This window comes from Perca flavescens, chromosome 16 (assembly GCF_004354835.1).
Source record: "Perca flavescens isolate YP-PL-M2 chromosome 16, PFLA_1.0, whole genome shotgun sequence".
NCBI classification, from domain to species: Eukaryota; Metazoa; Chordata; class Actinopteri; order Perciformes; family Percidae; genus Perca; species Perca flavescens.
Genome location: NC_041346.1, coordinates 26534057 through 26651675, shown reverse-complemented (window position 1 = coordinate 26651675; position 117619 = coordinate 26534057). Strand labels below are relative to the sequence as shown.

The 117619-nt window shown below is 40.1% G+C and overlaps 3 protein-coding genes across 5 annotated transcripts; 1 reads left to right on the top strand and 2 right to left on the bottom strand.

Moving 5' to 3' along the window:
* Positions 1-9232: 9232 nt before the first annotated feature.
* crhbp (corticotropin releasing hormone binding protein) lies at positions 9233-14016 on the bottom strand. Its single transcript, XM_028602424.1, has 7 exons — positions 13927-14016; positions 13704-13797; positions 13153-13310; positions 12422-12632; positions 11742-11887; positions 9909-10026; positions 9233-9387 (listed from the first exon to the last, which is right to left on the bottom strand). Exons 1-7 carry the CDS (start codon positions 14014-14016, stop codon positions 9233-9235), a joined length of 972 nt encoding a protein of 323 aa, XP_028458225.1.
* A 14101-nt stretch (positions 14017-28117) lies between these two features.
* pde8b (phosphodiesterase 8B) lies at positions 28118-101155 on the top strand. Of its 3 annotated transcripts, none has more exons than XM_028601156.1 (24): positions 28118-28315; positions 47046-47102; positions 59023-59213; positions 63003-63062; positions 63981-64038; positions 64336-64424; positions 64582-64660; positions 66193-66333; positions 66423-66511; positions 66600-66654; positions 69619-69670; positions 70638-70715; positions 71777-71853; positions 75061-75225; positions 76114-76159; positions 77428-77557; positions 78482-78680; positions 79675-79892; positions 80057-80195; positions 80667-80834; positions 81169-81298; positions 94669-94746; positions 100341-100439; positions 100907-101155. In XM_028601156.1, exons 1-23 carry the CDS (start codon positions 28277-28279, stop codon positions 100409-100411), a joined length of 2409 nt encoding a protein of 802 aa, XP_028456957.1. In that variant the 5' UTR covers positions 28118-28276; the 3' UTR covers positions 100412-100439; positions 100907-101155. The 3 variants fall into 3 exon arrangements, with proteins under 3 accessions (XP_028456957.1, XP_028456954.1, XP_028456956.1); XM_028601153.1 differs by lacking the exon at positions 28118-28315 and adding an exon at positions 32098-32802; XM_028601155.1 differs by lacking the exons at positions 28118-28315; positions 100341-100439; positions 100907-101155 and adding an exon at positions 32098-32802 and having other exon boundaries at positions 94669-97928.
* Positions 98892-110688, bottom strand: wdr41 (WD repeat domain 41). The gene is made up of 14 exons (XM_028601157.1): positions 110448-110688; positions 110267-110337; positions 107836-107951; positions 106931-106979; positions 106708-106836; positions 106526-106588; positions 104080-104191; positions 103903-103965; positions 103693-103797; positions 103423-103607; positions 103186-103307; positions 100934-101019; positions 99633-99766; positions 98892-99550 (listed from the first exon to the last, which is right to left on the bottom strand). The coding sequence occupies exons 2-14, from the start codon at positions 110312-110314 to the stop codon at positions 99410-99412; spliced, it is 1353 nt and encodes a 450-aa protein (XP_028456958.1). The 5' UTR covers positions 110315-110337; positions 110448-110688; the 3' UTR covers positions 98892-99409.
* Positions 110689-117619: the final 6931 nt, after the last annotated feature.

Genomic DNA, 117619 nt, shown 5'->3' with positions numbered 1-117619 from the left:
GTAATTTAATAGGGCAATTGTCTAGCTTGTATTTAACTTCACAAAGGTGCTCGTTTTGCCACTGACAGGCTCAGATTAATATTCTGTCTTGACCACATTATGGAAAGGATTTCTAAGGAGGTCGACCTGTCTGTTAAAAAGTAAGATCCTTTTTTTAAACAAAACAACATCCGCTAAATTGCGTTTGCTAAACCCACCAGACTCCATGTAAATATAATTTTAGCATCGTAAAGACCACTTCATTCAAAGTCGACAGAAACAAAATAAAACTATGAAAAGCCGTTTTCGGTCGTCTTTCCACTTTTCTAACCATCACTAACCATTTTGGTTATAACAAACACATAGTTTACCGATTTACAAAAAGTGGTCTTGAGACAAACACCGGTCTTGAGTACTACAACACTGGTACACAGTGCCATGGTTAGCATTGCTATCCCTCTATCATGATTGACAGGTCGGCGTGTAGCCACTTCCTAAAGCATCCCCTACTTTATCATCTATTTTACTCCTAATGGGACCATAAATTACTAAATGAACATCATGCTGTATTGAAGAAGACATGGAAGCATTGAATCCATAAACTTATTAGGACAATATTGACTGAGGTAATAAATCAAGGGAGAAATAGGGTCCTTTTCCCATAGACTTGTGTAGAAACTGACTTCTCTTTGCAACAAGTGGAGTAGTTGCCCCAAGCCGGTCGCCAGAAAGAATGCAGGTTTGCTTTTCAGGCCCGGAGGTTGAGCAGTGTTTTATCCCAAACCTGGGTGCATTGGTGGAATGTAACTAAGTACATTTACTCCACTACTGTACTTAAGTACACATTTGAGGTACTTGTACTTTACTTGAGTCTTTTCTTTTCTTGCAACTTTCTACTTCACTACATTTCAGAGAGAAATAGTTTATGAAATAAAATGTTTTATTCTAAATTAAACTTCCCAACAATATAACGGCCTACAAATCCAGCTGAAATGATTAGACCATTAAAAACTTAGTTAATTGAAAACTGTTTGGATCGTTTCCAAATCGTTTCTAAAATGTGAGGATTTTTCTGCATCGAGTACTTTCACTTTCAATACTTTTAAGTACATTTTCCTGAGGATACTTCTTTACTTTTACTTAAGTACAATGCAGGACCTTTACTTGTAACAGAGTATTTTTACAGTGTGGTATTAGTACTTCTACTTAAGTAAAGGATCTGAATACTTCTTCCACCACTGCCTGGGTGCATTACAGTTAAAAACTCTTCCCTCCTAGTTTTGTCTATGCAGTAAAAGAAGGCACAGCACGTTAAGGTTGTTGCTGATGATTCATTGAGTGGCCATAACCTTTAAAAAGACACCTTTTGTCATCTTAAAATGTCCTTCGTCGTCATTTATTTTTGTTGTCCCTACTGTAATACAAATGTCAAAAGTTAAATACCTTATTGTTGTCTTTGGAGGCGTTGTCACAGCCTGATGGTGCATTTAGTGGGAAACATTTTGTCCCTTGTCTGTCTTGCTGTCAGTCTACAGCATGTTCCCCAAGGAGGAACACTTTTCCCCTCACGTTGGCACAAAGCTAGAGTCCTGGAGAAATGCTGGCTCACAGTGAATAAGCCAACTATTCATGTTATGTTTCAGTGATAAGAGATTTGTCTCAAAGATGTAATGCTTTGAAATCGATTGTGTGAAAAAGAAAGTTTGATGTTTCTTCTTTCCTGAGATATAGAATGTTTTTCAAAACTTTTTATTTTTTTAAATTCTGACCTATTTTGTTTTTTAACAATATTTGACTTTGAATCTTTTAATATGACAACTTACAGTATATGGTAAAACAAATGTGTAAATGTGAATAAGCAGCAGCATTATCACCAACACTTTAATATGTTTGGGCATGTGTGCATGTGCAGTGGTGGAACAAGAATTCAGATCATTTACTTAAGTACTAATACAACATTGTAAAAAAAAGTCCTGCTTTCTAAATCCTACTTACTACAAAAGTATTATCAACAAAATGTATCTAAAGTATCGTTCTGCAGAAAAATGGCCTCTTTGACTGATATATGAATATATATCACATAATTAGACACATTAAACACTGATGCATTAATATAGCTGCTAGGTGAAGCTAGTTTTAACTACTTAATATACAGTTCGTTTAGTCCATTGGTTCCCAACCTAGGGGTCGGGCCCCTCAAAAGGTCACCAGATAATTTCTGAGGGGTCATGAGATGATTATTTGGGAGAGCGAGAGAGGAGAGAAGAAGCAAAAGTTGTTATGAAATATTGAATCATTTTACTTCAAACACTAATTTAAATAAAACTATCTTAGAACTTCCGAGGGGAAATGTCTCTTTGATGGAACTGCGAACAACTCCCAGACATCTGAAATTTGACAAGTGGCCTCAACTAGACACTTTTTTTTTTTTTTTTTTTTTTTGGCAAGTGGTCAACTAAAAACAAGAAATGATAGTGTATTTCTTATCAATATCGAATTTGTTTATGTGAAACCTCAATCTAAAAATGACTAGTAACTATCAAATAACTGTAGGAGAGTCAAAACTACAGCATTTCCTTGGAAGTATAAAGCAGCATAGAAATGGAAATACTCAAAGTGCATAAATGTGTGAGAGTGAGTGAGCTCACACTCCCAATCCCAGTAAGCACAGACCACCTGCGTCCAGCAGCGTCAGCCAATCACTAGGGATGGCTGAAGTGAACCTGACGTTCCGAAGCTTTGTCGAGATCCCGAAGCGCAGATGTTTCGAAACATTGATTCAAAGCGTGATTCAAAACACCCATGTCACGTGACTACGGCTAAATGAAACATCAGAGTGTTTCACAAGTGTTTCAACAGGTGGCATGAATCAGCGTTTGATTGACAGGGTCGGGAACACACAATCGCACATCAGTATAAAAGTGAAGTCAACGCATCTTGACCTCGTGGGTTTTTGTGAGAGGAGTTTGATTTTGAGATAGCGGATTTTTGGTGATATAGTGTCATTCATAGTGCGAGTTGTTTGGTTATATTTAGGCTTACATTTAAATTTACACGTTGACTGATAGGCTTGAGACAGACAGAGTATACATAGTGACACATTAACATATTGATAGGTAGATACATATATAGATACACAGATAGATAGATAGATAGATAGATAGATAGATAGATAGATAGATAGATAGATAGATAGATAGATAGATAGATAGATAGATAGAAATGGAGGCTTCACAGATCTACATCTGTGGTGAGCATTTCCATTTGGAAACCCCAAATAAAGTGACATGTATGTATTGTGATCGGCAGCTAGCCTTTTGCAACAATACATCATCCATGATGCGCCATTTGAGGAGCACTCATGCTGCCATTTTGCAGGGTGCAGAGGATGGTAACATTCCCCCTGTACCTAGGCCTGACACTGCTGGGCCATCTAAGCAAGGTATGCATTGTTTGAAATATAATTATGATTTAAATATAATAAACTGTTGGGACATTGATATTTTTGAATAAAAATCTATAGAAAATTGAGACATTGTGGCTTGATTTCTTTTATTAATATTCTTTTGTCATGACCAAAATAACATTATGCACAGTGAGGAGCCTACAGGTTACAAGCTTCACATATTAGAAAAATACAATAATAAAAAAATGGCTCATTGTCAAGGTTGTTTCAGATCAACACCTGCAAGTGACCACTAGGTGTCATTGTTGAGACGGGTGTCGGATTGTTTCGAAGCCTCGACACAATATGGCACATTTGCTTCAACTGTTTCATTGTTTCACAAAGCCTCGATCTGCCCACCACTACCAATCACACGGCCACGTCTTCCCCTCAAGCAGAAATGCTGATATGGTCACCTTGGGGAGGACGAAAGTGTAGACTCAAGCTGCTTTTTTTCCAAGGGTTTTACTCCGAACGTCCCTGTTCCCAAAATACCCAAGCAGACAGTTAATTTGCGATGACATTCTCAGCTGTGACGTGAAGGAAAAATGACTGAAACTAAATACAGTGCGGTGCTTTTATGCGCACAGATGGTGCTCGCACAAACCTTCACCGTTACAATGCAATTTGTCTGTGATTGGCTGTAATGGAGCAGGATAATCACCCTATCTCCCGTGAGAAGATGCCGTGCAGTAATTATGTCTTTTGTTTCATTTTCAAAAGGTTGCAATCATTCTTAAGTGTCACTTGATTATTTTAAAATGTGGACATTTCTATTCTCACGCTCCACTTCCACACACGCGCTCGTCAAAGTAAGTGTCTCTTCATCTCCTCTGACTAAACGTCATGTTCAGGAACTGGCTTTCAGCAGAAGAGACTCGCCCCGCCTCCTAATCGTAAAGTTTGAGTCATGTGTCGTGAGCATCTCTGATAGTTATCTGTATAATCATGACATCCTGTTAGTGTGGGGGACAATTACTGGCAATTAAGAAATGCCTAAGTCAAAATTGCTTTCCCCTGAAGTGCACATGCTACTCTTCAGTTTAGTGTGTGTGTGTGTGCGTGTGTGGTTACACAGCTGCAAGTATTAACAAGTTGGCTCTGTGTTTACAGTGTGTGTATGCATCTAAAATGGCTCTACAACAAAAATTGTATTGTGAAATTGTAAAGAGAGCAAAGACTGTAGCGTATACAATAAATACCATTCAAGAAAATCCAAACAAAAAATACAACCAGAAGCATGCGGATGAAAAAAAAACAGTGTAAAGGGCTGAAATTAATGTTTATTTTTGTTTTTATATTCCTAACTTAATCTGTCCTATCAATAATAGCAAAAAAGGAATAGAAATGATCTTTAAAAGTGATTAAAATTCATCCTGAGGACGACATACGTACGTTTGCACCAAATGTCATGGCAAGCCATTCAATTGTTGGGGAGATATTTTTATCGGAACTAAAAGTGTCAACCTTTTGATGGAGCTGAAAAAAGGATAGCATTATCATTTCCTTGAGTTTCATCCTCAGGGGACCATGAATGTCTAAACCAAATCCTTAGCAGTCTTATGTAATAAAATAGTTGACGAGAGATTTCACTAAAAGGCCAGACAAAACAAAAGGATCTTTCACTTAATCTGCAATAAGAACCACCAATCACCAAGCAAATATTCAAGTCATTTCATGAATATATTTGAAAAAGAAAATAGTTCAATTCAAAATATTTCGGAATAGAATAGACTTTATTGTCATTGCACAACCTTATGTACAACAAAATGTGCTTTGCTCTGCCTGAATATAACAGTAATAAATACTCATTTTCATACAAAACCTAAACAGACTTATTAAAAATAACTTTCCTAAAATATGAACACAGAGTATATTATTAAAGTAACAAATAGAATTGTGTCATTAGTATGAAAGTTTGCTGATTTTAGAGGCACAGCACTCAAACATTAAGTATGCCCTTTAAGCCCCTGCTGAGTGATTGACAAATAATTGATCATTTTGTCTCTCAGAAAGGCCAGATTCAAATGTCACACTTGATTCTCTCAATCTGCAGAGTAACAGAGGAGTTCAGTCAAATTGTCATCATCACAATCAACCTGTCAGTCCAAAACACACTTCCTTATATTCCATTATAACTGTTTTGTATCACAAAGGAATGTGAAGTGATTGACTCTACTGACAATGTATTAAGACATATATGTATTCAATAAGTTACTATATATAATAATCCATAGAACATAACCTATAGACCATGTTTTCTTAGCTTGTTCATTGGTGTAGTGAATGCATCATCGGCAGGCTTGCTCATTATCTTCATCACTGAGCACAGAGGGGATACACAGGACTCTGCCAGAGACAGTGATCAGATCTTCAAGCATATGAGCATATAATATAGTATCATAATGTACATTCATGAAATAAAACATGCAAGGATTGGATATGGCATATAATATAAATATACTGTATACATTTTCTTTATAAACATATGATATTTATACTTTTAACAAAGTTTTTGTTTCAAAGCCTGATATATCTTCTTCCTCTGTGCCATATAGCTCCATTGTTGTTTAAACTGGGTGACATGTTCCTTCTTTACCATAAAATACACACACTGTAGTTTATTTTGACTCAATCCCACATTCACCGTCCTGCCGCCACAAATACTCACCTAATGTGGATTAAACCGCCGCTGAACATAGTCCCCAACAAATGCACAATTTCCTGCTGTTTGTTTGATGAAAACTACAGCTGTTGTAGGACATAACTGAACCTCTTTTTTAAAATAAAAAGAATATATCTGTGACCACTGTTTTAAGAGATTTTCCTCCTTAGAAGAAGAACCTCAAACAACATCTGTTCATATTCAAGTGAAAAAAACCTCTATATTCCATAAAAATTATAAAGGGAGTAAAGGAGGAAGTCATGACGATGTTAGTGTCACTACGCGCACATACTGGAAACCTGATCTGTTTTTAACCTATGCCCTGACCAATTTAAATTAGTGCAAGACCACTAGAGGCACTTATACACTTATACACCCCCCCCCACACACACACACACACACACACACACACACACACACAGATTTCTGATTACGTGGGTCGTCATCACACACTCGTTCATCACCAGCTGTGGCTGCCTGCAGGTGTCTGTCAACGATAATACACCTGCAGGCCTTTAATCACTGCTCGCCCCATTGGTTTGTTCCATTCAAGCCATCAATTTCAGAGATAACGCCCCCTGTTCTCCCTGTAGTGACAGTGAGGGGCGCTTATATACCAGAAACCGTGACATCATCCCGCATCTGAAGGGGTGATGAAGTGGCACATGCTCTCCTGACAAGTGAAAGATCTCGTGGTTGTTTACCAAGACATGGGCCTGCAATGGGAATTACTTCTTATAAACAACACGCAACAGCTGAAATGTAACAATTAATGGGTGTTTATTTTTTAAATATTATTGCAAATAATTGAATATGTGTAGCCTAAAGAATGATGTCAGCTGTTCAATGACTGTCTACATCTTTAAACAATTAGACGCAATTACAGCCACAGGAGCAGCTCTGCGAGGCCGTACTTTGGTGCATTAGTCCTTTGCTCTAAATGCTAATGTCAGCATGCTAACATGCTCACAATGACAATTGTGACTTGACAATTAGGACTTAACACAAATTACAGCTAAGGCTGATGGGAATGGCATTAGTTTTGCAGGTATTTGGTCATAAACTAAAGTACTGGACAAATTTAACCTGCTAGCCATCGCTAGGACCAATACTGCTAAACGGCTAAAACAGTGATCCAGCACGTAGAACAGGCACAGGAATGTTTTGATTGTCAGTATCAGAAATGGTTGAACTAGTCAGGATCAATGGAAGAACATTTCCAGGATAATTGCCTGACATTAAGCCAAAGGCGAGGACATCCCCTTGCTTTCGAAAACTTTGTTCGTTTCGGGAATCAACAACAAACTTCGAGCTAGCAAGCTTCACGCTGATAATGGCAAGTTTTGAAGTAAATTTGGATCGGGCAACAAGGCAGGCCTGCCTGGTTCTTTTGGGGAATGATTGTAAAGATTTACAAATAATGTGTTTACGGCATTTACTCTCTAACTGGGAAGTTTTGGGATCGATTGGCGGGGATTGCTATGGACTAAGTACACACAGCGATTCACTGTTAAGAGCAAATGGCGTTTAACCATGTATCCAGCTAATTTAAATAGCTCACGTTGCTGTATTGTGTGAACAGTTAATGTCATTTAATATTGTATGTGGCGTTTTATTTTGATGGGTGCAAATGTTCCACCAAAACAAATTCCTTCCCGGGACTATTTTGCAGAGCCACCGTCGTTGTGTCCGGAGCTTAGTTTCGCCCAAGACGATTGTGATTGTTTTAGAGAGATGCAGACAACCCAGAGCAGGTTTTTCTCCTATCCCAGTATGTATCTGTGGTGTAGCCTGACCTTACTCCACAGCGCTGTGGAGATACATGTCTGGCAATGCGAGACTATACATATGATGTACGCTACATTTAACTCCCGTATACCACAATGCAGCGCGGTCGGGTTTTCCCACTGAAAAGGAAAAATGGATTGGACTTTCGTTTCTAAACAGTGGAAATGTAACATTCAATATATATACATCTTTTTACTATTCTTCTGAGTTCTCGGTTTGCTTCAGGGAAGTATTAGAAGTATTTTTGTTTCGGGTTTGTTTACATGTGGCTGGGCGCGGCCGCCTCCATCACACAAATAACCGACGCATCTTCTGACGCAAATCACGCAACGATGTGTTTTCAGTGAGTGTCCGAAATCTCGTTTGGTCATTCCCTTTGTAGTTCACTATTTAATAAACACTATATAGGGAATAGTAACTGAGTGAATGAGGGTTTTCAACGCAGCTCTCATTTACACATTTCAAAATGGCGGCAGAATGTTCCTTTAAAGATTGTGTAAGTGTCCCTCTACCTTGGTATGCTCTCGTGAACTAACAGAAGCAGTCCTGTCTGGATAAGTGGAGCAGTGAATACCTCCCATATGTGTTCCTCCACTGAAACTAATTCATTAAAAGTAATTTAATGGAGCTGTGCACAGAACAGACAGAAATAGTTGCAGGAACTTCTGTTGAATACAGAGAGCCAAAAGACGGGTGCATATCTAAATTTATAGGAAATGTATTTATTTGATAAATGGATCAGATCACAGAAATAAATGTGAATGTAGTTCACAATAACTGTTCATGATTGTAAGTGGTGCAGTGCACTGCTTTGTTTCTCACTGTGGCATAAATGAAAACGGGAAACACAGTCGAGTGCTTTGTCATGCAGTATAATTTTATTACAAAAAGGTTTTATACAAATTTAACTGCATAATGGCAATGAACACTTGTATTTATTATATTGATAACACTTTACCTATTGCTCTCTATGTCATCTGTGGCAGGATGTGACTCAGCACATTGTGTATCATTCAGCAAAATAATCACCAGTAACATTCGTTTCAGCACCATTCCCTTTCAAGAATGTTGGCCATGAACTCATATGTAACATAATATCATAAGTCTTAATAAATGCACATACTGTACACAAAGCAGAAACAAAAACAATAGCAGTTCCACCAAACACAAAAGGACACTTCATATTTAGCAATGACCAGAATGAGTGGAAAATAAAAGAATAAAAATAAAAACGAGTCTGGGAATGACCAGGTGGATCTTTTTTTTTTTTTTTTTTTTTTTTTTAATAAAATAATTGGAAAAAAAACAATGTTTGCAGTCAAATGATCATTTGTCACTTCATGATCTTGCTGGGATCAGTTGTTGAAACAGAAATCCTCCACGTTGTTGAGTTTGATCGTCTGCAGTTCCTGGCTGTCCAGTAGCCTGTAGCTGAAAGACACTCGGCTGACAAACTTCCCGCTGGACACCATCCTCACCACTGTGTTATCACAGCCGATCTTCATGTGGGCTGCGGAGGAAAGGAGGAGAAATATTAAGTCTTAGTTCAACCAGTTTGGTAGTCTCGCATTGAGAAACCTCAACATTGCTATGTGTACCCAGTGCTATAATTATTATGAGTCATATTTCTGTATTAATTGTAGTTGGGTATTATTCTCTCTCTCTCTCTCTCTCTCTCTCTCTCTCTCTCTCTCTGAGATAACGTCTGTAATGATTTAATACTATAAATAAAATGTAATTGAATGGAATTGCGTCTGCACTGAAGTATGGTCTGGCTACACCGCTTATCTATTCTGGGATAGGGGGAAAAAAACGCTCTGGCTTGTTTGTATTTCTTTAAACCAATCACAACCATCCTGGGCGGCCCTAAGCCCCGCATGGTGCTCTTGTAAAACAGATAGCAGAATGGGGAGGGACATCTGGCGCGTGAGAGATGTGCTGGATGTCAGGCTTTATCCCAGCACTGTACATCCGGTAAGCCAGATTTCCTGTTTGATGAAGATGGAAGGGAGGAGATGAGTGTGTACTCACTGGGTCCAGTGAAGGAGATGCAGAGGTCTGTGATGGGCAGCAGCTTGGATGTGTCGATGCCGTTTCCTCCCAGCAGTTGCACAAAATCTCCTGATTCTGCACAACCAGGCATGGACCTCTGTGGAAATCAACACATGACGGGATTATGACATGTGGCAAATACTACTGACATTCAATTCATCACAGTGCACTGACGCTGATTTTTTTAAAGATCATGTTTTCATTTAGTTTTAACTCTTAGAGCACTTGACCCATCAACAAGGGACCCTGACTGTCCTCTCCAGAGAAATATGATTGGTCACTTGTTTGTCATTCTAGTTCTTTTTTTTAATTATAAACCAATGCTATTGGTCACGCTTACACGTGTTTGTGTGTTTGACAAATATTTAAACAGTGATGAGTAGAAATCGATATTCTTAAAAAATATTCAATACTGGTACCGATACCAATACGGTGACTTCTGTACCGGTTCCTGAACGATGAGATTTACTCCTTAGCTATTGAAATTTGGTATTGAATGATGAGGCATTTTTCAATACTCGATACTGAGGAGGCAATTTGGTTGGTGCCTCAAAAGTATTGAATTCGGTACCCAGCCCTTGTGAGGCGATTTCGTCTGACTTCGTCTGAGATAAATTACTCAATAAAATGTTTTGAAATTAGCCTTTTTTCATATCCTGAAAAACCGGTTTAGGAGATACAAGGTTTTCAATGACAGCGACAATATGATTATGTTCACGAGCAAAAAAAAGTAGCTTGATATCCTTGGAACATAAGAAGTGGTAGGGAGCAGCTGGATGGTTGAGTGTACAAATCACGTGCAGGTCATGTCATCTGATCTTCCTCTCACCTTGCTATATAATTTATCTCTAACATTAAACCTGCATTAACTGAATTCTTGGCCACATGGGGGCAGCATGAATGATCTGTAAACACTGACATATTATTGGGTTTTCCCAGAGGAGAAGAAGCAGAAGCAAAATGTTTAGCCGAAAATGGGTGACTTTGAGATGGGTACAAAGCACTGGGAGCCGCCGCTCGTGTCAACAAAGATTGCAGTTAAATTTAGTCCACAAAATATGAGCATTTTGCCGTGACAAAAGTCAAGATTAGGCACCAAAATGACTAAGACTATGAAAAAGATTGTGGTTTGGATTAAAACACTCCCAAGGAACGTTTGGTAGCTTTTTGAATGAATGGTTCATGAGAACGGGCTGACCATTAACAGTAAAGTTGTGGGCTGTAAAACCAAAACAATGAGCTGAAAGATGCTAAAATGCTTCATAGGGCTGGGGGGAACTCCAGATTTGGGTGATCATTATCTCTGGGTTCTTTACTATGAGCGATCACTTTCATGTTATACGTAGTTATGTGATCCATTCTTAATATAAAATATTAATTTTAGACCTGTTTTTTTCATACAGGTATGAGGACTTCTAAAGCCTCAATAGAATTTAAAGAATGTGCATGATTTAAAAGTCTTAATATCAGCAAGCAGGCAAAGCATATGCAATAAATGTAGCATAATAACTATAAAGTCAAGGTTTTAAAGGGTCAGTTCACTCAAATTACACCAGTTTTCTACCCACTTTTTACAGAAAGTGGGTAGTAGTATGTAACAGCTGCTATGTTTTGCGATTGCTATTGTTTTCCTGATGTGATTTTGGGCTGTTTTGAGCACCCTGAACAAATTTCAATTGATCTCCCTCGTACTGGAGTAGTGGCAAAACCTTGAGTAAAATGAGATGAGGAGAATAATCAAAACATAGACAAGGACGAGGAAATGCTAACGGTCATATTGTACCGACATTTGTGTTTTATGTATTTGTTCACCTTGGGAAAGTTGTTGTAGTGTCCCAGGCTGAACTCAGAGACATTGATCTCCACTGGATAAATGATGGAGAAGCTGCAGTTCCTGTGCTGCTGCGGGATCACCATTGTGTAACTGCCCTCTGGTGACTGGGAGATGACATTACAGGCTGCGAGGAGACAGGGAATGGCAAAAACAGGGATGTTACAAGGATTTCCTGGATGGATTCTGAAGGTAAAGCAGGTGAAATACACCCAGAAAAAGTACAAGCACAAACACTTTAATGCAAATGACAAAGAACATAACCAAATGTAAAGGTGCTTTTATAATGCTTTTATATAAGCACCTGTTCTGACAGAGCAGATGGAATAAAACTCTTATTTATAAAAATGCTAGGTGTATTTCTGATTAGTGGAGTCAGGTCTGGTATCATGAAAGTACATTTTTAATTTTTATTTATTTTAGGTTTAATTTGGCCCTTAGATTTCGTTTTTTTGGTCTTGTCCCCTTATTTCATGGTCCTGATCCAGAACAGTGATGGCAAACTGTCCCATGTTGGTGCAATGGATGACTGAAGCACCCTGCCAGGCTTGTATCATCACCACAAACTCCCACATCAATCACTCCACAAATGGGTGAAAGATGAAGCAGCTGCATTCGTGTGCCTGTTTGCTTTTTTTTTGTATGAATGTGATGTACTTACGGAAAGGATTGATGTGTTTCCTGACTGTCAGGGTGAAGCTGCTGCCAGCATTGTGAATGCGGAAGAAGACCATGGCCACGTTCTGAGAGGAGCGCACGCTTCTCCTCACTGATCCTGAGTCACAGTAATCCACATAGCGCTCGTACAGAGGCAGCGGGTGATCCTGGGAGCTCGGGAACTTCTCTCCTTTCATCACCCAGCCGTCAAACACCTTCATGGGACACATTAACAGGGAAAGTACAATTTTTCAGATTCAGTCACAGATGCATTTGCACTCTGGCTGATCTTACTCTGTGGTAAACACATTGAACCTACTACCTAAGTAGCCTACTGATGGTTTAGACCATCTTAAGTGTACTTAAGTGCTTGGTAAGTAAGCAGGTTATGTACAATTGCCTTATGTTAAAAGGAGCTTTTTGTCTAATCAGGAAGTGTTTCTAAGCTTAGTCAAGCAAGTTGACTGACCCCAGTATGATGGCATGAAAACAAGCACAGGCTGTCACATTTAATTTCTTCACCAGTGATTACTGACTTTATACATAGTAATAAATTAAATAATAGACCTAAGAAGCTGTTTCTTTGTAACAAGAGTAAATTATGTTACAACTAAGGCTGAACATCTTAAAATAAATCATTTTAATTTGATATTTTAGTGCCACTTCCAAGAACTACTTTTTTTAACGTATAAGAGGAGGAAAATGATTATTTGTGGGACAAGTTTTATAGTTTACCGTGATTAAGTCCCCTCTCCTGCAGTCAATGTCAACATTGTCATAATCCACAGTGAGCACTTCGTTGGGCTCTGCCATGAAGAAAGCAGCACAGCTGAGCTGAGGGCGCTCTGCTGTGAAGGTGAACTGACCCTCCACTGCAACCATGTCCAGACAACCTGAGAGACAGTCGCACATCCGTTAGAGTACATGTGCCAATCATAAACAAAACCAAATACCAGGTTAGAAGATGTATTACCAATAGATTAGTCTTTTGTATTTCTTTGTGCCTTTAACCTGTATCCCCTATTTTGCTCCTCTGCTATTCAAATACATTTGACATGTTATGCTAATAAAACCAATTGAAACTGGAAAACTGAATTAGAGAGAAAATGAAGTGTTTTATAGCGTGTTTATATGTCCTGTTTAAAATTGACACTCAATCATTTTGTAGTGAAGACAGTGTATGTGAGAGATAAATGCATGTAAATGTGTCTATTTATCTCACTCTCACATAGAAGTTGTGTCCTTTTGCAAGACATGGGCTAAAATATAGATTGCATATGACTTACGTAAAGGTCGTCGGTACATTAACTCTTCAGGTGTTTCTCTCTTGAGTTCCGAGTTGAAAAATGAAAATAATTCATCTTTAGAGATCTCATTGTTCTGTAGAGTGACAGAGACAGAAAGAGACAGAGAGACAGAGAGAGACAGGGAGACAAAAGTGTGAATTCAAAGTTTAACAAGAATGTGAATATTTACAGAGGTGAATGACAACAAAGTTGAAGTACTTACCTCTATATATCTGGAGTCTCCCTTGAGTACAGACAGACACAACACCAGAAAGAAGAGCTGCTCTCGGAAAGTGCGCTCCATAACACGCATCTCTGTCTGCAAGGCGCACCTGAGTGGAGAAAGTGCGGGCAGCTCCGCGACCAGCACTGCTTTTTATAGGCCCAAGTGCGGGTCTGGTGTGTGACATGTTCGCTGTCACACACCGTGGATCCCCCCCCACCTCCCCCTCTCCCCTCCCCCCTCACTCCCTTCCCCGACCAATTACGTGGTCGTGACGAAGGCAAGGATGGAGAAGCAAGTTGAGAGAGAGGGAGAGAGAGAGGGAGAGGGAGAGACCATCTCACACACACACACACACACACACTATAGAGATTGCATAATAACGACATATAAGATATTCTGTATATATATAATATAATCAATCCTAATTTTGTGTTAATTTTCATAGTTTGTGTGTGTGTGTGTGTGTGTGTATGTATATATATATATAATAAAGATGTAATGATGTAGAGTTTTTTTTATTTTCATATTGCTTAATAACTTTTGTTTTCATATTTGTGTTTCATATTCACCATACAAACAGATTTATATTATTAATGTAAATCCTTCCTAATATTGTGTTAATGTTCACTGTTTGTTTGTTTGTCAGCCAGCTGATGCCAAACGAGGCTCAAACAGCATAAATCAGATGTCCGTATCCTTCCTCAGTGCTGAGCATTAAACAGCTGACCCAACTTAATTTAATGCCACTACACTGTTTTGATTCTGACCGGCCACTTTTCTGTCTTCTGCAGGTCAAATGGAACAGACAATCGAGTGAATCCAGTGGAGCAATTCAACTTCAGTAAGCATTAGTATCTAACCCTACACAGGGCTTTCATCAAACCACCTGCTGGGACAAAATAATCAGGACAAAGATTATATTTTATGTAGCCTAAATTTAAGGGGAGACACTACAGGTGAATCTGGTTAAAAAAAATGTATATCACTATGAAACTTCCCAAGTTGATTACTTACATTAGGACAAATATTTTTTGTATTACAATTTAATGCAATATAATGTTATGTTTAAATATGCAATCCAATGCTAACTTTTGGTGAATTTAGGAGAAATTTACAGACATAAATGGAAATAAAGTGTAGTAAAATAAACACCTAAATGTGTATTTTCTACTAGTCTGGAAGAACACATCTTATGGAAGCAAAAATAGCCCCAAATCTCCGAATTGATATGAAAAAAACAATATATTTGCCTGTAGTGTCTCACTTTCTTTACAGATCATGTGATATGATCGAAAGCTCCAATGATTAAAAAAAAACATCTAAGTAATAATAAAGTTTCCATCAGCCTCCATCAGAGTTATGATGACAACAGCAAGTCTACTAAGAAATATAGTTCTACTACTACTGGCACTGCTTTAAATTAATACAATCAAACACAGTAAGCGGTCAAAGGTCAAGTTATTATTCCCTCCATATATATACTCCATACTCAGTATTCAGTTTAATGAAATTGCATTCCCTCAGGCCTACAGTGTACACAATAAAGACAGAGAGTACAGAACAGACAGTGGGCCTCATAAGGTAAAATACCTAACACACTGCAAGATTTAATTTGTCTAAGAGATTATGTAAAATATGGTAAATAAGAAGGAAATGCATGCCACTTGTTTGTAAGAGCTCAGGGATACACTCAGTGTGTTTTTGCTGTTTCCAAGAGCACTTCACAGGGCTCCTTTAAGAGATGTGGTGTGAGGATGTGTGGAGGAATGTATCGTACACCCATAAAACTCGTTGTGTTTATTAAATCATCTAATGCATTATTCTAGAAAACTGAATTTCCTCTTTTTTTCCAACCTTGGCTACACAAATTCTACTCTATGCCTACTGTTTGTGAAATTTCAATGATTCACGTAGCTACAAAAAGAAAAGAAAGTAAAGAAAATGTATTGTAATGTGTATATATTTGTGAATGAAGAATAATCTTTTGCCAAAAGTGCTCTTTAACTTTTCAAATCAATAAGTGAGTATTGCATGTCACAACTGCATATAGTCTGTATTTATCAGTGGTTTTTGCCATTCGTGAACACAAAAACATGATCAGAAGGAGAGCTGGGGCTAACACGTTCACACCTAAAGGTAATATAGAGTTTCCAAATAATCTGGAGCATCAGGAGTACATCCATGTTAAAAATACAGTACATGAAGATAAGGAAAAGGAGAGATGGAGGACTGTGTATGTTTGACTCAGTTGAGACCCCCCTGTATCTGTTTGACTGTCTGATAGTAAAACTGGATGATGGAGTGTACATTCACACAACAGCGACACCATGTAACAACTTGCTGTGATTTCTACAGCATTCACTTCACACCCACTAAGCTGCTTTCACGCCTGCTGTGTGTGTGTGCGCGTGCGTGTGTGTGTGTGTGTGTGTGTGTGTGTGTGTTGTGTGTGTGTGTGTGTGTGTGTGTGTGTCGCAGCCCTAAAAAAAAAATCCTCCAGTGCTGTAGTATTGGAGAGTGATAAAAAACACCCATTTTCTTGACAATGGTCCCATGCTTTTGTTTTTATAATACTAAACAAACTAGATCTCACATTATACACATAATCGTTGTCGTTGATTATGAACTGATCAAAAAGACACGCAGGGTAATTTCTCTCATCATGCAAAACGAAAATTGTGATTGCGATTCTGCTGTACACATCTGGCTCCAAAACTCTACTGCAGCATCTGTAAAAGAATTGTTTTGCACTATCAATGAAATAGTTGGTTGTTGAAAAGTTTTAAGTTACATTCATAGACTTTATTGAGAGTCAAGGGCACTCGTCTTCCACGTGTCCCTGAGGTTTGCAGGTGCCTCAGGCTGTTGAAAAGGTCATTGCATTCAAATGTTGAAATTGGCCCTCAGTGTAATTCACAGTCTTGGTGACGAGTTGGTAGCAAGCACGTTTGCTACAAAGATAAGCTGGAGGATATACAGTATACACTTCACAATTCAGAGCTTGGCAAATCCATAAAAATATGTTTCGTACACCTAGAAGGCATATTCAGATACAAGCTTGAGACAATATAAGTTTTAGTCATTTCCTATGACAATATCCTTATAATGATGCTTATGGAAGCCCTTCTCTGCCAATGTGATGGAAAATATATCCTGTAAGTCATCATTATAATGACTTAGTTTCTGAAAATAATGGCTTTTTATTTCAAAATAATGACTTAGTATCACAAAATAATGACTAAATATCTCAAAATAATCTAAAAAAGAATAACTTTGTATCTCAAAATAATGACTTAGTATCTCAAAATAATAACTAAATATCTCAGAATAATGACTAAGTATCTCAAAATAATAACTTAATATCTCAGAATAATGACTTAGTATCTCAAAATAATAACTTAGTATCTCAAAATAATGATTAAATATCTCAGAATAATAACATAGTATCTCAAAATAGTAACTTAGTATCTCAAAATAGTGACTCAGTATCTCAAAATAATGACTTAGTATCTCAAAATAATGATTAAATATCTCAGAAAAAGACTCGGTATCTCAAAATAATAACTTTGTATCTCAAAATAATGACTTAGTATCTCAACATAATGACTTAGTATCTCAACATAATGACTTAGTATCTCAAAATAATAACTTAGTATCTCAAAATAGTGACTCAGTATCTCAACATAATGACTTAGTATCTCAAAATAATGACTTAGTATCTCAAAATAGTGACTTATTATCTCAAAATAATGCAAAGTCATTATGTAGCATGAACTAATATGATAATATGATGATTTTGATTGTGTGAAATGTAGTTGCTGAGTCTGGCTCTTAACCCTTGCGTTGACTTCTGGTCAAATTGACCCGTTTTCTGTTTTATATCAGAAAATATGGGACGTAGAAATAAGCGCTGAACATGTGTAGAAGAAAAATTTAACAATTTAAAACGTTGGAAAAAGTAAAAACAAACTGTGAAAAAAAGGCGTCAAAAATGTCGAAAAAAAACGGGAAGACAACACAAGGGTTAAACCAAGATTTTACAGGACGCAGTCAGTAATTAAAGTAATGACTAACATAGTGTCATTTACTGCAGCCCTCTCAGAGAGAGACCGTTTAAGTTTAATTCCAACAGTTTGAAGTATAAGCTGGGTTGCACTCCATATTTAAAGTACGAATGTATACTTCATGGGACTCTCATCTTCAGTTTCATTCAGTCATTTGTGCACTGCATTTAATTCAAGTGTGTATGTAAACTATGTGTAAACAGTATAGAATGTAGAAAAACCACTCAGCAGATAAGAGGTGTAATAAACCTTAGATAGAAAAAGTAAACCCAACAATTGCACTGTGCAGGCTTTAATAGGTTTTATACATTGTTTATTTTTATTAATGGCATGTCACACGTCATCCTCTATATGTGCCTCTACAACCTGATGTGTTTTGCAGGAACCTATTTGCTCACAAGGCCAAAGTGTTTTCCATCACTGCAAATATAGCAGTTTTATATGATTTATATTAATTTACAAGGAACTTTTATTTTTTTTGAACTCACAGACACACTTTTCATTATGTCCACTAATCTGAGCTATTTTGAAATATGCATACAGGCCTTCTCTGTTTGAACACTCATTATAACTATTTTCTGCCTCTTTGAAGCGATGTGCGTAGGACATTATTTGGCTTGTGGGTGAATTTTCAGAGATTTCTGGCTGAATAGCAGAAGCCATTACTGGTGACGAAGCTTCATTAGGCTCCATCAAATCAGATGCTCCCCATTGTGTCCTTTCTGGAAGTTATTTACATTATCTTTTAGTGGAGCAGGCTCTGACATAATTAATGTCCACTTTAAGCAAATTAGCTTTCTGATGTGCTTTGCGGGAGGAAGTATTAACATCTGCATGAGTTGCAGCTCTTTGGACAAAAATGTCTTGGTATAGCATGAGTGCCACTTATTCTTGGTTGTGCTTTCAATGAGATTCATATTATAGGACAAATCTGTTCCTTTTTTTCACAAGTGTATTTATTTCAGCATACTTTCTCTGACAACAGTGGCCTCAATACACAAAAAAATTAGAGCCAAATAATTTTTAAATAAGAGGGAAATTCTAGACATTGGTTTATAGATAGATAGATAGATAGATAGATAGATAGATAGATAGATAGATAGATAGATGTAAATTGTTTTAGAACAAAGAAGGCTACTTGCTAGTGGCTACAAATAAAGACAGGTAATTTTATTTCTTCTTAAATATATTGAGGCTGAATGGACTGAACTTGCAGCTTGGGGGCCCCCCAGTGGCTGCGGGGGCCCGATGCATCTGCATAGTCCGTCTATAGGAAGAAAGGGCTCTGAGATAGATAGATAGATAGATAGATAGATAGATAGATAGATAGATAGATAGATAGATAGATAGATAGATAGATAGATTTTTATAAACTATATTTGAATTCAATTGCCAAACAAATACAACCCATCCCCCCACCCCTATTATTGCGATTTCAAACATATTGCAATATTCTGTGATATATTCCAATGTATTACCTTTTTTCCAACTTCAAATTTTCCCAATTTCAAATGATGTCCCCAAATGGAAACTTTGTCAACATCCGTTTTATCTAAAAAAGATCCATTTCTCTGTTTGATCATCTCACTTCAGTGTTATTGCTGCAAAATGGGATTGTCAAGCAGACAAACTGACCAACACATATATAATAACAGACTGATACTTGCCGTCTGTGTATCGATGCAGTACTGCCACGGAAAATATCGAGATACTATGCTATATCGATTCCCCCCCCCACCCCTAGTAAGAATAAACAACCTATATCGTGGTATGGATTAGAGCAGTGGTTCCCAACCTGGGGTCCGGGCACCCCCAGGGGGGGCGGCAAAGATCACAGGGGGGGCGCGAGTCTTTATCTGGTTTGAGGTAAAAAAAAATGTTTTGCACATGTTAAACAAATTATAATACACTAGAATATATAATGTATACAAAAGTCTGTATGAAAACTATATATTTTCTTGTATCCTCAATTTTCCTGCCGCCACGGCATCACTATTTTATGAATGAAACATGCCGGAGAAACAGTGCTGATAACTCCTCTGTATCAAAAAAGAAAGAGAGGCTCTATCTCGATAGTTACCTCAACTTCGGTTTTGGGTGGGGGGGGGCTCAGCTTTTCTTAGACATGAGTAGGGGGGGCGCCAAGGAAAAAAGGTTGGGAACCACTGGATTAGAGGACTTGTTGATTTTCTTAGCGGTGTCCTCCATCTGACATTTTTAAGACTAAAACCTAATAAATGTATCTAAAAAACAACCAAAACCAAAATGTATTCATCTGTTACTTTTCAGATGACAATGCTTTATTTTTTTTATTAAAAACTGAAACAGATAAACAGACACCAGATAACCGCACCACACATGCCGATGTAGACACTGATAAACAGCCCTCACATTCTGCAGAAATACATTGCATTTCTTATCACATGATAAACTGTCACGTCTTATGGATCGCCCCCTGGCAATACATTTTGATGCTCGGACAAATAATATAAAATATAAAATGTGGCAGAGGTAAGAAGACAGCAACCAGATCCAGGTTTGATCATATCATTTTAAGTTTACAGGTGCCGTCACCTTACACCAGTGCTGGTGTGCAATATGTGCAGAGCAAGAGGCCTGAAGGAATCTTTGTCCTAGTCTTGCATTGCCAGACCTTCTTTCACAGCGCCGCGGAGGAGGGTCTGGCTAGTCCACACAGCATTCCGGGATGGGAGAAAAATATGCTCTGCTAAGCGCAGAGACGGCGCCACGGTGCTGCTGCAAAATAGCCTCAGGAAGGAACTTGTTTTGGTGGAACATGTGCTCGATCAAAAGTTGTTTTAGTCGTGTGACAGAAAACTCAGATTGGACAGATAGTCTAGCTAGCTGTCTGGATTTAGCCTGCAGAGATCTGAGGAGCAGTTAACCATCAGAAATCCACCGGAGTTTAGAACGCCAACACAAAGAAAGCGGAATGTAAAGGGACATCCTTCCCAAAAAGAGTGAAATAAGAAAAGTAAAAATCACAAACTTAGGGAGTCACTTTAAACTTCATATATGTCACATATAACAACAAAACAAGATGAATATGAATGTATGCAGGCAAGACAACAAAAAAAAACATTTGTGGAAGACAAAGCAATGCAAATTAAACTAATCACTGATGAATGTGATCGGGTTTCATGCAGTATTTACTTGGCCATCTATTGAATTATGTGTACCGTATATATTCAATTTTGAAAACACTTTCAGGCTCTAAAATAACTGCATCCTCCATTCTCAATGTCCTTGTTGTTATGGATTCGTTGTTGGAATCAGTTGAAACGTTATTGACCTTGATGGTTGATGGTTGATCATTGATTGTGCTGGTTTAGATTTGTAGGGATTGGTTGTAGTTTTATTTGTGACGGTACTTGTTGCTCAGAGTTTATTAGTGATTGATAATGGTTTTTACAGATGTCTGTATTTATATATCTGGATTTTATTGCACTTGAACTTTATGATGGAATAACAGGCACCTTAATGATAGATTGTAGGACCTTAACTACTTTAAATTATGTGATCTATGTATTCCATGTGCTTATTTTCTGTGCTCCACTTAATGTGGATTTCCTTTTGTTGTCTTTTGCTATGCTGTGTGTCGGATTGTGTGATATCAATAAAGTTGAAGTTGTAGGCAGTAAAACAGCAGAGTTCTGCACTAAAAACAACAAGTAAGCTAAACATGTTAGCATGATAAATTGAGATAGTTTGGCCTTTTTATAGGATTTGCAACATTTGGGTAGGATGTATGGATGAAACCGACTGAAAGTGATAATGTGCAAATGTGTTTACTCAGACAGGTCTTCTGGTTTTAATACACATAACGTGTCATGGTGTTACAGTAATTGTATAGTAGGTGTGATTAGAGAGTCACTAGATGGAACAAATGTTGTAATGAACTGTGACTCTTCAAACAAAGTGAAAGACTGATCAAAAGTTCTGTTACGATGAAGATGTGTTTGAATCTCCGCCAAAACATATTGTAATGACTAGTCAATTGTATTCACAATTCATATTCACTTTTATGTAATGTAATCATTTAAAAAGGACCGTTTACAACATTCATTAAAATGTTGCCATTTGATGTATTATACCAGAGTTAAAGCTAAATTTAACAAACCTAAAGTTACTTATATAAAGCTATATTCATCAGCAGTCTCTTGGCAGGTCACAGTTAGAACATAAACTCAAACAGGACGTTTACTAGAAAATTACACATAGCAGTAAATCACACACACAAATACACACACTCACACACACACCACAGTAAACCCTGTGAGAGAAATAAATCAGATACAAATTACACTACTATTGTAGGCAGAGTATTTTTATTCAGACATCAAATTTCCTCATCAATTATATCAATTTTGCACTTCACGTCTGCACACTGCCCTCATCTGTAACATCGCACTTCTCTGAATATTCAAAAACATTTAGACATTTTCTCACAACTAACAGGGGAAATGTGAATTTCTCTGACTTTTTCTTCACTTCACAAATCCTTCACCAACACAAGAAAGCTGATGACTGATTTGAATGTACAGGAGAAAGGTCTGTGACAGCCTCATGACCTCAGACGTCATGTATGTGTGCACACATGACTATACGGACAAACACATCAAGTGTGAAAGCCTCCTTCGTGCACAATGTGCATGCGGGTCTGTGTGTGTGTGTGTGTGTGTGTGTGTGTGTGTGTGTGTGTGTGTGTGTGTGTGTGTGTGTGTGTGTGTGTGTGTGTGTGTGTGCGTCTGTGTGGATCTGTGTGTGTAAGACGGATTCTGTTCAGCCATGTATAATTCAGATTTAGGAGAACAAAGGCCTGCTTATGTCATAACAGGGTAAGCTACGCATTCTTGCAAGGTGAGCAGAAGAGACTGAAATCCAGCTTCCTGGTAAACAGGATGAGAGCGCATTCAGCATCTTTAGCTTTTATGTGTCTCCTACCTATTTTACATGTTTATGTATCTAATAAACACACAAACATGAATATTTAGCATTCAATGTAATTACTTCTTAGGAAATTATATTGGCTATAACTCAACAAAAATATTGCATTGTTTCCTCTTTTTCTGTTTGTTTCACTTACCACCCAGCTGTTTTTTCTTCTTTTGTTTTCCATTTTACATTATTGTCTCCTATCAAAATGTGTCGTCCCATTAACTCTGCTGCTGTATGATTATTGACCAACACAAATCACTTTCTTTTGCATCTCATGTTTCTCTTCAGTTGTTTTCTTTGTTGTCATCTGCCTCTTTTGCATTTTCTCACTTCCTTCTACACACTCAGGGAAAAAAAAGAGAGAAGAAACACAGCTGAATGGAGCTGATCAAATCTTATCTACTGTACTTCTTGTGCCCTCTGCTGGCCAGCTGAGAAGCCTGGAAAGGAATTACATCCTTTCCAATAGATTTTTTTACACTTTAACATGTTATGCTGATCATTAAAACTATCACACATCTATAGTGTTAAACCTTCTGATTAAAGAAATAAAACAAATGCAACACAAACACAAAAAGTATCTGCCACATCATTTGATAAGAAGATATAAAATGTCTTTGTAAAAAAAAAAAAAAAAAAAAAAAAAAAATAATAATAATAACAATTATAAGGGGTGCACAGAGTTGTGTAGAAGGGCCTTGCATAGCAAATGTGCACATTTCAGGGAAGTGATGATATTATCCTATAAAATAAAAAAAAAATAATAATATAATAATGAAACAATTCTTCATGTAAAAACAAACTCTCGCAACTCTCGCTCTGACATGCCTCTCAACTGTGATTATCATCTACAGTTTAATTTACAGTACACATGAAGGGAGAAAAGTGCATGTCAGTGGACCATACGTTCAGACTCTCGTCTCAACTTTTCAGGGTCAACGATGAACTGTCGACCTCGATGGACGCCCTAACCGTGCTCAGAAGCATTGCTGTGGATATCTATGGGTTGTATTTTATATGCTCATACATATTTTGTATGTAAAAATGATACAGTATGTATCATATGTATTAATCGAGCAAGGCAAGGCAAGGCAGCTTTATTTCTGTAGCACATTTCAACAATAAGGCAATTCAAAGAGTTGGAAACAGTTAAAAAACATCCATTAAAGTCATTATAAAATAATTTGAAATAGAATAAGACAGGTATGAAATACATGAATAAATGTTACAGTGCAGTAACAAATACTGTCATGTAACACTTCCTGTCATCATCATCTGTTCTGTCTGTTACCCTCTGGGAGGCGCTACAGAGCACTCAAAGCTCGCACCTCCAGACTGAAGGACAGATTTTACCCAAGAGCCATCATTTAGCTGAACAAAATCAAACATTTCCCCACCTGGGTGTCATGATTTATATCTGCAATAATACAACCTGTGCAATACTGTTTCCATGCTTTTACAATTGCTTGTTTATAAATGTATTGACTGGGATTGACATGGGATGTGCACGAGTGTATGTTGAAGTGTATGTTAGGGTGTATGTTTTTGAAGTGTATGTTAGGGTGTATGTTTTTGTTTTTGTTTCAATAAAGTCTATTCTATTAAAAAAAATGGCAGCATCAAAAGGAAAAGTCTTCAGCCTTGTTTTAAAGAACTGAGAGTTGCAGCAGACCTGCATTTAAAGTGTAATGCAACACAAAATTGAAAAGCACAAGTCAAATTGTACTTAAAAACAGTTCTTTAGTAAATGAACTCACTCACTCAGTGCTGCCAAGTTGGAGTTATATAGTTAATAATAATAATATCGTATCGTGACGTAAGTATCGTGATGCTATCGTATCGTGAGGCCTCTGCTGATTCCCACCTCTAACCAGTAGCGTTAACTTCTTGCAGGTCTTGCAATTTCAATTCGCAATCTGATTATGCACCACAATAGTCATGATTAAGATTCAGTTTTACTGTCTAGTCAATTAAGAATGCAAATTTCTCTTTGTCTTCAAACTGCTTCAACATATAGAGGAGTATATAAAAAGGTAAATATCATAGAGTCAGTAAAACAAAACATTAGTTTATGTCTGGGAATGTTAGAAACAAGACTTTTAGAGCTTTGAGCCATAGGTGTAATTTACAGGGGGGATAATATTAATAATCAAATAATAATCAAAACTGACTAGGGCAGCCCCCACTTAAAAAAAAAGCCTATTGTTATTTTCTTTACATGAATAAAGACATTTGCACCATAAATTGAAGCAGAAAAGGCATGAAATGTTTGACGTTCAAAATTTAAATCATTCAAGTTATTCCAATTAATCCTGAGGAAAACATGATTGTCTGTGCAAGATTAAATGCCATGGCAATCCATCTAATAGTTGTTGAGACTCAAGTATGTTTCTGTTTAAGAAGCACAGTAAATATCGATCATATATCAGGAGCATATTGAAGGATTAGGGTTAGCATAAAACACGTCAATCTCTAGTTATACACAATGCCCCTCCTCATCTCTTGTTTACGAGTGAGTCAGCCAACATCTACGTTTCTTTGAATCCTCCCTCCAGAAACACGTATAAACTGGGTCATGATCTGGACACACTGCAGGACATGAAACATCTCCGTCATGCTCTAGAATCAGATGTAACGCTTCTTACCTGCATTATGAAAAGCTCTTTGTTGACGACGTGTCTTCATGTGTCTGGTAAAAAGCTTAGAAAACAGCTTTTTTGACAAGAGATACGTTTATAACACCTCTTCATAATCATTCCCAGTTCTATGAATATATGCACATACCTCAAAAACACTTCACTAATGGTTGTTAACCTCAAAAAGCCAACTAATTGATGCACTCAGTGCTGCATCGGGTCATGGTGTTCTCTGCTGCTATACAGACAGAGCCAAAACCTTGTTCATGAATTTCAAAACCAGCCATTTTCCATTAAAGAAGGCTATTATTTCATTTGCTCACATGTCTGCACTCTGGACAGGTTTCTCAAGGTAAAAAATACTCCACTACAAGTACCAGTCCTGTATTGACAATTTCACGTAGGTAAAATAAGTCTTATTAGCAAAGTGTACTCCGCTGTCAGAATGGCAATGGTGAAATAATATGTAAGCCTAAATTAATCATTTCAACAGCTTTTTTGTTTGTTTTGTGTGTGTGTGTGTGTGTGGTAGTTTAATTATAAAATGATTTGTATACTAAAAGTGGATGCGTTTTGTATGGAAAATCCTAAATGTAGACTGCAATCTGCAAAGTACAGCTTTTAAATAAATATAGTTGCTTATATAAGTAGAATATTTACCTCTTAAATGTAGTGGAACTGAAGTATAGAGTAGTGTAAATTGGAAATACTCAATTAAAGTATCATTACCTCAAATTCTTACTTTACTTGAGTAAATGTAGAATACTGAATACATGTTGCAGAATACTTTCCAGATTAGGAGTTTGCACCCAAAAAACATGCAGGTCTTATCAAATATGATACTAATACATAACTTGACCTGCTTCAAACATTAATCAAATCAAATCAGGGGTGGAAGTAACACATTACATTTACTCTTGTTACTGTAACAAAATCAAAACAAATTTGTGTAGCCTACTTTTTGAGTCATTTTAAAAATCAGTGGACCAGTACTTTTACTTTAACTTATTATTATTTTTTATCTCAATAGGATGTTGAGCATTGCTGTAAAAAAACACAAACAGAAAGATTGCATCTACCTTAATTAATCACTGACTTAACTCTTTTTTTGTTATTATTATTTGAAGAACAAAGGTACATTGCCAGCATAAATATTTTATGTTTAGAACAGGTGTGTGTGTGTGTGTGTGTGTGTGTGTGTGTGTGTGTGTGTGTGTGTGTGTGTGTGTGATGGAAAGGTGTTTTTTGTAATGTTTTTTTATTTATTAACTGTACAAAATAGACAATATCTTTTGTCCATCTCATTGCCTTCAAAACAAATAATGTCTTTATTATACTAAAATTGAATTTTCCTCCTTATAAGATGTTGAACATCAATTGTTTTTAGGAGCCATACAGTGAAAGAACAAATGACAGATTGTTTCTTCTTCTAGTTCACAGAAATTGCAAGAATATTCAAAATGCCAAAAAGAAAGAAAGAAAAGAAAAGAAAATGCATGTTGACCTCACTGAGGAACTTTTACCTTCAGTGAGGAGTGTTTGTGGGTTATACTGTGACAGAGACGCTCAGGGGACTTTGGCAATGGAAAAAAACTGAACCTGGAGCAGATTTTAGAGGACATCGACTCACGTTCAGACAGGTGAGTCGCTCATCATGTGCAGGAACCGCAGTCTATCTTTTTGCTGTGATATGTGTGTTTGTGGCTGCAGCTGCAGTGGAGTTTACAGTGCGTTGTCTGCTTTGCGATGTGTTTATGTGCTGTTGCTTCTATAAGACGACTGAGGAAGGTGGTTATGTACTAATAGAACGATCTAGATTCTGCAAAGCGCCGTGAAGAAAAGGGGTGATATTTTAGCTCAACTGGTAGAGCGCTCGCCCCATCTGCAGACGTCTTTCCTCCTGCGACGCGGTTTCGACTCCGACTTGTAACTTGACCCTTTGCTGCATGTCGTTCCCTCTCTCTTCCTCTTCTCATGTCCATCTTAAGCTGTGCTGTCAAAAATAAATAGTCTAAAAAGGATAGTTATACCATCGTATACAATTGTTCCCTTCCCCTTTTAAGATGTAGGCAAATGCTGTCATGTTTACTCACAATAGCCTACATTTAACTAATTTTTTTTTTTAGCAAAGTCATTTTAGGGCTACTTGTATTTTTTTATAAATTTTCTTTATACATATTTCATACATTCTTTAAAGTAGCAGTAGGCCTACTGTTCCTTGAGGATAATATAGTAGCTTTCCTTTTAAAATGTCATTTTATCAATAATAACAAAATAGCCTAAATAATAGGCTACACTAAACATTTAGCTGGCAAAGTACTTTGATGCAGGACTTTGACTTGTATTTAAAGTGTTTTTTCTATACTTTTTACTTAAAATATGATCTAAATAGGCTAGTTCACCCACCGCAGTTCTCACGTTGTTGCCGTGCTGTGAGGACACTAGGGCCGCACGGACACCGAGCCTGCCGGACGGTGCAGTTTGAACCGAGAGGGTTTGGAAGTTCAGAGGCCGAAATCGAACTAACTATCCACCGCTAGGTACCTGTGGGACACCGCGTATCTCGGCAGCTATTAACGCGGTTATTAGTACAGTATTACATATGCAGACCTATGTTTAATGTAAACAGTTTATGTTACTCGTTATTTAGATTTTATATTGAAGGACAAAACTCCGTGGCTTTAAGACATGAGTGGACTATCATCATTTCCCAATGGACCACAAAAGGTAGGAGCTATACTGCGGTGAACTATGTGCTGCTTCGTTCTTTCTGTGGAAAAACTGCAATATACGCTTCTCATTGAACTTTTTATAGGCCTATATAGTTTCTAAATAGGCCTAATTCATTTTCGGAATCATTAACAAAAGCATACACACCTAAACCACTGCCACACTTCTTGCCTTTAACTTACAACTCATTAAGGAGCACAAAAAGTAGAGAATGTGGACGAGAGAGTGTGTAGAGATGGAATGAAAAAATACAACGGCCTATTTTAGAGCATAAATCAAAGCAAAGCCATTACTTAAAAAAAAAAAGTAATGGTGAAACTTTTTTTATCAGTCTGTTCCATCTTTATAGTCTTAATAATTAATGAAAGTATATTTGCATTACTCTTTGTATTCTGTGGACTGAGAAATATTTAAAGATATGCAACAACTCTAAAGCTCTATATAACTGTAGAAAAAAAAGCACATTTGGAAACAGATTTACCTATCAGCAGGTGGTTTAATGTGTGTGACTCTCATTATCAAGGTTAGTTAATATAGTTTGTTGTGTGTTGTGTATACTTGCCGAAGTTTGTGGTTTGCCAAGACTGCCAACTAACATGGATGTCGAAGCGTAAAGCTATAGCTGTGATGGTGAACTCTGACATGTATGAGGATATTTTAGATAAATCAGCCTGTACATTAATGAGGTGCTTTAAAGCAATCTGAGCACCAAATATCTGAGGCCTGCCACCAGGGGGCTGTCTGCAGTCTCAACAGGAGATCATGTAATAGTGTTGAAGTGTTAAAGAAGATTTATCATTGCTCTCGAATACAAATAACCAAACAGATATAAGTTCATACTTAGAGTAAAATTAGTTTATACTTAAAGTGAAATAAGTATTTATATCATTTAATTAAGTAAAAGTAGCAATATCATATAGTATAAACTCCAGTACATCCCTGCATGTTCCTTAAGTAAAAGAACATTTAAGTGTTATTAGCAAAAAGTACTTGAAGTATCGAAAGTAAAAGTATACTCGCTGTAGAAAAATTGGCCCCTGCCAATGTTAAACTATAATTTACCATATCAGTGGAGTATTTTTAGCCTTTTAATGTCGTAGGTGGTCAAGTCAGTTGACGAGGTGGTTGAGGTGGAGCTATTTCTTACAGTTGTATTAATCTCATGACTCATTTTATAAGCAAATCACATGTTCTGTATGTAAGATCTGTATTTGTAAAGTAGTTATAGCTGTTATGTGATGCAGTAAAAAGTCCAATATTTCCCTCTGAAATGTAGTGCATTAGAAGTATGAAGTAGCAGAAAATGGAAATACTCAAGTAGTATAAAACTGGTATCTTAGAACTGTATTTGAGTACATGTTCTTAGTTCTTACTTTCCACTTCTGTGATCTTTCCCTCCTTCACATGGTACACTGGAGTTATAGAAAGTCTTAGGACAACTTTTCCAGCTGTTATTTCCAAAGTATCTGTCTCAGGGGATCCCCGGAGAGTCAATAAATCAACTCTCTATATTTATGTGGTTAAACTGTGGATGAAGTGATTCTGATAGTCTCCTCAGTGTCACTCACTGAAATTGTATGCTTTGCTAAAATCCCAACCTGCAACACAAGCCAGGCCTGCAGTGTTGAATTACTTATTTTTAATAAGTGTTTAGTTAAACACGTGACACATAATGTCCTGACAGATGAACTGTGTCTATAGGGAGGCACGTTGATCCAGTTCCCTGTGATGTACAGGAGATATTTAACAGCTCTGAAGTTAGATACAAGTTCATTCGAGCACCACTTTATAGTAATTGATACTTTCTAAAGGGCCCATACATTGTACTAAGTCTATTAATTGTTAATACATCATTTTTAATGCTTTATACATCAGTAATAAGCAAAAAAAAAAAAAAAAGATCCACTTGGGTTGACGATGTGAAAAAAACCTGTTTTGGCACAAGTCGAGTGTATTTAAATGTTTTTGGCCACTTGAGGGCGGCAAAAACAACCTGCAAACATAACACTGTCTTTAAAGTTATGTGGTGAATTTTTACGTATCCATTTGGAGTCGTGTTTGTGTTCACCAGATGAATGTCAGTCCAATGTTCACTCTCTTTTAGCTCTGTTATTGTTTTCCACGAACTCCTATGAAAAAGATCCGACTCTTTAGCTGCTGAATGCTCCACTATGTTCGCCAGCTAGTGGCTAACTGTGCTGTTTGGCGCTGAGCAGGTAACGCACCGTGGATTTATCGGATCTTTTAGCTAAGAATTTGAATAAGATTCTCCACAGTGCTGTGTCAGCGCTGCGGAAATGTCTGGCTGCACGAGTTATGATTCTGGTATATCATTGTTTGAATTTCTCTTGTTTATATTGCGCCAAGCCCTAGATGCAGCGATGTTGCCCATGCAGAATAGATAGCAGAGATAATGGGAGGAGACCAAAACAGTGAAGTTGTAGGCTGTAAAAAACAATACAATGGGCTAAAAGATGCTAAAACGCTGTGCGGAGCTGCAGAGTCAAGTCATTTTTTTAGTTCATTCTTTGTCATATATGATATTTATCTTATATCTTATATCTTTGGGTTTTGGTCAGACAAAACAAGCAATTTGAAGATGTCTACTTGGGGTTCGTAAAATGGCGAAGCACCTCCGGTAAACCAAATGATTTAAGGGATACTTTGTGCAATCATTATAACCTAAGGGCCTGCCTGATTTATTTTGGTTGAATTGTACATTTGGGCAGGTGTGAATGTGGCAATCGCACCAAAAGAGACCTGCTTGATGAGGTGGTCTCGGTGCGCTTTCAAACCTGCTCTGGAGCGGTTAGTTTGTGGTAAAAACGTGATCAGACCTCGAACTGCACCAACTGTTAAGCCGCGAGTCTGAGCTCAACGGCTCCTGTAGTCAGGTGGGTTTTGCAATCTGCGATGCGGCAGAGCATGCAAACTGTAGCCGCTTGCGATGTTTCTCTCACGTAACTAGACTGTAGCCAAGCTCGCCGTTCACCACTCGCATCTCCGTGGTCAAAGAGCCGCCGCAAAAGCTGGGAGACAGACACCGGCAGAGCAGAGCGAAGTCTCAGCGGGAGAGCAGACATAGGAACGTCCCTCGCGAAACAATGTCTGATTATTATTTACAAACTCATCAGCTGATTCGGACCAAAGCAAACAAACTACCGGTGTGAAAACGCCTTTAGATTTATTCTATGCCCTTGTGGGATCTGCTTTATTTATTTTTTTCATATGTCATTTTATAATTTCTTATATTTGCTGACATTTTATAGATCAAACAGTTAATCGATTTTAATCGACAAAATGTCTTCCTAACTGCATTGTCATAGGTCAGATGTCAAAGGTCAGCCCGAGTCCTCCACGACCACACACACACACACACACACACACACACACACACACACACACACACACACACACACACACACACACACACACTTGGACTGCTGCACAATTTTGGCAAAACAAATTAGATTATCTCAGTATCTTTTTATCAATACATTTAATTAAAATAGAAGCTAAACGAGAAGGGTGGGAAGTGGTTTTTCATAGAGCTTCCATTGCTTCTTAGCATTCAGCCTGACCCCTGGAGTCAGGGCATGGCCTCGGGGGATTTATAGAGGGTCATGATGGACACAAAGTAGTGATATAATGGTGTGATGATGTAAAGAGAGAGAGAGAGAGAGAGAGAGAGAGATAGATGGACCGTGGCCAATGATCTGCAAGCATTATAACTAAAGACAGGAGATATTTCATAAAACATGTCACAGAGGACAAGCGGAGAGAGAAATCCGGATAAAGAGGTTATGAAGAGCTGCCGGGTGGTTTAGTCCATTTAGTCATTTTTAGTCATTAGTCACATAGATGCGCTAGCGGGTGGGCCGTCATCAGTGAGGTTTAGATTCTAGCCTGAAACACCTTCTGTCCTAAATATGACATCGAAATCCAAGATCCTGCAATAGAGCTAAGCCTGAGGACGAACCGGATTCCCGGCTCGCATGCCCCCCTCCCCCCCACACACCCCCTTTTAATGTACTCAAACGAAGGTGTGTGGAGGAAAGAGCGATTCGAGCCCGCAGCCGATGCCCGGAGAATACGGCAGCCTGTGTGCAGGCAGCTGTGGACGACAGGAAGCTGGTACCCAAAAAGCGTCGGTGTTTATTGTCTGGGATCTGGCTCCGGAGGCGCGTCGCCGCCGCTGAGGTATGGGCTGCGCTCCCAGTATCCACGTCTCTCAGAGCGGGGTGATCTACTGCCGAGACTCGGACGAATCCAACTCGCCGCACCAGACCACCACCATCTCCCAGGGCACCGCGGCCACGCTCCACGGGCTCTTCATCAAGAGCGATGCGGCCGAGACCATCCCCTCCGTGATCGCCTACCAGAGCCGCCACTCGCGCAACAACTCGTGCCGGGATCGCAAGGAGAACAGCGGGGGACACATCCGCATCGAGGCCGAGACGCAGACCAGCCACACCAGCGTCAAGGTACGGCTATATAGCCTATATACAGCCGGGGAGCGTTTAATAACGGAGCCAAACACGGTGATGCTGTTGGCACAGTCACAGCAGCATCACCGGCTCGTGAGTGGAAATCACACGTGAGGAGGCCTGTCGGTTTGTCGGTTTGTCGGTTTGTTTGTTTGTTTGTTCGAGGCCCAAGCCTTCTGGTTGGTGCTTTTAATTAGTAATGACTTGAGTTCTTTCAGTCTCCTCTCATTCACTGCCTTCACCAATCCCTCCCTGCAGCCACCAGTGTGAAACAGTGATGAGAATTGAATTGGCTGTAGCCTACATCTGATATCACTGTGCTACTCTCATTGTTTCCCCAACAATGCATGGAATAAATGGCAGGTGGGCCAACTATTCCTTTAATGCAAATGCTGTGCAGTTAGTCTTAGCTCTGACCCATTTGACTGTAAACAATAAAAAAGATGCATGTCCAGTTCTACCCTGGCAGCTCAAAAATGCTAACACTTTTACTGTAACCCTCTCCCCATTTAGCATTCATTAGCACTCAACATTTAATAAATGTTGTGTAACACACTATATTGTAGTTGTCAGCAAATATAACGGCATCTTAAACAATTCTAACTTATCATGTGAAGACATTTGATATTATGATGACTACTATATTGCCATCTGTTTATACACCAGCCTCTGCTATGGGCGCTCACATGAGGAGTTGCAGTTGTTAATACATATATGAATAAACACTTTTATTTGCTTACAACTAAAGTGAAATACCAGCTAACAATAACCACAAACCATTACATATCAGTCAATCAATCAATTGTAGGAGGTAAAGTGTTTCCATCCAAACTTGTTTTATCAAGAACAACTTTAATAAGTTGCTGGTGTGCTGAAGGTGAAGTTGTCCCAGAATTCCCTTTGCACTCTCTGCACTATCAGCCCTCTCATGTGTGCTATAACAAAAGCCTGTTTACAGACTAATGTTTATTATCTCTAAGTGCAGCCCCAGGCAAAAGTTCCCAGAAACAGAATACATTGTCAGATGAGCAAATATGTGCATCCAACTTTTTTCTTTGTTCTTAAGCAACAACGCAGAGAAAGTGTGCCTCACAGGGCCAAGTGTCAAAGGATCATCTGGGGTTTGACAACTCTTAAATTCAGTTTACAACACAGGACAGTTTATGGCCCTGACAGCTCTGCTTCAAAGCTAAAAGTATAACAAACTAGCTGGGAGACATTGTCCGGTGTTGCACAGGAAACCCCGTGCATAATAAGCTATTAACATAAGAATGATGAAGCCATAAAGGGAAAAAATATATATATTTAGTTAACTCATAATAGCTCATTACATTCATCTTGGGAGATGTTACATGTAAAAGTCAAGTTATTTGACAAAAAAAGCATCTTAACTCAGGGTGCACTTACTCGTTTTTTTCCAAAAGTTCCAACCACATATTTGTGATGAAAAATTAGCGGTCTGCATGATTTATAGTTAAGATTTTTTATTTATTGTCAAAAGTCAAGTTGTCATGGGAGATGCTCTTAATGTAATAAACCAAATTAATAAGTAATAATAAGTTAGTGTGAAAACTAAGAATGATTATTGTCTGTCAGCAGCAGTTTTCATATGGGGAATCAGAACCTCTGTACAAAGATCATAAAGTTGTGGAATTTGTGTACACGTCTTTTCATATCTTTTGTGTGCTTTTTACTTGTTGATGGATCCCTCTCATGGGGGAGCATGTGAACAGATACTTCTTCATATTTATGATCGAACCCCAGAGGATATAACTGTGTTTTGTTAAGAAGTAGTGTAGCAGATGATCTTGTCATCAGACCCTTAGAATAGATTAACCCATCCAGGCCTAGATTTACAAAATAAAATAGACCTATTATATGATTGTTTTACCCTTTTCTGTATGATTTGATTTTGCCAAACTATACTTTTTTGGACCTTATGGTTTAAAAAACTGACATTAATTGGTATTTTTAATAAATATGATGTAATTAATATACTTCTGGACTGAGCTTTTAGCCTTCAGAGGGCCTACCAGTCCCATGCTCTTTAATTCTCACATTTCATTAATTTATGATACTTGTCTCCTCTGGTCCTAATATGGAATAAAATTGGCACAATATGAGTAACTGGATTGAATGATAATATTTAGTCTAACAGGATGCTTCTCATTAGCAGCTGAAATTAATACCCCAATAATATTTAGGTCCAGCAATTTAATAGGTTTTATAGATTTGTGTCATTAGTTAAGTGTGTGTGTGTGTGTGTGTGTGTGTGTGTGTGTGTGTGTGTGTGTGTGTGTGTGTGCCCTGTGTGTCCTGTTCCTAAGCTCTTCCTCAGTTCCCCTCTTTCTCCATAGGCTGAGAGAGTATCAATAATTCTAATTATTATCAAACCCTTCTGGCATTCCCTGCAGGAGTTGGATAATCTGCCATGGTGTTGATCATACTCCTGTGTGTGTGTGTGTGTGTGTGTGTGTGTGTGTGTGTGTGTGTGTGTGTGTGTGTGTGTGTGTGTGTGTGTGTGTCTGGTGTGTGTGTATATATGCACAAGTCATTTGTTTACCCCTCAGGTCAGTACGGAAGGAGTGTGAACAGTTGCATGTGAAGTAGCATATGCTGGTGGCTTGTACAGAGATCCCCTAGAGCCTCTTAACCAGTCACGGAATTATAAGAGAGCGCCTGAATTATTAGACTGTTAATATTAATGGACAACGCATCCGGTTCGGCAAAGTGCTGCAAATGCGGAAGTGCCTTAAACCTGCGTTCTATCTGAATTCCAGCAGGGGGCGACACGTAAAAGGAGGTCGGTTTCTGTAGAAGTCTATGAGAAGGTGACCCACTTCTCACTTGATTTATTACCTCAGTAAACATTTTCATAATGAGTTTATGGTCTCAATCGCTAGTTTTAAGTCTTCTGCAACACAGAATGAAGTTCATTTTATGAATTATGGTCTCGTTGATTTTAAAATCGGTGATAAAGCAGGGGGTGTTTTAGTGTGTGGCTATGATGTGATTACCAGTGAGAGTGTGGAACGTAACGTAAAGCGTAAGCAGCTCCTCCCTCACTCCTCCCTCTCGTCTAAAATCGTCACATCCTCAACCAGGACGGCTGCGCGCCCGTAACGACAAACTCGACGACGGATAGCAGATCTCCACAGACCAATGGGTTACGTCACACATGTGCTGTCCATTAATATTATACAGTCTATGGTTTAGATGCACAAAAGTTCAATGATCGTTAACAATACAGCTTCTGTGTTTTGAAAAAGAAATGAAAAAAAATGTATCCTCTTGAATTCCATCATACAAATTTATAAAACAACCTTTAATATATCCTTCTTTCACATGAAAAATAACTGTTGCCAAAGCCCCTTTAGCCTGATGCTCAACTTAAGTTCTTCTCTGAATTAGCAGCTGCAATAGCAGCATTTTCTAGAGGACTGTTTTTTCAGAGTCCGACCTAAAAAACAACAACACAAAAACATTGGCCGTTGTCATCGAATGGCATCTTATTTGCCGTTCTATTTACGTATTCTATTTCTATGATATGTACATACCAAAACTGAGTGCACGCAAAGCCTGTAACCTTCGTGATGAACAGGCATCGTATTCTCTCATGCACTTACATATTTATCCTCATCATACACTCAGATTATTGCACTTGTTTAGACACATCAGTGGTATCACGTAGGGTACGTGACGTAACTATTCCTTGTGCTGTCTGAGGGAACATGTACATCCACATTAGGCCAGAAAAATCTGAAAACGTTATCTTTTTCTTACAGTTTCTGTGTGCGAATAGTCTTGGGGAAAATAACTTTTGTAAAACATTCATGTACTGTATGTGATCTCTCACACAGTTGTGGGAGCGGTAATGTGAAGAAGACAACTATCTGTTGCTTCTAACCCTACCTGTGAGCATCATTTTAAATGCCAGTGTTGGAAAAAAAAAATCCTGCCCAGTCGTGGTGGGCGGGACCCAACCTCAACCTATCGAGGCACACCTGAACTAATAAGAGGCCTTGGTCAGACCATGCAAGCTTTTGTTTACTGGAGCATGCTGAAGAATCTGCTATCAGTGTTTAATAGTAGACAGTGTGACTGTAAATGGATAGAAGTTTGCATTGTTTGTCATGAGTAATGATACTAATAGTTATTAAATTGCCATTTAGCCTAATTGCTTGTTATTTTAGATTTCTTTTTTTTTGCCAGTACAGAAGATGTTAAACTAGATCCAGCTATTAAAAATTAGTTTCTTACAGTCAGTTTTACAGTTTTATCGTCCCCTTTGTACAGCAGCTAGGCAATAACAGTTAAACTGGTCAACAGCGAGCATTTATGATTAAGAGATTGTGCCAGTGTTACTATTGTTTCAGCGTTTGAGTGTTGATTGATGGCGATCTTTACAAAAACAACGTCAAAGCAGTAACCTGAACGCACATTGTTTGGAGCAACATTTTCAGATAAAGCTGTTGAGTGTGGACACAGGCAGTCTGAGTTTTGGATGTAAGACGGGGGTGTGTGAGAACAGGAATGTCATCCAGGCTGTGAAGTGGAAAATAGTTTGACTGTTGGACCGGGACAACTGTTTACATGCGAAGAAGTTCCCGTAGGTGTGTGTTTACATGCATGTTATCTCACTGGAGCATAGTTAGAATTTTTATCATGCGCAGTCAGGTTTCCATGCTCTTTTTTGGTAGTTTTGAAATGTAGTGCATCTGAATGATCAGTACCAGGGATGGTGGCACTTAAATGTTTGAGGGCAAGTGAGTCCTGCCCCTCAAACGGTGGATTTGATTTCTTGAGACGTATTCGGATGCTGCAGATTTTTGTGCGGTTTCCAAACTAGATTCATGCAACGCAGTTGGGGCCAATATCAAATCAGATAGATAAATAACGGTGGATTTGATTTCTTGAGACGTATTCGGATGCTGCAGATTTTTGTGCGGTTTCCAAACTAGATTCATGCAACGCAGTTGGGGCCAATATCAAATCAGATAGATAAATATTGAAAGAGTCGAGCAGAATTGTATTCACCAGGATTAGCCTGGATACTCATTCAAAAATGAGTCATAAGTGAGTGATTGAAAGTATAGGTCTTATATACTTATTTATTTTCCATGCCAGCCAGTGAGCTAATTTGCCATATTTGGACAAGAGCCAGGACAATTCTGGATGTTTGACACTGCATTGTTTGAGAGTTTACATTTAGAACAGATAAAAAAATGGGTGATTATTCACGAGTTAGCAATGGACAGTCATGCGAATATTCTTGATTTAAACATTTTCATCGATTGACAGTCCTACATACAACATAATCAAACATTAGTATACCCTTTTAAGTATACATTAAATTTGGTTATTTAAGAATTGTGACCAACATATGTCCCAAGTGAGACTTTTTGCAGTAGTGGCGCCGTCAGGCTGTACTTGTAGCTGTAGCGGGGCTTTGAGCTAAATGTTAATATCTGCATGCTAACATGCTTATCAATAACGATGCTAACACACTGATGAGGTGAGAGCTGATATGTTTACCTTATAATTGAGACACTGTTTCTAAATCACCACAAACATATCATCAGCATTTTTGTAGTGCAATTTCTCTCTGCTTTATTGGCCTATATGTTTTGCGAGGAACTTTGAGCAATGTCGGTCACTTTTAGTGGGTTAGCAGGCAAAACACAATCAGTGTACATTATCTAATAAAGCAGAGTAGAATGTGTTAGCGCTGTATAGGAGCTCATTGGCACCATCCGTCCATCCATCCATCCATCGTCATCCAATTATCCGGGATCGGGCCCGGGGGGCAGCAGCTCCAGCAGGGGACCCGAACTTCCCTTTCCCAAGCCACATTAACCAGCTCTGACTGGGGGATCCCGAAGCCTTCCCAGGCCAGGGTGGAGATATAATCTCTCCACTTAGTCCTGGGTCTTCCCCGAGGCCTCCTCCCAACTGGACGTGCCTTGAACACATCCCTAGGGAAGCCCCCAGGGGTTCTGGCCTCCACCTCAGCTGGCTCCTTTCGACGCAAAGGGGCAGTGGCTCTACTCCGAGCTCCTCACAGATGACTGAGCTCCTCAGTCTCTCTAAAGGCCAATTCATGCTTCTGAGTTAAATCAATGCCATGGGTACGTACATAGGTACGGACCCTACGCCGTAGCCTGATGTGCACCTCTCAAAAGATTTAACTACACGTCGCAGCGACGCACACCGCAAATACTCTGATTGGTTGGCTTGGCTTGGTAGCGTCGCATTTCCCCCTACTCATTTCCCCCTACTCATTTCCTGGTTCTTTTCCATAAACAACATGAAATCAAGGAGAGGGTTAACTTTTATTGCTACAGATTTCTGACCATGGCCAGAAAGCACTATGCCTCTCTAGAGTACTCGCCCCGAAGCTAATCGCCTTCACTCTCTCGCTCACTCTACCACACACTCCCCACACACACACACACACATGCCGGCCCTGCTATTCTCTTAAAGAGATCGACGCACACACCAATGCACAAGTATAAACTTCAGGCTATGGCGAAAGCTCTGCGTGGAGTCTTGGCAAAACCATAAATCCCGCTTAAGGGTGACGTCAGCCACTCTTCTAAGAAAACCCATTTCAGCCGCCTGTACCCAAGATCTAGTTATTGCGGTCATAACCCAGCCTTCAAGACCATAGGTGAGAGTAGGAATGAAAATTGACCGGTGGATCGAGAGCTTTGTACCAGAATTTTAACTGATTGTCAACAGTGAATGTTAAAAAACAATAAAAAAGAGGGATTGAATCTACTGCTGTTACTATGAATAATAATGTCCTCTACAGTGTGCCATTATTGGTAGCGTGAACATCATGTTTGAAGGTTGCAGCCAGGAAGCCTGCTCACATGACAAAGTTAACACACTTCACAATATCAGTTGATCAGCATGAGCTTAGCGTGACTTCATGCTGTGGAAAGAGGGCTAAAGAATAAGGAAGATGCCAGTAGCACGGTGCAGACTGAGGCTGACCTCAAGTCCATCCAGGCCCTACAAAAGGCCACCTGCACCGCAGATTAGACAAGGCCTTGTTGCAAGGACTGCAATTCCATTGAACACCATGGCCTGCTGCAAACAATGATGTAAAAGCTGACTGCTTGGTATTTATCTGGCATTATACAAAATAATCAAATAACATTTCAGTGTGGTGCAGGATACAGATCAAAGGGACCTAATGCACAGGATCAGAATATTTAAACCTCCCCCCCATTGAATGCCACAATGACGTCATATTGTATCATTTGTTGAGGTTCAAAGTAAGTGCCACGCAGGGTCAAGTCTAGATGAGGAATACACCCCTCTTTGTCACTTCCTCAAAAATGATTAGACATTGGCCTGTAAGTGTAAACGATTCTTTCTGTTCTCCAGCCAGAATGTAAACTCACTTGTCATCTTTATAATCTAACATAAGTGTAAACAGTGAAAACACCTTCAAACGAATACATTTAAACATATAACGTTGTTGAGTTAATCACATTCTGAAGAATAAACTGCAAAGAAATGGTGGAGCGGGCCTCCATAATGAAAGCAATGTTTAATCTGTATCCTAATGTGTATACAGTATATGCAATGACATGATGTACAGTACCTGGGCTCCAGTGAGTAATTAGAGGTTTATTTATACAGCACCTTTCAAAGCCAACGTTACTAAGTGCTTCACAAAAACAATAGAATGAGCTGGAATGACTCAAAGAGGACGACAGGTCCAAAGCAAGAGAAGCTTTAGAAAGTTAGCAATTAGTTGAAGATCCAAGTCAGAGGTTTTACAAACTGAGTTAAAGTGGTGGTGCAGAGGGAGAGATGCGAGGCAAAGAAACTGCTTAAGGTGCATGCTGGTGTTCTGAAAACAATGGCAAGTTAGTTATTGTAGTTTGGCTGCTGATTTTGCCCGTTTAACAAAACCCTTTTTTAGTGGCAGCAGTGGCTGTCACACACAGCTCAGTCAAATCAAACACACAGCCATGATGCATATATTTTTAGATTTATTGTGACATATACTCGTCTCTAAAGGAACCAAACTCAGTCCTCTTAAAGTGGACCAAAAAGTGGACCAACAGAAAAGGGACTCAGTTCTTTTTGCGTTCACAATGTCAGTTTACTTGAAAGAGGACTCTGTTCTCTTTCTGGTCCACTTCAACTCTGATGGGGTCTCAGGGCTAAAATACATTGACAAAAGAAGAAACAAACCTGAAGCGTGTTGTGTGCACAATTCACAGGTGAAGAGAACCGCAACGTGGACTTGAAGCAAACCATACTCAGACCACCTCCAAAGGAGGTCTGAGTTTTTTTCCAGAGGGGTCTGAGTCCCTTTCACATGTGCGCAAAAAAATGCTAACTAATAGATCTGAGTTCTTTTGGAGGGCTGAATGGACCAAGGGCCCTAACACTTCCTGAGAATATCATTATCTCCGATGTCCATCTCAAATAAACGTCCTTAAGTCTGTTTAGAAATCATAGAAAAAGAGGCTCCGTATGACTGCAGAACTTGCCTATGAATTTCAGTTTTCAAGTTTTCTTCTGTATCAAAGTAATCCAGTTATAGTTGTCTGTACATCCATGGGTACGTTACAAACAGGAGCTGCTAAAAGCTAATTTGGCGTTCTTTTAATGATGCCAGTTTGCCAAAAAGTAAACAAATCTGAACAAATAATCCCACTGACTCCATGGCAACATTATACTTCCTCTTTACATCCGCCATTATGGGAACGGTAGTTCCAAAACGTAATCATTGCAGCTATACATTAAAATACTTCATATCAGTAGACCTATCTCAGCCATTGAATTAGAATTACTTACTGTCATTTCACAACATTGTACAACGGAATTAAGCCATAATCCTGGAGGTGCATTCACACATACCAAACAGTAATCGGAAATAGAGAAAAATATATATTATGTATGTTAAAAAAATATGAATCTACTTTGACCTATAAAATCTGTAAAACAGCTGGGATATTGCACATTTTCTGAGTTATAGTGACCCTATAATACAAGTAATATGTCACAAAGAGTATACAAAGGTGCCGTTGGAATGTAAACATCCGTGCTGTGTTCTATATATAACGTATGGAGGTTGGAATGTAGCTGTAATTATTGTAGTGCTGACAGTCAGGGTAGACAGTCGGTGTTGGTGTTTGGCAGTGTTCAGTTCTCATGTGGCTCTACGATGGAAGCTGTTTGCCTGTGATTTAAAGAACCTGAAGCGTCTAACAGAGGGCAGCAGCAGGTCAAACAGATGGTGTCCAGGGTCAACATTATTAATGTTTTGCCAAAACAATACAAAAAAATGAATGTACAACATGCATCAGACTTGCACTACCGATGTACAGCATCGTACCAGGATTTATTGTAAATGTTTAGATATTACAGTTCTAATTTCAGATTAGTTACATTGACAGTTGAATTTTTTTTTAATCATTTATATGCATTTTATTGCTTATCTACCTTTTTGAGTGTTTTTGCAGTATGTCGTGCAATCTCTATATCAGATAACAGATATCTGCATATGAATGCAATGGGACAAGAGTTTGGTATCTCATGTTTGAGCGTGCTTTGGTTGCATGCAGGTAAACAGTCCATTTATAGAACAAAAGAGGCGAAACGCATTGACCGAAATGCATTCTCGGAACCCATCGGCTATTGTCTAATGACGATTTAGCATTTTATTAGCTTTTTTATTTATTTATCTTGCTGTAGTCTCGCTTTGCCAGACCATCCTCCACAGCGCTGCGTTGGAGGGTCTGGCTAGTCCACACAGCATTGGGATGGGAGAAAAACGTGCTGTGGTTTATTGCCATTTCTTTAAACCAATCCCAATCATCATGGGCGGCGCTAAGCTCCGCACTGAGCTGCTGCAAAATAGCTTCGGGTAGGAACTTGTTTTGGTGGAACATGTGTACGTTCAGAAGTTGTTTTAGTCGTGCAACAGAAAACTCAGATTGGACAGATAGTCTAGCTAGCTGTCTGGATTTACCCTGCAGAGATCTGAGGAGCAGTTAACCATAGTCCTAAAAAATTTACGGAGTTTAAAATTCCAACACAAAGAAAACGGGAGGAAACGGACATCGGCGAAAAGACATGAATCCGGCGGAATTTCCTGCGGCACCCGAGCAATAATCCCGGAAGTGGAACATCGTGGATATAGACTAGTTTGCTGTAACAGTGCGAATTCCCATTGAGATTCATAAACTACTACATCTTGTGTATTTGTTTAATGTGAATATACAGATTCAGAATTACTGAAAACAAAAGTACCAACTTATCTCAAAATGTCTTTGCAGGCTTTCTTTTTTCCTCTCCTCCAACTTTCTATACATTTTCTGTCCTCTTTGCTCTCTTTCCCCGCCTGTTCCTGGGTTGTCTGAATCCTTATGAATGAAGCGTACAAGCACATTTCAAACTCATTCTTTTCCACCTCCATCCATCTTGCTTCTACCATTCATCTTAACTGTGAGTCCCTTTGTCTGTGTACTCTTAAATCTCCCTTCATCTATTTCCCCTTCCTGTCTTTCCTTTAGGATTTTGTCACCTACTCTAAGAAGAGATGGTTTCCTACAGTATGACAGCTTCACCCAACACTTCCTCCATCATAGTCTTAACTCCACTGACTGATCTCTCTCCAAATTGTTCCTTTAGCAGTAATTACTGTATTGGCCCCATTTCCACTGCTTTCTTCCTGTTCTGTTTCACATCTGGCTGTGTCGTCCTCAAGTTAAACACAGTTACTCATTTTCTCATGAAGTTCAACCCTCAACCACGCTCTGACATCTTTGAAATCTGTGCTTCTTGTTGTCACTGCAGCACTCAACAATGATTCTTTTGCCTTCAACACTGAACACCTAGATGCTGCTTGCCTCTCTTACTGGCTTGGTGGATCTCTGGTGCAGCACTCCCTTGGGTCATCTTTTACTAGATCAACTCCCTTGGGTCATCTTTTACTAGATCAACTCCATTGGGTCATCTCTTACTAGATCAACACCTTTGGGTCATCTCTTTCTAGATCAACTCCATTGGGTCATCTCTTACTAGATCAACTCCCTTGGGTCATCTCTTACTAAATCAACTCCATCGGGTCATCTCTTACTATATCAACACCCTTGGGTCATCTCTTACTAGATAAACACCCTTGGGTCATCTCTTACTAGATCAGCTCCCTTGGGTCATCTCTTACTAGATCAACACCCTTGGGTCATCTCTTACTAGATCAGCTCCCTTGGGTCATCTCTTACTAGATCAACACCCTTGGGTCATCTCTTACTAGATCAACTCACTTGGGTCATCTCTTACTAGATCAACTCACTTGGTTCATCTCTTACTAGATCAACTCCTTAGGGTCATCTCTTACTAGATCGACACCCTTGGGTCATCTCTTACTAAATCAACATCATTACTTCGCCCCGTTAGACCTCACCATATTCACAAATCACTACATTTTTGCAGGGCAACCTAATAGAAGCGCCATAACTGTGATATGCTCTTGTAGCTCTTCACTCAGAGCAAAACAAAATGTTTAAATGGACAACAAGTCTTCCAATTTAATGAAAATATAGTCTATATCCACAACGTTCCACTTCTGGGATTGCTCTGGTGCCGCAGGAAATTCCGCCAGATGGACGTCTTTTTTGCTGACGTTTGTTTCCTTCCGCTTTCTGTGTGTTGGAATTTTAAACTCCAGTGGATTCATGAGGACTATGGTTAACTGCTCCTCAGATCTGTGCATGGTAAAGCCGGACAGCTATCTAGACTATCTGTCCAATCTGAGTTTTTTTTCGCATGACTAAAACAACTTTTGAACGTACACGTTCCACCAAAACAAGTTCCTTCCCGAGGCACCACCCATGACGATTGGTTTAAAGAAATGCCAATAAACCAGAGTGTTCAACCATGAATGAACACATATGGAAATTATGTACTTAACAAAAAAGTGTGAAATAACTGAAAACATGTCTTATATTTTAGATTCTTCAAAGTAGTCACCCTTTGCTTTTTTATTAATAAGGGAAAAAATTCCACTAATTAACCCTGACAAAGCACACCTGTGAAGTGAAAACCATTTCAGGTGACTACCTCATGAAGATCATTGAGAGAACACCAAGGGTTTGCAGAGTTATCAAAAAAAGCAAAGGGTGGCTACTTTGAAGAATCTAAAATATAAGACATGTTTTCAGTTATTTCACACTTTTTTGTTAAGTACATAATTCCATATGTGTTCATTCATAGTTTTGATGCCTTCAGTGAGAATCTACAATGTAAATAGTCATGAAAATAAAAAGGAAACGCATTGAATGAGAAGGTGTGTCCAAACTTTTGGCCTGTACTGTAGGTCATCGAATCAAATCGAAGCATTGACGGCAATGCTGCTGCCAGTTCTGCCGTTGTTTACCTTTTTCTTCTTCTTCTAGTCCGTAGAAAGAGCAACGTCGGTAGCCTTTGCTCATTAGCGCCACCTCTGTTCAGGAGAAGACTGCGACTACTGTCGCGACCACCAGCCCAGGTATAAATAGTCATGGCGATCCCATGACATCACATTTGCACGCGCCAGCTGGGCCGCGTCTAGTATATAAGAGCCATTACTCTCTATGCTTCAGCAGTGCTGTTTCCCCATGATGCATTATGGTAGCAACAAAAAAAATCTGGCAGGCCTATCTATTTGGATTTTAAGGAAAAAGAAGATTTCTGCACAGACGTCGAGACATATTACTGGGCACATTCAATCAGCTTCTTAAGTGATGGGTTCTATAGGAATGGACACTCAACTATTTTTTGTTATTTTACTTACTTTTACTTTACTTTACTTTTTTCCTCTTAACTTTAACATCCAACAATGCTCACTTTGCATCTGCTCATTCAATTTCTGTGTGTGTGTGTGTGTCTGTGTGTGTCTGTGTGCGCGTCAACAGTTATTCAATCTTTTAAAATGGCCTAATGTTTTATACCTCACTACATACACAAAAGGTAGACAAGATAACATGAAGACTACACAAAAAAATTACCTTAAATGTGAAGTAACTAAATCCCCATCACTGCCAAAACATTTGGGTCATATTAAGTCACATGCCAATCCAACCAGTATTAGTCAACCTTAAATACCTTGAACTGTCTGTCATGGTGAGTGCAGTGCAGTTTGTGTTCCAACGCTATTGCTCACAAATGCTGCAATTTCTTAGTATTATATTACTCTATTGAAGCAACGTAGATGCATGTTACCCAGATGCATGTTAGTGGCGGGTTAAGGTTTGTCCACCTTTCAACCTAATTACCACTGACAAATAATACTGACGTTAGGTTGACTCACCATCCCGTGTCTACCTCACTGCTTTAGTCATACAGAAGCTTAAGTAGAGTTTGTGCGTTGCAAGCGTTATCATGAATCTCCTGCCTCTAGCAGAATTACCTGAAATCCCCCTCCCCCCTTTCTTTCTGTTTTTGTGGATGCCTCATGGATGTTTGTCTTCAGCTAGAAGGAGAAGTTAATCTCGAACATTATGAGTGTGTGTTTATGAACATGTCGGCGGCAAAAACCACATGTTCTAACAAAGATAGTTCAATAAAAAAAAAATAACTTACTCACTCTAAAATAGCCCTGATGGTTAATTCCTGGGTATGACACACAGAGATGAAGTGGTGTCTACTATGAGACGGTACAACGCTGATTCATTGTGTGTTTTAAAGTGTGCTGTAAGCATGTGTTTGCGTACGTATGCGCAAAGCATGGGGTTAAGAGGCCGGCTGAAGCTGACCAGGCAGGGAGTGTAAAACACTCACATGCATACAGCTCAGATGCTCCTGCAGTGGGATTATGCAAGTAAACCTGTGAGTTCAATATGCAGGTGGCTGCTAATACCTTCTAAAAGAGGTTTGCAGTGGACCGCTCCACTGCATGTTTTATATCTACGTCTAAAGTGTAAGAAAAGGCGATCACAAAATCTGTGTTAAAGAACCCAGATAGTTGTTGTATTAGGAGGCGGTTTCTGTTTTACAAGGAAATACTTGTGTTATCGCTGCATGGACTAAAACAAAGAGGGAGGTAAGAGAGAAGATTAAAGGTAGTGAAGTGCAACAGGGACAGACAGGTCGTGCAAAAAAAAAAATGGTAAGAAGTGTTCACAGCTTCTTTTGCTTTGTGTGTGTTGTGTGTTTGGTTTTTGTTGCTTTGTGTGTGTTTTGTGTTTGGTTTGTGACAGCTATTCACACATCGTCTCATCCGTTTGCAGGTTTCATCTACAGAAGAATGTGTCGGACCTATGAGACTGACTCAAGAGCCCATTCAGGTAAGAAACAGACGTCTGGGATCATGTTACTTTTGTCATGTTTCGGGAGACCTGATATTCAAACACAAGAAGCTTTTTTGTATTGCTTGATAAACTGCATTTGACCAGGTTGAATTACCTTGACATATTTTCATGTATATGGAATGGAATGGAAATTGATTTATTTGAAACAAGGACAATGCACAAATAAACGTTAAACTTGTTAAACAAGAGAATATGTCTTGCGACTTGTCACTGCGACAGGTTATAGCAACAATTGCTAATTTCCACCTGTAGTCCCTGGGCAGGTATGACTAATTAAAAAAAACAATTTACAATTTTAAATAGAAATTTCACAGGATTATAAATGACATGGTGTCCATAGTAATTAAAAACAAGCAGTTTAGCAAAAACAGGGGCGCCATCAGCCCACTCACTCTCTCTCTCCCACCTCCCAGCACACACACACAAACATATAATGCTGCAACCTTTAGTATACCGATATCAATTAATCTGCAGATTATTTTAATGATTAACCAATTAATCTATTAGGATATGAAATGCCAAAAATTGTCAAATTCCCATTACAACTTTGCAGAGCCGAAAGTGAATGTCTTCAAATGTCTTGTTTTGTTCTACCAAAAGACCTAAAACCCTAACTATCAGTTTTACATTGATATGTAACAATGAAAAGCAGTACTTCTTCTCATTTGAGAGGCTGAAATCAAAGAATATTTGGCATTTTCCACTATTTTTGCTTGAAAAATGACTGGAACGATTAATTGATTATCAACATGCAGGAGTTGCCGATTATTTCTCTGTCGATCAACTAATTGTTTCAGCTCTACATGAATAATAATGATGACTTTAGTTACTTCCCTAGTTTTCTATGCTTTGTTTTCTTCAGTTCAATAGAAATGTAGCACTCAATACGCAGCTATAGGAATAAAACAATCCCCGACATTTGAATGGAAATAGGATTTGAAAATGTTATCAGTGCAACTCTCCTACTTTCAAATCTCGAGTTGTTTATACAGGACTTAGTTACATACACTTTGCCATTTAAACAAGGGAGTGACCAATAAGACTGTTTGTACTCTTGAGCTATGTTCGGGTCACATTGGGAAATATGAGCTTTCTACAGGGAAACATTAACTTTCTTGTGGTAACTCACCTCCTATCTTGGATCCTCCTATCCTAACTCACCTCCTATCTAGGATGATGTTTACATAAGCTAATAATACAAACTTAAAGGAAAGGTGCCAATATCAAAACTGAAACAGGTTTTACTTGTTCATACTGGATATCAAGAGATCCTTTCATAATGTGATTCCAGTATAAGGGATGTGGGACCAAAAAAAAGTCTTTGTTCTGTGCAAAAAAAATTCAAAAGTTTACGTAAAGCTAAGTGAGGCTTCAAGAGGATATCTCCCGAAGTTAGTCTTTAAGTACAAAATATCCTCTTGAAAAACAGTGAACCTATGCTTTGAAGAATATCTCCCCTAGTTTGTTTCATGAATTAAAATGTATAAATATTAGGGCAGGATATCGCCACTGATTTCCCGATTAAATTCTGATTGACTTAATGTCGATTTTTGGATATTTCAGTTGCAAAACCAATTTTCCTTGAATATGAAAGCAATTCTACAATTGTACAAGGTTCCCTCTGACCTGGTGCATTATTAAAAGTAAGTGCTCATATTATGCTTTTTGTTTTTTCCCCTTTCCTGTATTGTGTTATATATTTTTTTTGTGCATGCTATAGGTTTACAATGTGAAAAAGCCCAAAGTCCCCCCCAAAGGGACTTACCATCTCCAGCAGAAAACACTGTTCACCAACTGCTCCAAACAGCTCTACTGTAGTACAGCCTTTACTTCCGGGACAAACGTGCGTCACTTTGTAACACACGTTTTAATGCTCGCCTAGCTGCTAGCATGGCACGCCCTCATACTCTGCTTCTGACTGGCTAGTAGTCCTTACCTAGCTACTGCACATGTGCAACTCTCAACAAAGATGGAATAGAAGTGTGATGCCTCACTTGGCAGCTGAAACAGAGAGCTCAACACACAGTGTGAAAAGAGGAGCTGCAGTAATGTGCAGTATGACAACAATATGGTGTTTTTAGAAAATTAAACCATGTAAACCTATTCTGGTACAACCTCTAAATACAATTATGAAGCTGAAAATTAGCATAATATGAGCACTTTAAGAATTGACCCCAAACAGTTACATTAATGCACTTTTTATTTAACATGAACACACTACAGCAGTCAACACAATAAAGTACAGCTCTACAGTACAGACTCTACAGTCAGAGTACTGAGCGACATTTCCTTCAGATATCTTGAGGTGAGATGTCAACGGACCCCTCTTAAAATGGCCATGCCAGTTTTTCTCTCGCCAAAATGTGGCCTTCTATCTTTTGAGCGTTTTTTACCCCCCCTTCGAAACAAGCTAGAATGACAGTTGGTACCAATGGATTCTTTAGGTCTTCTAGTTTCATATGATAAAGACAGAGATCCATTCTGGATTTTAAGAACCGAGATTGGAAAATGGCCCAAAACTGAAATCGACAGTATAAACCATATTACACTGTATGACCTATTTGCTGAGCTGAGCATACTTTCATTAACTTTACATCCTTGGCTTTGAGCGGATATTGTATTTGTTGCCTACAGACACCTTGTTTATACTCTGTGGTGTGAGTCCTGCTGAGATCTCGCCTCTCAGGTTCTTGGATATGTTGCAAGGTTAGGTAGGGGCTGAGTCAGGGATTGTCTGCACTCATCCTCTGGTTAAGGATTAGTCCATGTGCTAGTCAGATTTATCCTTATATAAGTTCCTGGAGGTCACCAGCTGCCTGACATGCAGATACCACAAAGCACTCCTCTGTTCCGCCAGTTCCTACCTTAGGAATCAGCTACTTTAATTAGGTGTATTGATTTAGAAAATCGCAATATGGACTACTGCAATTTTCAAATAGAGGGTGTGTGTGTGTGTGTGTGTGTTAAAGGCAAAATATTAGTGGTGGGGGAAATAGTCGATACAGCATAGTATCGCGATATTTTCTGTTGCAACACTGTATCGATAAACAAACACCAAGTATCCAACTTTATATATGTGTTGGTCAGTTTGTCTGCTTGACAATCCCATTTTGCAGCAATAAAATTGAAGTGAGATGATCAAACAGAGAAATGTATCTTTTTAGATACAACAGATGTTGACAAAGTTTCCATTTGGGGACATTTGAAATTGGAAAAAGTTTGAAAAAAGGTGATACACCGCAATATATCGCAGAATATTGAAATATGTATCAAATCGCAATAATATCGTATCGTGATTATATCATATTGTGAGTCCTCTGGTGATTCCCACCTCTACAAAATATGTGTCAAAACATTCTGAATGAAGTATTGTGCGGCTGCAGAAACATCCCAGCCTACAAATTGTATCCTACAGATCCTAAGAAAAAAACTTTTTTTTTGTACAGATCTTTGCAAAAATCAAACTATAATCATTTTATATATATATATATATATATTTTTTTTTTTTTTTTCAATGAAAATGAAAATATTTATACACAAATGATTCCCTCCATAATCGTGAATCATATCGCAATCGCAATATCAGTCAAAAATAATCGGAGTTACATATTTTCCTCATATCGTGCAGCCCTACTTTGATTTAATTTGGGTTAGAGCAGTGCTGGTTTGACCGATCTCCAAGGGTTTTTGAGTTTAGCTCCATTCCAACTCCAGCGCAGTGATGTGAGAGGCCTGGCATGCCACTCATGTTCAGTATCCTGCTCTATCCCTTCGCCCTTCTCCTCCTCCTTATCCACCCTGCCAAATAACATCGCACCAGGAATATGTGGCAGCGTGCCGGCAGTCAGAGGGACCAGGGTCTTTATTAAATTAGCCTTCTAAGACCTTGTTTCATGCCCCATAAAACCCTTAAACAGCTCTCCTAAAGTTGTACCTCCAGCCTTCTGCCGGATCCATGACCTAACACGCCCGCTCTCCTGCTTCACTCTTTCCACTGGAATGGAGAGATGAAAAGAGAGAGATAAAATGCTCTGCAGGAGAGAGTTATATATAGTGAGTTTTCCTTGACATTTACTGTTACTGCGTCACAGCCCTGGAGAGTTTCAAGCGCTCCAGATACCTCCTCCTTCAGCTTATCTGATGATTCATGTGTTTCGCTCATTGTACAGATAAGTGAAGGTAAAGTAACTCACATGTTGTGTGTCATTAAATTTCACGTTTGTGTAGCTGAAGCGTTCATGTATCTTGTTCGAAAAAGATCTACACTGCGACTTTAACCTTTTTAGTAATATAATAATAAATTGAATTTATATAGCGCTTTTCATGGACTCAAAGTCGCTTTACAAGGCAGGGTAGATTATAAAAACATAACAAAACAAAACGAACAAAACAAAACCAAACAAGTAGAACAAAACAAGATTCAGATGAAAAAGGGAGGGGGACAGGGGGGCTATGGGTAGGCAGAGTTGAAGAGATGGGTCTTGAGGCGGGACTGGAAGATGGTGAGGGACTCAGAGGTGCGGATCTCTTGAGGGAGGGAGTTCCAGAGCCTGGGAGCTGCTCTGGAGAAGGCTCTGTCCCCAAAACTGTGGAGTTTGGACTTTTGGATGGAGAGGAGACCAGCTGAGGTGGATCTGATGGACCGTGAGAGTTGGTAGGGGGAGAGGATGTCAGTGAGGTATGAGGGGGCCAGATGGTGGAGGGCTTTGTAGGTGAGGACCAGGATTTTGTAGGTGATCCGGTGGGAAATAGGAAGCCAGTGGAGTTGTTTTAGGACTGGAGTGATGTGGTGCCAGGATTTGGAGCGGGTAATGAGGCGGGCGGCTGAGTTCTGGACCAGTTGGAGTCGGTTGATGTTGGTAGAGCTGATGCCAAGGAGAAGTGAGTTGCAGTAGTCCAGTCGGGAGGAGATGAAGGCGTGAATGAGTCTTTCAGCAGCGGGGGGTGTGAGAGAGGGTCTGATTTTGGCGATGTTGCGGAGGTGAAAGAAGGAGGTTTTAATGACTTGACGGATGTGAGGCTCAAGGGAGAGGGTGGAATCAAAGATAACGCCAAGGTTGCGGGCCTGGGGAGATGGGGAGACAATGGTGCCGTCGATGGTGAGAGTGGGGTTATTGGTTTTGCTAAGTGTGGATTTGGAGCCGATCAGAAGGAATTCTGTTTTGTCGATGTTGAGTTTGAGGAAGTTGTGTTGCATCCAGGTTTTAATAGCTGACAGACAGGAGTTGATGTGGGAGAGGGGAGGATTGTGGGGGGATTTGGTGCTGAGGTAGATCTGGGTGTCATCAGCATAGCAGTGGAAGTCCAGGTTGAAGTGGCGGAGTATCTGACCAAGATGATGAAGAGGAGGGGGCCAAGTACGGAGCCTTGGGGAACACCTTGAGTGACTGTGGCTGTGGCAGAGGTGTGGTTGTGGAGAGAGATGAAATGGGATCTGTTGGCTAGGTAGGAGTGGAGCCAGCTGAGTGCAGTACCTTCGATACCGAGGTCTTTGAGTCTGGTGAGCAGGATGTTATGGCTCACAGTATCAAAGGCTGCACTCAGGTCGAGGAGGATGAGGATGTTGAGGGAACCGGCGTCAGCAAAGGTGAGGATACAGTATACACTGTTTTTTCTGCAAGATGCAAACACTATGTTGAAAGGTTACATGAATATGAACATGAAACTATAAGTCAATTATATGATTAACAGAGCAACTGAAAATGAATTGGCAGAAACATTTTTAATCACTGGTTTCAGTTTCAGGTTTCCTGGAGGAAATAATCAGTAGATTAATCGCTAATAAAAAATAATCTGTTGATGCAGCCTAAAGTCTCATCTTTAGTGTTATTGTGGTCATTTTCTAAAAGAACGATGTGTCTTAAAAGTAATCCAGATACAATGCACGGCAGAGTTAACAACTTCAAAGCATTCTGGCAGTCCAACAATGTACTAAATCCTTGAATACTTTATGTCCAAAATCTTGCAACGGTCTAACGATCCAAAGGAAGAATGGGTGTTGAAGGGAAAACAGCTTGATTTATAGCCTGTACAGTATGATACAGCATGAGTGTAGCAACACTCATCTGGGCTTTAATAAAATATTTTAGCTTCAAAGTTCATTCTTGAACTTGACAAAATAATAGTAACTCCAGGTCCACTCACTAGCGTTCGCTGAGGTTACAAATAACGCTGCAACTAACGATTATTGTCATTATCAATAAACTTTAAGATTATCTTCTAGATCAGGGGTCTGCAACCTGCGGCGCCAGAGCCACATGCGGCTCTTAAGCCCCTCTCCAATGGCTTCCTAGCCTCGTAAGACCGTCCTGATCTCGCGAGCTCCAGTTTTCCACTCGCAGATCAGTCTGGCATCTTGAGGTAGAGAAAATTTGGAGCCGTTAGCCAAACGACCGGGCCAATCAGCGTTGGTTTTGAGGTGGGTTAGGTGGTGATAGACAGATGGTTTATCCAATCAGCTAACCAGTATTTTCAGACAGCGGTAGCCCTAATTCTGTTAGCCGCTCGCTAAAGCTTTTTTCTCTCTTGGATGCTTCTTTTGGAATATGGTCTGGGAACCTGAAATGGAGCCTTTTATTCCTAAATTCTCGTTAAACAAACGGCAAATATCCTTTACCGACATGTTGCTTGCGTGCTGAGCTAACTTGCTATGCTTTGCCAGCAGGGGCAGGCTTGTGGTTGTATTTTCATACGCTTCGTGGATCTGATTGGTTGATTTGGTCCGTCTATCACCAACATAGGTGATAGACAGATGGTTCATCCAATCAGCTAACCAGTATTTCCGCCCCTTCCCAAAAGTTCTCCAACAGAAAGTTCCCAGATGGATATGCCGAGCAAATGCGAAGCAATCCATCTGGCGGAGTCAGGTTAATGGCTCCCTGGCTTTGACAAAAAGAATTATGTGGAAATAAATAACGGCTATTTCTTTTATTTTGTTATTATTATTATTTTAGTTTTAAGCTATCATTGTTGTATATTATTTTTACATTCTCTAATTGTGAAAATGAAAAAAATGTTTAAAATGTCATGACGTCAAGTCACTAACGGCTTGGTGCTTTTTTTTTTTTTTTTTTTGCGAAAGGACCGAATCCTCAGTGGCCAGTCTAACTAGGCTAGAAATGGATTCCACATTAAAAAAGGAAAAATATCGGAGTAAAAGAGAGAATTTAATGAATGGACGGATTATGCCCTGCTACGCCCTGCAGTGCCCTGCTACAATCTGTTATGCCCTGCTACACCCTGCAGTGCCCTGCTACGCCATTAACTACTACAACTTCTATTTTTAGTCATCATACCCCCAGTCGGCACGTCAGACAACCGCCCACCAAGAGCCTGGGTCTGTCCAAGGTTTTTTCCTAAAAGGAAGTTTTGACCTGGATTGAATCCCCCTAAAATGGAAGACTTTAATGAGTTTAGCCACTCCAGACAGATTTTTTGTTTTGTTTTTTTTGCCAAAAAAGGCTCTTTTGATAGTTAAGGTTGCTGACCCCTATTCTAGATTCATTATCAGTTTTCTTTAAAATGCCACAATAGTGAAAATTACAGTTTTCCTAAAGCTCATGTTAACATATTCCAAACTGCTTGTTTTAATTAATAAAGTCCAAAGGTGTTTTCATCAATTATCAAAATGGCTGCTGATTTTTTTCGATAACACCTTTTGGACCTTGAGTTGAAATATATATATTTTTAACATATTATGCAACATACGTGTTATGTTATGTAACAAAATGTATAAATTACACAATAAAGAAAGCAAATCATGTCCAAAGTTTTCTTAAAAGTTTCAAAATTACTCATTAAAGAAAATGAACGTCGTATTGACAGGTGGATTACTGTATATAAATTAAGCTCACACTCTTCACACATTTTATTCATATTTTTAAATGAGTGCCCTGAAGGTACAGTGTGTTACACAACAACATGAAAACCTAAATCCTGACACAGGATCTCCTCCGTCATAGAGTGTCTGACACACTCGGACTCTGTTACGCTCCCTCAGATAAAGTGTTCAAAGCCAGTTAGCCCAAATGACGCCTCTCTGTGTTTGGGAATCTCCCGACGTCAGATGGCATCTGGCCTGCGTGTACAAACAGGGCGGATTAACCTCTGAACTCTGAAAATGGAGTGAACTCGCAGCAGCACTCAGGGAGAAGTCTCTGGGCCAACTAACTGTACGTGTTTTCATACACAGCCTGAAGCCAACAAGTGACTGTGTTGTCTGTGCAGCTAAATACATGTACACTAAAGTTTAAAATCACCTGTTATAGTGATATCTTTCCTTCAATACTGGCTATTTTAACAGAGAGAAAAAAATAGTATTATTTAGACATCAAGTGTATTATTTCCATTTTAAATAGTTTTGGCCCCAAAAGGAGAAGAATTAAATGATCAAAACTTCTATTTAGTTCCCACAGTGTTGCATGACAGAAGAATACTGTTGGAACTATTTCTTCCCCCAAATACCTTTTACTCAAATATTTCTATTGTGAACTTTGAAGAGGAGCTTTGCTAAAGCAACACGTTGCCTGTTAATTCCTGCTTGTTATCGGCTGCATCATTGTGCACTTGACACTGAAACAGGAAGTGGTTCCCATTTTAATCTGCACATATTTTGATGCTAAGCTTCCAGTTTCTTTAACCAATGACTGCTGATTTCTTCTCTTCTCATTCAGCTGTTGCTCAGAGGGATCTTTGTCTCGTTCTGCCCTTTCAATTGTCAGTCTGGGTAAACCATTGTACAGCGTTTTGTTCTCCATGTACGAAACAAAACTACTTCTATTTGTAAAGAGGACTTTCTGCAACCTGAAAGCATCAAAGAAGATTCAGAAATATAGAGTATTCCTTTCAGACAGCTGAGTGGACACAATCAAGAGTTCCTGGCAGAAGATTCTAAACTTTTGAACGGTAGTGTAAGTTAAAATTATGTATTTGCTTCAAGTAATTGTGTAAACGTACATTCATTTGTGTATCATAAACAGTGAGTTACATCCAGGGAAGTGTGTGTCTGAGACAGACGTGATGGCGCTGTGATGGAGTGCAGCCATGTTTTTAAATGTGTTTGACTGCGTGCACATCAGTTGAGGTATTAAGACCAACAGCGCCTCCTACCAGGCTCATTGCTGGTGACTTATTTGGGTGGCAGGTCAGAGAACTGTGCAGCCGGCGTCGTCCCAGGGTGGACTGGGTGCTGTGTGTGTGGAATTTCACATGTTAGCACCATGGTTACACAAAGCAGTGCCATGGTTACACAAGCCATCACAGGATCAAAGACTGTGGACTTTCACAAGCACTCACCAATACTAACTCATTTTCTCCCTCTGTCCTCTTCTTCTTTTACATCTCCTTCTTCTGCCATTCTCACCTGTTCTTTTCTATATTCCAGTCTGTGCTTCATGATTTTAAAACGGCTAGCGCAGGGCCCGGTCAAAACGTGCCTGTTTAGAACGGGGTGATTGCTTGGCCTGTGGTATTGCTGCTTGCACATTTTGCAATAGCTGCTTTTCCAAAAAACGTCCCACTCGACACTGCGCTTACTCGGGCCATGAGCAACACACCTGCCATGATATAGTCGTGTCCCCTAGCAATGCTAGAGGATACGCATCATTTGCAAACCGCTATCTATTTGGTACCAGGCTTTTTCCGGGAACAAAAGCATTCATACTGAAAACAATGCATCACTGACGCTTGAAATGTTTGAGTTTGCTACAATGTAACATCTCAGGTCTCTTCATCTGCTCTGAATTTACTGTAGCGAGCGACGGAGAGTGAGCTGTACCCAGCATGCCGTTCGGCGGCGCAACAGTTATTAAAAAAATCTCCTCTTAGTACACTACATAGTGTGTATATAACGTTTATCAGTGTTTTAAGCCCCCAACGTCTCCTTCCAGGCAGCGCTGCCTGGAAGGCACTAGGATTAGGCAATGGTTATGGTTAGGGTTTGGGTTAAGGTTAAGGTTATGGTTAGGTGCCTTGAAGTCAACGGTCACAGCGCTGCCTTGAAGTCGATTAGGCAATGGTTATGGTTATGGTTAGGGTTAAGGTTAGGGTTAGGTGCTTTGAAGTCAACGGTTGCAGCGCTGCCTGGAAGGAGACGTTGGGGCCTTAAAACACCATTGAGCGTACATAACACACTACTAGTAAATATGTCCCATAGATCTCAAGCTCCCAATTGACACTGCATTTCCATGGGTCCTTAGCAATACAGCCGCTAAGTGTGAAGTCGATCGGATGAACGGTTGTCGAGAAAAATTGAAGGACAGACAGAGACTCATTCCATTTTAGTCAAATGAAAACAAGAAGTGTGGGGAGTCTACTTCTTTCACCCGCTCACATATTCTCCTCTCTCTCTCTCTCTCTCTCTCTCTCTCTCTGCTGCACCTCCATACACTCCCTCTGTCACTTTATCCTTTGTTGTCCTTAGAGGGAGTCAGGAGGTGATGCTGCTGCGAGGCAGAGTTGAGTACTGTTGGTTCTGGCTGCAGCCCAGGTGTGTGTGTGTGTGTGTGTGTGTGTGTGTGTGTGTGTGTGGTACAGTATTTGTCTCTTACAGTGTTGCGTTCCTCACCACTGTACCAAAGGTGGTTGGTGTGTTCGTGGTCAAAACACAGTGTGGGATTGAAAACATGAGTGCGCTCTCTGCAGGCTTCATGTCTGTTGGTGTAAAACACAGCTCTCAGTTGTGATTATGTGCCGCTCAGTTTATACTGAAGGAATAATTCACGAGGAGAAGACATGATGTTTACACTGTTGTCACCCAGTTGCAGTGTTTAAAACGACCATATGTCCAGAGGGTGAAGGAGAGGGTCAGTGGATTGGAAGGAAAGCAGAGCATGTTTTTGTCCTATAAATACTGTTTCCAAGAACAAAACTTGTTAAAAAAGGCAAAGATTCATAACCAGGACTGTCTTGCTGTGGGACAACAAAGCTAACCACTTTACTTTACCATTTCCTTACTTCACCAGCACTTATTTTTCTCTGGTTTTGATATTTGTTTTTAATTCTCTGTCAGTAAGAGGCTTTGTAACATGCCCTCCACATCAATATCAAATTCAAAGTTATTTGTATTCATAACCATTCATTTTAACATTTTGACACATCTGATAAGCTCTTAATATTTAACAAAATGCTTGTGGTTTTCATGCATCCATCAATCTAATCCACACCAAATTAGCACCATCCACCAGCCAAATTGGTAAAATATGCAAGAGGCCGTTAGAGGCCAGCCAAAGAAACAATAGTAATCTATTGAGTGGCTGGTCGAATTTGAACATTCACTAGCCATGTGAATTTTGCACGCTTATCCACACTATCAAAAGTATTGGAAATAAATTTGTCATCGTGGTTGTCTTCAAAATCTAGCCATTTGGCCAGTGGGGAAAAAAAAAAAAAAGAGTTAATTTTGCATGCTGATCCACACTATCAAAAGTATTGGAAATAAATTTGTCATCGTGGTTGTCTTCAAAATCTACACCCTGTTGTAAAAATGTTCCAGATACAATGCCCCACAAAGTATAACTCTAACCTTAAAAATATGGAGTCTCACCAATGTTAAAAAATAGTCTACTCTCAAAAGGGAAGTGGGTGTTTAAGGGTTAAATATCTCTTGCTGTCAATCCAATCGCAAATGTACGTCTTTTAGGTCTTAAAGGTTTGGCAGTTGGAGCAGTTACTGTATTATTCAAGCCCATAAATGTCAGTAACCCTAGTAGGACTGGAGCCTTGGTGTCAGAAGTGTATATTGCAGCTGAAGTCTGGTTCTTGGATGTCTGCTGCTCTGGAGAATGTCCTGTCTGAGTAGTAAATGTCATTGGGACCTACTAACATAGATATCCTATAATTATCACCGTAGTAGCAGCACTATCTCACTCAGGCGTCCATTCCTTCCTTGTCTCCTCAGGTCCTGCTGGTGTTCGCCAAGGAGGACAGCCAAAGCGATGCCTTCTGGTGGGCCTGCGACCGCGCTGGCTTCAGGTGTAAAATCGCACGGACACCCGAGTCTGCCGTCGAGTGTTTCCTGGACAAGCACCATGAGATTATAGTCATTGATGGACGGCACTCGCGCTACTTTGACCCCGAAGCTGTATGCAGGTGAGCCTCACCCGTGTGTCTGCTGTGGCTGCTTCTGCGCGGTTATTTCTTATTTCGTCTTTGAGTCAGAATGTCTCCTCTGACAAAGGTTGCTTAAAGCAAAGATTCTCTATATTAAAGATAGCGTATTTCAGGCAGTGCCAATGGTATGAAACAGTACACACTTCCTGTCTCCTAAAGAGGCGTGGCCTCATTTGAAAGTGTAGTGAACTTAATGTGGATAGACTACAAGTTATATTTGTATAATTTATTAATATTTTCGTTTGCTAACGTTAGATATTTACACGGCTAAAAAACATTTAGCATGATGGAGGTTAGTTTTGTTAGGGCGTTCACGAACATTAGCTGATGTTAGCTTCTCTGTGTTGCCAGATCTCGCGAGAGTTTGGCCCTGAGACAAACACGTCTTGAACAGTTAATTTTCTCCTGATGATCGCTTGTGAAAAATGGCTCCTATATCTACTTTGGTGACTATGGGGCAAAAAAATCACTCATAATCTGTGTTCACGTTCACTTCTCCCGTTGGAATCAATACACTCAGGACCTGCCGCTAGTCTCCTAAAGAGGTGTGGCTGTGGCGGAGCCCACGTGACACAGATACAGAAAACTGCTCTGAGTTGGGGCGTCTTGGTTCTAAACCGTCTCTGCTTAAAGCTTTAGTGCGTAACTTTTTGATATTAATAAACGTCCGTTACATTCAAGCCATTGCCAAATGAGTTGATACAAAGCTTATTAAGACTATCAGCTCCACACAACTCTCTCTGGATTTCTCAGTATGGCTATGTTCAGAAGATTGTGTCCTCCGGTGACGCAGAAACCTGAGTGAAGATAATTACCTCTTCTGAAGAGTCCATCATGTTTTTTTAATCCTCCGTGTCCTCCATGGCTACTAGCAACTGCGTGGAGGAGGGGTGGGGGCATGTGCGCGATCACGTAAGGCTTGTATCATGTGGACACGGCGACAGTTTTGTTGTCCTTAAATAGAATTCCTCATGGGGGCGACAGAAACTATGCACTATAGCTTTAAAGTAATAGTTGGACATATTTCTGAGAATTGCATGAAGATATTGATACCACAGTCATGTCTGTACATTACATATGAAGATACAGACGGTTAGCTTAGCACAAAGAATGGAAACGGGTGGAAACAGCTAGCCTGACTCTGTCAAAAGGCAAATGAAGTCTATTTTCCACCTCCTCTAAAAGTCACTAATTAACAGACGGCCAACCAAGATATAGTCTGGCACACAAACACCCGTAACTCGTAACTACCACTGCTGAGGAGGTTATATTTTCGGTTTGGTTTTGTTTATTTATTTTTTTGTCATCAGGATTATGGAAAAAGTAGTGCCGCAATTTAATGAAACTTGGTAAATTTGTTGAATGGGCCAAGAAAGAACCCACTAAGTTTTGCAACAGATCTGAATCACGGGACAGATACACAGATCATTTTTTCATTTTCATTAACAATGCGAGATAGAGCATGGCCTTGGCCGAGGTATGCACTCTTGAGTGCCCTTCTAGTTTGTCATGTGTTAGAATTGCTGGTCTGTGGATTTTGTTGCCTTTGGACAGAGCCGGGCTAGCTGTTTCCCCCTGTTTCCAGTCTCTATGTTAAGCTAAGCTAAGCTAACCAACTGCTAGCTGTAGCTTTATATTTACTGTACAGACATGGGAGCGATATCTTTTGATTTCTCAGCAAAAAAACATATTTTCCAATATGTCTACTTTAGGTATCAAATTGTACTGGGATTTCTTAAAGAAGTTGAACTGGCACAGTAATCTGGTTTCTTTACTGTTGCTGTTTTCAGACCAAGTTTGACATTAAACAAAGAGTTTGAAAGGGCTTCATCCGCCAAAAGGTTGAGATCATTACCTGCAACACCGATCATGTAATTCTTCACTTCAATCACAAAACAATCAATACTTAAATTATGAGGGTTGTACCTAAAAGCAGTTACAAATACAAGAATGTCCAGAGTTCAGTCTGTCTAAAGTAGTTCTGCTGTAGCTTTGGGACGCTGCAGTTGAGGGCTTGTTGGTGCCATCTGGTGTTTACCTGAGGGCACCACAGGCATCTGCAACCTGAAACTGCACTCAGTGTTAGTCTGGTAACTGTTGCTCAGTTCAGTGTTTTGCTTTAAGAAGAAGAGGCAGTGGACGGTGGATGTCACAGTTCATAAGTGGCCATTGAAGTAGAGTGGCACTTGAGTGAGTCTGAACGACAAATTGTAAGTTTGTTTGTTGACATGAAAGCTGGATGGTGGCCCAGGGGAACCAAGAGTAATACACTTGCAGAAGCCTTTCCTCCTTCTTTCTTGTCCTATTTTTCCACAGAAAAAGCCCCACTGGCCACTTTTCAGAAACCTCAGTCATTCCTTGTTCTTGCACGGTGTCAAGTTAAGTTCATACTGGCATTACTGGTCTGTGCTAAGTTTGTCCCCTGTTACTTTCTGGTGTGCATGGCCATTTCAAGAGTTATTCAGGAAGTTTTTCTAGTCCTATATTTTTCACAAATTGGTACATCTTAAACTGTTTCTTCCCACATGTAGGTGACATTTAAATTCTAATTAATCTCTGATTTTTAGGGCTGGGATACTTTTAGGCACCGACCGAATGGCCTCCATAGTATTGAGCATTGAAAAAATGCCTTGCGATTCAATACCAAATTTCAGTACCTAAGGAGTAAATCTGATCAGCGTTAGTGAGCCAATAAGCATGCAGCATGCTTCTACCAAGATGCAGGAAAAACTATGTAACGCACAGAGACGGGGCTCACCTGTGTTGTTGTATTTTGAGAGCCTTTATTACAGTGTATATCACATAATTGTAAAGGAGCTGAAAAATAACAAAAAAAGATTTCTACTGTAATGTTGTAATTTGTTTTTGGTAAAATGGATTTTATAAAATTGGTATGAAAAAAAGTATTGTTTAGGAACTGGCATTGTCAAATTCTTGAAGTCAATATTGCTATTGAAAACCTTTCATCTATGAACAAAGGACTTGTGTTTAGAGCATTTCAATGGGGATTCCCATGGCTCGAAGAGTTTAATGTGTGTCCCATGGTTGTCTTAATGCTGTGTGAATATCCTCTGGACAACATTAGAAGGTCTGTAAAGTGCTTTCATTGATTTTTAAACATCCTTGTTTTTCAGTTTTGGTATTCAGCCTGTGATATAGTGCATATTCTTCATCGTTAGCTAAGACTACTTCTATGTTTATTGCTGTCATGATTTTTAGCAGACTTTTTGGCTTTAGTTATTGTTCGATACAGTGCTAGCCCATCCAAAGTTCCTTGAAAGACTAAAGGCCACCGCTGGATATTTTGTAGAGTGATTTATTATAAGTGCTTCATTATTTCCACAAGTAAAGGAACAGACTCATTTGTCTCTCCTGTCTCCTGATTACCACAGTTTGGCAGCTGCTCCCTGTTTGTCCGTTGCTCCTTCACTCCTTTTCCTCGTCACTGTTATTTCTTTTCTCATCTGCTCCCTCTGTTCCTCCTCATCCTCCATCACTGTCTCCTCTCCTCCTCCACCCCCGGGCCACTTTCCTGTACGTCCTGCCAGCAGTTGTGGCTTTGTGACCGAACCTCTGAAGCACATGTTGTCTTTGGTGTGTCTGTGTAAAGCACCAAAATGTTCTATTTCTCTTTTTGTGGCAATGACATCACCCCCAATCTGCCCACATGTTGAACCTGTACCTGAGTCCAAGACCCGTCTCATGTGCGCAGTGTGGATGAAATGAACTCCTGCTGACTTTTCATTTCTGCATTTCTTTCATTCCCAGGTCGATCCGTGAGACAAAGCCCTCCGAAAATACAGTTATTCTAGCCATTGTGCCACAAAAGTAAGTTTGATTTTAATATCCTCTGTGTTGTAGGTGTTTTGTGCAGTAATGCCTTAAAGTAATAATCAAAAACTCAAAGATTTTCATTTAAATAAATGTCTGTTAAATCATTATCTATCGCTACAGCCCCATCAATTAGGGATCGACCAATGATCGGCCTAGCCGATTATCGGGTCCGATTATCTGTATCACTGTTGTATTTGACTGATAACCAATGAAGTTAATTCATTAAAAAGTGCTCTACTTTGGCTCCGCTACGGCTCTGTAAGGTCTGCACCTTCAAACAAACTGTTAGCACGTTACAACTTCAGGAAGCTATATTTGTTTTTAGTTATACTTTTTTTTTGACTGTGTATTAAGTTTCAGTTTTATTAATTAATTGCTTAAAGCATTTAAAGAAACTTTTGTGTTGGAGTTTGTAACATTTCAAATTGTTAATTTTGACTGAAAGATTTTCTTTTTTACTGTACAGCTAATGTATGTTCCAAATATCGGTTTCATTAACTACTAATAATCGGTATTGGTATTGGCCTTAAAAAAAAACTTAACGGTCAATACCTACCATTAATTATTTGATCATTATGATTTGATCAGATTTGATTGAGAGTGACCAAACAACCCACCACATTCTGATTTAAATGTGGTGCATGGAAGTACGTGACATCACCTTTTTTTCCAACAGAGCCCCACACACTTAAAACCAGTTGGAAGATCAGAGAGAAATCTGAAATAACCAAAACTTTGGCAGACAATACTGTTGTTAATGTAGATTCGCTCACAGTAAGAAGCTGATTGAGAAAATGAGTGTTCAGGGCCTTTGAATCTACATTTCCATATAAGCGTGGACCTCTACAAGTATGTTTTCTGAAAAATTATTGTGGTTTCAGATGGTAATAATTATTTTCTGTCAATGAATAGACCAGCTGACCAGGACGAGCCATCTGTTCTTCCTCTCCTCTGTGCAGGATTTAGCAGAGTACGTCCAACATCTTGCCTTCTCTTGTGACTGTGTGTTTTTAGCAGACTGACTGAGTTAGCCTGGCTTTCTGATAGCTGTTTTATTTTACTAAATCCTCTAGGAGAGTTCAGACACTAAAATAGCAGCATGTTGTGTTTGAAGGAGGCACTTATTGTCAGCGGTGTTTGATGGTGTGAAAGTGACGTAAGAGGTTGCAAAACAAGTCGCTACTGAGTAAATCCTGACTCATTCAATTTTCCACTCCCCTGTCTCTCTTTCTCCTTCAAACAACACTTAACCTTGTTGGGCCTCCAGAGGTTTGTGGAGAACAGCAGTGTGACGGCCTGCTACAATGAGCTCATACAGATTGAACATGGAGAGGTGCGCTGCCAGTTCAAACTCAGGTACAGCAGAGGAAAAACAACTTAGCCACGCACGCACACACACACACACACACACACACACACACACACACACACACACACACACACAATGCAGTCAAACGTACATGCACAGACAAATATATCAAGTGGTCGTGTTGAAGGCTTTATTGATCCACAGGGCTTGTAACTCTGTCTTCACCGCTTTGGAGCAATGTCAGGAGGCTGTGGAGATCACGAGTGAGGACCACATAATACAGGTAGGGATAATACACACGCACGTGAATAAATACGCAATCAGAATGAGCAAAATGTCAAACATTTCCTTTAAAGTGCTGGTCATATTCTATATTTTTGTTATTGCAAAAAAATCCCATGAAAAGACCAAAGCCAACAATATATTTCATTATTTCATATTACAAACTTCTCTTCTTTACTGTTTGAACAATTTCAGTGACTTCACACTACTCAATAGTTTCTTTAAAGAAAAGATATAGATTTTATAATATACCAATTTTACATAAGGTAAACAAGAAGGAATGAAAAGCAGCAGTTTGCTTCAATATAGTATTTTGTCTCTAGTAATTTATGGAATTACTGGAAGGAAAAAAACTAAAGGTACATACGTAACAGTACCAAAGCATAGTGTGACTAATCCTGCCTCTCTCCAGCATCATGCAGCAAGTTTTTTTCATCACATTGGATGTCAGCATCATCTCTAAATACAAATGAATGTGGTGTTTCTATTGCTTTCACCTCCATTACTTTCTGAAAAACAGTAAGAACGCAGTTTTACTATAGTAAAGATATAGTGTTTTTCAATTCTTTTTTTTATAGCTGTGTATATAACCTCAGACATCTTACCTGGACATGTTGGTATCTTTGCTCTTTTACCTGTTTGTCTCAAACGGTACAGTGTATAATTGTTTCATTCTTATTTGGTGTTTGTATACAATAAAAGGCTTTCTGAACTTTCTCTGTATAAATACCATGTATGTTCACTAACTAGTCTAAAACAAGACACCTGCTTAGGCTTTCAGCTAAAATTGCAATCACCAGTGTTTGATAGGCACCAGACTGAAATCTATTCTGTTTTGAATGTGGTTAACAGTTTTTTTAGCATTTGAACAAAGTGCTGTAAATCCAGAGTGCTGTGCACGTTGTGGTTAAAGCCATGGGATAAGTGTGTAGAGTTTTGAAAACTGTGTTCAAGCAATGAAAAACGAACTAGAGTTTTGTCCACATAAACCGCTGCTGTGCAGACTGTAGTTTGAGTTTTGCACACGTGTCTCCAGTTGTGCCCACTGTCGTTTAGCAATCGAAAAAAACTGTAAAACAAAAAACCTGTGAGGCCAAAATGCACGTACAGTACGAGGCTGCATTTGAAAGGTAGCATCTTCTAGTTTCTGAATATGTGTTTCCTTATATGGGGCTATAACACAGGCTAATCTACATCAGTTCAAACATGGATCATGTTGTCATCTATAATTAGTCATATTTTAATAACAATAGATAGGACATGCTTTATGCAAATCACCACATACCTTCTACATCTTGTCAACCACACCTGTATACAATACCAGACTTCTAGGCCTAACCTTATGGGAGCTATAGGCTTTTTAGTTTGTGATGTACCTGGATAGACACTAGACTATGGAATGTGTATTAAAAAAGAGGTATGAGGTAACTATATACAGTAAAAAAAAAAAAAAGAAGCTGGCCCCTGGCAGGCAGGTGTTTTTTATTTATTTATTCTACTCTCTAACTCTACGTCATCCTGGTTTTGTCCCAGTACGTGAACCCAGCGTTTGAGCGGATGATGGGCTACCACAAGGGGGAGTTGATCGGGAAGGAACTGACCGAACTCCCCAAGAGCGACAAGAACAGAGCTGACCTGCTGGACACCATCAACACCTGTATCAAAAAAGGAAAGGTGAGTCTCCCACATCCATCAATCCATCTACCCATCTGTGAAATGAGACGCAGCTGTACAATTGCCTGACTGCTCTGTTGTCTCTGAAGGAATGGCAGGGTATTTACTACGCCAGGAAGAAGTCAGGCGACAGTATACAGCAACATGTGAAGATCACACCTGTCATCGGCCAAGGAGGGTAAGCTAATATTAATCAACCCAACGCGCTTACTGTTCATTTCCAAGAAATCTGAATTACTGACGGACTCCTATGTCGCTTCCAACAGGAAGATTCGACATTTTGTGGCGATCAAGAGACCTCATATTGACAACAATAATCAGGTGAGTCATGTCATGATCTAATGTGTTTCACAGATAAATGCTAATGCTAATGAGTTATCATTTGAGTTTGCAATCTCGAACCGCAAACTCAAATGATAAATCCCAAGTTTAAAAGCATACAAGCAGCTGTTTGGAGAAAGAAATGCTGCTACAAAATATAATTTAAAAGACTAAGACTTCTAAACCCACTTTCGAAGATTACAGTCAGCTGCTTTTATTCTGTTGTGGAGTTTGAACAAATGTCTATTAGCAGTCCTAATGCTACAGCACAGCTTGGCCCAAACAAGCCTGGTGGAGAAATAAACGATCGAGTCCAAACTGGACTCAGACACAGATTGCAAACTCTGCTGGCAGTAAGTGTTACATAAATACTTCAAATGAACTGTAGGCTGTAAGTGTCAGATTTAAATACCTCAACAGGATATGTAGCCTCACAGGCTTCCAGCTCTGTTGAGCAGCGTGCACACTGACTCTGAAGCAGGTGTGCCGCTGTTCTCAGCTGGGTTCCAGGCCAATAACGTCATACTATGCTAAGCTATGGCTAAGCACCAGGATCCCCCACTAAGGCCTGGCAGGGCTAGCAGCCAGGCGCCAGGGCTATTTATACCGCGGGCAAAGCAGCACGGAGACTAGCTGTAGCTCATTGCTCTCTTTCATCGTGTGGACATAAGGTGAGTCAGCCATTGGCGTCTGCCTGCCAAATGGCATTCATTCCTGCCTCGGATTGGGAATCCTTAGACATGGCAGTGACTGATCCCATTCTCGAAAGTCATCCCCCCAACCGGAATCATGCAGCGTCAAACAAAATGGTATTATCAGGGTGTCCCCTTTTTTTAATGCATTTTCAACAACACATTATATGATGCAAAGTAGGAACAAAAGTTTAGTATTTGATGACATTTCAAATTAAATCACGTGGTGAGGCACTGCGTCTTTACTATTTGAAAACCCAAGGCCACAGAGGTCCTCTCAGGATACCACTGATCTGATACTGTATCCTTGGTCAGGATTTTCCTCCGAGCACTTAAAACCACACATTATTCCTCATCTATTCCCACCCAGACGTTTGGCTGAAGACCACGGTTTCCATTTCATTGACTTGTTTGGTTAGCAGTATTTGTCTAAGCACTCCAGACTTACAGCAGGTTTAGGGTCAGTTTTGTTTGTCTTTCCCTCTCAATTAAGGGCCATCATAATCTCAGCTCTTTCCCAGCTTTAGTCAAGTTAATTCAAAAGATGTTCTTTGAGATGTCTGTTTGTGCCTTGCAGCCCAAGAAGCTCATTAAGATGTAGCCAGCAAAACCTGGCAACCTTGTATGTCATTAGAAATGTTTATACTGTCTTAATCCTATTTACTCTGTATGGGAAGCACTGGAGACCTGAGAGCAAGCGACTTCAATGTGTGTGGGGGGGATGGGGGGGGAGAGAGAGAGTGAGAGTTGTATAAAGAGAAAAGCAGCATTCTGTGAGAGTTATGTTGAGTAAAAAAAAAATTATGTAATTGATAGGGACACCCTTTGCTGTATCACAATAAAATAATTCAGATTTTCCTACATTAAAAAATAAATGTGTTTGAGTGCATTGACCGTAACATAAATGTGGATGGTGCACTGTCAGCAAGATGCAAAGGTGCAGTGAGTCACTGGGTGAGAAAAATCTTCTATAACCGGATTAAACCGGCTCTTCTTATCCATATCAACATAACCTCAGTGTGACTAACAGGATGTACTGTACCAGTTGTCACCTGCATGAATATGTATTTAACGATCATGGTGAAAAGTGCTGTAAAGTTCAGTTATAAAATGTAAAAAAACAACTTTGACATCATCTTTTACCATAACATTTATAAAGCATCATTCTTGTGAATTTTAAGAAGCTATTTAAAGTGCTCTTATTATGCTTTTTGGCTTTTTCCCTTTCCTTTATTGTGTTGTATATCTTTTTTGTGCATGTTATAGGTTTACAAAGCGAAAAAGCCCAAACTCCACCCCAAAGGGAGTTACAATCTCCAACAGAAAACACTGTTCACAAACTGCTCCATACAGCTCTATTGGTGCGTCGTTTTGCGTCACTTTGTAACACGTTATAATGCTCGCCTAGCTTCTAGCGTGGCACCCCCTCATACTCTGCTTCTGACTGGCTAGTAGTCCTTACCTAGCTACTGCGCATGTGTGACTTCCAAAGGAGATGGAACAGAAGTGAGATGTCTCACTCTGTAGCTAAAACAGAGAGCTCAACACACAGGGTGAAAAGAGGAGCTGTACGACAAAAATATGGTGTTTTTTGAAAATTAAACCATGTAAACCTATTCAGGTACAACCTCTAAATACAATTATGTACCTGAAAATGAGTATAATATGAGCTATTTAATATAATAGAGAGATTACATTTTTTAAGTAGATGATACTGCAAATGTTTTTTTCTTTCATGCAAAATAAAATTTATCAGAATTAGACATAATCTGACAAATTGGTGTTTGATTTCCACTTCTAACGTTCTGTTTTGGGCTCAGTTCCTCACCTGCTGATAGCGGTGGAAGAAGGACTCCGATCCTTATGTACTATAAAAGTACTACCACTACACTGAAAGTCCTGCATTAAAAAACTTACTTAACTAAAAGTATGTATCAGCAAAATATACTCAAAGTATGAAAATGACTCATTGTGCAGTAAATATTCCCTGTCAGTATGTTCCTATTATATCTGATGTTTCTGGATTAATATTCCTGCAGCATTAATGTGTGCGTTGCATTTTACTGCTGTAGAGGTTAAAGGTTGTGCTCATTTTAAATCCTTTATATACTGTTGGGTGGTTTAATCAACAGAAGTAATCCTGCCAGTGGGAAGCAGGAAATCAGGCTGATTATGTTCCTCACAGCGAAGGCGAGCCAGCCGCGACTCTTGGTCCTTGTCCAAAACCTCAACTTTAATCCGCTCCTTCTCTCTCTCTCTCTCTGCCTATCAGATCCACAAGTTCAACAAGGAGGAGAGATGCAGCGGGGAACATTCTCAGTCAGGTAGCTTACCACCACCTTAACACCACATTCTTTAATGTTGACAGGGTTTCTTAATCGCTCACGAATGTACACTGCCATTACATTTGAATCACAGAGCTGAGCTTTGGAGCCCCGAATCTGACTAGACTAGACTAATTAGACTGCATACATCAGTTAATAACATTGTTAGTTGATATTTAAATGGTGCGTTAGTATAAAGAAATGTAAAGCTTTTTCTTTAACCTCGTATCAGTTAGTTTAAAAAAGCTAAACATTCTTTTCAAGTCCTTTCATTTTCTTTTTCTTGTTTTGGCCTTGGCACACAAGAATTTATGTATTCCCTATTTTCCCCATGAAACATTCCTCACAACATTTCCAAATGACCTTACGCATATACTGGTATAATGAGATGGGCATATTCATGCATGTGCAGATGTGGATGGTCAAAGGGAAAGGATATATTTCAATTCTGGCTGCCTGGATTCGGAGCAACTTTTTTTTTTAATCAATTAACAGACAGACATCTTTTTTCGTCCATATGGCTAAAAAAAGTATGTGAGACTCCTGTAAATAACTATCGGAACAGTTATAATCTTTGTTAAATGTCCTTCAGGGTTTCGAGCGGCTCTATAGCTCGCTCTGTCTGTTGGTGGTTGATTTTGTTGAATTTCCCCTCCTTTTGGCGGCCACAGTTTTCGCCCTAGGAGGCTGAAATTTGACATGGAGTGTCTGTGAGGTTATGTACTGTATGTGTTAATTCATGCATGCGTGGATGCATGCGCGTACGGGGTCACAGCTATTGCGAATTTCTGTTCAGATGGTCCGATTCTGACGCTCACGGTAGCTTGTGGTTTGAATGTAAAGATGATACAGGGGAGGTACAAACTGGGGGGGCAACATGTAGAAGTGCTTCAGAAGAAACTCTGTCCCTTCATCCCTTTCAGTCTAAACGTGCTGTACATTTAATGTCCTTTACGTCCCTCTGCAGAGTGCCATTGTCTACGTCACCGCGACAGGAGGAAAGATTCTATTGATGCCAGATCACTCAGCTCTCGCAGTAGTGATGGTAAGACCGTTCAAAAAGCATTATCTTTTATTTGGGCCTCAGTCTGGAAAAATGGGCCTCCAGTTTTTGTCACTCTGTAAAAGATAATGCAGAAAACCATGTTAACAAAGTAGAGAACAAGGTACAAGCTGGATCACAAAGGAAGAAAGGGGAGGTGAGTCCGACTGTGTTGTGGTTGGCACTTGAACGAAAGAGATTCTTAAGAGAGAAGTCGTGGGCTGATTACATTATACATACCTCCCTCCTCACAGCGGCTGAGTGCTACTTTGTCTGCTTCTTCTTCAATCAAACCACTTTCCTTCTTTCTCTTCTCGTCCTTCATTATCTTTGTATTAACATTTGCCCTATGTTTACATTTTCTTTATTTCCTCTCCTTTTTGGTACGTTTACTATTAGGGGTAGGGGGGGAAATTGTATGAATAATGATATTTTTTGGTGAAGATTTTTAAAATCAATTCTTTTCCCTAGAATCAATATTTTTTAATAAATGTTTTTTGTTAGCAATGATTGACCTTAATATTTTCTTTTTATACGGTACGGCGACTACATCATATCCATTTCCAACAAAACAGAGTGGAAGCAGAAAATTCAGAGAATCCATGTCATGTACTTTTTTAACCAATGAAATAAATGTCAGACGGACTGACTGACGTGTGATGTGCATTCTTTAAGAACTAGTTTTTAGAAATGTGTCATGATATATATTGTGTCTACAAGTGTATTATTCAACTTTTGTTTTTGTTAAAAAAAAGGAAGGAAAGTCGCAATACTCGATACTATCGAATTGCAATGCTTCTAGAATTGCAATAAATTAAAATCAGAATACAAATCGAATCAGCGCCCGTGTATCATGAAAGAATCAAATTAGGACTAAACCATATAATCCCAGCCCGATTTTCTATATGTCCTTTGACGAGGACTAACAATTGCAGGCATTGTGATCTATTTTTTTTTTTTTACATTTATATTATTGATGACAATAATTATTAGACTGTAGGGGCTGTCGATCAATTCGCCCCACTATCTTGGTGCATAAAAGCATTATTTTCTTTTAATTCCAGCTTCCGGTTTACAGAACCGAAGATATTCCTCCGTCGCCAGGATTCACTCCATGACTATCGAGGCTCCCATCACCAAGGTACGCTGCTTTCAGCATTCAGTTATTTAGCATCATTATTGTCCCACTAGGGCTGGGCAATATATCAATATAAATTGATATTGTGATATGAGAATAGATCATCTTAGATTTTGGATGTCAAATATCGTGATATGACATAAGTGATGTCTTTTTACAGGCATGAGTAAAGTGATGTAATTTCCTGCACTTACCAGACTGTTCTAGCTGTTCTATTATTTGACTTTACTTAACTTAGTAATTTTATCCACATAGTGTTGTAATGTAACAAAGTACAAATACTTCACTACTGTACTTAAAGATCCAGTGTGTAACATGTTTAGTTTTCACCATCAATTCCAAGTATTCCTTTTGGCTTGAAATTTGCTTTCGCATGAACTGGGGTAGACGCTCCATATTCATGCTCCATCTTGAAATACGGTAGTCGGTAAGGTACATACAGGACATACTGCTCCGTCTTTTGCGTTTTCGCTGTCACATGATAAACTCACAGCTAATGCTGCTAATGGGTATTGCAGCTTCTCAGCCCCGGTGGCAAGTTTGAAGAAGGAAACATAGAGGACCACACGTATTCAAAATCCAAATTTCAGGAACAGGAGTCTTCTTCTTCTTCGCCCAGAAAAAGAAAAAGGATATTGAAAAGAGCAAGAGACCGGCTTTTTGAAGTGTGAAGGCTACCGTAGCTGTAATACGTACTTTGAACTGCGTGGCGCAAGATAGTTGATTGCGTTATATGATCTCAACGCTAGATGGGAGAAATTCCCACACATTGGACCTTTAAGTAGAATTTTCACGTATTTATACTTTACTTCATTATTTATATTTCCGGAAACTTTTAATTTCACTCCACTACATTTCCCTAAGCATCTTAGTTACTCGTTACTACAAAATAAAAATAGGAAAATATTTGTTACACTGGAAAAAAACAGGTTTTGCGAATCAATGCTCCTAGATTGCCAAGATAATGCACGCTCCATTGCAGTTGGTGACCTTGGTGAAAAAAAAAACATAAGCCAAAACTAAAGAAGAAGAGGAGGAAGCATTATGAGTGATAGTGTCATGGAAGCACCTGCTGCAGGCTCTGCTGCCATGGTAACAGATGATGACCACCCCGACAACGGTGGGGATGAAGATGACGTTACACACCTTTGGCCATAAAGTTCATAATCAAAGTTTTTTTTTTTTTACTTCTAATACTTAAGTACATTTAATATCAGAAAATTACTTTTGATACTTAAGTACAGTAAATATCAGATACTTTTACTCAAGTAATAATCAAAAAAGAAACTTTAACTTCTACCAAAGTCAGTTTCTGTTAGGATCCTTGTACTTTTACTCAAGTAGTGCTTTCAAGTACTTTATACAAGATATACAGTCTTGTATAAAGTACTTGTGGATACACCACATTACTCATGATTTTTTTTATCACAAATCTCATTGTGTAAATATTTTGTGAAAGCTTCAAATGTCAACCCTACAATTGCGGCAATATCAACATTGAGGTATTTGGTCAAAAATATTTTGATATTTAATTATTTTCATATAGACCAGCCTTAGGTCCCACCCAGACTAAAGTAATGGAAAACTTATTTTTATAAATGATAAAAACATTACATTTTGTTGAACATACTTCAACAGAGTGCTAGCAACAACAGATCACAACTCAAAATATTCGGTTACACTTTATTTGAAGGTATCTACATAAGAGTGACATGACACTGTCACAAACGTGTCATAAACATTATAAACAAGTCATAAAAGTTCTTTTGTTCTAAATGTCAATTGGTTTTTGTCATGACAAGTTATGGTTAGGGTTAGGGTTCATGTGTCATGACTGTGTCATGACAGTGTCATGTGTTCATAACAGTGTCATGTCACTCTTATGTAGATACCTTCAAGTAAAGTGTTACCAAATGTTCTCTGTTGAGAAAACCATGAAAGGGTTAAAGGAAAACTATCCTCTGCAGCTGAACAATTTCATACTAAATCCCTCATGCAAGTTTTGCCTTAAGCGCTTTAAAACACTAACGTTTCTTCCAGTGTAGAATCACTCAGTAGAGCTCATTCCTCCCCCAGCAGTCCACAGGTTGAACATGTTGGATTTTCTCCAAGAATTAAGTTCTTTTATGGCCCATAACCAGCTTTATTTAACATCAGCTGGTTCATGAGAACTGTCTGTTCTGATTCTAGCATGTCAGTAAATTATTCCAACACCACATAGCCAATCAGTGGCCATTAGAGCTGCCTTTTACTGTCTGTGAGTTGTTTGACTGAGCCCGCAATGGACGGTTTGCCTCTCATGGCTGCTAATAGGCCGCTTTTATTTGGTATTTAAAGTTACCACATCACTTACTTTTACACACTATCCTCATTTTCATATGTATACAGTGCTATGTTTTAGTTGTATTTATGCCATCCCATTTTATCTTACATCTTATTGTCCTTTTTATATGACTAGTGCTCTTAATGCTGAGCTGACCCGTTCCCCCGCCAAGTGCATTTCATTGTAAGGTTGACCCCTGTGTTACATATGATTAATAAAATAAAGACTAATAACTAAAACAGTAACTGTTTTAGATGAAGCTAAATATTCAATTTTGTTTAACCGATGTACAGTATTTCTTTAGAATGAAATTAAATAATATTCAGTAAAAAAAACATTATCATTGTTTGCATGCATTCTAGGACGCCAACGTTCGTAGGATTTTTAACGGCAATAATGTTGTAAAAGAGCAGTATGTCTACGTGTTCATTGTTCCACTCCACTATTGACATCAGGGCATTTTTGGCACTGTGCGTATTTGATCATCACAGAATTGTTTTTGTTTTTTCTCTTGATTTCTCCCTGACTCGGCTGTCATGATGCAAAGGTCTAGGTAGCAGATCTAGCAGATAATGTGAGCAGTAACAAACCCAGGTCAAGTTGTATGCTTGATCACAGCTTTTATGAAAGACAGTATACAGAACATCCCACAGTGCCCGGCTCCCCGTCCTACTGCAGGTCCTGTGATGTTGGAAAAGCAGCTTTTTATAGCCGTTTCGCCCGGCACAAGATTTCTCCAACATCACATGCACATCTCATGGACACATGCACAATGAAAGGCTGTTTTATAGCATGTCTTGCAGAGGGCTCTTTGTGCCATGTGTTTTGAATGCAGTGTCTGTTTTGGAGCAGAAATAGAGACTTTTTTTCTTTTTCCTCTTCCCCAGGTAATAAACATCATCAACGCAGCCCAGGAGAGCAGTCCGGTAGTGGTGGCCGAGGCTCTGGATCGGGTGTTGGAGATCCTGAGAACCACCGAGCTTTACTCCCCTCAACTCGCCTCCAAAGAAGATGACCCCCACACCAACGACCTGGTCGGGGGGCTCATGAATGTAAGAGGCCGTGTACTGTAGATACTCAGTGATATGCTTTCCAGTTCATTCATAAGTACACATGCTGGGAAACTCTTCATAAGGAGAAACATGGAAATAGTCTTTTATTTATTTTTTTGGCAGGGGGCATTTCTGCCTTTAATAGAGAGGAACTCTGAGATAAGAAAGGGGAGAGAGAGGGGGGAAGATATGCAGGAAAACCATCACAGGTCGGACTCGAACCCTGGACCTTCTGCGTCGAGGAATAAACCTCCTCTGCACATGTGCGCCCACTCTACCAACTGACCTAATCGGCCACAAAATAGTCTTTTTTTTTCTTCTTTTTTTTTAATCACATTGTAAAAATGTTCTTACCTCATGCGTACGAAATCGAACAGGCATTCTTGTTGAACCAAGAAATATTTGGCTTCCACAATCAATTCTTTATTTTCGGAGTGCCAACAGACTCTTGGTTTATTTATTTATATATGAATTTGTTGAATAAGAACAACTATGTGTTGAGTCACTGCACACAGATGTTCGTCTTTCTTGGAGTTTTCAGAGACATCGTTCGGCTGCAGAAGTTTCCAGCAAATACCAAATTATACTTTTTTGTTGTTGTCTACAAATCCTATGAAAAGACCAAAACAAGCAATAGCAATGATGTCGTCCTACTAAGTGTATGTATATACTGTGTGTGTGTATATATATATATTGAGTTCTATATATCAAAGCCTGATATACCGTCTTCCTCTGTGCCATTGAGCTCCATTATAGTTAAAAATGCATCAGTCTGCCACACTGTTGAACTGGGTGGAATGTTCCTTCGCTACCATGAACACATGCATTCAATGTTTTTCTGCAATACATAAACCATTTCTCATTTTTGTTTTTTTCGTTTTCCTCCAGGATGGGCTGCGGAGACTCTCTGGGAATGAATACGTCTTCTGCAAAAGTAAGTTTGAAAGGACCAATGAAGTATCGCATTATATGAGTGATCAATGAAATAATAACGATAGTAGTAATACAATATAGTTACCTCTAAAGGCCCTGCACACCCACAGAACTTTTCACTCACTGTATAACTGATATGCTCTCATAACACACGCAATAAGTCAATCGTAAACATGGTTTTCCAAGTAGTACTCATAATATCTAGTTTAGCATGAAGACTGAAAGGATGAGGAAACAGCTAGCCTGGCTGTGTGTCCAATGTTATAAAAAAAGAAACCCCTACCAACACGTCTGGCACTAACTACGTAACTGGACTACGGGCGGAAAATAGCACTTGTGCTACAACCTGGCACAATGCATCTCTCCTTGTTCTTATACAAGGTTAATGTTAACTTGTGCATTGTCCTTGTTTAAATAAAATGAATCTGAATTAACACATTCATTAAACATTGTGGGTATAGTTGGTACACAAATAGAAATGTAAGAAAAATGCTAAATAGTAGTTTACAGGGAGATACACAATGTAACTATTTCTGGGCGACTAGTGACTTTAGTCTTTATGTTAAACTAAGCAAAGTTAATCTACTCCCAACTCCAGATTATTTAACTCACATATATAAAATCATCTATGTCTCTGTAAGAAAAGCTTTTGGCAGCGCTCTGACAATGACTTACCTTACTTCACAGGTTCACGCTGTGAAGATGACTAATAGAAGCCAATCAGTGTTGAGTTCATTTAAATCATTTAAGAAAAAGGGTACAGACGTTTTAGCCTGTGGCCCTCCTCATCACTTGAGTGAATCTTATGAATAAATATTATTCATATAGTGGTTACCGACCAGATGAATGTTCTTTTAGAGTGTGAATTCTTCCATCTGAGTTTATTATGTAACCCCATTATAATGATTAAAGTCACAAGTGCACTTAACTGAGAGAAGATCTAAATCAAGAGTTTATTTTCCAAGAAATTGGCTTCTCTTTCACAGTAATCTTATCTCAGAGCAGCAGCTACTTCGTCTCTCCTACAATTCTTTAAACAATCTTATCACACACCATCTTTCTACCACCGTCTCAAAGGGCCAGGTTTACAAAGTGAAACACTCTGCCAGTATGTTTGCACATGTGTATAGATATCAGAGAGCCAAGATCGGCACAGCTGTTTGTTATTTAGCCATCAAACCCACACAGAGCTCCCTCTCGGTTTGCCCCTTTTATGGTCAAATCACCCTAAACTGTGTATGTTTGTGCACGCTTCTGCCTATCTGCTAGATATGAGCCAGAGCCAGCTGGCCATCCCGGTCACTCTGAATGACGTCCCTCCACCCATCGCCGAGATGCTGAATGATGAGGAGTGCTGGGAGTTCAATATCCTGGAGCTGGAGGCGGCTACACACAAGAGGTACGAAGAAACAGAAAATGTGGAGAAAGGTTGCCCATTTCTTTGGCTCAGAAAAGGCAATATATTGCTTGTTGCATGGTAATCATTTCATTGAGTTATCACTCCAGGACTTACTTGATTTGTTGTGACATTACACACCCTGCTACTCCCTGCAGTGCCCTGCTATGAACTACTACAACTACTGCTTCTAGTTATCGTTCCATTATCTTTATTGGGACTATAATTGCCACCCCCCAACCGGCACCGTCAGACAACTGCCCACCAAGAGCCTGGGTCTGTCCGAGGTTTCTGCCTAAAAGTTTTTCCTCGCCACTGCTGCACTAAATGCTTGCTCTTGGGGGAATTGTTGGAATTGTTGGGTCTTTGTAAATTATAGAGTGTGGTCTAGACCTACTCTATCTGTAAAGTCTCTTGAGATAACTCTTGTTATGATTTGACGCTATAAATAACATTGAATTTTGCATTCTCAAAATTAGCAATTGATATGTTCTTACCATTAACACATTTGCTTAAATCTCCTCTATCTCTGTGAATAGTAAAGGAAAAACAGTTTCATCATCATCTTTACTTAATATAATACAAGTACGAGCGATTAAAGGAATGGATCAAAATTTGAGGAAATGCATTTATAGACTCTCTTGCTTAGAGTTAGATGAGAAGATCAATACCACTGGGTATCAATCTTACTCATCTAACTCTTCAACCCACAGCTTTTCTCATATTTCAGAATTACCGCAACTTAAATATCAATTAATGATCCAGTGTAGTCAAGGTAAAAGGATAAAGATATTCAACTCATAATCGAAATATGCATGTGCAAAAATATTTTAAAGTAGATGAGGATGCAGGAAAAAGGGATAACAAAGCTACCGTAATAAAGCAGAGAGAAGTACCGAGTAAAGTCTTTTGTGGGATCCTCTGCAGACCGCTGACGTACCTCGGGCTAAAGATCTTCACGAGTTTCGGCGTGTGCGAGTTCCTGAACTGCTCGGAGGCCACGCTGCGCTCCTGGCTGCAGCTCATGGAGGCCAGCTACCACTCCTCCAACTCCTACCACAACTCCACGCATGCCGCAGACGTGCTGCACGCCACTGCCTACTTCCTCCGCAAAGAGAGCGTCAAGGTTAGAAGAAAAACAGACATTTGGAATGGCTGACTAACCTGCAGTATTTTAGTAGCAGATATATTCCTATACCATAAGTGTAATGTCTTATAAGAAATGCCTTCGTAGTATTCGTTCTACTAATGATGTTAAACGTGTAATGCATTGCATAGCTTCCATTGTTTAAATCAAGGTAAAGAGATCTGTTATGATGAGGACTTTGAGACTTGTAACCAAAGTTATATATAGAGGGATCCAACCTCTGTTGCTCCTAATGTGATTTCTTTTCTTTTTCCCCCTGTTAAAGGGCTTTCTATGCAAATTTTTACCTTATCCTCAATTGGGATAAGGTAAAAATGTGCAAAGAAAGCTGTGCGCTGTACAGATGATAAAACCCTCAAAGGCAAAGTCGTGATTTGTGATTTTGGGCTGTATAAATGAATTTGACATAACCTACATAGCTTTTAGCCAATAAAACACATGCAAAACATTGCTTATATAACACAAGAATCACACTAACAAAGCATCAACATGAACAACACTAACTGTGCTTGGACTTCTGTGCAAATTCCACTTTTTGGTAGCTGAACTTGTGCTTGTTTGGAAAACAGTAAACATGATTTGAAAAACATACAGAATGCATTTGTATATACATATGAAACATTATAGGCATATACATTGATTTCTACATTTTATTAGCCATTGTAACTGATTACACAATCATACCAAAGCATATGAAATACAGTACGTTTGAATGTCAGCCAGGATGGTAAAGTTGTAGCTCTGGCTGTTTATTTAAATGTGCAGCTGCAAAATGTCTAAGCTGTAATATCCTCTACAGGGATTCTGTATTGAGCCTACTTTATTGACATTGAAATCCAGCCATAATTTCTTAATGTCCGAGTATGAAAGGCGTCCGCTCATGTTTTACTAACTAAGCTCCAGTAACGGTGTACAGTATGTTGCAGTGCAGTGCAGTACTGACATCCCTCCGTGTCTCTGCTGTTTTATTCAGAGCAGTCTGGACCAGCTGGATGAGGTGGCGGCGCTGATAGCGGCCACGGTGCACGATGTGGACCACCCGGGCAGGACCAACTCCTTCCTGTGTAACGCCGGCAGTGAACTGGCCATCCTCTACAACGACACAGCCGTGCTGGAGAGCCACCACGCGGCCCTTGCCTTCCAGCTCACCGTCCGAGACAGCAAGAGCAACATCTTCAAGAACATAGACAGGTCGGTAAAGGCAGCTCGTGGTGGTTTGTATTTGCAGCCTAATAGCATGCTTTGTGTTTTTTGGAGTTATTATGGATTAGAATAGCGTGTGACGTTATGGTGTTATTAGTGTATTAGCATCAGACGGATCCAGATCTTAACGTTGTCCCCTCCACTGCTGACAGGAATCAGTTCCGGACACTGCGACAGGCAATCATCGACATGGTGCTCGCCACAGAGATGACCAGACACTTTGAGCACGTCAGCAAGTTTGTCAACAGCATCAACAAGCCGATGGCGGCCATAGAAGAGACCAGCACAAGTGTAAGTGAGCTTTGTTACGTACGTAACTTAAACGTGTCAGGAAGGCCAGAAAAGATGCTTTATTTTACAGGTCTGTTATTTGCTAATAATTTCTTCAAAGATTTCGGGAGATTACCCCGCTAATTACTTATTACAGGGAGAATGAGACTGTTTCAGTTCCCAGTTGTCACTGATTTCCACAAGAATTTTCTTGAAATTCATTTAAAGTAAATATTCATTCATTATTAATTTCTCATTTGAAACTGTACTTTTCATATATGTTTATTTAGACAAAATTCACATTTGACCTACTACGCACTGTGTAAAGACTGCGGGTTACACTAGCATAGCAACTTATTATTAAATTGGAAAATGTATGAATTACACACTTTATTTTACCGATAATTACGCCAAATTACTTTGTTCTTGCAAACATGTGTGTTATTTCTCCGTATATGCAGATGCTTATGTATTTTGTGTCTTTACTTTTAGAGCGTAAACAACGACTGTGAGGGTCAGGCCAACATCAGGAACTCTCCAGAGAACCGTCTGCTGATAAAGAGGATGTTGATCAAGTGTGCCGATGTGGCGAACCCCTGCAGACCGCTCGAGCTCTGCATCGAGTGGGCTGGACGGATCTCTGAGGAGTACTTTGCACAGGTGTGGGGACAAGAATAATGCAGCTCGATTAATTAGAAGAATGCATTTAAAAGCTGAGAACAACGCTGTATCTGTAAAGAGAGGCAAAGCATTTGTTTCTTTTGATCCATTTTAATTGTCTCACTTTGCATAACTCCTCAATTATGGCCTCTCACATTCAAAGCTCCAGATTTAACTTGAGTGTTTGAGTGCTTCATTGTGATCTGTGTTTGTGTGTGTGTGTGTGTGTGTGTGTGTGTGTGTGTGTGTGTGTGTGTGTGTGTGTGTGTGTGTGTGTGTGTGTGTGTGTGTGTGTGTGTGTGTGTGTGTGTGTGTGTGTGTGTTTGCCCTGCAGACGGATGAGGAGAAGAAACAAGGGCTGCCAGTGGTGATGCCGGTGTTTGACAGGAACACCTGCAGCGTGCCCAAATCTCAGATGTCCTTCATGGATTACTTCATCACTGATATGTTTGACGCCTGGGATGGTAAAAATAATATTTTCTTCTCTATTTTTTCTTCTTCTTTTTTCGGCATACTATGCTAAGACTTTTTTGACATTACTATACTATGACTTTTTATTACTTTTTTTTAACATACTGTACTATGACTTTTTGTTTATAAATATTTCAACATACTGCACTGACTTTTTTATTCCTTTTTACGACATACTATACTATGACTTCTTATGACATAATATACTATGACTTTTTTTATAAATTTTTTCGACATACTATACTATTACTTTTTTCGACATGCTATGACTATTATGACTTGTTTTGAAATACGTTATGGATATGGAGAAGTCCATCCATCCATCTTCATCTGCTTATCCGGGTGTCGGGTCATGGGGGGAGCAGCTCCAACAGGGGACCCCAAACTTCCCTTTCCCGAGCAACATTAACCAGCTCCGACTGGGGGATCCCGAGGCGTTCCCAGGCCAGGTTGGAGATATAATCCCTCCACCTAGTCCTGGGTCTTCCCCGAGGCCTCCTCCCAGCTGGTCGTGCCTGGAACACCTCCCTAGGGAGTCGCCCAGGGGGCATCCTTACCAGATGCCCGAACCACCTCGACTGGCTCCTTTCAACGCGAAGGAGCAGCGGCTCTACTCCGAGCTCCTCACGGATGACTGAGCTTCTCACCCTATCTCTAAGGGAGACACCAGCCACCCTCCTAAGGAAACCCATTTCAGCCGCTTGTACCCTGGATCTCGTTCTTTCGGTCATGACCCAGCCTTCATGACCATAGGTGAGGGTAGGAACGAAAACTGACCGGTAGATCGATAGCTTTGCCTTCTGGCTCAGCTCTCTTTTCGTCACAACGGTGCGATAAATTGAATGTAATACCGCACCCGCTGCGCCGATTATCCGACCAATCTCCCGCTCCATTGTCCCCTCACTCGTGAACAAAACCCCAAGGTACTTGAACTCCTTCACTTGGGGTAAGGACTCATTCCCTACCTGGAGTAGGCACTCCATCGGTTTCTTGCTGAGAACCATGGCCTCAGATTTAGAGGTGCTGATCCTCATCCCAACCGCTTCACACTCGGCTGCGAACCGATCCAGTGAGTGCTGAAGGTCGCAGGCCGATGATGCCATCAGGACCACATCATCTGCAAAGAGCAGCCCACCGAATCGCAACCCCTCCCCACCCCGACTACGCCTCGATATCCTGTCCATAAATGCTACAAACAGGATTGGTGACAAAGCGCAGCCCTGGCGGAGGCCAACCCTCACCTGAAACAAGTCCGACTTACTGCCGAGAACCCGGACACAGCTCTCACTTTGGTCGTACAGAGATTGGATGGCCCTGAGAAGAGACCCCCTCACCCCATACTCCCGCAGCACCTCCCACAGTATCTCCCGGGGGACCCGGTCATACGCCTTTTCCAGATCCACAAAACACATGTAGACCGGTTGGGCATACTCCCAGGCTCCCTCCAGGATCCTTGCGAGAGTGAAGAGCTGGTCCGTTGTTCTACGACCAGGACGGAATCCGCATTGTTCCTCTTTAATCTGAGGTTCGACTATCGGCCGAACCCTCCTTTCCAGCACCTTGTAGTAGACTTTACCAGGGAGGCTGAGAAGTGTGATACCCCTGTAATTGGCACACACCCTCTGGTCCCCCTTTTTAAAAAGGGGAACCACCACCCCGGTCTGCCACTCCATTGGCACTGTCCCAGACTTCCACGCAATGTTGAAGAGGCATGTCAACCAGGACAGCCCCTCCACACCCAGAGCCTTGAGCATTTCTGGACGGATCTCATCAATCCCAGGGGCTTTGCCACTGTGGAGTGGTTTGACTACATCAGTGACTTCCACCTGGGAAATTGACAATTATCCCCCATCATCCTCCAGCTCTGCCTCTAACATAGAGGGCGTATTAATAGGATTCAGGAGTTCCTCAAAGTGCTCCTTCCACCGCCCTATTAACTCTTCAGTTGAGGTCAACAGTGTCCCATCCTTCCTGTACACAGCTTGGATGGTTCCCCGCTTCCCCCTCCTGAGGTGGCGAACTGTTTTCCAGAAGCACCTTGGTGCCGACCGAAAGTCCTTCTCCATGTCTTCTCCAAACTTCTCCCACACCTGCTGCTTTGCCTCTTTCACGGCAGAGGCTGCAGCCCTTCGGGCCCTTGGGTACCCTGCAACCGCCTCCGGAGTCCTCTGGGATAACATATCCCAGAAAGACTCCTTCTTCAGTCGGACGGTTTCCCTGACCAGAGTGTCCAAAACATACGGCCTCAGATCAGATGAAACGATTATAAAATTGATCATTGACCTTTGGCCTAGGGTGCTCTGGTACCAAGTACACTTATGAGCATCACTATGTTCAAACATGGTGTTCAGAGTCAGTCAGTCAGAGTTTTCCCCCCCACAACCTGCAGGCGTAGGGAGGCGACCCTCTTGTCCACCGGGGTAAACTCCAACGCAGCGGCGCTCAGCTGGGGGCTTGTGAGTATCCCCACAACCGCCCGGCGCCTCACACCCTGGGCAACTCCGGAGAAGAAAAGAGTCCAACCCCTATCCAGGAGTATGGATCCAGAACCGAGACTGTGCGTAGAGGTAAGGCCCACCAGATCTAACCGGTAGCGCTCCACCTCCCGCACCAGTTCCGGCTCCTTCCCCCACAGAGAGGTGACGTTCCACGTCCCCAGAGCCAGCGTCTGCTGCCCGGGTCTGGTCCGTCGAGGCCCCTGACCTTCACTGCCACCCGTGTAGCAGCGCACCCGACCCCAGCGGTTCCTCCCACAGGTGGTGGGCCCATGGGATGGAGAGGGAGTTGCCACGTTGCTTCTTTGTGCTGTGCCCGACCGGGCTCCGTGGCAAACCCGGCCACCAGGCACTCGCTGACGAGCCCGCCATCTGGGCCTGGCTCCAGACGGTACCCCGGGCTTCCTCCGGGCAGGGTAACTTCACCTCCTGTACGTTGGCTCACAGGGTTTTTGAACCATTCTTTGTCTGGCCCCTCCCCTGAGACCACTTTGCCTTGGGAGACTGTACCAGGAGCACACAGCTCCAGACAACACAGCCCTCAGGTTCAAAGGGACACACAAACCTCTCCACCACGATAAGGTGATGGTTCCCGGAGAGGAACTTAAAGTGCAAGACTTAAATCCCTGCTCCCCTGTCTAATTATACGATCTTGAGATGATTCAGGTATTCCTCTCAGTGGTGTGAAGAACAAATAATCAAACGAAATAGTATACTTTAAGATTTAGGTGTAGCTCACCAAGAAAAGATGTTGACTTTACAGATAGATCGTAATCTGAGGTTGAAGGATCAAAACCCTGTTGTCTCCGAAGCTTTGAATTTTCTGTCCTCAGTAATGTTGAGTAATAAATATTGTGTCAAGCCATTGTGTTATATGCAAATATCTCAGTGTGATAAATACCTGGCGATGTTCCTGTAGATGCAGGGTTGTGGGTTCAAACCCATTTGGGATCATTGAATTTTTTACTTTTTTCGACATACTATACTATGACTTTTTTTGACATGCTATACTACGGCTTTTTTATAGTTTTTTGCTATACTAATGACTTTGTTCTGACTTTTTTTCGACATACTAGTCTCGGTAATGTTGAGTAATAAATAGAACGTCAAACAACTGTAGTTCAGTCTTTGCAAGTAGCTCAGTGTGATAAATACCTGGAGATCTGCTTTAAGGTTGTGGGTTCAAACCCTGTTAGCGTCATTGAATTTTTTACTTTGACTTTTTTGTAATATTTTCGACATACTATACTATGACTTTTTCTCACTTTTTTCGACATGCTATACTCTGACTTTTTTCGACATACTATACTATGACTTTTTTTCAACATACTATACTATGACTTTTGTCGACATACTATAATATGACTTTTTTTATAATTTGTTTCAACATGCTATACTATGACTTTGTTTCCAATTTTTTCAATATGCTATACTATACTATGACTACTTATGACTTTTTTCGAATAGTACTGCATACAATGACTTTTTTTTCACTTTTTTCGACATACTGTACTATGACTTTTTTCACACTTTTTTCAACATGTTATACTATGATTTTTTTTTCGCATACTATACGATGACTTTTTTCAGACTTTTTTCGACATGCTATATACTATGACTTTTTTTATTGTTTATTGGTATACTAATGACTTTGTTCTGACTTTTTTTGACATACTAGTCTTGGTAATGTTGAGTAATAAATACAACGTCAAACCACTGTATTTCAGTCTTTGCAAGTAGCTCAGTGTGATAAATACCTGGTGATCTGCCTGAAGGTTGTTGGTTCAAAACCAGGTAGCATCATTGAATTTTTTACTTTGACTTTTTGTAATATTTTCGACATGCTATACTATGACCTTTTCTCACTTTTTTCGACATACTATACTATGACTTTTTTCCGACTTTTTCAACATACTATTCTATGACTTTTTTTCCGACTTTTTTTCCACATACTATATTATGACTTTTTTCGACATGCTATAGTCAAGTCAGCTTTATTGTCAGATGTGCTATACATGCATGATATACGGCACAAATGAAATTTCAGTCCTCTCGGACCCCCGGTACAAAATGCATTAAAAAAAAAATACGTTTCTATGAATAGAAAAGACATAGAATAAACAATCAACAATTTTAACATGACATAAAATAAACAATCAACTATCAACAAGACGTACAATAAACAATCAACAATCAGACTCACAATCAAGGCACTTGAGTATTTAAAATAAATAGGATAAATACAAAGTATTTAAAATATTTAAACAGGTGAGGTAGAGCGGTGTAGTGCAATAATAAACAAGCAGGGGGAAGCGAAATGTGCAGTCCCTGAGTTCAGAGTGTATGAGTGGTGTTGAGGTGGGGGGGTGCAGTGCTAGTCTGTGGCAGGGGGAAGAGGAGGAAGTGAGGAGGTGAGGAGGGAGGGAGTGACGGTAGAGCAGGGAGGGAGTTGAGTCTCCTGACAGCCTGGTGGAAAAAACTCTCTTTGAGCCTGCTGGATTTGGCCCGGAGACTGCGCAGTCTCCTCCCTGATGGCAGCAGGCTGAAGAGGCTGTGAGATGGGTGGGTGGGGTCACCAGCAATCCTGGTTGCTTTGCTGGTGAGGCGGGTGTTATAGATGTCCGAAAGGGGGGGAGAGAGACACCAATGATCTTCTCAGCTGCTCTCACTATGCGCTGCAGAGTCTTGCGGCAGGACACGGTGCAGGCACCGTACCACACGGTGATGCAGCTTGTCAAGATGCTCTCAGTGGTGCCTCTGTAGAAGGTGTGCATGATGGGGGACGGTGCTCATTTTGCGCAGAAAGTACAGGCGTTGTTGGGATTTTTTGGCCAGTGATGCTGTGTTGTGGCTACAGGACAGGTCTTCAGAGATGTGCACACCCAGGAACTTGGTGCTGCTCACCCTCTCCACCGCAGCACCGTTGATGGTTAGTGGAGTATGCTGGGTGTGCACTCTACTGAAGTCCACAACAATCTCCTTCGTCTTCTCCACGTTCAGGTGGAGATTGTTGACCTTGCACCACGTGGCCAGCCTGCTCACCTCACTCCTGTAGTTGGTCTCATCGCCGTTGTTGATGGAACCCACCACAGTTGTGTCATCCGCAAACTTAATAAAGAGGTTGGAGCTGAACGATGGTGTGCAGTCATGAGTCAGCAGAGTGAAGAGGAGGGGGCTCAGCACACATCCTTGGGGGCCCTGTGTTCAGTGGGATGGTGCTGGAGGTGTTGCTGCCGACCCAAACTGCCTGTGGTCTCCCTGTCAGGAAGTCCAACAGCCAGTTGCACAGGGAGGTGTTGAGCCCCAGCTGGTCCAGTTTGTGGATGAGCTGCTGGGGGATGATTGTGTTGAATGCTGAGCTGAAGTCGATGAACAGCATTCTGACGTAGGAGCCTTTAGTCTCCAGGTGGGTGAGGGCTGAGTGGAGGGCAGCGGAGATGGCATCATCGGTCGAGCGGTTAGACCGATATGCAAACTGGAAAGGGTCCAGGGCGGGGGGGAGGACAGACTTGATGTGCTGCATGACTACACGCAGGTCTGCGGAGTGGGCGTATAGTCCGTGATGGTCTGCATCCCTCGCCACAGATTCCTGGTGTCTCTGCTGTCGTTGAAACGGTCGGCAATCCTCCTGGAGTACTGTTTCTTGGCTTTTCTGATGCCTCGTGACAGGTTGGCCCTGGCTGTCCTCAGACCCACTACGTCGCCAGCTTTGAAGGCAGCGTTCCGAGCCCTCAGGAGCCTGTGGACTTCCCCTGTCAGCCATGGCTTCTGGTTGGCCCGAATGGAGATGGTTCTGGTGACCGTGAAATCGTCCATGCACTTCCTATACTATGACTTTTTTTCAACTTTTTATCAACATACTATACTATGACTTTTGTTGACATACTATAATATGACTTTTTTTTTTTATTATTTTCGACATGCTATACTATGACTTTTTTTCGACATGCTATAATATGACTTTTTTCTAATTTTTTTCGACATACTATACTATGACTTTTTTTGACTCTTTTTAAACTTTGCAAGTAGCTCAGTGTGATAAATACCTGGTGATCTGCCTGAAGATTGGAGGTTGTGGGTTCAAGCCCAGTTAGCATCATTGAATTTTTAACTTTTTTTACTTTGACTTTTTGTAATATTTTCGACATACTATACTATGACTTTTTCTCACTTTTTTTGACATATTATACTATGACTTTTTTCCAACTTTTTCGACACACTATACTATGACTTTTTCTCACTTTTTTCGACACACTATACTATGACTTTTTTCAGACTATTTTTCCACATACTATATTATGACTTTTTTCGACATGCTATACTATGACTTTTTTTCAACATGCTATACTATGACTTTTTTTCCACATACTATACTATGACTTTTGTCAACATACTATAATCCATCCATCCATCCATCTTCGTCCGCTTATCCGGTGTCGGGTCGCGGGGGGAGCAGCTCCAGCAGGGGACCCCAAACTTCCCTTTCCCGAGCAACATTAACCAGCTCCGACTGGGGATCGAGGCGTTCCCAGGCCAGGTTGGAGATATAATCCCTCCACCTAGTCCTGGGTCTTCCCGAGGCCTCCTCCCAGCTGGGACGTGCCTGGAACACCTCCCTAGGGGGCGCCCAGGGGCATCCTTACCAGATGCCCGAACCACCTCAACTGGCTCCTTTCGACGCAAAGGAGCAGCGGCTCTCCGAGCTCCTCACGGATGACTGAGCTTCTCACCCTATCTCTAAGGGAGACGCCAGCCACCCTCCTGAGGAAACCCATTTCAGCCGCTTGTACCCTGGATCTCGTTCTTTCGGTCATGACCCAGCCTTCATGACCATAGGTGAGGGTAGGAACGAAAACTGACCGGTAGATCGAGAGCTTTGCCTTCTGGCTAAGCTCTCTTTTCGTCTAGCGGTGCGATAGATTGAATGCAATACCGCACCCGCTGCGCCGATTCTCCGACCAATCTCCCGCTCCATTGTCCCCTCACTCGCGAACACAACCCCAAGGTACTTGAACTCCTTCACTTGGGGTAAGGACTCATTCCCTACCTGGAGAAGGCATTCCATCGGTTTCCTGCTGAGAACCATGGCCTCAGATTTAGAGGTGCTGATCCTCATCCCAACCGCTTCACACTCGGTTGCGAACCGATCCAGTGAGTGCTGAAGGTCGCAGGCCGATGATGCCATCAGGACCACATCATCTGCAAAGAGCAGCGATGAGATCCCCAGCCCACCAAACTGCAACCCCTCCCCACCCCGACTACGCCTCGATATCCTGTCCATAAATACTACAAACAGGATTGGTGACAAAGCGCAGCCCTGGCGGAGGCCAACCCTCACCTGAAAAGAGTCCGACTTACTACCGAGAACCCGGACACAGCTCTCGCTTTGGTTGTACAGAGATTGGATGGCCCTGAGAAGAGACCCCCTCACCCCATACTCCCGCAGCACCTCCCACAGTATCTCCCGGGGACCCGGTCATACGCCTTCTCCAAATCCACAAAACACATGTAGACCGGTTGGGCATACTCCCAGGCTCCCTCCAGGATTCTTGCGAGAGTGAAGAGCTGGTCCGTTGTTCCACGACCAGGGACGGAATCCGCATTGTTCCTCCTCAACCCGAGGTTCGACTATTGGCGAACCCTCCTTTCCAACACCTTGGAGTAGACTTTACCAGGGAGGCTGAGAAGTGTGATACCCCTATAATTGGCACACACCCTCTGGTCCCCTTTTTAAAAAGGGGAACCACCACCCCAGTCTGCCACTCCTTTGGCACCGTCCCAGACTTCCACGCAATGTTGAAAAGGCGTGTCAACCAGGACAGCCCCTCCACACCCAGAGCCTTGAGCATTTCTGGACGGATCTCATCAATCCCGGGGCTTTGCCACTGTGTAGTTGTTTGACTACATCAGTGACTTCCGCCCTGGGAAATCGACGACAATCCCCCATTATCCTCCAGCTCTGCCTCTAACATAGAGGGGCGTATTAGTCGGATTCAGGAGTTCCTCAAAGTGCTCCTTCCACCGCCCTATTACCTCCTCAGTTGAGGTCAACAGTGTCCCATCCTTACTGTACACAGCTTGGATGGTTCCCCCTTCCCCTCCTGAGGTGGCGAACAGTTTTCCAGAAGCACTTTGGTGCAGACCGAAAGTCCTTCTCCATGTCTTCTCCATACTTCTCCCACACCCGCTGCTTTGCCTCTTTCACGGCAGAGGCTGCAGCCCTTCGAACCCCTTCGGTACCCTGCAACTGCCTCCGGAGTCCTCCGGGATAACATATCCGGAAAGACTCCTTCTTCAGTCGGACGGCTTCCCTGACCACCGTTGTCCACCACGGTGTTCGTGGGTTACCGCCCCTTGAGGCACCTAAGACCCTAAGACCACAGCTCCTCGCTGCAGCTTCAGCAATGGAAACTTTGAACATTGTCCACTCGGGTTCAATGCCCCCAGCCTCCACAGGGATGCACGAAAAGCTCCGCCCGGAGGTGTGAGTTGAAAGTCTGTTGGACAGGGGCCTCCTCAGACGTTCCCAATTTACCCGCACTACACGTTTGGGCTTACCAGGTCTGTCCAGAGTCTTCCCCCACCCTCTGACCCAACTCACCACCAGATGGTGATCGGTTGACAGCTCTGCCCCTCTCTTCACCCGAGTGTCCAAAACATACGGCCTCAGATCAGATGAAACGATTATGAAATCGATCATTGACCTTGGCCTAGGGTGCTCTGGTACCAGGTACACTTATGAGCATCCCTATGTTCGAACATGGTGTTCGTTATAGACAATCCATGACTAGCACAGAAGTCCAACAACAAACAACCACTCTGGTTTAGATCAGGAGGCCGTTCCTCCCAATCACGCCTCTCCAGGTGTCTCCATCATTGCCCGTGTGCGTTGAAGTCCCCCAGCAGAACAATGGAGTCCCCCACTGGAGCCCCATGCAGGACTCCAGTCAAGGTCTCAAGAAGGCCGAATACTCCGAACTCCTGTTTGGTGCATATGCACAAACAACAGTCAGAGTTTTCCCCCACAACCCGCAGGCGTGGGGAGGCGACCCTCTCGTCCACGGGGTAAACTCCAACACAGCGGCGCTCAGCCGGGGCTTGTGAGTATCCCCACACCCGCCCGGCGCCTCACACCCTGGGCAACTCCGAGAAGAAAAAGAGTCCAACCCCTATCCAGGAGTATGGTTCCAGAACCAAGACTGTGCGTAGAGGTAAGCCCCACCAGATCTAACCGGTAGCGCTCCACCTCCCGCACCAGTTCCGGCTCCTTCCCCCACAGAGAGGTGACGTTCCACGTCCCCAGAGCCAGCGTCTGCTGCCCGGGTCTGGTCCGTCGAGGCCCCTGACCTTCACTGCCACCCATGTGGCAACATACTATAATGACTTTTTGAAATTTTTTTTCGACATGCTATACTATGACTTTTTTTTCCACATAATATACTATGACTTTTTTTCAACTTTTTATCAACATACTATACTATGACTTTTGTCGACATACTGTAATATGACTCTTTTAAAAAAAATTTAAACATGCTATACTATGACTTTTTTTCCACATACTATACTATGACTTTTGTCAACATACTATAATGACTTTTTTCAATTTTTTTTCGACATGCTATACTATGACTTTTTTTTCCACATAATATACTATGACTTTTTTCGATATGCTATACTTTACTATGACTACTTATGACTTTTTTCGAAATAGTACTGTATACAATGACTTTTTTTCTTCTTTTTTTGACATGCTATACTATGACTTTTTTTCGAATTTTTTTGACATGCTATACTATGACTTTTTATCAACACACTATACTATGGCTTTTAAAACTTGTTTTAATGGATATGGACCCAATTTTTGGTCTTGGTAATGTTGAGTAATAAATACGACGTCAAACCACTGTATTTCAAGCTTTGCAAGTAGCTCAGTTTGATAAATACCTGGTCATCTGCCTGAAGGTTGTGGGTTCAAACCTAGTTAGCATCATTGAATTTTTTTACTATGACTTTTTTGTAATACTCTTGACATACTATACTATGATTTTTTTCAACATGCTGTGCTCTGACTTTTTTTCGACATACTATACTATGACTTTTTCTCACTTTTTTCGACATACTATACTATGACTTTTTCTCACTTTTTTCAACATGCTATACTATGACTTTTTTTCGACATGCTGTATGCCTTTTTTCAAAATGCTATACTATGACTTTTTTTCAACTTTTTATCAACATGCTATACTATGACCTTTTTTCGACATGCTGTATGCCTTTTTTCGAAATGCTATACTATGACTTTTTTTCAACTTTTTATCAACACACTATACTATGACTTTTGTCGACATACTGTAATATGACTCTTTTAAAAAAAATTTCGACATGCTATACTATGACTTTTTTTTCCACATACTATACTATGACTTTTTTCGATATGCTATACTTTACTATGACTACTTATGACTTTTTTCGAAATAGTACTGTATACAATGACTTTTTTTCTTCTTTTTTTGACATGCTATACTATGACTTTTTTTCGAATTTTTTCGACATGCTATACTATGAATTTTTTTATTTTCTTGCTATACTAATGACTTAGTTCTGACTTTTTTGACATACTAGTCTCGGTAATGTTGAGTAATAAATACAACGTAAAACGACTGTATTTTCCACATACTATACTATGACTTTTGTCGACATACTATAATATGACTTTTTTTCTAATTTTTTTCGACATGCTATACTATGACTTTTTTTCCACATACTATACTATGACGTTTTTCAACATGCTATGCTATGACCTTTTTTCCACATACTATACTATGACTTTTTTCAATATGCTATATTATACTATGACTACTTATGACTTTTTTCGAAATAGTACTTTTTTCCAACTTTTTCGACATATTATACTATGACTTTTTCTCACTTTTTTTGACATGCTATACTATGACTTTTTTCTGCCTTTTTTTTCCACATACTATAACTTTTTTCAACATACTATACTATGACTTTTTTTTGACATGCTAAAATATGACTTTTTCTTCGAAATAGTACTGTATACAATTACTTCTTTTGACTTTTTTCGAAATAGTACTGTAGACAATGACTTCTTTTTACTTTTTTTGACATATTGTACTATGACTTTTTTCTCACTTTTTTCGACATGCTATACTATGATTTTTTTCCCGCATACTATACAATGACTTTTTTTCGACATGCTATACTATGACTTTTTAGGAATTCTTTCGACATACTATACTATGACTTTTTAGGACTTTTTTTTGACAAACTATACCGACTTTTTTCTGACATACTATACTATGACTTTTTGACATTCTATACTGACTCTTTTATGACTCGTTAGACATATCGTAATACACTGACTTTTTTATGAATTTTCGACATACTATATTACTATGCTATGAGTTTGTCATCACTGTTTATGCCATACTATAGTATGACTTTTTAATGACAAACTAGTCTTTTAATTTTGATTGAAATTCTACACAGTCTTTGTAGACTGCAAATTCGAAAATCGAAAAATCGATTATTGAAATTGGCAAACTACCTTAATAAACAAGGTCAATCTACAAGGTTAAATCTTTCGCTTTATGTTTCATGTCCACCTTATCATTTCAGCTGCAGCTACAGTATCTCAGCTAAAACCGTGTGAAAGAAAAAAGCAAAAATAGCATTCCTTTATTAGTTAGATATTGAGCATGAAAGTTCATTCTTGACATTATCAACATTGGTTTGACAACAAAAGAACAAATCTTAACCACTGACTGTTTTTTGGAAGCTTTTAGCCACACCTAACTTTGTTCACATTGCTGTCAAAGACACAAATGCAGCTGACCCTATGACTGTTTTTCGTTTAATTGGCTTTCTTTTTCAGTTACAACTTAGGTAGAAACAGAACTAGCTTGGATTGAGACCTCATGTATCATTGACTACATTTCTGATTTGTTTAGCTATTCAAATGGAATGAATGAAACAAAACGTCAGACTATCAGCAAAAAACACAACCTCATACATTCAGATCCTCGCCCCTGCCCTCCATTAATGCCTCCAATGATTTCTTAATTTTTCTTGGCAGATTGTGGGATAGGCAATCACAGAAACGGGATGAGAAGGAGGAGATAGCGTGATGCTTATAGCTCCCCATTCCCACTGAATTTCCCTTTTAGATGAGTCTCCCCAAGAGGGAACTTGTTTACTGTCAACGCAGCTCTGATGTCATGGAAAGATTTCAAATGCCAGTGGGACGGAGAGAAGCTGTGATGGCGTCAGGGGAGTTGGGGAAAATAGTAGAAGGCATGGGGGTTCACGATCACTCGGTGCACAGAGGAAAGAGCACTCGAGATGGATTTCTCTTAAACACAAAAACACACATGCAGCAGCCGCTTTCAATTCGCCAGGGTCACTGTCAGGTCACCGCAGGTTCACTGTAAGTTCCAGAGATGCAGCTTGGGTCATCAACAAACCGGAAAAGAGGATGTAAACAACACGGAGAGAAAACCAGAGAGACCTTTTCACCCCACGAGTCCTTTAATGTGGGAGCAACATTGCAGAGCGTACATAACATTAGCCACTGTACATGAACTACACACGTAACACACGCACGCACGCACGCACACATCCTAATTGCTTATGTGGAATGATAACAGGAAGTGTCTGATAGCAAGTGTGTCATGTCAGTTGACATTTCACCGTATTTATTTATTCCTGGATTAGTTTTAATTTTGTACAAAAGCCTTACATGAGAATCTTTAAATAGAGTTTTTATGTTGCTGCAATTGACCTATCTGGACATCCAAATCTGTGTCCATGTCCGTGACTTTTCTGTGTTTCTCCCTCCCCCCCAGCCTTCGCCAGCCTGCCTGGTCTCATGGAACACCTGTCGGAGAATTACAAGTACTGGAAGGACTTGGACGAGATGAAGTGTAAGAGCCTGCGTCCTCCCCCTCCTTCTTGACCGACCCCTTGTAGCCTCCTCTCATCCATCACTCCGAGCAGGGTAGGACAGCGAATGCAGCCCTGCGGTGAAACAGTTAGTCTCTTCAGCTGTGATTCGACGGAGCTAGGTGGCCTCCCAGGCGCACATTCATGGCCTCAAGCTGGGCGATCGGGGACTCTGAGAGCAGACATCACTGACTGACAAACACTGAGACGCTCTTTCAATCTCAAATCACAGCCTCTTTTCTTATGTGGTTATTGGTGGAGGTGGTGTTCTGCCAGTGGAGAACAGGTTGTCATTTGAGGGCCCTGTCGACTTTATGGCCCCGTTACGTTTTCCTAATAGCACCTCTACGAAACTGTGTGGACCTCACGGCTCACTTGACAATCTGTACCATACAGTATAACACACCTGAAACCTGCACTTTAGCTAATCAAGACATTTTAATTTTGAGCATTCTCTTGCTGTTTTTGCTTTTTACCGCTTTTTTGTTTTTCCTTTGAACAAATCTTTTGATTCTACGTCTGTCGATTGCTGTAAAAGAAACATGGTGAATAAGATGGTGACCAAAGCTAAAGGCTCTGAACTTCATGCTTATTCCTTTTTCAAATTGCCAAATTGTGAAGGTGCTCAGCTGGAATTATTCGTTCTTAAGAACTGTGATACAGTCTACACTATAAGAGTCACTTTTGACTTGTGTCTGGGACCAAATACTTAGCAATCCCTGTTGGCCATGTACAGAAAGAACTTGCTGGAAAGATTTAAGAATCTAGAGCTCTAGAGACAGTTAGCCAAGTGCCAGGGTCCAATCAGAGGGGGAAAAACCAGCCATTACACAGGTTTTCTAAATGATCAGCCCCATATACAGAGCTGACATGGAAGAAGGGCCTGCGTTTGTGATGAGATCATCTAGCTACATAACAGTATCTTTTCCTCTGTGAAGGTCTTTGTCAGAACAAATGTAGGAGCAGAATTGCACTGTATCAGGGCTGTTTAAGTTAGCTTTAATACAAATAATATTCAAATATCAGATGTTACATAACTTTGTGACACTAACTGTAGACATTTGCATCCAGATAAGAAGAAACAAATCTGACTTCCGAGTATCTGAACAATGTTAAGAATAAGCTTTCTACACTGACTGTTGTACAATGGTGCACAAATCCTGTAGAGGCCATGTAACGCTGTTTGTCAAAAGCAGCGAGTGCTGTGTTGGACCTCACAGCGACCTGACAGATGTATGAAGGCGCACCGGATCCATGTTTGGATCCAGCTTGTAAAATCAGCAGCTAAAGAGCGCAGCGTCTGTCCTCTTCCGACATTAATCAGCTCCGGCTCTCACAGGGTGTTGGTTACAAAAAAACAATTTTACTGTATCTCAAAAATCCTGCGACTGCCATTCGCCTCGCGGTCGTTTGGCTCGGTTTTGGGGAGAAGTCTAGTCTGTACGTGATTTTCAGATTATTTGGAATCAAAGAAATGAGACATAGGCCATCGGATGATGAGATCTGCATGATGTGTCTGCCCTCTGGTGGCTACATTGGGGGTGTTGCAGTAGTGGTAACATTAAATCAGTGTAAAACGGTGACTCATTTGTCAGATCAGTCATTAACCTATTAACCCACTGGGACTGGGACAAGAAAAGACAATGATTCAGCTTTATTATTTGAGGAATTGAACCAGTATTACCTCTTAGTTAATGCATCTGTGTATCTTTCAGAGCACTTTTCTTCAATTTTAACACATGAAGGTGAAACAGTTTTGGAAAGCCCTTTAATATTATTTCATAAAGAAAATTGGACTACAAGTCAGTAGTAGTAGTAATTAGTGGTTAAATCTGCAGATAGCCATCAACTATCTGAGCTGCTTTGGTGAAATTGTGTAATGTTATTATTATATATTACCAGTTCTAGTCCCAAGACTTTTACCAAATGCACAGAGAGCTCTTTACTGGTGCCTTATTCTTTGGTCATCTTTACACAAACAGAAGTATTTTTTGGTTGAACTAGTTCCTCCTCTCCTTTAAAGAAAGAAAAGCTGTACATGTTTTAGATATTTAAAAAAAAAAAAAGAATAATATGACCTCGGATATGTGCTTTATGGTCCGTTCTACAGTTTTAGGTTCAACTTGGTGAGTCAGTGTTAATAGTTCTCACAATTGATCCTGAATCTGATTCAGGGGAAGTTGGATTGGATGTGCATTCCACTATGGCTTTGTCAGTTATTGTTTCAGTTTGCTTTAAAGAGAGAACTGGTCACTGGTCATCTACGTCCAATGTATTCATAATGATATGAAGTCATTTTATTGATGGCTTTAATCAACGCCTTAATCTTGTCATGTCTCAGTGTTTAGATCTGCTATTGTTGCAACACACTGTAAACTACCTAAATGTACCTGCTGTTCTTGTAAATACTCACCCAATATATTATTGCTGCTTGTTGTTTTTACATCATTTGCTTATGTAACTTCTTTTTGGGCCATTAAGTGTTTGCAGGGGTAAAAGTTTTTTACAGTGACTTGTAATGTGGCTCCACCTCTAAATGTTTAATGACTGCTATCTCTGATCATGAGATATAGAGATATTTTTGAATGACGATTTCTATTCAACAAAGATAGCGATTTAATATTGACAAAGCCGACAAACACGCCTTTTTCTGTGAACAGCAGTGACTGGAATGTGAGGATTTCAATTAGATCGGACGACAGCCAGTCGCTAAACGCCTCGCTTTGAGTCTACTGAGGCAGAACCAGATTGGAGAACTGCTTGTTATGTAATAATAAGCCTTCATCACTTACAGTGATCTCTATTTCCTCTAACTTTCATCTCTGACACTGATGGCCGTGGCTGCGTGCCAATTCTGTGTCGTTTTCTATCATTTATAAACAGAAGAATAATTAGAAAGTGACAATGTTATATACAGTACAAATTATTTTTCAAAGAAAAAAATATTATATTGGCCATGAGAACTGTAATGGGTGTCTTAAAAGAGTATACTGCCCCATGCATAGTAGTGAGAAAAAAAGCTTTCCATCTGAGTCACTTAAAATTCCCCATGTTTGTTTGGAAAGTTGAATTTAGTTTGCTGTCAAGATTATGATGTCTTATTTTGATGTTCTCTGTCAAACAGAAATGTATTGTGAGAGACGATTAAAGCATTCTTTAAATATGAAGTTGTTACATGACTTGACAGCGACAAATTTAGCAGAATAGTTTGACGCTTATTTGCGTTCTGGTAACTGGAGTTAGGTGGGAAGATCAATCAACCAGGAGATAGATAGCATTGCTTAAAATAAAAACTGGAAGCAGAGGAGAACAGCTAGCTCTGTCCAAAGTTTTAAAAAATCTGCCAGCAACTCCAAAGCTCACTAATTAACACAATATGTGTTGTTTGTTTAACCCGAAGCATGAAAACTACAAATTGGGGGTTTACTGGGGGTATGCGCAGGATGTAAGATAGGGGTCGACCGATACTGGTTTTTCTGGGCCGATACCTTTACCGATTATTAGCAGTTAACAAAACCGATAAACGATATGCATTTCCAATACAAATCGAAATCTTTTAGTCAAAATTAAGATTTTGGAATGTTACGAACTCCAACACAAAACGTTGTTTAAATGCTTGAAGCAATTATTGAATAAATTAGAAAGTTTCAACATAATACCCAGTAACAGAGAGTCAGGTGGTTATGTGGGGGACATTAAGACAGACTCAGTGGGGAGTGAGACAGAAGCAGAGGGACAGACAGAGCTGTAGCCGAGCCAAAGAAGCGCACTTTTTAATTAATTAAGGGCCCCGATAATCGGTCTATCCCTAATGTAAGATATCAATTAGTGAGCTTTAGGGGTGATGGTAGCTAGCTGTTTGCCCGTGTTTGCGGGCTTTATTCTAAGCTAAACCGCTTCATATTTAGGAGACATATTACAGCGGTAGTGACCTTCTCATCTAACTTTCACCAAGAAAGCAAATAAGCAGACTGAGGACTGAGGACTGATGTTGCTCAGACAGCAGCAGCCAATAACATACCTGCTCAGCCCTGACAGGGAACGTCCCGTACAAGATACCTGACTTCACAACATCACAACACTTCAGACTGGAAATAAAAATGAAGCAAATTGTTTGTTTCTGAGATGAGGTATTTAGTGAGTTTTTTTTATTTAAGCTAAATACTTTCAAGGCAAACAATCATTACATTATCATTAAAAGCAAACAACAATCTTTACAGGAAATTTAAATGATTTGAGACTAGGGATGCACCAATCCGACTTTTTCAGTCCTGATACAGATACCTGGGCTTTGGGTATCGGCCTATACCGAGTACCGATCTAATACCAGTGTTTAACTAACAAGCTGTATGCGTCACGGTGTGGAAGTGACTGGGGATCATTCTTTTACGTGTTAGGCAATATCTGGCTTGACATTTGCTTTGTAGACATTGACAATTGACATTGCTTTCCTAACTTTGTTAAACAAAATGAAACAAATAAATACATACATATATATGCATTTACTGAATTGTTATTTATTATTAAAATACTAATAATAAAGAATTGACTTGAATAGATTGGCAACATTGTCACGGATACCCGATCCAGCTTTTTGAGTGAGTATCGGATCAGTGCATCCCTTTTGGAAACCAGGGTTAAAGGTCAGAGTCCTCCATTCTCCTCCAGTTTTTGGAAAAGTGCCAGGCTGCGGAGGTGGGACTGCCGTTCTCCGTTCTTCCACAGAATCAGCAGGTGGTCTGTCGAGCAGGTGACCAAACCGTTCTCCCTGAAGCTCACAAACATCTGAAAGAAGCACAAATAGGGGGGTGTTATTTTGATACTGTTTTGAAGTAGAACACAAGTTCGGACATCATTGGGATTGTACCTGGACTGCCCCCGAGTGTCCAATCAGATCACCCGTCAACTCCAACGTCCTGATGTTTGGGACGTCCATGACCTTCTTTGACGCAGGACCGGTCTGTTTGTTTGACCTGCCGAAAGTCCACATTCCAAAGAGCCCTGGTGTGACGGACAGAGAGAAAAGACTCGTATTTAAAATGAAAAAGAAATTAAGATTAGAGAAGACAATAAAAAAAATATATAGATATTGTGCATCCTGTTCTTGTTACTTATACAATGGCAATGGGTGGTTACTGATGAACAAAATGTTTTTCTAGGATTGGCTAAAAACAGCAATTACATCATTAGAGGAGAAAATCCATCAGAATGTCTGAGGGTGAAACTACCGAACTTAAAGCTGCTCTAATCAACATTTTTATACTTATGTAACAATCGTGTTTTCTGGAGAGCTGTAGGAGACAAGTTGTACACACAACATTAACGTATCGTCACCTTTTCAGTTGATATGTTGAACTTGTTAGCAAACAGTTGCCTATTTCATCATTCATTTGGAGTCATGTTTGTGGCCACCTGATGAATTTAAGTCCAATATTCTCTCTATTTGTTTTTGGTCTCTACCAACTCCTGAGGGAAATAGCTGCCTCTTTAGCTGCTCAAAGCGAGACTTTGTTCACCATCTTGTCTCTTACTGGGTTTGTCTGCTGTTTGCTGCTGCTTTGTCTCCGAAAAACAGCTGCCTGCTGCCGCCGCAAAACAACACCGAGAGCAGTGAGAGTGAGTCTGGGCTGGAAAGCTAAACAATGAGTTGAAACCCTTTGGTGAGGATTAGCAAGTGAGTGTACTCTCCAGAATCACCACAGCTCCACACTGAGTGCAAAGAGCTAAACCATCAAAGACAGCACACACACACACACACACACACACACACACACACACACACACACACACACACACACACACACACACACACACACACACACACACACACACACACACACACACACACACACACACACACACACACACACACACACACACACACACACACACACACACACACACACACACACACACACACCTTTAGACTACCCTAGCAGAAAACACAGCCTCTCTGAGTGCTGGTACAGTACTTTCCTTTGATTTACACAATACCACATCTGCATTACTACACCTCCACACATCAACTACAGTATATACACACACACACACACACACACACACACACACACACTTTGAGTGCAGGCAATTTTCGTCTTTGAACTTTTCTGATTCATACTTATGTATGTGATCTATCACTAGGAATGGAATCCAGTGTGAATGGGTCACCTGGAGAGGCTGGCTCAGCAGGCAAAGGCAGGTCTTGGATCTCCCACATCCTCACACTGCCATCTTCAGAGCAGGACATTAGCTCGCTGAAACAGAGACAGTGTCCCACCAACACTTTAGTCTAACGCCAGCTTTGATCACAAGCAAGTCCTACTGTGTGTATTCATCACACATGTCTAAGAAGAGAATTGACCAGGACAAACACACAGTCTCTTGTTTTTTTTTTTGCAGGACTCCTTAGGTTTGTAATGTCTGTGGACCTTCAGGATATCTGGAATAAGTCAATGCTGAGAAATGACATTCAAATTAAATGATTAAAACAGAATCATATATTCAATATTTTTCACAGAAAAAAAACGGTTGAGACGGGCAGATATACAGTAAAGGCTTTCCCTGAAGAGAAGGGTTTATAGTTTTTTGTGATCTTGATGTAGTTGAGGAAGAATTTCATTTTGTGTTCCCTTGCAACATATTAGTGACATCAAGAGTCCTTTTAAATTTTAAATTTATTTTGGTGGGATTTATAGACAATGCTGGCTGAGAATGTGAGCACTGTATCATTCATAATGGGAAACTTCCATTACATAAATGTAATCTCATAAAATGTTCTCTTTTTCAATTTATGAAACTGTAGGTTATAATTTGCCATATGATCTTGTTGTTAGTTGTTGCCATCTAGTGTCTTGTAAGCCTAGAAAAGCACTATCTGGTGCAAGACAATATAAACCAATTAAAGCTTCAGTGTGTAACTTTTTTATATTAATGAACGTCCGTTACATTTAATCCATTGCTAAATAAGTTGATACAAAGCTAATTAAGACTATCAGCTCCACACAACTCTCTCTGGATTTCTCAGTGTGACCATGTTCAGAAGATTGTGTCGTCCGGTGACTTTCCCGCGCAGAAACTTGAATGAAGATATTGTATCATGTGCACGCGTCGACAGTTTTGTTGTCATTACTTAGAATTCCTCATGGGTGCGACAGAAACTACGCACTATAGCTTTAAATCAGTGACTGTTTGTTATGTTAGCGGTTTTCTTTTGTACATCAAAAATTATGATTAATACTGTATTGTACAGGGCGTGGCTGGGTTAGCTCAGTTGGTAGAGCAGTAGAGGTTTATTCCTCGACGCAGAAAGTCCAGGGTTCGAATCCGACCTGTGATGGTTTCCTGCATATCTTCCCCCCTCTCTTATCTAGCTGTCCTATCAATTCAAAGGCAGAAATGCCCAAAAAATAATCTTTAAAAAAAACATGACATACATTTTTGACAGGTGCACCATGATCCACAGCATAATCTAAATACTAAAAAAGGACTCAGCTTTTGATTTAGAAGATCATAATAAAAAAAAAAAATGCTTGTGGAACTTTTTAGTTTAGACCAGTGGTTCAAAGGGTCGCAAGATAAATCTGAAGGTTTACCAGATTATTAACTGAAAACAACATAAACCTATGTATATTACACAAACCTATGCCTTTTTCTTTAGTCTTACCTAGAATATTTGCTTTTTGCACATTACTGAACCATTTTAAGTGTTTGGGATACTAATATTATAATCAAATAATCTAATAAAATGAAAAATAAATCGGTCTTAGGTTGAGAGACAGCTGGTAGATATATGTAGCTGAGGACAAGGGGTCCCAAGTTGAGATTGTTGTATTTGTTTAAAGGGGTCAAAACCAAAAAAAAGGTACTTTTGTCATCATTTACAGTGTAAAAAAAGATGAGGTTTTATAATGCATCCATGGAGAAATGTATTCTTACGAATGCTCTAAGAGGAGATCATTCAAAGTAGCATACAGTTGCAATACAATATTAATTCAAAGAGAAGACAAATTATCTTTTGAAATAAATCATACCGCAACCCTACTTTTTCCACACTTACAGGCATTTTCCACTGGGCGCGTACTGGGCCCCGCGAGCAATCGCGGCCATTCAAGTCAATGCTTGATTTTCCACCAGCCGCGCAACGCCGCGTCCCGGAAACGTGCGTGAAGCAGCTCTCCGCTCCACTCCGCTAAAGATAGGCGCCAGGTCTATTTTCATGCGAGCAGTTCATGAACACATATTTGTTCTGTAAAGTACTTGTAGAGACAGACAATAAAATCTGCGAGTCGATCAGCAAGGCGCTCCGCTTCTGAAAAGCTCCTGGTGTGGTATGGCCCGTGGCGGAGGACGGAACAAAACCGCAACACAGTCGGAACACACCAGTGGAAAGTGCCTGTAAGAAACAGGAACTGATATCGTACCTGTCAGATAACAGCATGGTGTGTAAGACATTAGAGTCATGGGCCACCTTCCTGTAGGCCACCACGGTCTTGGTCAGAATGCTGTACACATACAGACCGCTGCCCACAGCTGCGAGGATGTGCTACAAAGCACACACAAAAAAAAAAGGTTTTGTGATGGATTACGATAACGAAACAACATACTAACAATTTGAAATGATACCCAATAGGTGCATCCACTCATGCCGTCTTCCTCACCCTTCCATTGGTGGTCAGATGCTGAATTGACATCTCACTGGGTTTGGGAGCAGCCAAGCGTATTTCGGCCTGGGTGCAAGCTTGTGACTCCTCCCATAGGATGTGCTCATAGGCCAGGATGTTCCAATCAATCGCATCCCATAAGATCAACTCGCCCGCATGGGAACCGCTGGCAAAGAGCCCGTCTGAGGAAGACACAGAGCCAAAGTCATACGAACCAATGCAATTTTTTTTCTTCAAAGATAGGTCAGAGTTTCCTGACAGACTGACCATTGACGTTGATGAGAGCTCGAATCCTGTCCTGGTGGTCGGACAGACAGCGGATCTCAGCCACTGACAGGGAGGAATCAGTACAGTATGTTAGCCTGTAGATCACTGCGAAGAAGAAAATATAATGGTCAACATTCTTTAAAGCCATTTAGTTTTTTTTTATCTATTTGCACATAATGAACATTCTTGTCATCAAAACCCTTCTCATACCAATCTCTTTATCCATAGCAGCTGCTATGCAGTTCTTGGGCAGCTCTATCAAAGCAGTTATTCCTGCAAAATTCCAAAAACACGATGAAAACATTAATCAGTTTGTGTACAAAAACAGTGTCAGGGGTGAGCATAGTCGGTGCAACAATCAACATTTTTTCTTTTGTTTCTCCTCACCAGTGTCGCTGTGGTTCTGCCTGTGACACTGCAGCTGAAAGTCTTTGTTCCACACACACAGTTCTTCCCCGCCGGAGACCCACACACACAGCCGCTCCAGCACCAGCAAACACTGAGAGAGACACACAGAAGTATCAGCTCATGAGATACATGTACACGTACACGTACACACGTACACACACGCACACACACACACACACACACACACACACACACACACACACACACACACACACACACACACACACACACACACACACACACACACACACACACACACACACACACACACACACACACACACACACACACAAATCAAATACAATTAGCCTATAGATGGTGCAATTAACTCTAATCTACGATCAAGAGGAGGCAATTACAATGTTTATCTTACATCATAACTAGCAGAATAACCTTTAGAGTTAAACATTTAATTAGCATGTTATGTATCTTGCCAATCAAAACTTTATTGCCCAAAGTTGGATGACTGGAATATCCACACAAAAAAGTAATGTGAAGGACTAAGACGTCCTGTACAGGTTCTACATTGGTATGTATAGTGTGGAGCATTTCTGCAGATATAACTGTTTTTTTTTAAGATAAAAAAATATTTGCTTGCATGATGCATTTCAGACACGTTCTTGTAAGGGAATAATGGTTTACACAGAAACCAGGTGTAACATGAAACATTGAACTGCACAAAGCAGATGTAGGAAAATTGGATTGTGTTCAGAATTCATTCAATTCTCATTCAGAACTACATAAACAGCAGTTTCTCAAGTTGTTGGCTTAATAGAGATGAAATCTTAAACTTAGCATATGACTATGCGCTGTTTTGTGTGCATAACTTAAGCAGAGTGGAAAACAGCTAACGAGACGATGCCAGTCAGGTTTTGTCATCTTTTGTTCATACGGCCACTTTTTTTACAAGCATTACGCAAAGTCAATAACATAAATGCTTAAAATAAGTTATTCTAAATGTTCTAAAAAACATAGCTGTCATGAAAACTGATTTCCCTTACTTAACCAGTGCCAATTGGTAGTTCTACGCACAGGAGGAGTGATATGAATGGAGCACTTTTTCAAACGTGGAAGATGTAACATTGCCGGCTTCATCTAGCTGTTAAAGCGATGTTTGTCATTCAGACATAGGTGACTTTTACGGCTTTATTCAGACATGACGGGAACGTTAGGGAAGGTGGAAAGTAATGATCTTAGGGCGCTTTTACACCTATAGTTTGGTAGACTCTGAGTCGTGGGTGAAATTGCTTTTGGTTTGGTTTGCTTTCACACTGCATTTTGTCAAACGCACCAAACACTGTAAACACACGTCACACGATCAAGACGGTCACTTGTTTATTGGACAGAATATCCAAAACTCCCCGACACTTCTGGTCTTAAAATTAATGGAGCAACATCAAATTTTTCTGGATCTGCTCTAGTGTTTCTAATATTTTAGAAGAAGGCAAACAATGTGAGCAGCTGACAGGCAGCGAGTGAAGGAGAGAGAGATGATGATGTGTTGTAACACAGTCGACAAGCGATGTGTGCATAAAACCGCTTATGGATCTTAAAGTTATCATCCCTTAAATCATATACAGTATAATTGTGTGCAAGGTTGAAATTGCGGGCTAGTAAATGCTCCGTTTCTTGGTTCACTTCCTGTATTTGGGATCGGATCGCACTCTCATCTGAAGTGAACCAAACTCTAGTTCAACTCTAGTCTCAAGTTCACTTGAAAGCATACAGAGACCCCAGAGGACCAGAGGTCATTTGTTTGATCCGCACCAGAGTTGGGATGAGCTTTCACACCACCCCAAACGAACCGGACCATCCCACCAAACGAGGTAGGAGTGAAGGCAACCTTAGTTATCTCAAAAAAACTAATAGATATTAGCAGTGCAACTAACCATTATTTTCATTATCGATTAATCTGGCAATTCTTTTTTCCATTAATCACTTGGTCTATGAAATGCCAATCACAGCTTTGCAGAGACCAAAGTGGCATCTTCAGATGTCTTGTTTTGTCTGACCAAAAGTCCAAAATCAAAAAAGGTATTCGCTTCCTATTATATATGACCAAGAGAAGCAGCAACTCATCACATTTGAGAAGCTGTAACCTGCAAATGTGTAGTATTTTTCACAGTTTTTGCCTGAAAAAATGCCGGAAACGATGAATTGATCGTTATAATAGTTGTTGATTATAATTTCTGACGATGTTCGTGTGTCACCTCGTGCTGCTGTGGCTGTTATGTCAAACTGACAGCATTCAATTCAGACTTGTGTTGTGCTGGAAGCCTTATGGAAACGTTATAAGGTCCGACCTAGTAACATTGGCATTGTGACTTTGACGTAAAAGTGACTTATTCAGACATGAGACCCACATGCAAATTACCACAACATTTATGTAACAAGGTAAATGTCCAAAAGGGGGCTTATCAATTACCTTTACAGAAGACTGAAGATCTGAAATGGTCTGAACCCTGTTGCCTGTATCAGGGTCCCACAGCTGACAAATCAGTTTAAGGGAAATCCAGTTTGAATTACAAACACAACGATAACATAGGAATGATTTTGGTGTGTGTTTTAATGTAGGCATCTTTGCTGTGTAGTTTGATATGAGGATACACTGAGACTTCGGTCTGAGGAGGCTGTGATGAGCGAGGTGTGCGATGTGAGTCCATTATTACAGGTGAAGGTGGTTATGGCGGTTATTTGCTGGGAATGGCCCCTCAGCTCCTGCAGCCTCTCCCCGGTCTAACAGTCAGAAGGGGGGGGAAAAAGCAATTAGTGCCACTGTGTTGTGTGCAATTTCACATTGCACTGAAATAATCAACTTGCAGCATATTACCTCAACATTCCACACTAAAACAAGGCCATCATCGCCCGCTGATGCACATCTGGAAAACATAAATGAAAAGGTATGAGTTGTTTTTTGCAAGTAGACTCAGACGTGACAAAAATACTTCAATGCACTTGGCAGGAATCTAGACGCAGTCAAACACACCAAGTTAATCTCTATCTGTGGGAGGAATCATTTCCCGTAGGTCCATCACCACCTGAGAAATCTTAAATAAAAAAAACATCTGTCAGGGGGCTTTCCACCTTCACTTGCCCTCTGACCCTGAACCATCCACACTCCCTGTTCCCAAAATCAACAGACAGGATGACCGGATAAAAAAAAAAAAAGAGAGAGATAAAGTGAGAAGAGAGGAACTGTCAAGGATATATTTTCAGACTTCAAAAGCAATCTGGAGAGAATTTTCTGGCCTTTGCCCCTGACTGTGGACCTGTGTGCGGAGAGGACGAGACCCAGAGGAGGGGGTTGTTACTGGAGGAGACCAGGCATGAAGCACACACACACACACACACACACACACACACACACACACACACACACACACACACACACACACTTAGTACAAATCCCAATCTGAACACTTATGCAGACCCACTCTACCATGCCAGTGTGCAGCATGCTTCCACAAAGCAGAGCGGAGCAGAGAGCAGGTGCAAAACCTTTATATATGTGTGTGCATGTGTGTATGGACAGCATTAAAAGGGCTTTGGTTATACTGTACTGTGCACACACACAATCACATAGTGGTGATGATTGGGCTCTTGTCATGCTCTGTAAGTTTTCTGTAGGTGAGGATCTACTGTCAATCACACAAGGATGGAGGCCAGCCAAGGGGAGAGAGGAGAGAGGTTAGAAAGAGAGAGGAAAAAAACATAGGGGGGTTGTGGTCTGCTTACCTGAAGTCATCAATCTGCACCAGAAATCGAACAATGTCAAAATGTCCTTTCAGCACCTGCAGCTCAGTGAACCAGTTTTTGGGCTGTTCCTCTCCGATGCACAACACAGAGCTTTTCTGCAGATACAAGAAGGAAAGTAGTGAGACAAACTGGCTGAGGTGCAGAGGTAGACAGTGGACTCTGGCTGAAAGAGTGTAGAGCAGAGACAGATAGTGGTGGAAAGTACATTTGCTCAAGTATTATACTTCCTACAATTTTAAGGGCTTTGTAGTTTAATTACTTCCATTTCCTGCTACTTTATACTTCTGCTCCACTACATGTCAGAGGGAAATATTGTACGATTTACTGCACTACACTTATACGACAGCTATGATTACTTTTCAGATTAAGATTTACCTCTAAACAATATGATACACTTATTATATTCAGTGCATTGTTAAAGATGAAAGCTGTGGTTCCCAGCCTTGGTTTGTGAGTTAACAGTTTCCCCCTCTAAACTTCTTAGATTATTTTATTTTCAAAGCCCAAAGAGGTCAAATTATCCAATATTTAACAAAGAAACAAGGATTCTGCTAAATAAATAGTGAAGAACTTTGTTTTCTATTCTTTCCAACCTGAATAATAATCTCATGACTCCTCAGATTTAGAAGAATTAGACATAATCAGAAACTATTTAGACATGATTTAAATGTAAGGACCATTTTTTTTTCCCCAAAGCAAGCTCTTGATAACTTGTTCTTTGGCATGTTAGTATGAGTACACGCAGGGTTCAAAATGAATTAATTAACGTTTTCGTCAACCATGGCTAGTGAATGTTCAAATGTAACCAGCCACTCAATAGATTGCCATTGTTTTTTGGCTGGTAAGTGAAGCAAATCTACCGACCACACACATTTTACCAGCATTTGGCTGGTGGATGGTACTAATTTTGAACACTGAGTACATGTATTGTTTTGTAAAAAGGAAGATGGAGATGGTCAACTTGTCTGGTATTATAAGAACAAATTTGAGAATTAAATTTGAAGATGTTCCTGAAAGATGATGGGAGAGAGAAATATATTTACATACATATCTGATAAATATTGATATGAAAAATATTGTTTTCTGACCAGGGGGACAGAGGCCTCTTTAGAATTTGACAAAGTTGAAAACAGCGGTGGAAGAAGTATTCAGACATCTCACTTAGGGCTGAACGATTAATCGTTTTCAAATCGAAATCGCAATTTGAAATTAGCTAATTAGCTATCAAATGTGCAATACTTAGTTGAATGTTTGGTGTAACATTTGGTTTAACATTATGTATTCCTGTTTTTATTATTATCATATTTACTGTTTTTTATAAGCTAAATGCTGGAATAACGTTACATATCAATTGGACGCTGGTGATATCACGCTGGAAATTCATATCCATGTTCCTCGCATAAAGATCAAAATCAAAAGACCTTTATTTTTCCCGTGAGGGAACTTCATTGATATAGAGCAGTTTTGATGGTGTATCATTTTATAATGTTCCATGGCATGTTTTATCTGTTACACAGACAATATTGAACTTTAGTTAAACTTTCAAAAATTATATTCGCAAATCATATCCGACAGAAAAATAAAAAAATTTTCTTCCTTAAATCGTTCAGCCCTAAATCTCACTGAAGTAAAAGTATCCATGCCACAATTTAAAATACTCTGTTACAAGTAAAAGTCCTGCTTTCCAAATCTTACTTCAGTAAAAGTCTTATCAGCAAAGTGTATAGACCTTTTTCACGGCAGACATGTTGACATGTCACAGTAGAAAAAACACAGGTGCATTCACAACCATTAATGATGGCTGCATTCCACTTAGGAGAGGCCCTGGTATTGTGCATGCTGACTCACTGAAATAGCTTACTGGGACACTTGATGGAATTGGGCCATTGTTAAGGTTATCAATTTCACCTGTGCTGTTCCTACTATGAAAAGTCAAGATGTCTGCTGTGAAAAAGGTCCATTCTAAGTTTCAAAATAAAAGAACTCACTATGCAACAATGTAAGCAGCATTGTGATGTTGTAGCAGGCTGCAGTACAATAGAGCTAATTTTAATAACTGTTTACTGTTGGGTGGTTTGATTTACTGTTCTACTCATTATGTTTTTAGAATCTCCATCTGCAAATTAACTGCACCTGTCTTATTTCCCTCGAATGCGGTGAAGCTGAATCATGAAGTAACATAAAAATGTAAATTACTCAAGTAAAGTAGCGTTACATGCGTAAATGTACTTAGTTACTTTCCACCCATGGTCGATAGTCTTACAAAGAGATGTATATTTGCCCAAAGAATATTACCATAAATACAATATGGATGGAATAATATAGAGATGATCAAAAAGACAAGCTGATGAACAGTTAGCCTTAAAATATTAGCTTTACTGAGGTAACGTTAGCTAGCGTTACATCTTACCTCCGCTGAACCCTGAGCTTCTCGACCACCAAGAATCCACCGAAGCATCGTGTTTTATCGGTTAACGTCAGCTGAAGGAAACAGAAAGAAGCCAGTGTACATATTGTATGAATATGAGCCAAAACAAAGCTGGACGTGTAACTAAAAGCACGGCAAACAAGCTAACGTTACATTATCTCACCACTCATTAGCGTAAACAGAGAAACCCGAGACGCTTCCGCTTGATCAATTATAGTCCTTTTTTATCGCCCTTTCGAGAGGATTTTGAGATGTAACACCGCTTCGTTTTGTTGACCGGATAATTTCACCAAAATCTAGCGTTAATACAGTTAAGTAGCTGCATGTTATTCCCATAGGTTATTCCTGTGTCACGACAACAACAAACCATTCATATGACTCAAACTACGGAAGCCTTGGTTGGACAAAATTAATTCAGCCCAAATAATACTGGGAAGTGAGTATTAGCTGCTGTATAAAAACAATGATACAGTCATTGGTTTAACAGCTGTTGTAATATTATTTTAAACTTTTTCCTGTGCATTTTTATAAAGCTCAACGGCATTTACTTGTTTTGTATTTTATTCATTTATCAAGTTTACCCTCCAGACAGAAAAATTAGGTATTGTGTTTTGAATAATATATCCATTTCCACAAAAAAGGTAAAATCACCTCCTCTAAAAGTATTGAAAATACATCTAGCCTACTGCTCCACCCTCATTGAAAAACCTAAATGTATGTACAAACAGTGTTGCCAGTTTTGACAAAAACCCTACAAGTTTTCCCAGGACACACCTATGGTCTTCTGCTTTATCAGTATAATTAGGCAAAACCAAAAGTATAATAATTATTTATTTAAGTACAAGTTACATTAAAAGTTCAAAGTTTTGTATAAACAGATGTAAGCGTTTACAAGTATTTTGTGTAAGAGCTGTGAGAGAAATAATGATTTGAAAAGTAAAAAAATAATAATAATCTGACAAATTGAAATGATATTTGGTTTTGGTGATTATGTTATCGGTCATTGTGTGTCAAACTTACTAACCTACTCAACTCAGTTCCCTGTCGATCTCAATGATAATACTAAGAGGAGAGAACAAGCAAATTTATTGGAATTTAGCCTGAAGTTGTGGGGAAACACCCATAGGCCTATTAGTACAAAAAGTATCTCACATTATTACAACACACCCAAATGTCTATTATTTGTCTTTATGTGCACTGAAGGTTTCAGGTTTCCACATCACATGTGTGTAAGTTGCATATTGATTGGACCACAATTGGCTTCCAAATTAGTTAAAATCCTGCTTGAATGTACACAGATTTAAGGTAAGCGCAAAAAGAAAAAGAATTCTAGTGTCAAACTCTGCACATACATCATTCTGCACAGAGAAACTCAAACATCCAACAAACAAGAATACAACATTTTGAGTGTCATTCTCCTTTTTACTACTAGATGGCAGTGTGTAACAATCCCATGAGATCAGAGGAAGGTTCAAACCTCCCTTAGCTAGGAAAAAACAAGTAGGCCTGTTTTTACCAAATGTGTCCCTTTGCGTTTTCTAAGTTAAATTTATCATTCCTAAAAGACTAAATCAACTCATCAACTCATTTGATTGTTTCTCTTGTATGAGTTCAACACTCTGCCTACAGTTTGTCTTACTTCCCCTTATTTCTCTCCTCCACCCCATGACTTCTGCTTTGATGTTGACCTGCTCTCCCTCTATATCTTCCTCCTCCGTTCTCCTTCTCCTCTTTTCGGTGTCTCCCCTGTTAACACACAGATACACACAAACCAGACACACACAGTCACACGTCACCCTAGCTGTGTCTACTCCTGCTCCCCCGATTGAGACAACACGCAGTGTAGGGCCTGTGACCTTCATGGTGGCTCAGATCTGCGGCTGGCACTGATTTCTGATTTAGTGTCGATCCGCTGCGCTTGTCAGGGGCTGCGAGGTGCTTTCCATGCGGTAATAGAAAAGCTCAAGGGCAGCTAGAGAGAGGAGGAGGGTTAGGGAGAGGGATTGGTTGAGATGGAGTGAATGGGTTTTAGATTTGGGGATGGGTGACGCTCTGTTTGTTTAACTATCTGTCAGATATCTGGATGAATAGGTCAAATATGTAGAGAAGTGTTTCCAGTCAGTATATAATGAATGCAAAACGAGAAAGAATGTGAGCCACGTACAACAAGACTACAGCCATGCTAGCAGCTCTGTGAGGCTGTACTTAGGCACAGTGGTGCTTTGAGCTAAATGCTAATGTCAGCAGGATTATAAAAGATGGCAAACATGCTGACATTAAGCATGTTTACCATGTTCACCATCTTAGTTTACTTACTACTTAGCACTAAACACGAAGTACAGATAAGGCTGAAGGGTATGCCACTAGCTTAGCAGGTATTTGGTCATAAATCAAAATATTGGACACGTACAAAATTTGACCTGATGATAGCATTAGATGAAAAGTCAGAGAATCAAAGTTACTACAATTCATCCTAAGGGGGACATGCATGTCTGTACCAAATGTCATGGCAATCCATTCAATAGCCAAAAAATGTGAACCTCATGGTGGCGCTAGAGGAAAGGTCAGGGGATCATTGAAGTCATTAGGATTCATCCTATGGGCACAATGAATGTCTGTACAAAATCCCATGGCAATTCATGTGACAGTTGTTGAAATATTTCAGTCTGGACCCAAGTGGTGGCCCAATCAGTCAACAAACACACACTGTCATCACACTCAAAACCACAAGTGTGAACCTCACGGTGGCTCTAGAGGAAAAGTCAGAGCATCAACAAAGTCGTTAGGATACATCATCTGGTAACTAATCTGTACAACAATGTACCAATTTATCCAGTAGATGTTGAAATATGTCACAGAATAAGTACTAAAGGAAAAGTCAGGGAATCACCAAAGTCATTAGGATTCATCCTCTAAATTTAATGGTCATCCATCCAACAGTTGTATTTCAGGACCAAAGTGGTGAGCCAACTGACTCACTAACAGGCCATCGTTGCCGCTATATGACTAAAAAATAAGCACATAGAAAATGCGGTTACACTTTACTTGAAGGTACTTACATAAGACTGACATGACACTGTCATGAACATGTCATAAACATTGTAAACAAGTCATTAACGTTTATGACATAATGCTTCTTTTAGTAAGTGTCATTCGGTTTTTGTCATGACAAGTTATGGTTAGGGTTAGGGTTGGGGTTAGGGTTCAAGTTTCATGACTGTGTCATGACAGTGTCATGTGTTCATGACAGTGTCATGTCACTCTTATGTAGATACCTTCAAGTAAAGTGTTAACGAAAATGCTATATGGCCAGAATGGTGCCAGGAAATGAGATGGGAAAGTAAAATTATAGAGTGAAGAAGATAGAAAAGGGAACCTGAGATAGAAAAGATAAACAGGTGAGCACAGACAGGGAGGTACAGTAGAGATTTGGGAGTCCACTGGGAAGAAATGGGAGGGAAAAGTAAGTGATCCCTGAGTGCAGCGGCCTCGGCCTGGTGTAGACAAGGTGTCAAATATGACCAATGGCAGGAATCAGCTAAGAGGTGAAGTCATGATGCGATGGCCACCAAAACACTCTCAGCACTGAAGACCAGAGTCAGAGCAGAGCAAAAAGTCTGCCTGCTCCCTCTCCTTCAGCGACAGTGCCTGATCTCCCCTATCTACACCCTGTAAGGAAAACAAATGGTTATGTTGATGGAAAAGGAATTAAGCTGTAATTTAACAATGGGCCAGCAACGGTATTCAATAACGGTCTCCCTCCCTTGCTGTACGGAGGGGTCTTGTAGAAGAGAGAGTCTCATTCTTGACCAACACACTTCACTGTCCCTCTTCATCAGGCTTTCGCTGTGTTATGCTTTCCCTAGCGTGGCCTCTGCCTCACATGGGATCTGCACTCAGACCTCAACATGCAAGAAAGGAACTTCGCGAGTCCACAGCCAATGATTTGTCTATAATTCCTGCTTTCTTTCACAAAAAATATGAATTTTTTATGTTCCAATATTTCCCTACTTTCCCTATAAGTAAACCAAACAAAAAAAATGTATTCTTAATTCATCACATACACACATTGTGGTGAAATTGTAATACTCCATGAACCCATCCTAAGTATTAGGAGCAGTGGACACAGGAGCAGATACAGCATCCAGGGAGGAACTTAAGGTTCATTGTCTTGCTCAGGGACACTTTGACATGTGGCTCGAGGAGCCTGAGATCGAACCGCCAATCTTGTGGTCGAGCGACCACTCTACATCCGAGCCACAAGCCATGTCTATTCATTCCACAGAAATGTGCAAAAACAGGTCGCAAATATAGAATTTTTTTAAGCCTAAAAGTAAATTCTTAAACAGCTTGGCGCTGTAATTTTTAGCAAACCTTACTCAACCTGAACTAAATGGAGATTTTGTTGGGGACTATTTTCGGCCACGGATTAATACACATTTGGTGTATTATTGAATATTTGCAGTTTTCCATGGAAGTGAAGGAACTTGTCAACAATAGAGCTCTGTGGCATAGATGAATAAACTATGAAGTTTTGACTGCAATCATCCCTCGTTCCATACTGGCCATGAAGAGACACCTTCCTAGCACGAGATGTAGAAACTACGACTCTTCAGCAGTCTGAGTTACACAATTGTACTGGATATTTTCCACAGTTACAGCCTTTTCAGTACAACATGTCCTCTTTGGAGCAAGAAAAAACATTCAGGGAAAGAAAACAGTCTTAACATGCTCATCTGACGTGTTGTCTGATTATACGTCAAAAGGCAAAAACGTTCATACTTCTTCAGAATGGACACACTTGAAGTTGGGGCGTCAAACCCATCATAGAGCGGGTGAGATGCAATGATCTTGAAAATGAGTATAACAGTGCAAATTTTCTGATAGTCTCTCTCAAATGCATTCATGGTGTGTTTCTTTCTCGCGCAAAGAGATGAAAGTAAGTGTGTAAAGAATACAAAGTATTTTTTTATGAGAGGAATCCACCTTCCCAATTTCTGTGTTAAGTGGCCGTGCTTGTCGGATCATTGGTTTCGGAAAGTATTGAAAATCTTTCAGACACAGCCCCCTCCTTCTTGATCCCACTGTTGGAAAGACGCTGTTCTGACAAGGACTTTCTTTCAAGCAAACTATAGACTTGAAAAAGTCTGAACTTATCCTTTAACGGTCGGTCATTTCTCTCTTCCCACCTTAGCCATGCAATTTAATTTTACAGATTTTACTTGCAGGTTTTGAAACATTCGTCTCTGAGACGTTTGCCTCTACCTTGAAACGATGGAGGTGGATTGATTTTTCTTTCATTTTTTTCTGTGGTGCACAAAAAACTAGATCAGTGGTTCTCAAACTTTTTCACATCAAGGACCCCTAAATTGACACAAATTAGACCATGGGCCCCCATCTGATAAGGCTTTGTCCCAGGGTCCCCTACCTGATAAAATATTAGCTTTTAGATGTTTTATTAAAGAAAGTGAATGAAACCCATGAGCAAAATAGTCATAGTCATACAGTATGTCATTGTGTTAATTATGGATGACATTATAGTGAAAATAAATTAGTCCCCTTTTTGTCGGGGACCCCCTGGAACCCTTTCAAGGGACCCCTGGGGGTCCCTGTACCCCACTTTGAGAACCACCGTTCTAGATAATCCACAGACCTTACTGTCAACAGATTCATAATGACTTTTTCTTTAGTAAAAAGTAGTTAAACCAAAACTGTCCACGGAAAATCCTTTAAACCTGTATGGTGACACCTATGCCATAAGACCTATTTAAAACAAGGTGCATGTGGATCTGATTAGAATATATATGGCACATAATCCAGAGGGTGATGGTCTAAAGATGACCAGGGAGGATGCCTGAGTGTATTCAAGCTTGTCACTTTGATTTGTCACATGCGTATGACTGTAATTGCTGTGTTTCAGTCATCATAGGTTAATTATCAGCCTTGACCTATTACATAGACACACACAGACACACACACACACACACATGGATGGAAGGATTGTTTTTGTACAACCCCAAAAGTTAGAAGACATACAGCTCAGTAATGTCAAGCTGCCACTTCTCTTTTACTCTGTATCATCTTCTTCTCTGTCTAACTGATCATCACTGTCTGTCTTTCACCCCTCCTTCCCCCGATTCCTCCCTCCCTCCCTCCCTCCCTCCCTCCCTCATTTGGTGACCCACTAATGTTCTGTTCATTTTCTCTTATGAATAGATAATGGGCAAAAATCAAATCTCTTCATTTGCATGTAATACAATTAAGACCTTTTCAAACAATGACAAATGGAGGGAGCAGCGAGATGTCAGTCAGCCTCGTCACAGAGAGAGCAAAGACAGCATCGGCGAAGCTCTCCATTTTAACGAAAATTAATACAAAACCTTCAAATAGAATTTTCTCGCCGCCATCTGGCATAACAATCACCAAGACACTCCTAGACTCTGCCTGTCAAATAAAATTAAACTTCTCATGAATTTGGATTCATAGCGCGGATGTGAAACCACCAACATACAGTACCTCTACCCCCCAAAAGCCCAATGAATTAGATTTTTTTCTCTATCAATAAATTATGGGATGTGTGACCCAACATGATCTCAATTTCTCTTTGTCTCATTGTTTGATTTAAGGACACGTGAACTTTGGCAAGCAGGTTAGGATCATGTCGGTGTTACAGCTGCTACTTAAAGGATAGCTTCACAATTTTTTTAAGTCTTTCTAAAATCAATTCTTACACACCCATTTGTACAATAAAATAGTTTTTGGTTGCTTTATTTGTCCATACTCTTCAAACTGGCCCTGAAGAGAATCCCTTTATGCTAAACTAAGCTAAGCTAAGCTAAGTTAACCGGCTGCTGGCTCTAACATCATAATTAATGCACAGACATGAGAGTGGCATCAATCTTCTCATCTAGCTCTCAGCAAGAAAATGAATATAGGCCTACAGCATTTCCTAAATTTCTCCAAATTAAGTTTCAAGTTATTTATTGTCATACATGCATAGCAATCACAGAAAAGCAGTTGTTGGCAATGAAGATCTCAGGCTCCCTCCAACAATTCTCATTAAATGTGTAAAAAAAAAGAAAGAAATCAAAGACATAAAATGATGCAGAAGTTCAATCAAATACATGTATGAAATTATATAATATAGGCCTATATTTGTGGTAGACAGGTGTACAGTAATTGCAAATTCTTAAACCGTAATGTAAACAAGAGATGGGTGTAAAAATGGTAACAGAAAGAAGAAATTTTGTTTAAAAAAAGATTTTAACTATGGAAGATATTGACTTGATATGACCAATTTTGACTGCTGAAACCTCATATTAGCTTCAGCTAAAC

Excerpts from the sequence above, each read along its gene's own strand:
- crhbp (XM_028602424.1), bottom strand. The coding sequence starts at position 14,016 with ATGCGTGTTATGGAGCGCACTTTCCGAGAGCAGCTCTTCTTTCTGGTG. Across the intron at positions 13,798-13,926 it reads GAGACTCCAGATATATAGAG|AACAATGAGATCTCTAAAGA; the intron begins GTAAGTACTTCA and ends GTCACTCTACAG. Across the intron at positions 9,388-9,908 it reads CATCTCCTTCACTGGACCCA|CCCACATGAAGATCGGCTGT; the intron begins GTGAGTACACAC and ends TTTCCTCCGCAG.
- pde8b (XM_028601153.1), top strand. The coding sequence starts at position 32,521 with ATGGGCTGCGCTCCCAGTATCCACGTCTCTCAGAGCGGGGTGATCTAC. Across the intron at positions 64,425-64,581 it reads CGCTGCCAGTTCAAACTCAG|GGCTTGTAACTCTGTCTTCA; the intron begins GTACAGCAGAGG and ends ATTGATCCACAG. Across the intron at positions 66,334-66,422 it reads CCTGTATCAAAAAAGGAAAG|GAATGGCAGGGTATTTACTA; the intron begins GTGAGTCTCCCA and ends TTGTCTCTGAAG.
- wdr41 (XM_028601157.1), bottom strand. The coding sequence starts at position 110,314 with ATGCTTCGGTGGATTCTTGGTGGTCGAGAAGCTCAGGGTTCAGCGGAG. Across the intron at positions 99,767-100,933 it reads TGCTGAGCCAGCCTCTCCAG|GGCTCTTTGGAATGTGGACT; the intron begins GTGACCCATTCA and ends CCGTCACACCAG. Across the intron at positions 99,551-99,632 it reads GACACTCGGGGGCAGTCCAG|ATGTTTGTGAGCTTCAGGGA; the intron begins GTACAATCCCAA and ends TGCTTCTTTCAG.